The sequence below is a fragment of the Ctenopharyngodon idella genome, chromosome 18 (assembly GCF_019924925.1).
Source record: "Ctenopharyngodon idella isolate HZGC_01 chromosome 18, HZGC01, whole genome shotgun sequence".
Taxonomy (NCBI): Eukaryota; Metazoa; Chordata; class Actinopteri; order Cypriniformes; family Xenocyprididae; genus Ctenopharyngodon; species Ctenopharyngodon idella.
The window spans coordinates 5219579-5363757 of record NC_067237.1 but is presented as its reverse complement, the minus strand read 5'-3'; the positions used below and the strand labels follow the sequence as shown (position 1 = coordinate 5363757).

Sequence of the window (144179 nt, the reverse complement as noted above, 5' to 3'; positions counted from 1 at the left end):
GTTTATTAACAATCATATCACCAGCCTCGCTCCGCTCCCACGGCTCTCAGCCCCACCACGCGTCCTGATTTTGCCGAGTTAGACATGTTCCTGGATCAACATATTTTGTTGATCCTGGAACAACATTCCTGTCTGAAAATTTAATCCTGTCCATATCCCTACCTCTAAACCTAACCCTACCCATAACTTATCCCTAAAATCAGAGGGAAATGATAAGTGAATAACACTGATGTAGAAGCACCTAACCCTAGTTGTAAGCCTAAACTTGACATAAACTGTAAACTTGTCCCTCAAATCTGGTTGGTTGATTGGAATGTTGATCCAGGATCAACAAAGATGTTGATCCAGGAACATGTTGTACTTGGTGGAATCAGGTTCTGCAGCACCACCATGCTTTATGCTACAGTATGGTTGGTGTTGTATGATGGTCTGGGTGAGTAAGTGAAAATGCGTAGGTTTAAACTCTGCTAGGCTCAATTGATGACTTTCATCAATGTTCCCTTTAAGCAAGACACCTACCCTCTAGTTCGTCCAGAAGGACTTTTTCTGTAAAAAGTGCAATTTGGTCAAAACTCCCTAAAAGACTATCATGAATTGCTGTGCTTTCTTTCTGATGAAGTTGGTTGACCAATCAATTCTTGTTGGTTAAGCTAGTTAAGAAGCCTAGTGAAGGCACCAGCACAGAAGCATTTGTCTTTAAAAACAAGACAGTCAAGCATTATGTTGTTAATTGAGAAAAGCACTTGTCAGGAGAGATTCTTTTAAAGATGATTAGGAGAGACAATAGTGGAATTTCTCTGAATCAAAAGGGACATAATGGCTTTCTACCATGTGTTTTGAAAAGGCCATTCTGTTTCAGTCTCCAACTGTCCTTACAGGACCCAGACATAAAATGGCTGCCGGCGATCATGATGGTGCCTTTTTATGAGGAAGTGACAATGCTGTGGTATAAACAGGAAAGGAAGCTGTGGCAGTATGTGTCTCCTCACTCCTGGTTAATTTCCTGGACACCTGTGGCGCCAGCTGGTGAGAAGATTTGACTGAAGACTGCTGACAGACCAGCAGAAGGGCTAATGCTGATCCTGCATCTCTTGCACAAGAAGCGCAAGGCTCACCATGCCATTGCTCCAAGCCAGAGACAGATGCAGAGACAAACTGCTGGCAGGTGTATGGCTCCCTCCTCTGCTGTGTCTCACAATGGCATAAAGAGTCCCCTTGAGGGTGCTTTCACACTCTCAAATGAGTTTGATTACTTGGTCAAAACCTGAGTAAGATTCCCCTCCACTTCCTCTTTATTCTGTTCACACTGTATTTTGCAACATAGGCTCATTGAGAAAACGTGCATCTACCTCCACTTTTGCTGAACTCCAAAAATGTACCTATACAATTCACTACACTTTTCTGCTTAAATGAACACTAGTGGCAGTAAAATACTAACAATTTTTATTCCTTTTTCACTCAGATTATGATTATGATTACAGGGGCAGACTGTCCATTAGTAAAGACTTATTTTCTCTCAGTTCCTTGCACAATACTATGCTATGACCTCAAAACACTTTTACCATGTGAATGATATGTAAACAATTTCACATTTGCATCACATAACCAGCTACATATGGATTTTCTGACATTGTAAACTTGTTTGATAGCTTAACAAGTACAGCACTGCATTTATAATATGGAGCAAAGTATGAGTCCAGTGAAACACAAGTCACTATTAGGGAACTCGTTTAGTTAGTTTTAGGATAGGGTTTAGCGTGGGTGGTACGTAATTTTCAAATGTGACCCAGCACTAACCTTTTAGGGCAGTTCACTTCCGAACTGTCGCAATATGTACAGTACAACAACCAATGTAATAAAACGTTTCCACATTAGTGTTCATCTGTTTCTGAGAAAATTAAACATGGTTTTAGTGCCACTTACTGTACAATTCACTTTGAAAGTGCAGCGAAACATGCAAGATGCATCGTAATCATTTTGCCAAAATGTCACCACAGGTAGGGCTGCACGATTATGACAGACAGATTATAATTGTCGATTATTCCCTTGAAATTGTAATTATTGATTACAATAATCACAATTACATTGAATGATGTTTTGAATAACTTTATACTATTGTTTGAAGCAACTGCATGACATTTTTTATGTAAAAACAAAAACCAAGCTGAAAACACTCCTGTAATTTTCCATGAATCCATCCCTGTAATTTTTTTATTGCTTTTCTACAGCATTAAGCCTCAAATGTCAACTATACATTGGTTTTGTTTCTTCTTTAAGTAAAAAAGTAAACATATGCATGTAATAATAATAGGGGCTTTCGAACCATGTTGTTGTAGGAACTTAGTTATAGGAACTAGCCACCAGGGTGGTTCCCTGAGAACTAATGTTAGCCTAGGGCCATTTTCCTGGTTGCATTCACACCACCAGTAGGAACTCTGAAGTGATGTAAACTGCGCTTGTTGTTGTGACTTTTACTTTGATGGCATGGCGGACATTTATTTTGAAGGTGCTGAGAACAGCTCAGCCAGAGCCTGAGCACAGAGTGCTCGCATTCTCCATCTTCATTAGTTTACGATCTGAAAATTCGATTAATTGTGCAGCCCTAACCGCAGGCATGTTTTTTCAATGAGTCTGGGTTGGTGCTCTTAAATCAATGGAGAACCATACTGGAGTTCACATTAATTGTACCACCTTTTTTGAGTTTGAAAGACTGCTTTCGCATTAAAAAACAAACATATATTTGATGACAGTTTGAAAGTCCCCATATATTAAAACCTCAGAGTTTGTAATGAAACACTGAGTCCCTGTTGCCTTGTATTCTTTAATGCAGCTTGAAATAATGAAAGTCAAATAATATAATGAGTCTACAATAAGTCCAACCTTGTGCAAGAGAAAAGGTCAGGTTCAATAATGAAACACCTTTTACAATCAGCTTCTACAGTATAGTGACCAAACTGCTAACTAACTGCAATGCAAGAACCCAGATGTCACCATACAAGTTTCTATTAGAATATTCCATCCAGGACACGAGACTCCTATTTTCCAAAATTCTGCAAAACATTTAAGGCAGCACTTCAGAGGCACTTCATCACACCCAAGTCTTGGTGTAGTTTGTGGCTCATTTCCCACATCGGCATACAGCCGAGATGTTCTGTAGCACATTATACGAGCAGAGAATCTGAAACCAGCAGACCGACATTTATGTGCAGCCCCTGTGCTCTTTATCATACCTTCTCCAGCTGCGAATGAGACCATGTGACCACATTTAAATCAATAACGCAATTCACTTTCCACAGCGTTATCCACCAACCTATTTCGCCTCATCCTCGCCACTCTCTTACAGAGCTGTCAGCTCTCTGATGAGTGGCGGTTGGGAGGGTTGGTGGTATATCTCTCCTGCTGTGTGCAGATGGTAAGGTGTGTGTGATTGGCTGTTCTGTGAGTCTGAAGGAAGCACTTGGCAGAAACACAGTTGAGCAAGAGTTTACATGAGCATAATAATACAGATGGTGAATGAGGAAGGTTCTGCGCATATTAGGAACATTCTGACAATGTGAACACAATGTGTTTACAAGCATACGATGCCTCGCCTGCATGCGGGTTGAGAACACTATGTCACAGCACCAACTGCTGTGTCGCTTCAAAAAGCTACGGTTTGCTTTTCATTTATTTATTTTTGTGGAAAGAAATGGAATTGAAAAAAATTAAATGTTCACATCTTGTGGAACCCACTTTAAAATAACAAAGGAATAGTTCAACCAAAAATGAAAATTCTGTCATCATTTACTCACCCTCATATTGTTCCAAAACCACATAGATTTCTCTCTTTTAAAAAGAGATGTTGAGAAAAGAAACATTGTGGCAAGTTAAACATCAATGATGACACCTATTGCAAGTAGTTGTCACATGTCTTGTGACCGAAATTTTGGTCGGCTCTTCACAGATAACTATATCTGTACAGATAACTTTTTATCACACTTGTATGGTGCTTATTTGTCATATTTGGAGCTTGATAGTGGTTCATGCTCATTCACTTTCATTGTATGCCCTCAAGAATAAGAAGTTTATTCAAGTGTACTATTACAACCCGAATTCCGGAAATGTTGGGACGTTTTTTAAATTTGAATAAAATGAAAACTAAAAGACTTTCAAATCACATGAGCCAATATTTTATTCACAATAGAACATAGATAACATAACAAATGTTTAAAGGGAGAAATTTTTTATTTTTTATTTTAATTTTTTAAAGGGAAAAGCTTATTTCAAATTTGATACCTGAAAAAAGCTGGCACAGGGGTAACAAATGGCTGAAAAAGCAAGAAATTTTGAAAAGATTCAGCTGGGAGAACATCTAGCAACTAATTAAGGTTAATTGATATCAGGTCTGTAACATGATTAGTTATAAAAGGGATGTCTTAGAGCGGCAGAGGCTCTCTAATCTGTGAAAATGTGCGTAAAAAGATTGTGGAATACTTTAAAAATAATGTTCCTCATCGTCAAATACGGTGCATACGGTATGGGCAGCTTGCATGTTTTGGAAGGCACTATGAATGCTGAAAGGTATATAAAGGTTTTAGAGCAACATATGCTCCCCTCCAGACGACGTCTATTTCAGGGAAGGCCTTGTGTATTTCAGCAGGACAATACAAAACCACATACTGCAGCTATTACAACAGCATGGCTTCGTCGTAGAACATTTCCGGAATTCGGGTTGTAATATGCTTCTTTTGAACTAGAAATAAGAAAGTCTACTTTTATGTACTTCTCAGAACTATTTATGTACTACTCAGAATATATTTAAAATAACATTTAAGTATACTTGACTTATACTGAGAGAAAAGTTCTATTTGGCCTATACTTGTACTCCAGAAATCCATGTTTTCACTGTTATATGGTAGGGGCGCTATTAAGCATCTTCTAAAAGACTACAGAATCTCTGGATCAAAAACACAGGTGAAGAAGAGGTAATGACTGTCAAGCTTTGAAATGCTCAAAAATACTGGCACTCTCCAGCTACTTTTAAAAAAAAAATGCTTGTGGGGAAAGAGTTAAAGTACAGTTAAAGTTATATTTCACGTATAAAAATTAATACCTAAATAGGGACATAGTACTATACTTAAAGTATGATGTTGAGTTCACTTAAAGAAAACTCACAAGTATACTTGCAGTATAAAACTACTAAACTAGTAGTTTACTGAGAGTATATTTCAAAGTGTACTTTCATAAACTAAAAAATGTGCTATAAGTATTTATCTAGTGAACTATCAGTATACCTATAGTTCACTTCTAGTATAGTTGCAATACAAACTAAAACATAGATGTAAACTAGTTGTGTACTCAAAGTTTACTACTGTTACATTTAAAGTATACTTAAAATTATAATTTTGGTAACACTTTAGTATAGGGAACACAAACTATTAACTACGACTTTTTTCCCTCAATAAACTCCTAATTTACTGCTTATTAATAGTTAGTAAGGTAGTTAGTTAAGGTACTGGGTAGGATTAAGAATGTAGAATAAGGTCGTGCAGAATAAGGCATTAATATGTGCTTAATAAGTACTAATAAATAGCCAATATTCTAGTAATATGCATGCTAATAAGCAACTAGTTAAAAGACCCTAAAATAAAGTGTTACCATAATTTTATTTACTAAAAAGTGGGCCAAAGTAGTATTGAAATGTGCATTTACAAGTATACTACTAGTACACTGATATTAGTATACTTACTACATAAAGAATTGGCCTACTTAAAGAAATATACTTGAACTTTACTTAAGTATACTTAATAAAATGAACTTGAAGCATACTTATTTTTGGTAAGGGTGGAACAGAACAATATAAACATTCATTCTGTTCCACATAAGAAAATACTTTAAATGATACAGGTATGGACTGAGAGGAAGGTACATAAATGAGGACAGAACTTAATTTTTTTGGTTAATTATTATTTTAAACCATAATTCAAGTAACACTCCTTGATGGAGGCCTCTTTACATTCAGCAGCAAAACATTTCACAGTCTCCTGAACACGCCATAAAAGCAAGAATTAGAAAATGAATTGAAGCGCAGGCAAATTGTCATATTCTGCATCATAAACCTTAAGCCTTTGACATTTATTATCCAAGACAATGTTGTCAATGAGCCACACCAGCTTCCTAGCGCTGCAGAGGTATGAGGCAGGAATGTAAGCGGTAAATACTGCCTTCCCTCTCAGCACGTTAAAAACCATCTGGCTGAGATCAGAAGTCTAGATACGCAACAGGGCTCTTGTCATAAGAGAGCCATAAGGAGATGCTCCATTTGTGTGATGCATGCTTCCTTTTCAACCCTGTGCTCCACCCGTTGTAGAGATGTATTCCATGATGCTGCATTAGGGTAATGAGAAATCAGGGTGGAGAGCTAAGGCATAGTAGAAATATGAGGGCATGAGACACTGTAACATATGGAATAGAGGTAATGTTTTGGTGTAAACATATGCGAGGATGGAGCACTTATGTGTGTTTACTGCCACAAGCCCACTTGAGCATGTGCATTACAGTGCGTTCTTACTATTTCTGCCACCTGTGCAGGTTGTGTGCTGACTAGTGATTAAATTAATCAGCTAGGGATTTTAAGATTGCAGTTCTGTTACAGTCTTGTTCCAATCTGTTTACTTTTCACCCTTGAAATGGTTAATACAGGTTTAATGTAATCCTGAGTTCCATACTTCCATACTTGGGTTAACAATTAAAGGGATAGTTTACCCAAAAATGAAAATTGTCATCATTTACTCACCCTTAAGTAGTTCCAAACCTGTATGAATTTCTTTGCTCTGCCGAACACAAAGGAAGATATTTGGAAGAATGTCAGTAACCAAACAGATCTCGCCCCCCGTTTACTACCATAGTAGGAAAAATAAATCTGGGGGATCTGTTTGGTTACTGACATTCTTCCAAATATCTTTCTTTTCTTATCTTCATTTTTGGGTGAACTATCCCTTTAAGTCTGGTAAGTTGGGTTTCAAAATTTTACACTGTACATTTGCATACCCTTGGTTAATTTTCTTTTTTGCATTTTTACTAGGTTGTGGCAGGGATGTGTCAAATCTTGCTCCTGAAGTCCCAAGTCCTACAGCAGGGGTGCAAAGCTCGGTTCCTGGAGGGCCACAGCCCTGCAGAGTTTAGCTCAACCCTAATTAAACACACCTGATCCAGCTAATCAAGTCCTGCAGGCATATTTGAAAACTACACATGTACTGAAGCAGGGTTGGTACTAAACTCTGCAGGGCCGCGGCCCTCCAGGAATGGAGTTTTGCACCCCTGTCCTATACAGGGTTTAGCTCCCAACACACCTGCTTGGAAATGTCTAGTAATTTGAAGACCATGATTACCTGATTCAGGTGCGTTTAATTGGGGTTGAAGCTAAACTGCTCCTGGAGGGACAGTGGCCCTCCAGGAGCAGGATTGGACACCCTTGATATATGGAAATGTCACACCAGGAATGCTAAATCATACTCTCTGAAGGCCAACGTCCTACTGAGTTTAGCTCCGACCTGCAATTTTTTGTAGAGGTCCTTAAGACCTTGATTCACTGTTTGAGGTGCGTTTCATTAGTATTGGAGCTAAACTCTACAGGACAGTGGCAGTCCAGGAGCAGGACTGGACATCCCTGTGTCACACAAAAGTCCAACAACAACAACAAAAGACAGAATAAATGAAAAGGAAAAATTAGTATTTCCTGTCACTGTTCAAAATTTTAACTTCCATCAAAGTTTCTGAAAGGTTCTAGGACTGCGCAAAACACATGAATATTTAATGAGGCAAGCATTGAACAGTTTACAGTTGGCTGTTCGATGTTAATCAACCATTATGCCTTCGGCAGTGTAGTTGAAATCTAGCAAATTGGCTACTTCAATGTAAAAAGCCTTTATGTAAAGAAGTCTAATTATATGTGAAAAATTCAGATGCAAAAACCTCTAAGTGTGTCTGACATGTTTTCTTTTAAATGAGCATTTTTACTAGGCTCCTATGTTTAGGTTTAGTAATTTCACTTTAATGGCAATGAAAAGGTTATTAGTCAGAAATGCCTTATTTTCAAAAATGTCACTTTCATTGGTATTTAACAAATTTGACTGTCTTTTGCTGCAAAAACCTCTTAAGTCCAACTCTTTGGACAACAAGACATACTAAAACTGCAGTTTTTGTCAGTTTTACAGCAGCAAAAAGAACACTGTTGTGTTTACTTGATACTCGCGAAATCCTGTTATTGCCACTGTAACAACGGACAAAACATGATAAAAACTTGCTTGGCAGTTGAAAGCTGGCTCATATGCACACCGTCATTCATCTCGAAATCATATGATTCAATTCGCGTCTTCCGTTTAGTGCTTCTGTGGACTTAGAGGCTTTTGTTGACAAAGGGAAGTGGCGTTTAGTGGTTTCTGCAAACGAACCGGTACTTCTGAATGGGCTGACACTGGGATTTAGCGGATTTGAAGTAAAAGTATTTGATGAACGTATACTATGTGCAGAGAGCATTCGCTCAATATCATTATCTCATTTTTGATGGAGGTGGCATTTAGAGGCTTTTGCATCTAAACTCTTCATGTACAACCTGACAATATTGTAACATTTTACAAGGAACTTGTAGACACTGCTGGTCTGGCAACTGGATTATAGCATGCAGTAGCTTAGAAACTGTACCTGGACAAGTAAAATCCTAGGTTGTGACATTATACACAGGTGGTAAAGCTTACATCCGCTGCCTTCCACGGATACCTGAAGAAGGTCAGCAAACAGAAGATTAAGAAGTATGTAGCGTGTATGTAGGAATCTACCACCCAGTGGAATCATCCGTACTTGTACAAAAACTTCAGCTTCAATAAGACATGGAGGGCAGTGAGATTCATCTTTCTGTGGAGTGCAACCTCATTAAGAGTGATTAATTCAGCTTCATGACTAATACAGTCCAGAGTGACCCCGAGCTTCCACACAGCTCCCCATAGACTTCTTCATCCTGATTGACATAGTTAATCTAGATAGGAGTCTTGACCATGCGGTCAAGGTTGCTCTGGTTTACATGGCCAGTCAACCCCTGCTGCTCATACACCATTTTGCAGGCGAAAAGCATCATTCTCCATTGAGAGTCATTCAAAAACAACTGTGTGTTCTGATTAAACATACGTTGCTTTTGAAAGCAACATATAAATTGCAAGTTGGCTATTATATTAGAGTGGATGTTTTACCAGTGACAGATTATTTACACACAGGTTTCTCCAGGTAATATAGACCTCCTTGGCTTTGACGACAGCTGCTCATCCTTGTTATCAGAACACTACACAACACCAAAGCAAGAACCACATCACCCAAACAGACAGACATGTTTGCCCTCAAGCTCACCTTAATTTACCTGAATGAAATAAGACAGACGATAAATGTAGAGCTGTCACCTGGCACAGCACATCACAGATTCCCCGGAGAGGTGGGCTCCGAGCAAAACGCGCTTCACCTGCGGTTGGATATATTCACTTACTTTTGACAGCCTACTCAAAAGTTTTTGCACAACTTCTTCAGTCGCGCTCTCTTCTTTTTTAGTACCACTCATAACCTACTTAAGCTGTAATTTTTTCCATTTTTTTTTTTCACCCTGTCATTCCTACCTACTTGGGAATGTGAGCCCACGCCAGCTCACTGCTCTTCAGGAGCTTAATGTTCTAGCATTCACGTTAAAGCGAGGTATGAGCTTTACTAGTGTACTCGTCGTCCTCCTCCTCCACCATTATCCACCGACACGTTTTCCATTGACGAATGTGTGTCATGTTTCATATTTTAGACCATTATTAGATTATTATTTGACCCTTAATTTGGCAAGAAAATAAGTGGTACTCCAGTGTTGTCTTTTAACACTTTTAAAGTTCTGAATTCAAATCTCACTGGCTACGTTGCTTGCATGTGTTATTTTACTCACATAACCCTTTTAGAATTTACTGATATGATTTGTTAATGTAAAAATGTCCTACCTCAGAAAATCTGTCCTCCTGTCTGACTTCATGCTGTTATAGTCAGTTTAATGTTTTTCATTTTCATTTTGAATTCACCAACTCAAGATAACCGCAATTTGCTTTTTACTCTAATACTGTGTAATCTAACTGCCACCAAAATGTAATATTGTGAAATGTTGTAAAACATTTTGTGCTTGCTGGAACATCACTGTAGCACTGCCAGCTACTGTCACACTGTGCTATTCTGGTATTAGTCAACCTTTGTGTACCCAGAGGGGACTTCCAGCAGCTCTTCATACCAGCCATGGTTGTCTTGAGTTTCTCATGGATCATGTGAAGTATGATTCAGTGGTTCCAAACATTAGCAGTCTCCAAGTCAATCAACCCCTGAGGCAAATACCCCTTCCAGAATGCCAGAAAATCCATCCTGCCCAGAGCTTTTTCTCTATAACCTAGCTGAGGGAAGGATTTCCTCCCACTTTAAAGTCAGAGTCGATGCCGGGGAAAACATTACCATTTCTATCCCAATCCATTACACTGGTGGAACACCATCCGATGATACACCCTGAGAAAAGAACTCATAAGAAGGAGGGAAAAGCAGTTGCTATAGTCCTGAGGCAGACACTCTGTACACCATTAAATCAGAAATCCACTAGCTTCAGCTACGACAAGGCAGAATCAAGCAGTTCTTTATGCTGGCGAACTGCATGCATATCCGTTGGCGTTGAGACATGTTGGATTTTGGCGATATCCCCTGAAACAATACTGCATTATTAAGAACACAATTTCATTAGTAAAGTCTTGGTTAACTCCCGAATGACTCCAGGAAACAGAAAATTACATCAGATACGGCCAATTAAAGCAAGCCGGACTGAGTGTAAACATTCTGAACATAGCGATCTCTGACTCTATATTAAATTCAGTTACTCAGAGATGCTGGAGGCAAGAATTTTTAGGAAACTAGGCCTTGGAGTATTTCGGATCATACAATGAAGGCCAAAGGAATGATTTCAATCAGAGGGACTAATGCAGGCGGTTTCCTCTTTTACGTTTATCCATCAAGGCTAGACCTCCAATTAATGAAGCTCAAGAGATTTGGAAAGGAGGAGGGCTACTTGTAGGAAGACGAGGAGATTATCACTTGGATGGCACTGATTAAAACATAATCAAAGAGCAAGGTAGGTGAGCTCCCTGTCTATCTGTTGCTTTCTGCTTCTCTGGTGCTCATCATTTGGACGATGCTGAGAAGACTCTCGAGAATTCATATGCTGTGTAGTGTTGATGAAACGAAACAACTTTGCCATCATGTTAATCAAACCCATGAGGATGCAGCAGGTCTCTGACAGTTGGAGCTGCTCGACTCACCACTTTTAGCTCACTGCTGAGGCACTCTGCATTTGAAATGAGAGAGATGAAATCAAAGGGAGACTGGGAGAGAGAGGGCTAAGAATGTTTTCTGTCATTTAAATTCCTTTTCCATTTCTCACGCAATCTTCCAATAATCATTTAGGGCTTAATTAGCAGCACTTGCTAAGACAAGAATCTGTTGCCTGTACTTAAAGGAATAGTTCACCTAAAAAGGAAAATTGTATCATAATTTTCTCACCCTCATGTTGTTCTGAACCTGCACTACTTTCTTCCATGAAACACAAAAGATGTTCTCAGGAGGTCCAAACTAACATGTCATAATTTGTCATGTGACACTAAAATCTGGACGATGCATTCAAGGAACCATTTTTAATACAAAACTAGCCAGAATAAAATGTTTAAAGGGTAAATATGAAAATTATGTCATTTGTTACTCACCCTCATGTCGTTCCACACCCGTAAGACCTTCGTTCATCTTCGGAACACAAATTAAGATATTTTTGATGAAATCCGATGGCTCAGAGAGGCCTCTACTGCCAGCAATGTCACTGAACCTCTCAAGATCCAGAAAGGTACTAAAGACATATTTAAAACAGTTCATGTGAGAACAGTGGTTCTACCTTAATATTATAAAGCGACGAGAATACTTTTTGTGCACCAAAAAAACAAATAACGACTTTTCAACAATATCTAGTGACGGACGATTTCAAAACACTGTTTTGAAGCTTAACGAATCTTTTGTTTCGAATCAGTGGTTCGGATCACTTAAATGAAGCCTCGTTTACTGAAATCACGTGACTTTGGTGCTCTGAACCACTGATTTGAAACAAAAGATTGGTAAAGATTCATGAAGCAGTGTTTTGAAATCGCCCATCACTAGATATTGTTAAAAAGTCATTATTTTGTTTTTTACCCCCTTTAAGGGTAGAGGTTTAGTCTAGTCATTAAAACTTCATTAAAAAATCATTAAACTTGCTATATGCGTGAATGATCATGTTTTCTTTTTAAAGGAGAGGAGTGCAAATACTTTACTATGCAATCAGCCTAATTTGCAATGAAAGAGGCGAAATTTCCCACAGACTTATACTGAAATCCAAGCCAAATTTAGACAAAAATATCATAGATACTTGACCGGGCCAATAAGCTACCACATACAATGCACTAATAACCATTTAAAATGGCTTATCAATCACCTAAACACCATGCTAGCAGATTTGGAACTGACAAAAACCACTAACACAAATAGTCACGTCATAAGCGTACCCGCTTCACTCAAAAAATCTTCCCTGCTCATGCTCAGTGTAGCCTATGTTTGAGTCAGCATACACCCAGACAGATCTCAGCCAGACATAAGCCTACAGCACTGAAAGCATCTGGTGGACATCTAGAGGAGCCTACGAAGCTGAGCTCCATTCAACCAGTGCAAAAGCAGAGCACAAAAGTCTCAACTCCGTCCAAATAGACAGTCGCTGAATAATGGATTATGTTTATGCTGCTTCTCATACAAGAGAGCCCCTGCTGATCCATATTTCAAACTATTCTTAGTTCCATTTATTACTTTGAAGTATTCGGAACGTATCTGCTTAAACTCTGACATATTTTTATGCCTACTTTTCTTACCACCTGTCCTGGCTTGAGTTTTACTGAATCTTCTGGTCTCCAGCCTGCAGGACTTGCTGATCAACAGTGAGCTCAAAAGGGGGCAAAACCACCAACCTCTTCACCCACCTCCACCTCCGTTATCTTGCAGATTTGGCAACTGTACAGAAAGTAAGTTGTCATTATTTTGCTGATCCTGAAATGGTAAATTACATTACATTTCAGGTAAATTACAAATGGTTACATTAACCTGTTAACTGCTGACACCTTTCTGTGTTTTATTATATTTACATTCCTCTGGGCTTTTAGTCCCAAAAGTGTGCTCATTCGGATAAAAACTTATTATATTTTTACTTCAACTATCTTTAGAGTGCAGTATTTTTTTTCTATTTTTACCCAAAATAGGACGATGTGTGCATTATGGAGCGCTAAACTCTCACATGTAATTTATGTTTCATTCATACTCGACACCGGAGGGCGCAATCACACAGTAATTGCACAAGTGAGATTCATGAGTAAGAAAGAAGTTCCAGAAAATCCCTAATATGGACTAAGGCCCTGTCTTAAATGGCTACCTAAACCCTCACAATCTTCCTCTGAGTCCGCACTTTCATTACGTAATGCCGCTTTGACTGCCAGGTAGAAGTCTTTTGCGTAGCTCGCAGATTGAGGGCTCAGCAGAAATGTGCATCGAGGGTGCATAGCGGCCGCAAATGCTCACGAGCACCCTTCTGAAAGCTAAATTGACGAACAGGACACCCTATGGTCTCGTGGACTTAACGGACACACGCACACAGTGGCCATTTTAAAGGATTAGTTCACTTTTAAATAAACTTTTGCTAATAATTTACTCACCCCCATGTCATCCAAAATGTCCATGTCTTTCTTTCTTCAGTCGAAAAAAAATTAAGGTTTTTGATGAAAACATTCCAGGATTTTTCTCCATTTAATGGACTTCAATGGACACCAAACGGTTCAAGGTCCAAATTCAGTGCAGCTTCAAAGGGCTTTAAACGATACCAGACGAGGAATAAGGGTCTTATCTAGCGAAACGATCGGTCATTTCCGAAAAAAAAAAAATACAACTGTATATGCTTTATATAAACAAACGTTCGCCTTCTAAGTGCCTCCGCCAAAACCACATTTCTGTATTCTCCAAAAAGCTTAGGCTGTATGTCCTATGCCTTCCCTATTCAACTTACGGAAAAAATGTAACTGGCGCTGCGTTCGTTCCTGTAAGTTGAATAGGGAAGGCGTAGAACATAGCGTAAGCTTTTTGGAGAACACAGAAATGCGGTTTTGTAATTTTTTTTTTGAAAATCGACCGATCGTTTCGCTAGATAAGACCCTTATTCATCATCTGGTATTGTTTAAAGCCCTTTGAAGCTGCACTGAAACTGTAATTTGGACCTTAAACCGTTTGGTGTCCATTGAAGTCCATTATATGGAGAAGAATCCTGGAATGTTTTCATCAAAAACTTTATTTTTTTTCGACTGAAGAAAGAAAGACATGGACATCTTGGATGACATGGGGGTGAGTAAATTATCAGCAAAAGTTTATTTAAAAGTGAACTAATCCTTTAAGTCCACAAGACCAAAAGTGCATATGAAGTTTGCCATTTGGGACAGGGTCAAAGACATCCAGCGGTCGCTGTAGCTGAATAAAACGCAGGTAAGAACACATTAAACATGACTTTTGACTGATTAAACATAAATGCTGTGTTCGAAATCGCCCGCTATACCCTCATTTACTATTCCCTACATTACCCCACTAATATAGTCCACTTGAAGGTGTGAATGAAAGCGAGTGAGTGAATTCGGACACTGAGTGCGCCGGAAGGGCTGCCGCTTTTACATAGTTTGTGCTTGCTGTTTAGTAATTATTTGAAAATTAGCAAACTGACAGCTCCAGTAGTAAGATGAAAATATTTATCTTGAACTCTGTCTTGGAAACTATGTATGAACCTTAATTAAACAATTCAATAATCACTTAAAATGAATCTATTTAAAATGTATGATATTACGCTGTAGCCACATTAGACCAGGGGTTTGGAAAATGGATGGAGGATTTAGCTGCAGTTGCCATCTTCTAGCAAGACACAGGAATTCTTTAGGTGCGCGACTCTCACAATGCATATTGGATTTTTGTAAAAATGTAGGTAGAGGCAATTTTTTTCCAATGAGCCAATGTTGATTAAAACAGTTCCCAAGGTAGAGCTTTAAAACACAATTCTTTAAGTACGCTGTCACACACACACTTGCCATCTCTCATCCCTCTTTGCATCTTGCTATCCCTCCTTATCTATCTGTCTACCACTCCCATCTCATCTGCCGCACCATCTGTGCAGCTGTGATAAGTGCAGTACTTTCTGTCTTTCCCCCCAGACCATTTCCCCCTTGTATTCCTGCTTGACTGACGCATCTTCCACTACTGTATGATTCGACAGCACTTGTCTCCTGCAGTGGGATGGGTGTACTGTTGTCAGCAATGGACACACTGCTATTAGAGACCGCAATGCATCCGCAGTCCAGTTTGCTACAAAAGCATCTGTTCTAACATTATATTTTCCACACAATGACAATGCACTATGCAGCAGTGATGGCATTTAAAATAAGACATTTTGTGATGCCAAAGTGGCCTCAGCAGTTTGGACTGCTTTCAAGTATAATGGTGATAACAATTAACAGAATCTAAATCGCAAAGTTCTTCAGTGGATATAAATATTAAGGCAGCTATTTATTTTCATGTATAAAACCTAATTTATACTGTCTGAGAAAAATAGTAAGGTATTATAGATATCATCAAATATAACCAAAAATAAATAACTGACTTGTGTTAAAAAGTAAAAAAGTAAAGATGAAAATATTAGCTGGAAATTATTTACTTTGTATTAAGTTGTTTTTTCTACCCATATTAGAGAACAGTACAGTAGGTTTACTAGATGAATCAACCATCAGTTTTCAATTAGAACAATTTTCATTTATTATTTTTTTTAGTAACTGTTGAATAAGTGAAAGCATGTTTGGGACCTTGTGAAAAAGTACACATAGCATATGTTCAAAAAGATATACTTTACAAGAATATATAGTAACACTTTAGAAAACTGTTCATTATTCTGAACTGTTCATTAATGAATAACTACACAGGAACAAATGAGTAACGCAATATTAACATTCTATGAACTACTATTAACTGACAAGAAATTCATCTTCATCTTCGGAACATAAATTAAGATATTTTTGATGAAATCCGATGGCTCCGATGGCTCAGTGAGGCCTCAGCATGACAATTAACACTTTCAGATGCCCAGAAAGGTACTAAAGACAACCTTAATGTTATGAAGCGATGAGAATACTTTTTGTGCGGCAAAAAAAAAAAAAAAAAGCGACTTTATTCAACAATATCTAGTGATGGCCGATTTCAAAATAATGCTTTATGAAGCTTCGAAGCTTTACGAATCATTTGTTTCGAATCAGTGGTTCGGAGTGCCAAAGTCACGTGATTTCAGTAAACGAGGCTTCGTTACGTCATAAGTGTTTCGAAATTTCAATAGTTCACATGACTTTGGCAGTTTGATCCACGCTCCGAACCACTGATTCGAAACAAAAGATTCGTAAAGCTTCAAAGCTTCAAAAAGTATTCTAGTCACTTTATAGTATTAAGGTTGAACCACTTTACTCACATAAACTGTTTAAATATGGCTTTCTGGGCATTGAAAGTGTTAATTATCTTGCTGTCAATGAAGGCCTCACTGAGCCATCAGATTTGATCAAAAATATTTTAATTTGTTCCGAAGATGAACGAAGGTCTTACGAGTGTGGAACGACATGAGGGTGAGTAATTAATGACAGTATTTTCATTTTTGGGTGAACTAACCCTTTAAGTGTGTTAAGAAACAGTTATATAGGCTGCTCTTTTTAAGTACACTTTAGGCTTTTTATTTAATTAATATAATATTATCTGCAAGTAAAGTTTCTTTTCATATACTTTTAAGATTTTAAGAACAGTACAAGTGCACATTCAATACAATTAAGCACACTTCTTTTTCACAAGGAGGGTTAAGTTGGGGCTGTAGGTCAAAAAAAAAAACACCCAAAACACTGAGAGGAAAGTCCAGAATGCCTGAACTGCTATATTGTTTTCTATGATGTGCTTAAATGTTACATTAAATGAATTCCAAATCATTATCGTCCCTATTTACACTAGATCACATGCTGTCATTATATTTACATAATTTTTAAACTAAACAAACGTCTTTACCATTTTTATACACAAACTATTTTGCTCCACCAACAGTCAATAATACATTTATATTATAATATCATATCTCATTTTAGTATACATTACTAATATCACATTAGGATTATACAATATATTGTTAATGTTTATCTAAGCAGACCATGTTAAGTTAACAAGTGACCAGTCTGTCAGATACACACTACAGTGACGCTTCTCCAGCACACAGTGCACAGTCACCCTCTTTCACAAACCTACATAAACGGGCAAAGACAGCTATAAATCACAGTCGCTTTCCACTGAATGGGAATCACACAAGATTACTCGGCTCAATCCAACTCATCAATAATCTCGTTTTATCGGCTGGAGAAGTGCACCTCATAAAAACAACAAGAAACAACATAAATCCTTTCATGGCACAAAAATAGTGCTATAACAACAAATAAAGATGTACTAATCACAGAGCGTCACTGCTGAACCCAAAGACAGGTAAAAAATGAGGTACTCCGGGTTGTTAGGGCCTAGAGAGTTTGAATTGTTGAAAAAGTTTTGACCATGCCAATGGGCAAAAGCTGACCGTCAGAGCTGTTCATCCTGCTGAGTGGCCATAACATGGGTCATTAAAGGCATTAAGTCTGAAAGCGGTGAGTGCTTTTTCAAGAAAGCAGAAATTTCCACTTTGTGGTTGGAATTTATCATTTAACTTGTCAAAGCCTGTTGTTAAATGTGGCATTTCAGCATGTGTTAACATTCAAGATGCTTTACTACCCGCACAAAATGGCGAGCAGCAAAAGTAAACAGGTGACCATTTTGTCTTGAAAGTGATGTTTATACTGATGATGGAGAAAATCATTATCCCACCACAATGAACAACTCAGGCGTTAAACAATGACAAATCACTTATGTGATAAACGCACTGCGTATAGGCAATGGAAAATGGAAATGCGTGTGTCGAATTGGAAGCACAGGATGGTATAAGAAAGACTGTGGAGTTTCAAAAGAAGGGGCTGGCCCACCATTTTAAGCCCAAAATTGTTTGCAAGGGTTGTGCACAATGCATAATTTACTTCATTTCAATTCATGAGTGTGAATTTAAATTAAATAGGCCATTCAAAGAAAATCAACCCACCTCAGGAGGAATTTCAGTAGTCCAAAACAAGTTTACAAGTTACATCATTAATGTTAATCATCATTAATCATTAATGTCTAATTATGCTTATTAATTCATGTGGAATTTCTCAAATAACTTTTTAACAATAAATGTTGAGTGTTCTGCCAACATAAGTCATAAAATGGCTGTATAATTTTATGTAGTTCACTAATATTATATAGTTAGTTTAAAAATTAAATAGGTGCATTAAAAATATCCTTGCTCCCTAAGTGGTTGCATTAAGTTAATTATATCTTAATTTTAGACATACATTTTTAGTTGAATTTAGTCCATTTTTAGTAATATCAGCACAGTTATACTGTTATATTACATTTGCACACAAATGCACTCTTCACCACAGTTGTATCCATAAAAACTGTCCAAAATAACTGAATGTTACACACTAACAGGTATTTCCATTTACTAAAAATAAAATAATGCATAAAACAACACTTGTCCAATCACCAGAACAAATCACAGTGAAGAAGACGTTGATTTTTACTCAACTGTAAGACTTAAATGTACATGTATCTTTCTGTTCAGGGACTCGCTCGGTTGTTGTGACCAGTGATATCCCGGCCATAAATAAAACTTAATTTCTGCAAAAAGCAACTTGGAAGTCGTGTCAGGTATAAGCTGCGCAACTGAAGAATAGAAGTACTAAAGATTCTATTCTCAAAAGAACACAGCAGAGACAGTGATAGTGTTGGAAGACTACAGAGTCGCCCTCGGGGTGAGGCTGTAATACTCCAAGATAGTATTAATGATCCTGTTTCAGACCAGCGTACACCTGAGAAGGATGGTGAGAGTGTATAGATGCTAAAGACCTGTGTGCTCAAGTGTGTTTGAGGTAGTGATAGTTAGGGCTGGGACAATAAATCAATTCATCTCGAAATATTTTTTTTTGGCCATTCATTTAGATGGCCTGAAAACAGGTTTCAAAGTGCACGTTTTTGAGAACGATACCGCTATCGTCCCCATGTAAACAACAAAAACACGGATTTGTGAAAGCAGTTATGTCATACGGTGCGTATTACGTGTTCAGTCTACAGGAGCACAGTGTTTCTTTACAAAGTGACATCGCCAACTACTGGCCTGGCATGCAAAATACAGTGTTTGTAGTTGTTTTCTTGGATCCGTGTGAACGGGGATCATTATGACAACGTTGTCGTCTGTATGTGAAAAAAGCAAAGGAAAAACTTTTCTGTTTTTAGTACATTGTTGTCATGTAATAATTGTCATGATTAATTAATTTTGAAAAACAAAAAAATGATAATTCTGCAATCCGTTTTCTACCTTAAATTAACATTTAAATGAGCCTTCGCAGGGAGTTTGATTGACAGGCGACCTAACCAATCATAACGCCGAATCCACCATTATGTCCAACAAAGCAGTCAGGGGAGTTAGTAGATTAACGTTGATGGACTTGAACCGGAAAAATGGTGTGTCTTTCCGTGGTTGAAACAGCATTCTTTCTGATGTTCTTTCTTGTTTATTTGATGCTATAAATTAACTAGTAGGAAGAGATGGTCGGTTCTCGAGCTGCTTGAACACGACACATTAAAGAGCCACAAAACGGTATTTATTGTTTAAATTTCTTTAAAAATTACAATATTTGAAATCATCAATATCAAAAGTAACCTGCTCTGCCTTGTCTGTCGATGCGTTGTCAGTGTCCTCTTTGCTCCGCTATGTACCTTTTTCACTGCGTGAGAACATGATGTGTGGCGTGAGAGCGGCATGGCTTGTTGGACATAGCAACAGTAACTAAAGGGGGCGGGTCTTTGCCAACGGTTCAAGAATCGAATTCTCAATTTAGTTCATAGTGGCACACTACCCACGGTGTTTTGCTGATATAAAAATAGCCGAGGCAAAGTGGCCTTTGGAATATCAATGCTTCTAATTCAGTCAACTTAAAAGCCTCAAAAACAGACACCATACATGTCAATGCCCACAACACAAACATATTGATATTTTAAAACTGAACTAACACATGATGAATGCGACAACAAACTTGGAACACTGCTCCTCGGGTGAACAGATGCAGATGAAAACCGATCTGAAAGAATCAAATTATTTTCCAGATCGATGTGGCTTTATTTAGTGCGTGTATTTAGATTAAAATTGGTTTTTAGAATCTAGTTTTTCAGCCATTATCTCTTCTATTGTAATGAATACCAAATGGTCCAGAGGCCACAGCCAATCGATGCAGCTCTGCCAGAACTCTCTGTGCCTGTGAGGTTTATTCAAACGCATCTGAGGTCAAAGCACTTAAGGCAAAGCCAGTGATCAAATGAATGGCTGCACACAGGTGTGTTTACACAGGACTGTAGTAAGCTGAATCTGTACAGCAGTTCTTGTGTATTCATGCTTAAAGAGAGAGCTATTGATCAGATTAGCCTGTGGAGGTACATAGTGATTAGTTTGTCCTGATAAGCTGTCGCTTTCTCACCTCCTCTCTCTTTTTGTGTGGTCTGCTGAGAAAGAGAGGTGGCAGGGTTGAAGGAGGATTACTTCCTGTAGCAGGACCCTGAGCCACTGCCGTATGTAATAAGGTCCATGTGGACGTCTGGGAACAAAGATGAGATTATGAAAACAGACAGAGGGTCAGAAGCAGGAGACCTTCTCAACCAAGAACCGTGAATCTTCACAACTCTACATTCTGAGTACAGATAAGACCTCAAGAAAAACTGCCATCTTTTGGTTTACAAGCTCCCAATTCCACTGCCAGGTTATTTTAACTAAAAATATGAATTAACATTAATAACCTAACCTCATTTTTAAGTGTTAAAGCAAATTCAGGTTCCAACTTGTAGTGTGTATGATTGCTTTGTTTTATCTGTACATTTTTAATCTGTACATTTTCATATGATTCCCATCTTAAAATTCATATGAAATCACCACCTTGTAACATAGTTACGTTTTCCCTTGAGATCAGGTTGGATAAATTGCATTTGTGAACCCAACTGTTACAGATATAACTATCATGTACAAAGATTAGATATAAATCTGAAGGTGTATGCAGCACAATAGTTTAGAACTAGTGAACCCAACTGTTACAGCTATAAGGATTTGTTTCAAGCTATGATATAAATCTGAACAAAGTGTGCAAAATATAACCATCATAAGAAACTGCTTATTGACATCCTCAAAATTCTAACCATTTGCAGGGGAACATTTGGGGAATTTACTAATAAAATGGTAAATAAGACAATGGGTAGAAAGACATTATGTGCTCATATTTACCAAGGGTCCCTTGTGAAAAAAAAGTAGCAGCATACTTTTAAAAAAAAGTATTTATAATGGAAATAATACACTTTAAAAGAATATGCCTTGAACAAACTGAGTGGAATGTTTTTAGACATTTAATTGTTCTTTGAAATTAAATAACATAGTTCAAATTTATACACAATTCCAATTAGTTGAACTAAAGAATGCTTTCTTTAACCCACTTGAGTAGGATTTAATCTTTATGTGTAGTATAATTTCATAATTACTTCTGTTGTCTTTGAAATATGTGACCCATGCTCGCAAAATGCGCACGAGCTATTTAAGAGCTACAGGCAAAACAAGTCAAAAATGTCGATTTTGAGGTTTTCACAAAAATTGGTTGATTAAGCCCTCATCTAGCGATACAAATGCTTCAAATAGCAATTAAACGTCTAAAAGTATCTTAATTTGTAAGTCTTCTAAGAGGAGTAGGCTACCTTTCCTTTATCCATGAAAATTGCCGTTTTTCTCTGCTCACTCGCGCTTCCCCTCAGCACCTTCCTCATTAGTCCAAGTTTGGTATCGTTTTAAAGTGCAGCATTCCAACTTTGTGAATATTCATAGCGAATTTTTGATGGCATGAGTCTGAACCAATGAAATGTGATTTTCAAACTCATGCTGATGTAAACAAATCAATCTTCCTCACGCTGACTGACAGATCCAAAGCATGCGCACAAAGACGCCACAGACAGCGCGCGATCCCGACACACATACAGCTAAACAGAATTACAGTACTTCAAAATATTTAAGTAAAATATTGAAAAAAAGTTGAATATATATATATATATATTCCCCTATAGATATTTGGTTTTGACGAGGTGTGTGCCAAATTAAATGTTATTAATGTGAAACATTTAAGGTATGGTTGCTAGGTGATTTTGTTTTGGAACCTTCAGAAAACATTAAAGGTGCAATATGTAAGAATTTTGCAGTAAAATATCCACTAGGCCAGTGTTATATGTTTTGTTCACTTAAGTACTTACAATATCCCAAATGTTTCCAACTATTTGTAAATCTTGAGAAAATTGCAATTTTAACCAAGGCTCCGAGAGGTGTGAGGAGTCGCCTGTCAATTGCTTCATACCCGCATTATCCTCGGTTTCCAGTTTTATTTTGTAGAAACCATGGAAACACCAAAGACGCTTTAATATATTACGTTTTAATAGACAAGGGGACATCTGTTTTAATATATTTATAGATAGAAAACTAATTATTGTTATATAGCTCAACACGTTTAGTCTTATTGTCTAAATCGAATTTTGTTTTTTTGCGAGTACCATGCTTTACCATGCCTCAGAGAAAAACACTATCTTGTCAAGTGGCTAACATAGCATAATCAGATGCAGCTTTATTTTTAGTATAGTAATACAGCATTTTCTCCATCATACAATACGTTTCAAAATTAATTCCATGCCATTTATCAACACAAGCCATCCAGCATTTAATATGATATTCTAAAATCGATCTAGTTTACTGCAGTGTGCAACAAGTGTATCACAGCAGCCGCCGAACGAACACACAGAGTAACGTTATAACATCATTTTTAACACACTCAAATGTATCTAATATGATAAACAGAGCTGCGTTGCCTCATACACTTGACCGGAAAAGCGGAAGCAGCGCCGGCGACTGTGGCATAATAAAGGTTCCGCTGCTTGCGGCGTGTGTTGCGCAATCGCTCCAGCGGCCTCGTTCAGCTCCCACAACACTCGGCCCTGCTCTGCTTCATACTACAGTAACGTTAATAATCGCATCCATGAACATGATTTCTTCCCGAGTCCTATTTCAATTCTTTTGAGGTAAAGACCACATGTCCCAAGATTCCGCGCTCAAACTTGTCGTCATCAAGCTACGCCTTTGTTTTGAATAGGCCTCTAGCGACCTCTAGCGGACAGAAAATATTACATGGTGCACCTTTAATGTTGAACTAAAACATACTTTAAGGTAATTTCTTTTGTATTTGTAATTGTAAAAACTTGTATTTGTAATCACACATTTGTAATGATGAAGTTGCAATTTAGTACATTTAAAATATAATAAATATAAAATAAAATAACTCTAAATGTAATCATTAAGTACTTTACATATCAGCACATCAAAATAAATGTACTTCTTTAAAGCATGAAAAAAGATTATAAAAACAATTATTTAAATGTACTTTAAAGTAAAACAGTGAACTTAATTTAAAGTGTGCTTAAGCACGTTAAGAAAAACAGTCATGAAAGTGTACTCACAGTACACTTAACTCCATGTAGGCTTTTATTTTGTTAAGTATTGATATATAGTATTATATAATCTGCAAGTACAGTTTTCTAAAAATATACTTTGAAGATTTGAAGCACACTACAAGCGCACATTCAATACAATTAAGCACTTTTTCACAAGGGGTGCCTATATAAGCAATGGATTATGCTTTCACTAACATCTGTCAATGTTAAACAACTGTTATGTGACAGGACCATGTATTCATCAGCACATATCTTATGTTGTAACAAATATTAGACATGGTGGAGAAATGTTAGTCTAGTTTGGCCATTGTGTCTGTAATCCATCATTTTCTACACTGAAAACCATAAAATATCTGACTTCAAGGGCTTTAATGTGTGAGGGTGTGAGAACAGCATGCGGCCATCTTTTGATAAAAGGTTCCATTTGGCAATCAAATACATACAGATATGATCAGACATGGTTTGAACTCTCCACATTAAAGCGTTATGGTGCCTCACAGGCAGCTCTATTCTCATTCACCGCATGTATCAGGGATTGGTTACTCTAATAATGTTCCCACAAAGAAAAACTGCCCCCCTCCTCAGTTCCCTTTCCTCCCTCACAGATGGATCCGCCTCCTCTCGGCGCTCTGATTAGGTTTTCCTTGTGCTGAAGACGCTCATAATGTGTGACTTATCACAATGGGCTTGCTCTAAACACGAGCCGCCGCAGACAACTAGTGAATGGAAGCGTAACTCCGACCGCCATGCTTCAAGACCTCACTATCAATTATTTAATAACATGGAAATGGATACACTCTTATAATCTCAGATGGACCGCTGCGCTCATTGGCCTACTGACCTCTGTAACAACATGAAATTCATTTTTATTAGTGTAGGTGTGTTGTTAAAACGAGTCATTTCTGTGCCAATAGTTGCACCAAGCGGAATTGTGAATATAACTTGGTTTTAGAAGAAAATCTTGGTGGTGCTTGTCAGGACAAATCGGCCACTGTGATGTTAGCATGTTGTAATTTACCATTATTTGAAAAAAATAAAAAAAAATAACGACTTATATGGTGATGGCCGATTTCAAAACACTGCTTCAGGAAGCTTTGTAGCGTTATGAATCTTTTGTGTCGAATCATGATTCGGACCGCAAGTCAAACCGCCAAACTGCTGAAATCACGTGACTTTGGTGCTCCGAACCGCTGATTCGACACAAAAGATTCATAACACTCTGAAGCTTCATGAAGCAGTGTTTTGAAATCGGCCATCACTATAAGTCATTATTTTGGCGCACCAAAACTATTCTCGTCGCTTTATAATATTAATATTGAACCACTGTACTCACATGAACTGATTTAAATATGTTTAAATCAGTTAAATATGTTTAGTACATTAATGGATCTTGAGAGAGGAAATGTCATTGCTAGCTATGCAGGCCTCACTGAGCCATCGGATTTCAACAAAAATATCTTAATTTGCATTCCAAAGATTAACGAAGGTCTTACGGGTGTGGAACAGCATGAGGGTGAGTAATAAATGACATTATTTTCATTTTTGGGTGAACTAACCCTTTAAGTCTGCAACTAACAGCCAGGCTAATAGCATCATGATTTTGATTGTGAGCATTTAAGTCCATAGCACAAACGTAACAAAGTACGCATGAAAGTCCAATAGGCTACTTATGAAGTTTGCTCAAATTAAACTATGAATGCCGTATTATAGCCTTATTATAGTTCGCACTATAAACTGGAATAGGAATATTTTCACATGAAAAAAAAAAAAACATCACCTTTAACATCCAAGTTGGTAACTAAAAGGTCATTGAGTTTGATAGAACCATGAATTATCAGCATTTGCCCTTGAGCAAAATACTCAGTTCCACATTGTTCTGAGAGACTGTCTGAATCATTTTTGAGCTCGGTAACTTTTAAGAATGAATATGTTTGTGTTGAATTATAAAATTCCAGCCTTTCAGAAATAAGCTATGCTTTGGTCAAGCTCAGTAATTGTATCAGACAGAATGGAATGAGACAAATCAATATCATAATACACCACAGAATTCATGAAGTACATTGCTAATGATGTCATCAAGGAACTGACTATTTGAGTATTTCTGGTATGATTTAAAGGTATATTAAAAATGACTTGAATACATGGGATATATACGCTGATCAGGCATAACATTATGACCACCTTCCTAATATTGTGTTAGTCCCACTTTTGGTGCCAAAACAGCCCTGACCCATCGAGGCATGGACTCCACTAGACCCCTGAAGGTGTGCTGTGGTATCTGGCAGCAAGATGTTAGCAGCAGATCCTTTAAATCCGTTTGTTTGTTCAGCATGTTGCAGGCCTGCCTCCGGAGACCCGTCAGACATATTACTGTACCTGTAAAAACAGGGTAAAATGAAAAGATCGGGAGAGTCGCGTCTGCTCTTTCACAGCTCCTCTGTTGATATATTTATTTAGTGCACAATCAATTTCAGATACATACAATTGCTTTTAAAGCTTTGCTTGACATTCTGTTGTCTGTCTTTCTTTTTTCATCACTTTAGTGTCACTGTTATCACAATAAATCATTTTTTAACAATTTTCTTGTCTCATGTCTTTAATTTACCCTTTTGTTGACACTGGAATACTCCTTAGACATTTTATAAACATCAATACTAATATTTATAAAGACAATATGACTTTGGATTTACTCAACATATAAGGCGTAAAAGTGTATATTTTAAACCACTTCCTTCTTAAAAATATTGTACCACACAACTATACTTAGTATTTTTTTCCCTCTCATAGGAGAGTATTTATAATGGAAGAACACAGATTGAGTGGCTTTCTATGCTTCCCTCAGTGCCTGGTCACGTGACTACCAAGCGCGCCAAATGCGATCACAGAATGAGCTTCCCATAACCTGAACAATTAAACATTTTATAACCCGAAAACAATTAATACAACTCTATAGTTAGATATAATGATCACTGGAGTATATTTAGATCGTTTTCCTCATGTTAGAGAGAACATACATTAAGAAAAACAAAACGTCATCAGCTAAATCACATTCAACACTTTATACATTCATCATACATCGTAATAGTGCAATCACTGTTCTATAGTTAGCGGTTTCTCTTTTAATTTCGGTGTTTTTAACTGTAAAAACAGGGTAAAATGAAGATCTGGAGTCACGTCTGCTCTTTTACAGTTCCTCTGTTGATATGAGGGAGCATGCGCAGTTCATCAGTCCGTTCGCGACTCCCGAGCTCCCGAGCCAGAATATCAAAATAAGAGTCCTTTTTTCTGTTCATATAAATCAATATACATTTGTTAATTTGCACATCAGCACTGTATAAGAAAATAACGTAATCATTGAATTTACAATATACAGATTTCAGAGAAAAAAAAAAAAAAAACAACTGTATGCATACTTTGTGTGTATCACAAGCACATCCCACAGATGCTCGATTGGATTGAGATCTGGGGAATTTGGAGGCCAAGTCAACACCTCAAACTTGTTTTTGTGCTCCTCAAACCACTCCTGAACCATTTTTGCTTTGTGGCAGAGTGCATGCTGAAAGAGGCCACAGATGCCAGGGAATACCGTTTCCATGAAAGGGTGTACATGGTCTGCAACAATGCTTAGGTAGGTGGTACATGTCAAAGTAACATCCACATGGATGGCAGGACTCAAGGTTTTCCAGCAGAACATTGCCCAATTTGAGCAATTTGACCTAGAGTAGCCCGTCTGTTGGATCACACGGGCCAGCCTTCGCTCCCCATGTGCATCAATGAGTCTTGACCCTGTCGCCCGTTCACCACTGTTCCTTCCTTGGACCACTTTTGATAGATACTGACCACTGCAGACTGGAAACACCCCACAAGAGCTGCAGTTTTGGAGATGCTCTGACCCAGTTGACTAGCCATCACAATTTGGCCCTTGTCAAACTCGCTTATATCATTACGCTTGCCCATTTTTCCTGCTTCTAACACATCAACTTTGAGAACAAAATGTTCACTTGCTGCCTAATATATCCCACCCACTAACAGGTGCCGTGATGAAGAGATAATCAGTGTTATTTACTTCACCTGTCATAATGTTATGCCTGATCGATGTGTAAAAAAAGTGATGTCCGGCCCAGGAAAATTAAAATGTTCACCCTTTATTCAAATTTTTTTAAGCATATTGTGTAGTCGTGCTTGGAATTAATTATTTTATTTGTAATAATGCAATGAAACTTGTGCAGACATCATTTTTGGCCAGGCTGTCATACAAAAAAATGAACACATGCAAAAACAAGAGAACCAATGACATATTGATAACTCTTTATGTTGTAGTCAATGTATGCTTTTCCCTGTATTTTTTTTTTTTTTTTAGCTCCAACCCCAATCAAACACACCTGAACCAGCTAATCAAGGTCTTAGGCATATTAGTATCTTCCAGGCAGGTGTGTTCAGGCAAGATGGAGTTAAACTCTGTAGGACAGTGGCCCTCACCCCTGGTTTAATCGAACTTGTAGGGTCATTAAAAACAAATATTCCCTCCGGACATCAATTTTGTCCACTGCTGTACACACACACACAAACATTTTTACCATGTTCACTTGTGATAAAAAACAAAACAAAACAAAACAAACCTAATATAATTTCCATTTAATATTTTATTCAGTACATTAAGACGTGTTGAGATTTTATGCCAGTCACGATTTAGAAGACACAACACCACAATGACGCAGACCGCCGACCTAGCAGGCAGCTCTGGTGAAAATGTTTCATAGCTTATCGAACTATTTGTGCAATTTCAATTTAGCAAGTATAAATAGGTAATGAGATAAACGAAAACACTTCAGCCATCATTGTGTTCCCGCTGGTATGACGATGAGCTATACCTGCAGAATCACAATCACTTCATCTTAGCTCGTTCTTTCTTCTGTCCTTCTGGGAAATGCTTTTCTTGATAAAAAAAAAAAAAAAAAAAATCTGACAGTTTGGCCATTCTTCAGATTTGGCCTGTATGACCTTCACACACACTACCTAGAAGAAGAAGGTAACTATAAAGCCCAGAGACTAAAAGTGAAATCAAATGTCAACACACACATTTGTTTTTGTGAATTGTGGGGACATTCAATAGGCGTAATGGTTTTTATACTGTACAAACTGTATTTTCTATCGCCCTACACCAACTCAACACCTAAACCTACCCATCACAGGAAACTGCATTTTTACTTTCTCAAAAAAAAAAAAACATGCACACACACACACACACACCATTATGAGGACATTCCATTCCAATAAAAAAAAAATAGTATGTTTATTTAACATTTTGAATTACAAGGACATCAGAATGTCCTCATAAATGTAGGGGGCGTGGCCTGACACCTGAATACACACTACAATATAAGGCCTTTGTGTCCTCATAAAGTAGGTCAAACTAGCACACACACTCTTTAAAAATACATTTGTACACATCAAACAGGAACACTTTTAATGATCATACTCCTCATACAGCATGTGCAAAGTTCCACAATAAGCCTTTTAATTGGATTAGTCATAATGATAATCTCCTGATCCTGCCACTGCAGCAACATTAATTACTACCTAAGACAATGAACCTGAAATATTACATGCTATCTACTATTTTCCATTGGAATTTCAGTTACATGTTCATATCACAGCCTTCTAAACTGGTTTATTATAATTACTTCTGGGTAAATCTGTTGAAAACATGCAGTCTTCATGAGTGTACATAACTTAAATTACAAAACTATTGGTAACGCTTTACAATAAGGTCCCATTGGTTAACATTAACGCATTAACTAACAAAAAGCCATTTATTTGATACAGTATTTATTCATCTATGCAAATGTTAGTTAATAAAAATACAACTAGTCATTGTTAGCTCATGTCCATTAAATAATATTTATTAGTCTTAGTTACTTTGAGTACAATATGTCTTATTTCACCCAAAAAAGAAATATGTGAGATTGACTCATATAATTCTCTCTTACAAACAACAACAGGTACAATATGATGAATTGATTCTGCAAATTAAAGACAAAAAAGACACAACAGGACACCAAAAAAGCAAGCAAGTCAGACTGACAGAATAACATCGATTGAATCATTTGAGCGTCAACTGTTGAATAGAGATGTGGGATTTGCTCATGTTTCTCTGCTTTAGCCTCCAGACTTCATGGATCAGAATTAGAACAGAGATTTTAATAAGGGATAGATGAGTCCAATCAGAACGCTGGCATTCAGGACACACCCTCCAGAGCTCAGCCTATCACCATACTGGTCCAGCAACTGCAGAGCAACCCCATTGGTCCATCCGAATCCCAACTATGGCAAAGAATCAAGAGTGAGGGTTTAGGTTGTCAGTCATGTTTCTTTGGCATTAGTGTTGCAAGCATCAGTATTGCTGAATTCTAACTGTATTCAACTTTGGTGAATAACTTGCACAAAGTCTGATAAAAATACTTTCCATGATACATCTTTTGAAATTTATTCTATGAACTTGGAATTTGATGATCTGAGTTTCTATTAATTTGCCGTTTCTTCTTTAGACACTCTATTGGTCCTCAGGGTCTGGGAGGAAATGAGATTCTACATTTCAAGAATGGTTCTGCTGGGCTGAAGAACTCTAATTTACCCCTAATTCCTCCAGAGATTAAAATGTCTCCATAGCGCTGTGCCCGGCTCGGAAGCAGATTTATGAATTTGAATATGTAAATATGAACAGACCATTAATACCTGAACTTCATACTCGCCACCTCCTCCGGGCTTTCCATCACCGTTGACATCGTACTGTAACAAGGACATGTGGTGAAGAGAATTGCAGAGAAAGAGAGAGAGTGAGGAAGTTAAGTGAACACTAAGTCATAACGTATTAATTTACAATCTACATATTTTTAAAGAAAGCAGCATTTCCATTAATATTTTACATTTTTAGATCCATTTAAAGATGTTGTGTGTCATTTGTGTGCACCATTAGCAGGAAACAATGGCTGTTCAGAATGGAATTTTACATTAAGCAGATCGCCTCATGGAGACTGCCATACTGAGATCACATGACCAGCTCAATATTGCTCACTTTTTCTTGGTGATCGCTAGTTAGGTATTGAAAACCAGTTCCATTTTAGAACCGGTTCTAAATTTCCAAGAACTGGAGATTCAATAATACACGTGCATCTCGATTCTGCATTACAATTTCAAAACACTGCCAAAGTCACGCCCCCCAGTGGTGAACCATTGAAATTTCGAAACACTTATGACGTATCGAAGCCTCGTTTACTGAAATCATGTGACTTTGGCAGTTTGATACATGCTCCGAACCACTGATTTGAAACAAAGGATTCGTAAAGCTTTGAAGCTTCATGAAGCAGTGTTTTGAAATCGCCCATTACTAGATATTGTTGAATAAAGTCGTTATTTATTTATTTTTTTGCCGCACAAAAAGTATTCTCTTCACTTCATAACATTAAGGTTAAACCACTGTAGTCACACGAACTACACATGAGCTAATTATCTTGCTGGCAATGCAGGCCTCACTGAGCCATCGGATTTCATCAAAAATATCTTAATTTGTGTTCTGAAGATGAACGAAGGTCTTACGAATGTGGAACGACATAAGGGTATTAGTAATTAATGACAGAATTTTCATTTTTACCTAAATTTACCTAAATTTAACAACTACCTTACTAACTAGTAATAAGCAGTAATTAGAAGTTTGAGGCAAAATTCATAGTTAATAGTTAGTTAATAGTGAGAATTGGACCCTAAACTAAAGTGTGACCAAATAAATAAATAAAATAAAAAGTTTTGTTGTTGTTTTGACCCATGTAACGTATTCTAGTAAATAAGCCACCAATATTTTAGATACTGTTGAAATTTCACAATTCTCGACTGATTGCAATTTCAATACCACAGCAAAAACTACAAGCCTAACTAATATAACTTTCAAAATTTATTGAAGACAAGTGAGTCTTCACTAATAAAATGAGAAAAACTAAACAAATGACAAGCAACAGCTTAGATACAATTAAAATAAACAGTGCTTTAAGTTTTTTCAGGTAAGTCTAACAGTACTAAGGTACAGAAATTAATAACCAAACGTGAAATAACACTGCATAGTCTTAAATTAAATATAATTAATCATTATTAAAGTTACAAAAGATAGTCAAGATCAGTGAGTTACTTTCTCTTTGTCTTTTGTTGTTCAAATAACATTGACAGCAGTGGGAATATTAGGCAGCTGTCACTGAATGCACGGATCCAATATACTGTTACACATGTGTTTTCTTTCTCATTATGCTCAGTTAAGACATAACCGACAGTGTTTATGTGAATAATCGCAATGATGGGCATTTTGACATTTTTCCATTCAAGTGCATGAAGATGCAAAAGAGAACTCGATTCAGTACTCGCGAGCCATTTTAAAACAGCGTGCGAGTACTGAATTAAGTTCTCTTTCGCGTCGTCTTATGCTTGAATCTGAATGGCTAAAAATCGCTTGAATGTTTAAATTGACCAGACTTCAAAACACATGCAAATGATAAACTTTAGTGACAATGCAGCACTGTATATCTGAAATCAGTCCCTATTCCAAAAACTCACTATTCCCTATTACTCCACTACTATAGTCCACTGTATGAGTAAATGAAAATGATGGAGCGAATTCAGACACTGAGTGTGCCGGAAGACGTCCTTTTCTACAAGACACAGGAACTCATTGAATTAATTAGTGCATGAATATTCTCTAGCAGCTAGCCGTTAAGTGTACATCGGCTGTACACTTGTTATTGTGTTGCATTATGGGATTGAATGAGTGCTCTTGATAATATCCATTATGGTTTCAAACACACCTACAAATGGTTGTTCCCTCAAATACTGCACTATATATGAGTATAGGTGGTGATTTTGGACACAGCCCAGAGTGAATTTTAGTGGACTTAACCTTCTCAAACATGGCCTCATATTTGATGTACGCCCGCCAGTTGGTCTGTATCCACCGTTGGGCCAAACTGAAGGCGATCTCTTTAGCGTGGGCTGAATCGAGCCCGGAGAGACCTGCAAAGACATGATGGATGGGGTGAGAAGTGGGTGGGTCATTTAAATGGCAAATTCACCAACTACTGAGAATCATTAATCACATCTTAATAGTCACTTCCCAAACTCACAGACAAGATGTGACAGCAGGCAAATTGAATTTTGAAGGGAAAAATTTGATTTAGTTCACACATTGAAAAGACTGAAGATTTTTCAGACACACTGCTTCAAGTTATAGCTAAAGTGGCTGATGTGCAAAATGTGTGTTTGATGCTGATGTATTACAGCCTGCCTGCGCCTTTGGATACACAGTAAACCACTGTCAGGAGTTGGAAGAGAACCAAACTGTTATTGTCTACAGAATCACACTTTTTTCAGGGATGTTCTCTCCCAATCATTTGGTTCCCAAAATTCTCTCTCTTTCTCTCTCTAATATATTTATCTAACATGCCCCATTCATACACATATATATATATATATATATATATATATATATATATATATGGCATGCAAACTGCTTCTACAAACATTTGTGAAAGAATGGGTCACTCTCAGGAGCTCAGTGAATTCAAGCGTGGTACCGTGATAGGTATCTGTGCAATAAGTCCATTCGTGAAATTTCCTCACTACTAAATATTCCACGTTCAACTGTTAGCGGTATTACAACAAAGTGGAAGAAATTGGGAACAACAGCAACTTAGCCATGAAGTGGTAGGTCATGTAAAATCACACAGTGGGCAGAAGTCGGCAGCTTTCTGCAGAATCAATAGCTACAGACCTCCTAACTTCATGTGGCCTTCAGATTACCTCAAGAACAGTGCATAGAAAGCTTCATGGAATGGGTTTCCATGGCCGAGCAGCTGCATCCAAGCCTTACATCAAGTGCAATGCAAAGCGTCGTATGCAGTGGTGTAAAGCACGCCGCCACTGGACTCTAGAGCAGTGGAGACGTGTTCTCTGGAGTGACAAATCACACTTCTCTGTCTGGCAATCCAATGGACAAGTCTGGGTTTGGTGGTTGCCAGGAGAACAGTACTTGCCTGACTGCATTGTGCCAAGTGTAAAGTTTGGTGGAGTGTGGGGTTGTTTTTCAGGGGTTGGGCTTGGCCCCTTAGTTTCAGTGAAAGGAACTCTTAATGCTTCAGCATACAAAGACATGCTCCCAACTTTGTGGGAACAGTTTGGGGATGGGCCCCTTCCTGTTCCAACATGACTGCGCACCAGTGCACAAAGCAAGGTCCATAAAGACATAGATGAGCAAGTTTGGTGTGGAGGAACTTGACTGGCCTGCACAGAGTCCTGACCTCAACCCGACAGAACACCTTTGGGATGAATTAGAGCAGAGACTGCGAGCCAGGCCTTCTCATCCAACATCACTGCCTGACCTCATAAATGTGCTTCTAGAAGAAGAGTCAAAAATTCCCATAAACACTCCTAAACCATGTGGAAAGCCTTCCTAGAAGAGTTGCAAAAGGGTGGGCCAACTCCATATTAGACCCTACAGATTAAGAATGGGATCTCATTAAAGTGCAAGTGCACGTAAATGCAGATGTCCCAAAACTTTTGGCAATATAGTGTGTATATATATATATATATATATATATATATATATACACACACACACACATATACAGTGGGTACGGAAAGTATTCAGACCCCCTTAAATTTTTCACTCTTTGTTATATTGCAGCCATTTGCTAAAATCATTTAAGTTCTTTTTTTTTTCCTCATTAATGTACACAGCACCCTATATTGACAGAAAAACACAGAATTGTTGACATTTTTGCAGATTTATTAAAAAAGAAAAACTGAAATATCACATGGTCCTAAGTATTCAGACCCTTTGCTGTGACACTCATATATTTAACTCGGGTGCTGTCCATTTCTTCTGATCATCCTTGAGATGGTTCTACACCTTCATTCGAGTCCAGCTGTGTTTGATTATACTGATTGGACTTGATTAGGAAAGCCACACACCTGTCTATATAAGACCTTACAGCTCACAGTGCATGTCAGAGCAAATGAGAATCATGAGGTCAAAGGAACTGCCTGAAGAGCCAGAGACAGAATTGTGGCAAGGCACAGATCTGGCCAAGGTTACAAAAAAATTTCTGCTGCACTTAAGGTTCCTAAGAGCACAGTGGCCTCCATAATTCTTAAATGGAAGACGTTTGGGACGACCAGAACCCTTCCTAGAGCTGGCCGTCCGGCCAATCTGAGCTTTCGGGGGAGAAGAGCCTTGGTGAGAGAGGTAAAGAAGAACCCAAAGATCACTGTGGCTGAGCTCCAGAGATGCAGTCGGGAGATGGGAGAAAGTTGTAGAAAGTCAACCATCACTGCAGCCCTCCACCAGTCGGGGCTTTATGGCAGAGTGGCCCGACGGAAGCCTCTCCTCAGTGCAAGACACATGAAAAAACACCTGAAGGACTCCAAGATGGTGAGAAATAAGATTCTCTGGTCTGATGAGACCAAGATAGAACTTTTTGGCCTTAATTCTAAGCGGTATGTGGAGAAAACCAGGCACTGCTCATCACCTGTCCAATACAGTCCCAACAGTGAAGCATGGTGGTGGCAGCATCATGCTGTGGGGGTGTTTTTCAGCTGCAGGGACAGGACGACTGGTTGCAATCGAGGGAAAGATGAATGCGGCCAAGTACAGAGATATCCTGGACGAAAACCTTCTCCAGAGTGCTCAGGACCTCAGACTGGGCCGAAGGTTTACCTTCCAACAAGACAATGACCCTAAGCACACAGCTAAAATAACGAAGGAGTGGCTTCACAACAACTCCGTGACTGTTCTTGAATGGCCCAGCCAGAGCCCTGACTTAAACCCAATTGAGCATCTCTGGAGAGACCTAAAAATGGCTGTTCACCAACGTTTACCATCCAACCTGACAGAACTGGAGAGGATCTGCAAGGAGGAATGGCAGAGGATCCCCAAATCCAGGTGTGAAAAACTTGTTGCATCTTTCCCAAAAAGACTGATGGCTGTATTAGATCAAAAGGGTGCTTCTACTAAATACTGAGCAAAGGGTCTGAATACTTAGGACCATGTGATATTTCAGTTTTTCTTTTTTAATAAATCTGCAAAAATGTCAACAATTCTGTCGTTTTCTGTCAATATGGGGTGCTGTGTGTACATTAATGAGGAAAAAAAAAAAAAGAACTTAAATGATTTTAGCAAATGGCTGCAATATAACAAAGAGTGAAAAATTTAAGGGGGTCTGAATACTTTCCGTGCCCACTGTGTGTGTGTGTATATATATATATATATATATATCTTGGTCATTGGTTATTACATTTTACTTTGGACATAAAGTGGCGAATCAACACTATGCCATTACAATTGCAGTTTCATTTTTATATATATATATATATATTGGCTACCAGATAACATTAACCAATATCCTGCGCGTTCTTGGAAGGGTGAACAGAAGGTCATGCATTCATACAATTGCAAATGTTGCAAAATGTTTGGCCCAACTGATGTAGCTCATTATTTATTACTTTCTGTTATATTAATAGGTCAAAGAACTTCACAGCCCACACACTCTCATTACGTAAGGCTAAACATCACACTGCTGTTGGGTTTGCATGAGAGAACAAGTGTGAATCACAGTGTCAGTTAGCAACCAGACTAAAGATAGGGCTGATTATCAGGACAAATGGCATCCTGATGGAGACAGATTCAGGAACAGACAGAGTCTGTCTAGTTTATGTCAGTTTGAACAAAAAGGTAAAATACAGACAAATGGACTGATGAATAATGCACAATAAAACCAAGAACATGTATTTAGAAAGTAAATAGGGTCCATAGGGATCAAACAGACCCCCACTTTAAAGTCACAAAAAACAAGATTAGGTGACCATATACCTTCTATAATCATGTGTTGAAGCGGAGGCCAGGCGTTGGGCATGTCCCACTGCTGCCCACTTTCACTAAGAGAGGTGGGAACCCCATTAGGATAGTCCAGACCTCCACTAGCCTAAACAGAGAAAGAGAAAGGTTTGAGAGAAGGTTTGTTAAATAATGTGCAAAGAGTGCCATCTGCTGTTGAGCATGGAGTTTGCTTCGGTAACAAGATGGGAATTGGGAACCTCCCTGTTTGAGGTCTCACTTCTTTCTGTGAAGCTTAAAAATACATTTCTATTATTTAAGACCCTTTATAAATCAATAGAGAACAAACTGGGAAATGAACAGTGGTGTTTGTCAAGAGGGAATATATTATATATAAAGCCATTACAATATTAATTTACTGTGAGTGTGCATGGAAGGTGCTAATTAAAGCAGCCTTAGGTCAGATGGTGAGACATCTGGAGCTTGTCTGCCGGAAGGAAGCATTGCATATGTTGTATACAGTCGATGTGCCCTCAAAATCACCCACTATAAAGGGTCAGTAACTGACAGAAGGGTTTGTAATGTGACCGACTCACTCTCAGGTACTGCACGGCCTGATCGCCCATCTCCAGCTTAGAGTAACAGCGTGCCCAGAGAGGTGCCAGGTTAGATGGGTAGAAGGACAGGTGCCGGGTCTCGTTCACCAGGCTGAAATCAAACCAGGCTCCTCTCTCTGCATCCCACAGCAGGCTTTCAACCGCTATAATTCTAGCAGAAAGTGCCTTGTCATATTCCGCTGCCTTCTCTTCATTACCTACAGGAAACAGAAGTCAGAAAAAAAATCCCAGAATGCTTTTAATAAAACACACAAATCATACACTGCTACCTTACCATGTTACCTAAGGAAACTAAGCAAGCATTATCATCAAATATACACTACCGTTCAAACGTTTGGGGTCAGTACATTTTTTTTCTTGAAAGAAATTAATACTATGCATTGTTACAAAATATTTCTATTTCAAATAAATGTTGTTCTGTCGAAATGTAAAAAAAGTTTCAAGAAATATATTAAGCAGCACAACTGTTTCAACATTAATAATAATAAGAAATGCTGCTTGATCCCCAAAGCATATTAGAATAAGTTCTGAAGGATCATGTGACACTGAAGACTGGAGTAATGATGCTGAAAATTCAGCTTTGACAGGAATAGATTAAAATATATTAACATAGAAAACAGTAATTGTAAATTGTAATAATACAATAATGAACAGTAGTTTTACCACACCCATGATCACAAATGCATATATACATTATTATTTACAATTACAGTGGCCCTCAAAAATATTTTAGACACTTAATGTGTGAGTGTTTGCCCTGTTTAATACATATTAATATATGTTAATAATTATATTTAAAAATACCAACAATAATGAACATTTGAATGTGTATATAAATGTATTTATATTATTAAATAAATAATAAATATCTAATTTCAGTGCTTAGAGAAGACAGATGACAGCACTAGCCTAATGAAGTTACTAAATTAAATGACATTAATTGATTAGATGGATTCGTTACCTACAGGTGATAGCCGAATATTTGAATCATCAATTAAACTGATGAATAATGCACAATAATAATGGAGTTTTTTGGCAAGAGGTCCAAACACATCCTTTATCAATTTGTCATTTATGATACAGTAAAGATAGATTGTGAAATGATAAGGAGAAGACAAATTAAGGAAATTAGTTTCATTCAACTAGCATCATCCATTTGAAAACCATTGAGAATGTGTGCTAATTTCTAGGCCACTGGTTCAGCTGGACCATTACAATTTACTAAAGAATATTTATGAATATGTATATTTATTAAAATCAGGATTACAGTACATGTAAATACAAATAAGTGTGTTTTTACTCTTTTACCCAGAATCCTGTGGAAGGAGGCCAGCAGACGCTCATTGCGGCACATAATGGCATTGAGGTCAGCAGGCAGGATGGAGCTTGTCTGTGTGTCGCTCAGGGTGCCGTTGTTTCTGCCTGTGATGTCTATATACCAGCGAGAAGAGAAATCCCAGCCGGACTCTGCCCCAGATGTCAATTCCACCCAAAGTCTCTTCTGAGCCTCTGTAATGCACAAGCACATAAACGCACACAAGGACAGTGAAATGAAATGTGACAGTGACAATGGAAACCATAGGCTGGGATTATGAAAATTTGTCACAAACTTACAAAGGTTTGTGTAGGGCATAAGATCGGAATTACTGACAGCCAGTGTTGCAAACTAAGCACTTTGTCGCTAGATTTAGCGATATTTCAGACCCCTTTAGCAACTTTTTTTTTTTTTTTTTTTAACAAATCTAGCAACTTCTTGGACTGCTGGTTAACATGTAGTCAGTCACTATATCATACTCGTTCCGTTGTCTGACAGAAAATATGTAAATGAACAGCTTTATTGGACATTTGCCTGTATATTATATTAAAATAAAGTATGCGAGCATGGATTAGGAGAGAAAATAGATGTAAAGTGCAGAGAATTGGAACATGACATCATGTAGCGAAATTTATCAACTTTTTGAGCAGGCTTCAGCTACTTTCCATTGAAAATAGCTGGGAACATTTTGGCATCCATAAAGCCCCTGGATTCCTACCTGTTGACAGACCCTCAGCCAGTTCGACATCATCACTGTAGGACTCAGGCCTGCAAATAGTCACAGATTTCTATACTGTAATTCATCCAGATGTTTTACTTTATTACAGTATTCACAGTAATAAGAATGAGATTATTATTATTATTAGATTTTTTTTTTTTCATTACTGCAATGAGAATTGGGGGATGTGTTGTTACAATGACTTAAATTGAAGATGATTTAGTAAACAATTAAAAAAATATATATTATGTTAATGTTTTATGAAAGGTTATTTTGGTTAACTAAAACTACAACCATAAAAACACTGAGGAAAAAAAAAAAAAAAAAATTGTACAAAAACTTCTTTTATTTCAGCTAGTTGTCAAGGCTACATTTATTATTTTCATTTTAGTTCTTAAATAACTAAAACTTAATGTTATTCATAAAAACGAATAAAAACTATATATATATATATAAAAAAATAATAATAATAAAATTGTCAAAAAAAAAAAAATACAATAAATTTACTAAACCTTTAACCAAAATTTAACCAGAAAATATAAATAATAATAATAATAATAATAATAAAATATTATATTATATTAAAAACTATAATAGTATCTCTTTCTCTCCCTCTCTCTCTCTCTCTCTCTCTCTAATATATACAGTCAAACGAAAAATTATTCAGACATTAAAAATATTTTTTTTTTTACTAGTGGGTGCAGGACACTATAGTTCATTTATGTAAGTGAGGATAGCAAAATAAAGTAAACTGTGACATTTTATACCCAAAAATTTGGGACCAAAATTTATTCAGACACTTTGACCTGAACATGTTTTGCTTAAGTGTTTTATGTCATAATTAAGATTAATTTCTTCTGACACAGTTTAACTCTGAGATCTTGTCGTATTTTATTACCATTTTTTTTTAACTATAGTGAATAAACTGAATTAATGAATGAAATGTTCAAGGTGTCTGAATACATTTTGGTTTGACTAATATATATATATATATATATGCACTAATTATAATAAAAATATTTTATTGCAGTATTTTTTCATTATAATACTGTAACTGTATTACAACAAAATATCACAGTCAAATGCCAGTTAACACTAAGAATAATCATGAACACAAAAAATGCATTACAATAATGAGAATTTTTAGAGAAATGTGCCCCTAAATAATGACTAAATAACCAAAATGGTCCAAAAATAGCTATTATTTCTTTATGCAAAATATAATTTCTTATTCTTCCATTTTGCTTTTGAGGTGACCCTGAGTGTTAATGCATGGTCTCACCTGGGCCTGTCCACCGGTACATTATATCGATTCAGGATGTGAGTCAGTCCATTTATCGCCACAACATGAGAGCGATTCTGCATCCAAAAGCTGTACTCTCTTTCCAGCGCTGGCAAAACCTGCCTAAACACACACAGAGCACATGCGGTGCAGAGGTGTTGTTCAGAGCGGTTGAGCGCAACACCTCAATATTCAACAACCCTGCAGGAAGGCAATTTAGTAGGAAAGGTTACCCGAGGAAATCTTTGTCTCTGGTGACCTCATAGAAGCTTTCCACCATTAGGGGAAGGAAGGGAGGCTGACTGCGCCGCTCGTAATAAACTCGACCACCGTTTGGGACAAAGCCGTATCTAAATGGAAGTGAAGGGATAATATTTAATTTCATTTATTAAACTAATTACTACATGAGGGTGAATAATGAATGACAGAATTTGAAGTGGAATATTGCTTTAGTGTTATTTAGTGGTACTGTTTTGAAACAATAAAACTGGTGTGAAGTGTTTTTCACAGCATTTAATTGACTGTTAAAACGCTATTTAGAGCTGCAGCAGTCAAACCAAAAATTATTCAGACATTTTTGATATTTGTTTTTACTAGTGGGTGCAGGACACTTTAGTTCATTTATGTAAATGAGGATAGCAAAATAAAGTAAACTGACATATTATACCCAAAAATTCTTCATACAGTGGACTACCAGTAAAATTGATAAAAATTTGGAACCAAAAATTAACACTTTGACCTGACCATGTTTTGTTAAGTGTCATCTGACATAATTAAGATTTTTTCTGACACAGTTTAACTCTGAGATCTTGTCATATTTTATTAACATTTTTTTAAACTATAGTGAATAAACTGTATTAATGAAATGTTCAAGGTGTCTGAATAAATTTTGGTTTGACTGTATGTGTGTGCGTTTGAAAAAGAGTGCACCTTTCCACAAGGAACATGAAGTTCAGAATCATTCCTCGAGCTGTCTCGGTCATCTCAGACAAAAGGAGGCCGTTTATTACCCAATAAGAGTCCCTGAATAACAAAAACACAGAATTAACTTGATTATTACATTTTCTGAAGAAAATATGAGTGGTTCTAGACAGTGCAGAACTCAGCATTACGATGGGTGTTGTGCGTAGTTGTCAGGGCACTGCTTTGTCACCGTGACAATATTCAGTGCGTGCTGGCCAGTAAAGCCTCCCTTCAGCAACCTGTCACTCACACTCAGCAATAACAAACAACAATCCAACGATCCAATCAATTCTCGATCACCAAAATCAAGTCCCGCCCTAAATTTTTTCTTGTTGGAGAAGCTGTTTCACTCAGATATGCATCACAATAGGGAAGAAAAGATGGTTGCAATATCCATTTCATGTGACTTTAAGGTGTCCGGAGTAGTTTTTAGCTTGTTGCTATGGTTTTCTGGGTGGTCCACCTTGGGGACAAACTAATTAGTGCAAAAATAAATAAATAAATTAAAAAATAATAATAATGTGCATACGCGACATGCAGTTAGAGAAAAAACAGACTGCACACGAAAAATTGACGCAAGGGCACCACCAGGAGTGGAGCCTGCGGCTTAATTTGACCCAACACGGGAACCCTCACCCGGCCCGGACACGGAAAGGAATGACAGATAGATAGCTCTTTCTCGATTTTGGATTTGTGGAGTAAAAGTTTTATTTTGAAGTAAAAAGGTAAAATTAGATCCTTGGGGTAAGACTCAAAAATAAAAATTCTGTCATCCTTTACTCGCCTTCATGTAGTTCCAAAACCATAAGACTTTCGTTCATCTTTGGAACACAGATGAAGATATTTTTGATTAAATTTGAGAGCTTTCTGTCCCTTAGCCTACGCAACTATCACTTTCAAGCCCCAGAAAGGTAGTAAAGACATCATTAAAGTAATCCATGTGACTCAATTTTATGAAGCAACATAGTGTTTTGTTTGCGCAAAAAATATAAATATCCACTTTATTTACAAAATATTAAATATTAACAACGCAGACGTTGTTGCGTGAACACGCATCAGAGATTAATATTTTGTAAATAAAGTGGAATTTTTTTTTGTTGCACAAACAAAGCACTCATGTCGCTTCATAAAACTGAGGTTAAACCACTGGAGTCACATGGATTACTTTAATGATGTCTTTACTACCTTTCTGGGGCTTGTAAGTGGTAGTTGCGCAGGCTGTCAATAGAGGGACTGAAATCTCTCAGATTTCATTAAAAAATACCTTAATTTGTGTTCCGAAGATGAACGAAGGTCTTACGTGTGTGGAATGACATGAGGGTGAGTAATTAATGACAATTTTCATTTTTGGGTGAACTAACCCTTTAATTTTTTCTGTATTTATAGTTACTGCTGATATAATTGCCTTAAATACTGTATAGACTACAACAATTCTATAGAAAACAATAGTGGATTTCACATTAAAACGTCTAATGCTAAAATGTATGTTTTTAAAGTAACCATCACCCTTTAAATACTTTGGTCAGTTCAAGAATAAATGATGCAAGTCTACATTATTTATTTTAAAGAATTACAAGAGCAGTTTCATGTCTATCCTTGTTTTGTTCAACTGGTCGAGGTTGATACGGGATTTACAAATAATTAGTAATAATACTAATTAAAATGAAATACTTTTTTTAGAGAGTAATTAGTACAGTAATCCAATTACACTGTTCTGATGTAGTTAGATGCAATGATGTAATTAATAGCTAGTAATTGATTACTTTAATTTTTTTAGAGTAACTTGCCCAGCACTGGCTATGACATGTCTGAATCGCTGATCACTGAAAACTTGTTCCGACCTTGTTTTATACAATTTATGGTTCTGACAAGCACTTAGGACACAATGTGAGTATGAGCAATAACAGTGATAATGGCATTAGCAAGTACCACTAATTATTGTGTAAATACTTGCGTGTATGTATTTGATAAAGAGAGAGACTAACCAGTAATAGAGTTCTCTAAAGCGGCCACCAGGCACGACGACTGGGTATGGGGTGTAAATCTGCGAGTACAGCTCTGGGTGGTCTCTGACATCATCACGGATCTGCACAGCCACGTATATAGTAACAAGATAAATATTAGGTAGCGGTTAATACATAGTCCCATACACTGTAAAAAAAAAAAAAAAAAAAAAAAAAAAAATATATATATATATATATATATATATATATATATATACACTTTCTGAGGTTGTAAATAAAACATTATTGGGAGTATGTTTTACAAGAAACTACTATTTCAGTCATTCTACTTAAATAGTTTAATTCAATTTGTTAATTGACATTTTACAATTAATTGTGAAATATACTAGCAATTTCTGAATTAAATTTTTTTTTTCTCGGCGTACATTAATAAAACTCAACATTTACCTTTCGACCAAGAGACTTCCACAAACCATGCAGTTCTTCAGCCCAACTGCGATATTTAGAGTCAGACACCCTGGATAAGAATTTTGGCCTGTGGAACGGGGAACAGCATTCAAATTTAAATAGATGCCTTTCTAAACTCACATGACTTACTGTCTTCAGTGGAACACAAAAGGAGTAATTTTGCAGCACGTCCTGGCTGCTCTTTCCATATACTAAGTGAATGTTGACTGAGGCTTCAAGCTCCACACCATGCAAAATTCCTCCTTTTGTGTTCCAAGAAAATCAGACTGGAACGACATGAGGGTGAGTAAATGACAGAATTTTCATTCTCATTTGAAATACTATTCTGTTGTATCAAGACAACAACTAATTGTCCACACAAAACATTCTTACTTTGAATGCCAGTCTGGGGGGTTCCACTGCTCAAACTCCTTACCCGGCTCTTCAAAGTATGTTTGCAGGAACTTCTGTAGCTCTGAGGATGGGACGGTCTTGTTTGGGAACCCTGAGGTCAGATTTGCAAAAGCCTCCACAACGACCTCTATGGGTAAGCAGGGGAATAGCAGGAAATCACAGGCCTTTTCAGATGAGCATCAGAACAAATCAAACACGTCTGACTCACCAGGAGCTGTAGTCAACTTCATATCTACAAAGTACTTATCATCATCAAACAGTTTAGCCATCTGGACCTGTCGCAGGACTTCTCCTGTGCAGTAGATTGGGCTGGTGGCAACAAACACATGTCAGGCAACTGATGCACAAGAGTAACAGGGTAGTTCATCTGGCACTCACAGGTTAAGCTCATAAAACCAAGATCAATAATGTTCTCTCTACTGCTCTTTAACAAAGGTTCAAAGCTCAGCTTCTCAGCATTCAACACTCCACCTGCTTTGTCAATGACTCAAAGTTCAGCCATAATGAGAATACCATCTGGTGGCTGTTGAAGTCTTTTAAAATATGGTGAGGACCATCTTCAAAGCTCATTTTACATCATAAGATATCCCAAGCAACAAAGAGACACATTTGCAAATGTAAGAGTTTATGCGCAAGTATTAATCACTAATATATTCAGCTTAATATTTAATGTGGTCATCTCATTGGATAATTCAGAAAAGCCTTGATCAAGAAGATTATGGAAACTAACCTGTCACAAGGTGCCAGAAGCATGTTTCCGGAACAGAAAAGGACGGATGAAAAGATTGTCACAATTAAGCAGTGCATCTTGGGGAGCTAAATTATCGATAGTCCGTAGTAACGAACAGTCAGTAAACTGTAGCCTGACTTTTAAAGCTCTGAGCTGTTTATCAATGATTAAGGGGTTAGAGGTCAGTTTAAAATCATACTGCACTGATGAATCATTTTCAGAGCATAACACACCTAGCCTATACTTCGCTGTCAGATATCAGTATGCAGATTGTTACTAGGGGCAGAATGAAAATGTTACATAAGATGAATTTAGGGAAGAAATGAAATCATAACTCAAAATACTGACATCTAGTGAGATAAAGCAGTATTGGAAGCTGACATTTATAAAAGACTTAAAGCACAAACAAGCATACTGTCTTAAGTCTTACAAGTGGAATTCTTCACATTAAGTTCATACACCAAAACAATGAATTTATGTCATGAGAAACTCTGCAAAAAAAAGACACCTTAAACACACATGGAACTTCAGTGAGCTTTATTTTTCAAACAAAAACCATCACAGATGTTAACCATTGCACTTTTACACATCTCAAATCTTTAAAAATGTAGCATCACTGAGAAAAAAATGCCAATTGAAATTACCCAAATTGAAAAGTTGGACCAAAAAAAAAAAAAAAAAAAAAAAAACCTTTGGATTTCTTAAATTTGGTTTGTCATTTTAATCTGCAGTATCCAAAAGTTAAGAAAAAAAAAAAAAAAAAAAAAAAAAAATTTCAAATTTAAGGGCAAAGTTTAGAGATCAAATTTTCCTTACCCTGAACTCCCAAATTGTTCATTTGAAATTTTGAAACCAATTCTCTCCATTTCCCTCCCACCCACTAACCCAGACTGATGTATCCAAGTACCCCTAACACTGAACAGGGCTGCATTTCCCAAAAACGTTGCAAGCCCAAGTAGATCGTAGAACCATTGATACCAATGATCTCTACGATCAACTTAGCTCACGACGCTTTTGAGAAATGCAGCACAGATCAATAAAGTATTGGAATAGGAAAAGATACATCAGGGCAGCAAAAACCTATTCCCACCCACCCCAAAAAAAAAAAAAAAAAAAAAAAAATTATATAGAAGAAAGAGTGGATTTCCAGGTGGCAATTTTTGTATGCTTCAGATAACTATCAAACAGGTGAGATGTTCTCCACCCTATTCTTCTAAATAAAAGGAAAACAAAAAATAAAATCAAAACCCCAACCACCATGGCAAAGACCACAGCACATCCAATCATGTGCTGCTTTACAGCACCTCAGGAATGAACAGTGATTTTCACGGCAAGTGGTTACTGAAAAACACCGGGCTGCTGCCAAAGAGCCCAGTAACTCATATACTCCTCTCTAGAGCTGATCTGTTTAAAAAGCCCCCAAAAGAAACCAAAGCTGATTAGCCTGGTGAACCATTCATGTGCACACTGGGGGTATGTGCTATAGAGAAGAGAATACAAACTTGGATTCAAGCAATGTCACTGGGAAAAGGTTGCAAGTGCTGGAATATGGGGCGAATAATTTTTGCTCATAATTTGGTAACTAACCACAGTTAGATCAAACTTGCTTAATTGTCTCAGGAAAAATAATAGCAACACTCCGCAGTAGACAAAGCAAATCCATTTAGTTAAAAGAAAAAACATCTCACCTGTATTTGACTTTCTAATGGGGACGTTGGTGATGTTAAACTCCAACGTAAAAATCAAAGTAAATTGTGCCAATAATCAAAAAAAGAAAAATTGTATCCCTCCCAACCTCCAGCCCACCCCATAAAGTTACAACCCTCAAAATGTCACGAGTCAAAACACAAAACTTATTCAAAAAGCAGCAGAAGGGCTAAAGTGTCTCAAGCAAGCCTCTGTCAATCCCCAGAAAATAATCATCATCATCATAATCATAATCATAATCATAATAATAATAATAATAATAATAATAATTCACTCAAAAATCTTTAAAGGCTATTAGTGTTTGGGGGGGAGGGGGATAAATATTCCGCTGCAAAAAAAAAAAAAAAAAAAAAAAAAAAAAAAAAAAAAAAAAAAAAAAAAACTCATTTGGTTATCAGCACCCATGAAATACCCATACCCAATCTTAAATACCCTTGTCCCTGCCACAATACTTCCTCAAAACAAAAAAACAAAACTCACCTTCAGTCTAAACACCTCTTCCCTAACCGAGGAAGTGCTCCCAGCATGTGTGCAGGCTGTATTATTGCCCAACCCTTGAACTAAAGTTCAAACTTAAGAGCAGCCCACACTGCAAAAGGTTTAGATTCTTCTGTTAAATCTGTGCAGCATCTTAAGAACACGGTCTTGTTACAAAAAAGAAAAGCCTGCTGACTCACGATGCACTGCATATCTCTGCCGCTACATTATGTCAGTCCATCGTTTAGAAGTCTTGGCATCCAGTTGTTATTTTTTTTTTGTCCATTTTCCTTTTTCCAATGGGAACAAAGTTCCTTTCAATCCTCCCACCCCAAACGGCCTGTTTAAAGTCATCATGTCCTAGTGCCAGTGAACACAAACCCATGTAACAGCTACACATCTCGCTTAGAAATTCAACATTTTTGCACATTGCCAATTTGAGCTGCACTGCAGCGAGTAGCACTATTACATGATGAAAATATTAAATTACCTCTATGATTAGAGTCACCCGAGTTAGGGGACCCTGCTGAGTGCCTCATAAGTCAGTGTTACAAGCAAAAGGCTGGAAAGCAAATAAGCCTCATGTTTTCTCAACCCTAAAATGAGGCCATTTATTTGAGCAACCCACGTCAGGAACTTGTCAACACTGGGTAATGGATGCGAGTCAATTTAGTGAACAAGTGCACCACCTGCTGAAACACTTAGAAGCTTAGACTCAAAACATTTGAACAGTGTTTTTGGATTTAAAAAGAAAATGTGGGAGCCCAATTTTTTTTTATTTGTTATAACAAAAAGGTGGCGCACTACCTGGAAAGGTTTAAACTCGGCTAAACTTAATTCCCATGGGCGAAAATAATGGCATAAGCAAACAAAATAGTGCCGTCCAGTGCTGACAGAATCCTGATTTTAAAAGATCTTTCCAAAATTCTTTTCAAATGGTCATCCAGCCTTTTTAGCTTGTTTTAAAACAATCCATTTAAAAAAAATAAATGAAGTATTTACAAAATGTTTACAATGTGCCAGATCTGTATAAATGGCACATTTAGGACAGAGTGCCTACCCAATAAGAATGCAAAACTGCACTGAAATCAGGAGGAAAAAAGGATGAAGAAAAAGAAACTATGGGAAAGGGAAAAAAATAAAAAATAAAAAGAAATAAATCCACATTCGTCTCAAAGCAGGAGTCCTCATGGCCAAGGAGAAAGGCTGGTCTGAGTCTGGTCAAGTCTCTTAGTGTTGGCCCACTGAAGACAGAGGGGGAAAGAGTTTTGGGTCTCTAGAGGCATGGCATGTTCCATGAGTGGATGAAGGGGGGGGGAGCCATTGAGGGCCTTGTGGGACTTCTGAAAGCTTGCCACAAGAACATTAGCTTCTATCATTGTCATCATGCTCACTGATATCATCTCAGTTCTCCGGGGGGCTTCTCTTCACACCATAGTCAAGTACGCCAGAGACTGCACAAATCGCACATGCCACCCCCATCCTCTCTCCCGCTGTGAAATCCTGTTCTTCATCGCCCCAAAAGTCTACAGGTGGCAAATGCAAAATTATTCTTCTGATGTGAAACAGGAAGGGGCAGACAAGCAATACCAAAAGCCATAGAAAAATCAAGATCATGTCTTAAAATTAAGAGTTATGAAGGGAGAGAAAAAAAAAAAAAAAAAAAAAAAAAATCATATCAGGTTATTACTTTTTGAACAAGTTAGACTGCTTGTTAAGGCACTTGTTTCAAATGACTAGAAACATGAAGATGTGCAGAGGGACAGAGAGAGTGGGGTGAGAATGTGCTTGCAGGCAAGTAGTAGTCTTTTCTTAGGAGATAAATCCTCATGTCCCCTCTTTCCCTCCTCAAGTGATTTGAAGTCTTCAGGATGAAAGTTTCGGTGCAGCAGTCCTTTATTAGGCCATGAGTCCTTCCCGATTATTGGGCCGTTACGACATCACATTCCTTGTGGTGGCACCAGACAGAAAAAAGAAAAAAAAGTAGGGGAAGAGGAAGACAGACGGAAGATATAATTTAAAAAAAAAAAAAAAAAAAATCCCCTATTCCCTATACACAGTAGAGAAGGAAAAAAGGTGGGGATAGGGGACAAAGGATTGGTGATCTGCAAGGGGCAGAAAAATAAAAAGATTGTTAAATCAAATTATACAGAGACATCAAAAGCAGTAGCATGATTGACCTTTGAACTCACCTCTTCTGCTCACAGTTTAACCTCCTCCCCACTCTCACTATGGTACTCGGCCACATATAGACTCTTGTCAATACTGCTGGGAATGGGCTTGATTTCAGTACCCAGCTGTTCTTCAATACCTTTCAGGTTAAAGCGGTCATCATAAGTGATCAAGTTAATGGCGAGACCCAAGTGTCCAAATCGGCCTGTGGGAAGAGAAGGAGAGAGAGTGTCATTAACACGGCTACCCTTTCAAAGCCACTCTTTGGCAAGCAAGGCCATTTCAAATGCAACATTACTTGATCTCAGAGCGGAGACCAAAGCAAAACCTTACTCACCTGATCTGCCAATGCGATGGAGGTACGTCTCCCCAAGTTTGGGGAAATCGAAGTTGATCACCACATTCACAGCTTGTATATCAATTCCTCTTGTGAAGAGATCTAAACAAAAAAAAAAAAAACCCAAAAAAAAAAAAAAAAGTAGGGGTCAAAAACATTAACTTTGATTTAATGAGTACATCATAAATGAGGAAAACGGATTTTCAACCGTCCTTACCAGTGCAGACGAGATTTCGACATAAGCCATTTCTGAAATCATGGAACACACGGTTTCTGTGTTCCTGAACAAAAATTAAAACATGCATTAGCGTAACGAAAATAAGAGAAAATTCAGAAAGTCAACATTCTGGCTGGTTTTAGAAGCCCAAAATAATGGAAATTTAAAATCCTGTACATTCATTACATAAACACTTGCTCCATTTCAAAATTCTGCCAACAGCAGTGCAGTAACACCACAGGCCCCCTTTACTCCCACCTGTCTCATCTTGGCGTGAATGTAGAAACAGGAGTATCCAAGCTGCGAAATCTTCTTGGCCAGGAGCTCCACTCGCTGGGATGAATTGCAGAAGATTATAGACTGATTGATCTGGAGCTGAAAAACAAACAAAAAAAGGATGTCAGCATGTTCTGCCACAGTCAGGAGAACAGTAAAGCTATTTTTCATCTGTAGTCAGATAAAGTGTGGCATGCACAAGGCTCAAAAGGCTTTTACCCTGGAGAACAGAGTATTAAGGCAATGGACTTTCTGCCTTTCAGTCACATAGGCGTAATACTGAGTAACCCCCTTCAGGGTCAGCTCCTCCATCAGGTTTATCTCATAGGGCTTCTGCAGATGGGTGTTCTGTTCACAAAAGCACAGTGTAAATTAATACTTTCTGAACACCTCAGAACACAATTGCATACAATGATTATTGTATTAGGCTTAAAAATGTAGCAAACATACAATAAAGTACAAATCAATGTTTTATTGTTGCCTAGCGTTGCAGAAAACAAAGCATGTCATTCTATTTGCACACACTGGGTGCACACAAAAACGTGACGCACTAGGACTAGACTATTAATGAAATAGTATTTTCATCTTCCTACAATTAAGAAAACAAATCACAGTGATGCTCATTTTGTCACATTTCAAACCCAATGCTCCCTTTACTTTAGAACGGTGTGCTTCTGGTCTTCCCTAAATGTTTAGTGCACTGCAACAAGTTATTTATTGAAACAATTTTTTTAATATTAATTTTGTTTTTATATTGATACGATTTGTATGTCTACATATTTTTTGTTTGTTTTATTATATTTATATTTAAAGCTCAAGAAAATCCACTCTTAAAAACACTTCAATAAGTTTAATAAATGCATGTTTAAAATCAGTAAGTAACTGTTTGATAGCTGTGATTGTCTAAAACATAATCGACCAGCTCTAGCAACCACTGGCCAATTTATGAACAAATGACTTGACTGATTCTTAATGAAACTGGGTAGGGTTGCACCAGCCATTCGTAAGTTCTTAAAGAGATAGTTTACCCCAAAATGAAGATTCTGTCATTAATTACTCACCCTCATGTCATTCTAAAACCGTAAGAATTTCGTTCATTTTCGGAACACAAATGAAGATCTTTTTGATGACAATTTTCATTTTGGGGTAAACTAACCCTTTAAATTGGAACATAAAATCCACACTAGAGGCTTACAAACTAGCTAGTAGTTACTAACTAACCCTACTTTATTCAGTAGAACCATTTGTTCTTAAGGCAGAATGTAGCTAGTAGGGCATAACTCGTAAAGTAATGTGTTGTAGCATAAGACATTTACCTTCAATGATCCAACAGCAGCCTTCAAATATGTGAGCAGAAGCTGTTTAAATGCTGTGAATATCCTTCATTCTAACTTTTGCCACACATAACTAATGGTAAAAATAAGTTTCCATTAAATACAATACTAAATCATGAATAACAATAGGTATGTATGTAAATAACATTCATAAACTATCAATAAATACGGATACAAAACCATAAATTACATTTATTATTTTGCACAAGAGCGCTGCACATAGAGACACACTTTAGGAGGGTTCGTGTTGAAGAGCTGCTAACAAAGTAATCTATTCACAATGTTCTCGCTCTTAAAATGTAAGCAAGTGTAAAAGTCAGCATTATCATATGTCTAAAGAATTGAAGTCTGTCAGGTAAAACAAGAGCTTATTGATGCAGTTCAGTCAGTCTGCTGTTTTATTCCAACCCTTACTCCTGATCGGTGGCTTCCATAAATAAGTTTAATAGTGCAACGCAAAAATATTTAGCAGGGCTCAAGTTATAACTTAGTGCCCATTTGTGTCAAAACTAGGCTAAGCTGTAACTTACGAATAGCTGGTGTAAAAGGCCCTGGTCAAAAAGACTTGTGAACATTAAAGTCATTACTAAGTTGGTACCTAGTTAAAGTTACATGTTCACAATTATTCTGTTATTATTATTAAAAAAATAAAATAAAACAATGCATACTTAAAACAGATGTATTTAAGCACGTTTTTTGTTTTTTTATATCCAAATCAGTGGCCTTACCATGAACTTTTGCACACTTAGTGGGAAGGTGGCAGAGTACAGCAAAATTTGCCTTTGTTTAGGCAAAGAGCTCAGCATCTCCTCCATCATCTGTACAAAGTCCTGCGACAGGAGCTTATCTGCCTACTCGGTAACATGGGTAAAACATCAATGAGACATGAGTTTTACCGTATGGCAATTAAGAAAGTACTGTAATTAGCATAACTGCAAGATTAAGCTCTTATTCACATACCTCATCCAATACGACCATCTGTACTTGATTGACTTTGGCCACTCCCTTTTTGATGAGGTCTAAAATTCTTCCTGGAGTGGCAATGACAACATGCACTACAAAGGCAAGAGTTTAATCCAGTAAGACCCAGGGTTTATGAAAGGAATATGTACAGTAGTTCAAATCATTTTAAAACAGTTCCCGCTCGCTTATGATCACTTGCCTGTTTCGTCAAGTCTCATGATGTCATCACGAAGGTTGGTTCCACCTGTAGTTGCCATAACCTTGACCCCGCCCATGTGTTTGCTGACCTGGATACAGATCTGGCTGACTTGTAGAGCCAGTTCTCTAGTGGGCACAATGACCAACGCTGCAAAAAGCATTTAAAAGCATGAAGTCACTTAAAAGAAAGAGAAATTGTGTATAAAACCTATAATGGTGAAACTTAATGATCCCCAACGTCGTCTTGTAAATGTATCAAATCCAAAACAGTCACTGACCTTGTATGCTGTCTTTCTTCAGGTCAATGCGTTCAAGTAAGGGAATGAGGTAGGCGCCACTTTTTCCTGTGCCGTTCTTGGCTCTGGCTAGAATGTCCCTCCCAGACAACGCAATGGGAATGCTCTCCTCCTGCGGGGATGAGTGAGAACACAGTAATGAGCAGATTGGTCCGACTAAATGCAGACTTCTCTTGCCTTACACTGAATGAAAACTGTATGGTCACTAATAGATAAAAAGGCCTAAACGGTCTGAATCCAGTTTCCAAAAGAGACATTATCATTCACTTAAAGTGAGCTCAAATACAGACTAAAATAATTCATACACATTGACTGGCAAAACTAATGAGACAGCAATTTAAAATGTGAATTCTGCATGTCTATGAGTAAATGAGAGCCATAGTTTAGTCTACTACATGTGTTTTTTCATGCTATAACTTTTTAAAGTGGAAGAAAAGACTCACTTCGCACTGCTACTTGTATTGAGGCACTACAGCAATCTGTCACGTCACATTTAGGAGCATCAAAATGCCATTTAGCCTATTGTTTGAATTGTGTGATAAAATGACATTTTGAAAGTTGACACTTCGTAGAACCTTCTTTTGAGTTGCTTTTTTAAACTGTTAATGTTAACCTTCCATAAACTAAACACGAGACATTTTCTTTACACACAGCACAAGATGCAGTCTGACACGTTTTTCCACCCTCTTTTGATTGACAGGATACACTTGGCTCTGATCATCAGCTGTTGTTAAACAATTGGACGATAGCTGACAGTGGAAAATAATTGCTTCTATCGGTCCACCGATCACTGACTGATACGTCGGTGCAGCCCTAATAATACAACTAAAAATATTAAGAAATCACAATTTTTTTTGTCCATGTTTTATTTTCAACAGCAAACATCTATTGTGCAGTACCTTACTTGCAAAAAAGGAAAAAAAAAAAAAAAAAAAAAATTTACATTTTAAAAGATTCAATGAAATAGTTTTATACCATCATTTGATTACCACCATGTTTGATAAATTTGTATAGCATAGTTTTATTTAATGTCATGTCAGCATCTGTGGCTATTTTCATGGCAAAACCTGAATTACAAAATTACAGCAATTAACGTATGATAAAATTCTAAAACCTTTTCTGGTAAAATCTTACTAAACAAGTCCTTAAGTGAGCTTACTTCATAAGTGTTTTCTACTTGATAAATTTGTATTAAATCAAATCCAGAATTAAACAATTTCTGAAAATAAATAAAATGCATTTAGCAGACTTATCCAAAGAGAGCCTTCTTATTCTTATTTAAATTATTATAGTTTTATTCATTCAATTGATTAAACATTGATTATTAATTTAACCATTAAAATGGAATCGATTAAAAAAAAAAAAATTAGCAACAAATAAAACTAATTTCATGGGGCTATTTACATGGCATTTGGGTCTCAGGTGATTAGCTCTTTAAAAATAACAAAAATAAATAAATAATAAATCCAGAATTTAGATTGCTTTCTCGAGGTATATCAGAACTCTTTAGCTAGGAGTGATCACATCTGAAATATCTGCCATCATCACGTGTCTGTTTGGTTGCCTCTTACCTGTATAGGTGACGGTTTCTCCCAGCCCATTTCAAAGATGCCCATAAGCAGCTCCCGTTTCAAGCAGTAATCCTCAAACTCATTTCCCTTGGTCGCCGTCACATCCTGTAAATTTCACAATGATTGCACTTCAGAGTTTTCCAGATTGCATCAAGCACATCAGAGAAATATTCTGTTTCAGAGGCTACCTTTTTTTTTTTTTTTTTTTTTTTTTTTTTTTTTTAAACAGACATTAGAGCTGCACGATTCTGGATAAACCGAGAATAAGAGGTCGATCGATTGATCGGTGATCGGCAAAAATCCACACCATTAGGTTTTCCCGGGTTACATCCAGCTGCTGAGAAGGGTCCGCTGTCATTACAGTACAAGAGCGGCCTCTAGAGGCGAAATAAAAACTATCACTGACGCCTTGTGGAGTTTGTTTTGACACGAGACTGCGTGCTGCATAGAGCAGGCCACTTCTGATGTGGATTTAGTACATATCATAAAGTCATTTGCAACAGCAGCATGTTTGCCGTCGAGGCTGAGAGGACGCTAACATTAGTAGTACCTCAAGCAGTTAAAACAATGTGGGGGAAAAAAAATAAAATTTTTACATGCATGTCCGACCCAAAATGTTTAATGTCAATTGATACCATCTGTTTGCATTAGTTTATATCTAGCTGGTCATTTTTATGCATTCGTTAAAGCTAGTGACACAAGAAAGCAAACTGAACCGACAGAAACACATACAAATCAGAAATGCATTTATTAAAAAAAATAAAAAAATAAATAAATAAATCACTAATACATATATTGCCATTTTGATTAGATAATCATGACTGTTTGGATTTATATGAAATGGTAACGTTACAATAGGGCTGGGTATTGACAATTTTCACGATTCGATTTCTATTCACATGCGATTCGATTACGATTTTGATTCGATTCAATTCGATATCGATTATTTTGGATGTAGTATATCAGTTACAGTACATGGCAAATTTTCTAGAGGAAAAAAAAAAAAAAAAATCCCTTACTTGAATGCTGTAAACTACAACATGGGAGTCAGTTGATGCTACTTTAATAATTAAGGTTAAAATTAACTTATTTATATACAAACACTTAAATTATAAATTATGTTTTTTTATAATAAATAAAGTTTAAAATTACATAATCATTTCTACTCCAATTCATTTTATTATGCATTAAATATTGAAGAACAATGAATATATAACGGTGCATATATTTATCAGCTATATTTATCAGAATGCTGCTTTCTAGAGTTCACTTTTCTTGCTGACTAATGAGTTTATGGTCACTGAATATGTTTTTCTGAAGTAAACGTGACATTGTTTACAAGCTGTTTTATTGACGTCTTTCCGAGGTTGAAACACTGATTGAGCTATTACACAAGACATGATACGGATTTTGGTAAGTTGTACTGTATATTTTAACATACCTTCAGATGTTTAGTCATGTTTATATCGCGCTGTAACTGGTATTAAGGCGGGGGAGAGGATGTTCACATGCGCGCCGTGCTGCTGCTTCTCTTTAACTGAGGCGCTAAAGCGATCTGTCACATCACATTAAACAGCGCCAAAGTGGTATTTATTTTTTGAATCTCATAAGATGGACGTCATTTGAAATCTGAGACTTTGTTTCATATCAAAAGTAACAAAGCACAAAGATTATTGCGATTTATTGGATGGGAGGCGCACTACATGTTCTGTTCATTCATCAACTGAAAACAGACTAGACTAATCGATTCTTAAGATTTAAGAATTGATATCGGTTCGTAAAAATAAGAATCGATTAAAAACGAGAAATCAATATTGTTTACCCAGCCCTACTTTACAATAAGAGTCCATTTGTAACATTAAGGCAGGGCTGGGGAACATTGATACTAGAGGGCCATTGTCCTGCAGAGTTTAGCTCCAAACCTAATTAAACACACCTGAAGCTAATCAAGGTCTTCAGGACAATGGCCCTCCAGGATCAACGTTCCTCACCCATTGTGTGACATTTGATTGCAAGCTGTTTTATTGCGGTCTTTCTGCGGTTGAAACTCTGACTATGTGATTACATTAGAGCTGGATTCATTTCAGTAAGTTGTACTGTATCTTTCAACATACGTTTTAATATTCATTCATGTTTATTTCGTGCTGTAATAGCAGAAAAGAGGAAGAGATAATAGGTTCACGTGCCGCTTGACCTGAGGCGCTACAACGATCTGTCACTCCACATTAAAGAGCGCCAAAACCACATGCATTGTTTGAATCCCGTAATAAAATTGACAATTTAAAAGTTAAGACTTTGTTTTATATCAAAAGTAACCTGATCTGTCGGCGTGCTGTCTGTGTCCTCTATGCTCTGCTATGTATCTTTCACTGCGTGAGAAAATGGACGTGTGGCGAACAGTGAGATTGCATAAGAGTTGGTGGCCCTGCATGACAGCATTTTTTGTAGTTATGCTAAACATTATGTTTTATGCCATGTTAAACTCCCACATTTTACGGGTTCGACTTCGTTTGTACCAGAGTTTGCACTATGCACTCTGAAGCAGCGCGTCTTCTAATGGATTCGATCTGGGAGGGCTGCTATACAGTATTGTGCTACAGAGCCCCACTGGTCAAACCGTGTTATTGCAGGCCCTTCAAATAGATCATATGAGATCAAAAGCCTATTCGACAAAAATATTTGTCAACAATTTTTTTTATTGTTGACGTTGTCGATAATGTCGACTAATCGTTTCAGCCCTACCTACTGGTGTAACGATGTAATTGATAATCTTATTTGAAGCGTCAATTTTCAAAAGGTGATCACATGGGTGTCTGAATCAAGATTATGATCTTTTAACAATTAACCATGCAGCTCTAACAGACACACAAGTAAACTAGTTAAAGATGGACTTACTGAAGTTCTCATGCGCAAATCCTTCGGAGGAAGCTTTAGATTCTTCTTCCAGTCATCCCCAGGCCTGATTTATAAAAAAAAAAAAAAAAAAAAATTAAAATCCCAATCATCACCATTATAAAACAGCACTCACTGCATCATCTGCACTCCCTCAAGGACTTACTTGATGATAGTGTTGGCTGTGGGTGCAGGCTGGGAGTTGCCATTGTTAACTGTGCTGGAGGCTTTGACCTGGGCAGGCTGCATTGTTTGGGACCCCCCTCCACCTCCTCCAGGACCCCCTGCTGGCTTTACAGAGCCTCGCATTTGGCCATTCTGATTCGATAGTCCCAGAATCACTGGATTCTCCATTCTGGCTGTACTCATGACTAAAATAGTCTATCCTCCAAACAGCGAGTGACAAACAACAGTGGAGATAACACTATCTTGATGGGCTTGCAAAACAATTCACAAGTTGTCCTTCCCACAGCTTTCGCAGTGTCCAAAGCACACGAAAAAAAAAAAGTTAAAGCAATATTTTTACTAGTTCTTTGTTCCTCAATATGCAAGTCTCTTGTGGAACATCTCAATATGAATGTCACTCAAGCAACAGGTCACAGATATTATAAGCAGGGAGATTAGCTTCAATTATCCTTCCATGAATGAGTGAATCTTTCCTCTGCAAAAGGAAAGTTTCACAGACCAGGGGCCAGGAAGCCAGTGTTAGTCTTTTCAATGATTCTGTCCATTCCTTTCTCTCAAATTAGTCAACATCAACTATTTTCCACCTGTGTGTGAGAGAAAGAGCATCTTAAAGCACATATCATGAAATGTCAAACAAAACCACCAATCAAGATTTTAGTCAACGCCGATACCATTTATGTAGGACAGGGGTAATTTCCCCGAATAGATTCTTATTAACACAACTTTACAAAAACATTACCTTAACGGATCATTCTTGTATCACATTTAGAAAAAAAAAAATTCTGTGTTTTGATAGGAAATAAAATACCCCCCCTCGTGGTGCAACGGACACGGGGTCCGTGTTTGGCTGACATTATGCAAAAAAAAAAAAAAAAAAAAAAAAAAAAAAAAAAAAAAAAGTGTATATTGCTTAAAACAGGAAAAAAAAGACAAAACTTGATTATTTTAAAAGCACACTTTACACAATATACAATAGCACTTTGACTATTTGATGTAATCTTTAAGATTACATTTTAAAAGATTGAATTAAAATGCTTTTAGACCTTCATTTGATTACCACGGATTGATTTCTAAATCAAATCCAGAATTTAAACAGACAACATTAAAAACATCAAATATCCCCATAAACAGTCGTTTATGGCTTAGGTGAACTAAATTAAGAAAGAAAACCAGATGTGTAATAGTATTTTGGGTCCACGCATTCGATCTTAAAGTGACAGCAGCCTATATTCCTGCTGCTTTCTGTGTCATGAATGTTAATCAATAGGGCTGGGACAATACATTGATGCATCGTGCATCAAGAAATGATTCTGGATCAATTCTGATATTTTCCATTTGTTTCGCGATTCTCAATTCAATTCAATTCACATTTATTTGTATAGCGCTTTTCACGATACATATCGTTTCAAAGCAGCTTTACAGAGAATGCATGTCAACATTACAATTTGGAGACTGCAGTTAGCTAATAATGTAATAATTTAGGCGATTAACATACAATCACTGTTAGCAATGTAATTGGAGGTAGAAGCAAAGAGCTCCTGGAAAAATGAATTACATATTAACAATAATTAGGATTTATAGAATGTGAATGTGCGTGTTGATCCAGATGTTGCATCTTCTGAAGTCATCGCAGATTCTCTTTCGAATCAATTCTGAATTGTTAAAAACACCTTAGTATTGTAAAAAAATAAATAAATATTTTAATTAGGATACATTTTTATGAATTCAATTGATTAGACATGATTTATATTAAACTATTTAACCATTTAAAATATTTACACAATATTTAATTCACAAAATCACAAAAAAGACGTGCACAATTCTTTGACAAAGCGGTTACTACATTTTGAAAGTGACAAGTGAGGTTTTATCACCTCTGTTGCCTTCTCAAAATGGCAAAACGTGTTTTGACTAATCTGCCTATCATTAATACAGACCAATTTGAGTAGTAATAGAGTAGTGCGCTGTCAACACAACACATTTACACTAAATTGTAATGTTACAGCAGCAAAAGAGTTAACACACTGGAGAAGGAATTATAAACAGAAAAGCTCTGGCAGAAGTGGCATACTAAGATCACTCGTAATCAATCTGGTAAAGCCTCTGTGAGGAGGAGGGGGAAAAAAAAAAAAAAATACCCATGCATGGTTTGAACATACGAACAAGGACCATAAACCTTATTAGATGTCAAATCTGACCTCAATAATGATGGCAGCAGCACCTGGCACAAAGTCAACACGATAGGCCTCATATTAAAACAGCCTCTCCGGTACTTAAACCATTTTCAGATTACATAGACATTAATATGGTGACTTCGCTGATGTTGTGTGTTTGTAAAACAGATGCAGGAGCACTTTGACTAAACAGCTGTGGAATCTAGTTAAAATTAAAGACAAGGTAAAGGGTAGTTAGCTAAAGTTAACTGAAAGTCCATAGTTCACTAAACTCACTAACGGAACACGGTAAACCAATGTATCTCAATGTAACCAATGTTACTCTGTCTTTATTTAGTTAACACTATTAAATTTTAACCGTCTTGTTTCAACACATTCACAACGTGAAACTCGCTGTCACGCAGTTAATGCTAATGTTTAGCTAAGCAGCTATCCATTGCGGCTTCATATTAGTCAGAATTTAACAGTCGGATAACGTTTAAACAGTTAGGGAATACAGCTATAATAAAACCATTTTGACATGTTGCTTCGGTAAGAAGCAAAGTTAAATATTTGAACTGTGTGGGAGAAAAAAAAATATTAGCACTGTGCTAGAGCTCATTAGCTTTTGCGTCCACACAGGCCGCACGCGAATGAACCCCTTAAAGATTCACAATTAATGATCTAAATCACTAAACACCCATTTTTATAAAAGTATAAGACATCGGTAAGAAAACATTTACCGCTTACTAAAGCAATTAGCTGAATGCTGTAACGGAGACAAAAATATTCATGACACCACAGACAAATATATAAACACGCAGCTACAAAGAAACCCACAAAAAAGACTTAAAATCTAACTATAAACCGCATAAATTTGACTTTCTGTAAACTTACCTAATGTGGCTGAGAATATCTTTCTGCGTGTTTGTGAATTATCGGTGTAGAGCTCTGACATATATTTAGGGGTGTAAAGCGAGTGTGTAAGATGGCTTCCAGTCATCTTTAAACCCTCCCATAATCAGTCACATGAGAGCCCTGTCTAATCCACAAAACACCGCGCATATTAAAATTATTTATTAAATGCATTTTTTACTACGGATTTTATTTTAAATGCATGCATACATATATACATATATATATATATATATATATATATATATATATATATATAAAATCAAATTTTTAAAACAGTATATACTGGTAAAACACTTTGCTTTGCACTATTTATTTATTTATTTATTTGGCGTAGGAGTTCGCCACAATTATACTTTGTCCTTAAAACTATCATAATTACGTGGCAGCACTGTTTAATTCTTACCTGAGCTTGTTTTTGTCTTGACTCTTGGCAGAAACCTGACATGTGAAGGGAGTCATTTAATTAGGTTAGCATGTTTGTGCTTGACTAATTGGAAGGTTATGTATGTATTAATGTGATTTAAAGAGAATTTGGCATTTATTTGAATCCCTAAAAACATATGTTTTCATTACTTATTTCAAAGGGTTGAAGAGGTTTAGTATGCACGAATCTGTTGATAGGGGCACCTGTGGGATTCAGAGGTAGGTAATTAATTGCCTTAAGTAGCTGAATGACTCTTTCCTGACCAATTAGACTGAATTTAGGCTTACGCTTCCCTGAGGCCCTACACAGGATAAGTGGTTTGGAAAATGGAGTTTATAGTAGGGTGACCAGACGTCCCCGTTTTCCGGGGACAGTCCTGGTTGGTGTTCTGTCCCCGACTGGAGCTGTCCCCGGAAATGTCCCCGTTTTATAGCTCGTTCAAAACAACCCGCAAATACACTGCAAAAAAAAAAGCCTGACCAGCATACAGCAGCCTGCTGGTTGTCGGAGCAATTGTGTAGTGATTATGTTCACCAACAGAGGGGGCTGTGCAGAAACACTTGGTCGCGCGCGCGCCGCTACTTCAAGAAGAACGCCTGGATCTGGACCAGAGCAGAGCGCCACATATAAAAATAAACATAACGGTTTCAAGGTAGTAACATACTAACTATTCATGTTGATTTAAAGTAATACTGTTTGTATGTTTTATAACAGGGACTCAACAGGGTGCGAGATTGTTTTGCACAATTTTTGTGTCCAGTCACAGCAATTTCCACACACACGTCTTAACTATATCACGTGTTGAAGGTACACTCCGATATGAATGAACAAAAAATAAAATAAAATGAACAATACACGTGCAATTTACTTTGTGCTTAAAATTAGTCTAAAATGCTAAATAATAGTTAAAAATAGTTAAAAGTTAAAACAGTAATCATTTTTGTTTACAGTAAAAACAGCTTGTGAAAATTAAAATATTGAATTCAATAATGTTAAAAATATTTGTTAAATGCCGTTTTATTTATCTTTTTTTTTATATTTATGTTGTTTTTATTTTTGTAATGTAATGTGCTTTTGTAAAGTCATACTTCTGTCATAACAGGCATATTATTTTGAACTGCTTTTACAATGGTTACTATTAATAGTGTAATAGTTTTTTAGTGAATTGTATTATAACCAGAGCAAAAATCATAATAACTAAATCATAATAATTATTAATGTAATAATATAAGGAACCCACAACAATTAAAAACAAAAACATTCAAAAAATGTATTGTCCCTGTTTTTTAATAAATAGATAATAACAAATTAGATTTTGGTGATATTTTGACCACTCAAATAGGAAATGTCCCCGGTTTTCATTTCAGAAATCTGGTCACCTTACTTTATAGTTCCATTCTAGTTAATGCTAGAAAGTTCACTACGTTGGTTACAAGAATGAAATCAGGCACAAAATTAATGTATGTTATCAAAAAGCCCTTGAAAAGATTTCTTTCTTAGATAGTAAACTGCAAACACTCCAGCAAGCTTTACACTCAGAATGCATCCAAAAGCGTAGCAATCATTTTCACAACTATATGTTTTTACATTTTCTTAGAAAAAAAAGTGAGCAGTAGCTAGGCTAATTGTCTGTGCAAAACTTGCCGCCACAATGCAGGAGTGTTGTAGGTGTTTTCTTGAGGTTTAGGCTACATGTAATACCAGTGCCAGAATATGAGTAATAGTGAAAATTGACTATAGCAGTACAACACTGGCGTGCAATAAGTGTCAGATGTTATGAATATATAACCTTTATACGGTATAAAATTTTCAGATTTATATATTTAGCATTCATATGTATAATTAATCATAATTTGAATTGTGTGACCTCTGGAGAAAAAAAAACATCCCCTAGGTAGCCTAATTTTTTCAATCAAAACGCAGTAACCTATAGCTTCTGGGTCAGAGGCAACAACAGTTATTTATCACAGCCTTTTTGCATCCTCTTCAGGAGACGGAGACAGCAGTTCTCAGGCAGTGTTAAATAAACTGGTTAAATAAACAACCTAATTTGCTGGGTAAAATTAGCCCAACATGTGCTCCATCCTATATTACATACCAAATATATTTGGTAAATGTTAAAGTATTAAATAAGTATGGGAATTATGTAGTGACCAAAGTGAGTTTTCCTTTATTATCTGCTCTTACTCTTTAATTTAAAAAAGAACTAGAATTTTTTTATTTAATTTTTTAGAGATTTTAATTCATGCATAGACACAGTTTATATTTGTTTACTTTTATATATTCATATTTGTCAACAAATGTTTGTTGTATAAATGCAGCCTACTTGCAAAAACAAAAGTTACTTAATGAAGTGGAGGTTTTAAATAGGTTTCTATAACCAAGCCAGTTGCTGGGAAAAAAAGAAAGGTGCAAAAGTTTTGGTCAGCCAGGTGCTAAAAACAAAACAAAAAAAAAACCACTTGCTGCTTACAAGAATAATGATCCGCTCAACAATAATTAAAATGTAAGAGTAGTGCGTAAGTCTGTAAATCTTAAAACTATGCCAAGTATACTGTATAAATCTGATTGAATTGCAGGATAGTGGGGGATGTGCTTGTTCTGTAAAGGAAATGTGTGGGTTTCATTGTTTTTGTAAAGAATTCAAATAAGGTGAGTTTGAGTCCTTGAGGTAATTTTAAAGAGGCGTGCCTTGACATCTGAGCGCAAATCATGGGTCGGTTGTTCAGATTGGTTTCATTACCCAGACTGGACGAGGACACACACTTCTGAGACAATTTTATGTTCATCTGCATCAGGACAAACATGGATCTAATAACAAATAAAGTCACTCTTGATCTGAGTTTTTCTGTGAGTATAACTCTCAATGCATTTTTAGGAAGTTATGGTTACAGAATTCCTGTAGTTGTCACTGATTTAATTTGCATCCTGTGGAAACAAGCTCTATTAATTAGAAAAATATACAATATGAATTGTACATTTTGAGAAAGAAGTCTTTAAGAACAAAATGATCAATTTGTTATTATTATTATCATTAATGGTTTTATTAATACAAAATTATCACAGTCCACAATATCTTTAAATGTTTTCCTGTGAATCATTTTGTCTTAATTACTTTTTGCTACTATTACTATTTATTATTATTATTAATTGTATTATTAATTTTTTTTAAAAAATGAAAAAAGGAAGTGAGACGCTTCCTTTAAACAGCTTCCTGTAAACGCCACAGGTGGATATAAAACTGCTTACTATATGCTACTATTTTTTTTTATTGTTAAATAAAAATAAACAAGGAAAAAATAATAAATTGCAAATGATTAAGCATAAAGATTTAAGGATTCAAATTATATAAAAAAAAAATCATTTAGACTGATCTTTATTGTTGGTTGCAATCTGCAAATAAATAGTTTTTTGACATTACTGAAATGTGTATTTTCAGATACCGGGCGACTATTTAAGTGAATATGAAAATGTGACAGAACATCCTGATGGAGTGCAGTACATCTGTGAGAACGAAAAGAACCCACTGCATCTGTTTCACACTGTATTCCAACCCCTTGTATATGGTGTGGTGTTTCTCCTGGGCTTAACAGGAAATGGTCTCCTCTTGACAGTCCTGCTAAAACGGCGGAGCAACCTGCGCATCACAGAGATCTATCTGCTACATCTGGCACTGGCTGACCTGCTCCTCCTCTTCACTTTTCCATTCGCAGTTACTCAAGGAGCAGCCGGGTGGCTTTTTGGAACCTTTCTGTGCAAGCTATTGGGCCTTATTAATCGCCTAAATCTGATGTGTGGGAGTTTGCTTTTGGCGTGCATCGGCTTCGATCGCTACCTCGCCATTGTGCACGCCATCCCCAGTGTCCAGGCCCGTCGGCCTAGGACGGTTCACCTCACTTGTGGACTGCTCTGGCTCATCTGCCTATCTGTGACCATTCCCAACACGGTGTTCCTGTCCGTGGAGAAAGAGGTGAGCGACCCGACCAGGTTGTCTTGTGATTACCACAACTATGGCATCCATGCAAGCAACTGGTTGTTGACCAGCCGCTTTCTCACACACCTGCTGTGCTTCTTCCTGCCTCTGGTGATCATGGGGTACTGCTACACTTCTATAATCATCACTCTTTGCCAAAGCCAGAGAAGTCTGGAGAAACAGGGAGCAATTCGGTTGGCCCTACTGGTTACACTGGTTTTCTGCCTGTGCTGGCTACCGTATAACATCACCGTTTTCATGCATACCCTGGTAGTGTTGGGTGTTATGCCTGAGCAGGACTGCCATGCTCATGACACACTGAATCGGGCACTGCTAGTGACAGAAAGCATTGGCTTTTCCCATTGTTGTCTGAATCCAATCCTGTACGCCTTCATAGGGGTCCGTTTCCGAAGAGACCTCCTGCAGTTGCTAGCAAAAACAAAGTGTCTGCGTGCATGCCTGTCAGGTCTGCAAAGAAAAAGTCTTAACAGGATGTCGATCACAGAAGCCATTACTACCACAACAAGCAGCCAATACATATAAAAGCATCTGAATGTTTTTGTACATATTGTTTTTCCTTTCTAAATTGGCAGCTATGAGATTTACAGATTTACCTGCGCACTGAGCCAATCACTGCAAACATGACTGAAAGCACATATGTGAGTGTATTAAATCATATAAATCCGGACGATCTGTTAGTGAGAGATTGAATTTCATTAATAAGCAAAACTGAGCATCATATCTAACCTGCTGTAATGCTTTGCATTGTTTTGAATGGATTATTATTAAATATGAGATAATGAATTGTTGTGTAACAAATAACTGGAAATAAAAGGGTGATATAACGGTGTCATGATTTTTTTCTGTAATGTGATCGCTAGTCAAAATGTCCCCTCATACACATCAAAGAAGGCCAAGACAAAGTAGCTGAACAGATTTTTTTTTTTTTCATATTTTTGTTATTAGATTTCTAATAAAACACAGTATACAGAACAGTTGCAAACAAGCACAAATTGCATCTTATTTACAGCAACTATATATATATATATATATATAATATATATATATAAATGTATGTATATATATATATATATATATATATATTTATATATATATTATATATATTATATATAGATATATATATACATATATTTATATATATATATATATATATATAGATATATATATACATATATTTATAGATATATATATACATATATATATATATATATATATATATACACACACATATACATATATATATATATATATATATATATATATAAAATATTTATATATAGATATTTATATATTACCTTCCACAACAGTTTGGTAGCCAGAATGTAATTAGAACATAGAAACCCAGAGGCTTTTTTCCTTTAACCTTTGCAATCAAACACATTGATCTCAAATATACATATTTTACAAATATCTTAAAAAATGGCTTCAGATTTTGTTACTTAACTGTAATGATAGTTCTCAACAGTTTCCTTTTCTCCCAATGTTAACTTCAGCATCAAGAGATTATTACTTAAACCAAAGTCTTTAGCATTTTATTGCCACAGTTAGTCAATGGCAATAAAAACATGTCCAAATGAGAAATAGCCATTAAGAAACAAGGTTTTTACAGTATTACAGATAAGCTAGTTTAAAAGGGCATGTTGGCCATACTGCCAGGCCCATAGCCCAATGGGCTGTCCAGTGACATGCTCCGTTGTCTAAGACTCTGGGGGCCCATCATGCCAGACTGTGAATGTGGAGGTCCCATCATAGGTCCCTGAGGGGACATGAGAGCGCCCTGCTGGCCAAAGTGCTCCCCAGGGAGAGCCATGCCCCGCTGCTTAGCCTGCATCATCATCAGATTCTGCTGGGCCATAAGATTATGAGGGTGCTGCTGTGGAGACAGCATGCCACGGGGAGGGTGGGACGGGTGTTGTAAGAGGTTATTGGCCATCATGGCCTGCTGTTGCTGATGGTGGTGTTGTTGCTGGAGCTGCTGTTGAGGAGACATGCCTGTCCTGCCCATCATGTGCCCTGGGTGGCATATGGGCCCCATCCCACCTCCTGATCCCATGCCCCTGGAGCCAATCTGAGGCATGCCCATTCCTGGGCGCATCCCACAATGTGAGTGTGAGGGGTGTAGGGGCAGCTGTTGCTCAGCCATCATGTTCTGTAGGTTAGCAATATGGGGGTTGGAGGAGGGGACGCTGCTATGGGGAGGCCCAGACGAGGAGAGCTGTTTGAGCAGTTGAGCAGAAGAAGCCTGTGGAGGCGGTTGGCCCTGGTGAGGATTTTGCTGTGGCTGGGACATGGCTTCACTCTTGGGGAAGTACTGTAGGGTGCTGCTGGGCTTGTCCGCGGGAATGATACGGGAAAGATCAAACTCAGGAATGCCTGTATGTGTGGGCCTAATGACCTCACTTAGGTCTGGACCATCACCCATGGGCATGGATGGAAAAGAGTCTGGTTGGTGAGGAGGCCGCTGGTGAGACATGCCTTTACTTAGAAGATGCATCTGTTGGGGCGATAAGACCTCATCAGGACGCTGGGGGTACTGTTGCCCCATACCACCAATAGGGGAGTGAAGGGGTCCCTGCATACGAGGGAATCCTCCCATCTGGTTTTGGGGGTGCATTGGGGAAACATTACAGGGCCCTATTCCATCTGGAGGTCCACCTCCCATTATTGCTGAGGTCATTCCTGGTATTCCCATAGGGTTTGGGGATGGGAGCATAGGTCCAGAGGGATCATGGGATAGCTGTGGGCCTCCTTGGAGAGCCATTCCCATTGGACTTTGCGGACCACTGTGAGGTCCCATTGAACCCTGCGAGGAGAGGAGCATCTGTGTAGACTGGTGATTTCCCATGTTGCCAACTGAAAAAGAGATTACATGTAATGATTTTAATGAATAACTTCTCTATTAAACAAAGAAAGCAATTGTAAAGGCAAAATAATATAATGGGCATTGATCTGAAGGAGAATAAACTCATTTTTATATTATCACTTCCATGGTGCATTGAGTTCTGGATTCTAAAACAGGTGATCAAATGTAAAATCTGTACCTGACATGTTGATTCCAGGTAGGAGGGGTCTATCGGGTAGCATCTCATCATCCGATGTGGCAATTGTCTTGATGGCGTCATGGTAGAGCGGAGTGGAGCTAGGCATGGCATACTTTGACATCTGAGACATTATAAGGGATAGAGGATTCTGGGAGGGAGGGGCATCTGGTGAGGATGTGAAAGGCATGCTAGGATTGATAGAGTTGGTAGGCTGACTGATGGGCGTTGAGTTGGAACTCCTAGGTGGCAGGGACATACCTAATGTAAACAAAAAATGGTGGAAGACATGTAAATCATGTAAAAAGCAAGAATATGCACAAAATTCATTTTCATATTTATATGAATGAACAAAGAAAATAAATGTGTGCACACTAAAATTGCAGCTCCAACAAGTTTTCCCAAAGAGATTTACCAAACAGCGCACCTTTTAAAGAATTCAAAGTTCATGTTTTTTATTTCAAGGTGTTATTTCTTTGTCACATGACTCTGTGTGTGTTTCTGATCAATTGTCACACGACTCTGTGTGTGTTTCCAATCTTTGTTATCACATGTGCTTACAAAGAATTGAGTCTCACTCCACAAGGGTATTGTGCCCGATGAAGATCTGACTGGTCGAAAAGTTGCACTGTTTGGTAAACTTTTGGAGTTGCAATTTCAGTGTGCGGACATCTATTTTCTTTGTTCATTCATTGTTATTTTGTTGTCTTGCACCTGAGCCCAATTTGGTTTTAGATGTGCACACCATTTTTGTATATTTGATTCATATTCCTAAGAACATTTTTACCTGTATCAGTGGAACTGCTGCCTCCATTGCCTGCGACCTTGACACTAGGAGGCCCTCCAGGGCTAGGCATAGCAGTCTTGGGTGAGGCAGTCCAGCCAGGTGAAGCGACAGGCATGGTCGGAGATTTAAGGTGTCCAGGGGAGCCAGATGGTGAGCGAAGACCAAGAGAAGGACCTATTACCTGGGGGGACTTGATAGAGGTGGAAGAGGGTGTTCCAGCCCCAGAGGCTGCTGGTAGAGGAGGGTGAGATGGACCACTCTGTGGTAACTGGCTGGGTGATTTCAGGCCTGCTGCAGAGGGTGAAGGCATGAGGGGTGATGGCTCCTGGCTAAGAGAAGGCGATTTAAGCTGGTGAGATGGTGGTATAGCTGGGGAACCCATTGGGTTAACACTAATGGGCAGGTCAGGAGGGTGTCGAGCACCAAGGTCTGTACCCCTTGAGCCAGAGTTTATGGGAATGTGACTAAGTCTTGAGGTGCTGCTCATGTGGGGAGGACCTGGCTGATCTGGTCCAAACATATCAGAGCCTGGCTGCTGCATGTATGAGCCATCACCTTGACTACCAGGAAAGGAGCTCTGATTGGGGAACTGAAGAGGTCCATCTGGCCCAGGGATCATTCCTTTGTTAGAACTACCCCGGCCATTCTGTGAAGCCCTAATGCGGGAAATGTCTTCAGGGTTCAACATCTCTCCAAGCCGTCCGCCAATTCCAGGACCTCCCCTCAGCTTCTGAGCCAGCAACTGCTGCTGCTGTGGATTCATATTCATGCCCATACTCATATTGAGGTTACCCCCTAATGGAGAGTCAACTATGTCTCTCATTGTGGGGCCACCATCACTGCCTACTCCACCAATAGGAGAGCCCATTATAGTCCGAGAACCAGGAAAGTCCATTGGATCACCACGGGAGGGTGGGCCTCCACCCATTCCAGGATTGGGGAAGCCTGGTCCCCCAGAGTTATCTATCATCCTAGGGCCTCCAATCCCTGCCTGCTGCTGCTGTCTGGATATTTGCTGCATGTCTAATCTATGGAGTCTGCGGAACATCTCTTCCCGTGTTATAGGGCGATCCAAATCACCTTGAAAGTGCTGGGGAGGTCCCCCAGGCCCCCCTGGAGGATAGCACCCATGAAATGGGCCTCCACCACCCATGTTTGGAGGCATTTCCTCTAACCAGCCCATGCCTGGCCTTGGAGGTCTTTGAGGCCCCAACCCCTCCATACCTAGAACTCCTCCAGGGCTTTCTGGGTAACCCCCACCACTTGACGGACCTCGCATCTGTCCAAGAAACCTTGGCCCTCGAGGACCTTCCTGGTGCATGTCCATTATTCGTGAATTCCCTCCCATTCCTCCCCCAACCATTGGCCCTGGCCCCCACTGTTGATCACCAGGCTTACTGTGATATGGTGGTGGGGGGCCTCTCATCAGCATTGGAGGTCCCCCAGGCATGCCCATTTCTGGGATCATGCGGAAATGCTGGGGATGTTGGTGGGGGTTCATCTCGTGTTGCCGCCTTTTCTCCTGGTAGTACTCCTCTTGTAGCTTCCTCCAAGCTAGCTGCTCTGGTGTTACACTCTCATGTCCAAGAAGGGGCCCCATGTCTAACCCTGAGGGTGAGGAGAGGTGGTGGGAATGTGGTGGCATACCATGGTGTGGGCCCATCAGCGAGTCATCCAATCCAGGCCCACCAAGATTTTGTGTCTGTGAGATGATGGACTGTAATGGCTCCTCATATTTTTTCATTCCACTGACATGAGGCATACCAGCATTGTTGCTATGGCAATTACCAGCATTCCCCCCACCATTCTCACCATCTTCCAAACCCCTACCCCCATCATTACTATTATTGTTGTTGATATTAGTGCCATTAGGATTGCCATTAGGACCTCTTGGTTCTTCATGGCCAGCACCGGCTCCACTACGGAGAAGCAACCTCTCAATGTCTCGAAGAGTCTGCAAAGAGCGTTCACGATGTTCCAGCTGCTCCTTAGAGAGGCCATCTGTGTTTCCTGACCCTCCAAGTTGGCCCAGCTCACTCTGACGGTGTGCAGATAATGCAGAGGGACTTGAGGAAGGAGACACACCTGCACCATGGTGGGGAATTGTACCTGGCCTGTCCACTCCTTCTGTTCCTGAAACCCCTACAGACTGTGGGCCTGAACTTCCTGGGCCCAGTGAATGAACTGCAGAGCGGCTGTTGCTGCTTGATGTTCCTCCTCCTCGGTGGGTTTGGGCTGGCTCACTGTCTGGATGGCCTGTGGAAGAAGGAGTAGTGGTGCCAGGAAGATGTCCTCCCACAACTGCACCAACGGAAGCTGGCCGGGGCGTACCACTTTGGGATTTGGGTGTGCCAATGGGTGGACTATGACTAGAGCTGATCTGCTCTGTTAGGTTGGAGAGTTTTCCAACACTAGTAGACTGCTCATTCAAATACAAAAAAAAAAAAAAAAAAAAAAAAAAAGAAAAGAAAAAAGAAAAAGAGAGAAAGACAGAGGTGGGGGTGCTGTTAATGTTAATTAGTCTCAGCTCAATAAATCACAAAAGACTACTGTTTCATATCAAAACAGAAACAGGAACAAAGATGAGCATTGTGATTTAAATAGCCATTTAAACAAATGCAATGTCTCACACCATGCAGCACCTGCAAGTGTGGATATTATGATACATTTTTTCCACTCTACTTGGTATTTTAAGAGCATTTACATATGGATCATGATTACAAACATAAACACACCCATATAGCTTAAACATTTTATAATCTAACATAAAAATATGCAGGCATGTATGTACACTATATGTCTATATATAAAGACAGACCTGGTCCAGCTTAGTACGAGGGACATTCTGCTGATGATACAAGAGGATGGAGTCTGTATGGCCATGCATCACTGCCTCTGCAGCACTGCAGAAAATAAAAATAGCTTGTTGAACAACAAAATAAGTATGAACATTTTTCTAATATTTTCATAGTTTTCTATTCAGTCGTGACAATGGCTTGTAAAAGCACACTCCTACATCTATCACAAGAGTGTGGTGAAAATGGTCTGCTATGTTAATATATGCATAAAAGTCAACTCCTTTGTTGTGGCTTTCTCAAACATTTCCGGCTTAAACATGGCAATATAGGGTAAATGTCCCATTTGTTTATTTGAAAATCAGGCTGTGAAGCTGCAGAGTCTATTGGGACAGAAACAAAGCGGTCATACTGACCTGTTGGCTAGGCTGGTGGTGAAGACATACACTACTTGCTGAGGGGGTCGAGGATGCAGATCTGTGCGAATACTGGGTCCATGGCCAGACCCTAGTCCTGGACCTCCTGGATCACTAACATGGCCTGTGGCAGATGAAACAGAGTGGCCCTGACTAGGACACATCACATGCTCACCTGTGCAAGTGTTGCAAAAGAAAGAGAAGGATAGAAGAAAGATAAAAAAAAAAAAAAAAAAGTGAATGAGTGAAAAAATATTTGTAATGACAACTGATCTAGTTACATACGGTATTTAAACATTTTACATAGGTCACCTGATGTCATATGGCAGTGTTTTATTGACAAAAAAAAATGTCACATTACAAACACTGATAGCAGTCATTCATATGACAAATAATTAACTCAACAAACATAATGTCACTTGTGAATGTACGTGCCCAACTATCTATTTAAGAGAAGGTAAGAAGCAATAATAATTCTTATTTATGAAATAAATATGAATTATTTAAATATTAATAATAAATAAATATCAGAATATTGTCTGATACAAGTGATTTTGTAGCACTTTTTTATATTTAAAAAATAAGATTATAGCTCTGGCTGTTTAGGTGAAATAGGATGGTGAGGGTGATTGATAATTGTTACACAATCTGAAAAGTTTGAGAATCATTGGCTTATTATATCAGTATCTTGTACGCTTTATGCATTCAATATGCATCTATTAATTAGTATTACCACTCATACAGTCTACTCTTACAAACAGAGATGTTTGTTTATTACCCAAAAAAAAAAAAAAAAAAAAACATATTCCGGAAAACCACAAGGAGGAGCTAAATCCCACAGAAAACTTCCCAGAGATTCAGTTCCATTATAAACGTCTAGTAGCTAAGCATTTACGTCATGAATTTATGTGGGCAGATATGAAACACTGAAGATTTGTACAAAATAGGCCATGTTCTGTCACATGAAAGTCACATTAAAGGAATGGAAATTAGTCGTAAATTTGTGAACAAGTTACAGCACACAAAATATTAGCGAACTTTGATTCATCCTAATGTCTTTAAAATTCTGATATGACTCAGGCAAGGTCAAGGTTACAGACCTGTGCATTTTTCTTAAAGGGCAACACCGAGTATGTTATTGGTGTTGTGTTGCCCTTGTGCAGGTAATGTTTCATGACACACCTTCAGTCACGTGTCTATACACAGATAAGGGAAGCTGAGCTTACTTCACAAGAGGGGACAATAGCTCTGAAAGCTCAATATCATACCTTTCATGCTATTACAGGGCAAGTTCACATTGTAATGTCAACATTACACTTTTACATTTATAATATTTCAATTGCTTTGTCAGATACAAATGGCATTATAAGGTGTAGTTGATAAATATCTTAAAAAACATACTAAATATATAAATATAATATAAATATAACTTTGGAAATGTGGGTAAACCCAATGATGTAGAAAAATATAACATATAATAGCACATTATAGGGGTTTGTTGTCATTTAAATAACTATATGCCAATTGTGGCAGTCGTGAGCAGAACTTTTAAGTGATATTTCACCCAAAAATGAAAATTCTGTCATCATTTGCTTCAAACCCACACAAAAAGATATTTAGGCATTACGTTTCACAGCCTTAGTTACCATTCATTTTCATTGCATCTTTTTTCCATACTGTACAATGAAAGTAAATGGTGATTGAGGCTGTCAAAGATTGAGCAAGTCTTCATACAGTATGCCTCTTTCACAGCTTTTCTTTGTTGAGAAGCTGTTTGGCTAAATCTCATGAGACCTGAGAGGAACATGTCCTGGTCGTATTTCACCCCAAAATCAAAAGAAAAAAAGCTAACACTTTATTTTACAGTGTCCTTGTTACACATGTTGCATGTAGTTACTATAGTAATAACTATAGGGAAGGAGGGGGTCCTGCACCTTTAAGCGTAAGTAAAGTGCCTTTTCAATCGTATTGTGGTGCCCCCCGGAATGACCGCAACAAAGGCACTGAGTTGTTTAATGTCTGTTGCAATGTTTTTCTCTGGGTAAAATAATTAAACACTAGCTAAAACAAAATTAAATCTGTACAAAATACAAAAAAAGGACTGCCCAGGGCCAGTGAGGCCACATTTTTAAGCCTTGGGAATTTAAATATTCAAGCACAAGACATGAAAGAGAACTCAATTCTACTCACTGTGTGAGAAGTTTTGTGTGCGCACACATCCAAAGCGCGCACCTGGAAAGCCGTGTTTTAGACAGCGCGCAAATATTGAATCAAGTTCTTATTCACTTCTTCTAATTCACACAAAATCATATCAAAATGCCCGTATTGGCGAGTATCCTTGTAAACATAGTTGGTTGTCTTAATGGAGCGTAAACAGCTGAGAAATAAAACGCTTGTGTACCAGTATACTGGATCAGTGCAGCTCTTAAAGTGACAGCAGCCTAATATTCCTGCTGCGCTGCTGTCTTAGTGATAATCAAACAACAAAAGACAAAAAATTGCTCACTACTCTTGACTAAATAACTTTTGTAAGGATTAATGTATATTTAATTTATAGAATGAAGAATATATTTTATATGATGACTATTTCTGTACTTTTGTTCTGTTGTATTTATGAATTTATGGTGGCCTGTTGAATGTTAAATGGATCCATTCCATGGAATTCAATAGAAATTATTTGATGATGTAGCAATAAACTAGCTAGTATGCATGTGTTTTTGAACTTTGCTAATTTAAAACATGATCAAAACACTAATCTATTTTAATGACAATCTATTTTAATCTATTTTAATAAAGTTCAAATAAAAGACAGTGATTAAAGAGAGTGATAAAATATTGCAATCGGCGAATAGTTGTGTTAAAATAGGTATTGTCCAAAAAAATAATAATTTTTATATATATATATATATATATATATATATATATATATATAACCTAATCCTAACCCTATAGTAAGTACTGTACACGTAGTTAATTAACATTAACACTTAGTACTTAATGTATAATTGCACTGTAACAAGGACAGTAAAATAAAGTATAACCGAAAAGAAATTATATTTTGCTTAAAATAATGTGCATTTTTATGACAATTAAACTCCTTCACACCACCTTAATTCTCATTATCGTAATGCAGTGGAGGTTTTGTACACTCTGACACATTAAAACCTACAGTGCTGACAATACACACAAGAACCAATTAAGTGGTAACACTTTACAACAAGGTTCATTAGTTAACAATAGTTAACCACTTTAATAAAAATGAACTAATAATGAAGTGCACTTCTACAGCATTTATTAAACTTCGTTAATGTTAATTTCATCATTTACTAACAAATGAACCTTATTGTAAAGTGTTACCAATTAAGTTTAGATGTCAGCATAGATAAACTCATCATGTTCTGATTCTCGCATCTTTGATATGATGCATTATGCGCTGCTGCATTTTATATACAACTCTGGTTACACTTTATTTTAAGGTGTCCTTGTTACAGTGTAATTACACATTTAAGTACTGAATAATATTAATTAACAACATGTACTTACTTTTTTCCTTCCAGTGTGTTTTTAGAGCATTAAAAACGGTAGTGTCATTCATAACCGTTACTAGGGCTGTTTTTATTTCTGTTTTTTGTCTTCAAATGGCTCTTTCCCAGCTTTATTCTTAATAGCAGGTAGCACACAGTGTGCAGGGCGCACACACACTCCAGGCTTGTGGTCACCAACTGACAGATGCACAGCCATGCTCGCAGACACAAACACACGCAGTTTAATGTGAGGTGTTGCAGTGGAAAAGGAATGACTGTTATAACATCCGACAGTTGGCAAAGATCTAAAAGATGTGCATTTATACAAGTAGTCATGTAATTTTTCTTGTGAAATACATTATAAATGCATTTATCAGTTTATTTAAATTGAAAAAGCATTCTTACTTCACTCTGTCAGCCTTAATGCAGCAGCATTAAAGGGATAGTTCACCCAAAAATTTAAATTTGATGTTTATCTGCTTACCCCCAGGGCATCCAAGATGTAGGTGACTTTGTTTCTTTAGTAGAACACAAATGATGATTTTTAACTCCAACCGTTGCGGTCAGTCAGTCGTATAATGCATGGCAATGGGAACTCCATCTATAAGAGTCAAAAAAACATGCACAGACAAATCCAAATTAAACCCTACAGCTCGTGACGACACATTGATGTCCTAAGACACGAAACGATCAGTTTGTGTGAGAAACCGAACAGTATTTATATAATTTTTTACCTCTATTACACCACTATGTCCAACTGCCTTGAGCATCAGGTTGGTGAGGTCTAAAAACGCGCTCTGATGACGGAAGTCATCTTTCGTGTGTATATGTCAATGAGTGCGAGCGATCACTTCCGGCATCAGAGTGCATTTAGACCTCACACGCCGGATGGAGTGCGTGCGCTCAAGGCAGTTGGACATAGTATTAGAGGTAAAAAATGATATAAATACTGTTCGGTTTCTCGCACAAACCGATTGTTTCGTGTCTTAAGACGTCAATGTGTCGTCACGAGCCGCAGGGTTTTATTTGGATTTGTCTGTGCATGTTTTTTTTTACTCTTATAGATGGAGTTCCCATTGACAAGCATTATACGACTGACAGACCGCAACGGTTGGAGTGAAAAATCATCATTTGTGTTCTATTGAAGAAACAAAGTCACCTACATCTTGGATGCCCTGGAGTTAAGCAGATAAACATCAAATTTTCATTTTTGGGTGAACTATCCCTTTAACTAGTTTTCTGATGCCAATGTAATATAACACAAAGTATAGTGTTAAATTTATATTATAGACCCGCTGTGGTGAAAATCAAGTTTTTAAATGTTGTTTATATGTCTATAATAATCAAGGAACTTTGCTGCCGTACCATGGCTGCAGCAGGCGCAATGATATTACGCAGCATCTCTCACAAATGTCTCCACGGTTGCAAGGCACGCACCCTGTGCAAGCAGGGGGTCACAGGCGCTGCGTAATATCATTGCGCCTGCTGCAGCCATGGTACGGCAGCAAAGTTCCTTGATTATTACGCCGAAATGACAATATAGTTCCTAGTCATATCGGCCTAGAAAATCGCAACTTTTAATTTTCCGTCGGTCTTAGTACACGATGTAACTACAGAAGAGTCAAGTTTTAAATAGGAAAAATATTGAAACTCTTTGGTAATTTTTTTAACGAGACGCTAACGGTCTAATAAGATTCAATGAACTATGCTAAGCTATGCTAAAAGTGGTACCGCCAGACCCGGAGATCGGCTGAATGGATTCGAAAACGGTAAAACTCAACTGTTTAACTCTAGGGGAGTTGGAAAATGAGCCTATTTTCAAAAAAAGTGGAGTGTTCCTTTAAAGACACTTAATATAAAGTGAGACCAATAACTTTGCTATATTTGCAATGTTGATAACTGTAGAAACGCGTCATCACAGTCTGTGAAAAGGGCCCATTTTTGTGCTAAATAAACAACATTGATTTCATTAATGTAATTGAGTTCAATCTTCTGTTATGTTTTTTCAAACTCTGAAATGTATATGTGAGCTGAATTACAAAATTTAGCCTTTTTTCCCCACTGAATCAACAGGACTGCGTGTTTTTATGACGACGTCAACCAGACATTTATGTAAACAGTCTACAGGAAGAAACATTCATTAAGGTTTATAAGACAGTGTTTATGTACAGGTAGAGCCTGGCAGTACTGTGTGTGTGTGTGCGTGTGTGTGGGTGTACTCACGGTGTGTGGCAGAAAGCGGTTTCTCATCCTCTTCCTCAGTTTCGGCCCCTGAACACCATTCATCACCACTGTACGGCTGCTTTCTCTCCAGCACACACCGGCGTTTGCTGCGCATCACGCCCTCTACTGGACACCATTGAGAAAAAACACACAAGGCACAACAACGTAAACATGCTTCAAATCAATTAGACATGTTTATATATGACAATACCGTTTCTATCCACATTGCTATAAGCAAACACCCACAAACTGCACATTTAAAACTGATAGTATTGTCACATACTCCAGACACAGAGCACTCCAGAAATGTTTTGGCATTTAAGTGGTATGAGAGGACACAAGGCCTCCAAAGCCTTGAAACATCCCCTAACCTTGAATACCAGACGCGGTGAGGGAGAAAACAGGGGAGAGAGAGTGTGAAAACGAGAGGAAGAGAGCACACAGTTAGGTTGTGGTGTCCTCGTCCTGCGCATGCCGTGTTGGCGATGGGCAGAGATAAAGAGCTGACCTTTTCTGCATCCTCTTTTGTTCCCAGCAGACATCAGTTTACGTAAATGAGTGAGTCAGCTCTCTCTCTCTCTCTCTCTGGTCTACTTTCTCTTTAATCATTGGTCCTTTCCAGGTGTGGCAGTCGAGTGGTCTGAAGTGGCTGACTTGCATTTCATTTGAATGTCTTTCTGTTTGCTTTTCTACCGGGTGAACAATATTTACTTAGAAAGAGAGAGGAAATTCTCCCTGTTAAACAGCTGGATAGTGATGGAAAGGATCTCGCCACCACATTTCTGATCCGCTCCACTCTTTCTCCACAACCAAGAGTATTATGGTTAAAACTATACTGTAACTGAACTAAGACTAGAAGCAAGCACTCATATTTTTATTAATAAATTCCATGACTTGACAGTTTTAAATTAAATAATTTTTATTTTAAATATTTTATATTATTTTAAGATATTTTAAAATATAAGTATATTTTAAATGTTATTAAAATATTTAATATTATTATAAAAATATAAAATATATTAATATTATTTTAAACATTTTAGTAAAATGATGATTTTTTTAATCAAAACACTAATTGAAATAAAAATAAATTATATTTTCAAAACTATAAGTTATTTGTCAAATTATTTTAAGATATTTTAAAATATTATTTATATTATATATATATTATTTAAAAATATCAAATATATATTATTTTAAACATTTCAGTAAAATGACATTTTTAATCAAAGCAATAATTGAAATAAAATTAATTATAATTTCAAAACTATTATTATTTTCAAATATATTATTTTAAACATTTCAGTAAATAAATTAAATAATTTTTATTTTAAATATTTTAAATTATTTTAAGATATTTTAAAATATAAGTATTTATATTTTAAATGTTATTTAAATATTTAATATTATTAAAAAATATCAAATATATATTATTTTAAACATTTCAGTAAATTACATTTTGCAATCAAAACCCTAATTAAAATTAAAATAAATGATATTTTCAAAACTATAAAATTATTTTTTAACTATTTTAAGATTTTTTAAAAATATTATTATTTATATTATTTATATTTTAAATGTTATTAAAATATTTAATATTGTTTCAGTAAAATGACTTAATCAAAACACAAACTGAAATAAAAATAAATGATATTTTCAAACCTATAATAACCCATCTTCTACCTTCCATGCGGTTATAAAGCCAAACAGGTGTGAGTGTTTGTGTGAAAGCGTGAGAGTGTGTATTCACACACAAAGGTGCTTCAGTGCTATTACAGGAAGCCCAGATGACTCAGTTTCTCAAAATCACACTATTGCCCCGTTATTTCCCCTGATCGCTCTCTCTAATACACACACACAACATACACAAAGCACTGGGCAAATGGAAATAAAATAAGAATCGCACAATGAACCAAACAAAAAGAAACTGCACACACACACACACACACACACACACACACACACACACACACACAGAGTAAAAAGAAAAACACGCCTCCGCAGTCCAGGAAGAGAAGACCTGTTATTGCTTTTTATATTGGGCAGAAGCTGTTTGGGTGATTCTTACGAGACCTGTCAGGAACATGCTTTGCTCGTATTCCCCACCCCATGCTTTGCACTAATTCTCCATCTTGTCCGCTGTCACACATTTAAATCTACCGCGCCGTCAGGTTTATGCGCTGTCAGCCTAGACAGAGAGTCAACAATGCCAAAGAGCTCAGCATGAGTTGATTCTCTTGCATCTTTGTTATGAGTGACACATGATGTGGCATAAAAACCGGTTAACAAGGAATGACATTGCACAACATTTTAGCGGTAGTGGCATTCATAAGTGTTACTAGGGCAACCAGAAGTAGAAACAGAGTAGCGTCCAATCAGTACAGCAACTACTGACATGCAGCGAGTCATTGGTGAATTTTCATTTTGGTGAATGATTCCTTTTATGATGGTCCTGGTGAAGCAGTTACACTTTTTTATATTTATTAATTTATTAATTTATTTTGGGATATTGTAAACCATTTTTAATTTTTTAATAATTTAAATATATAATGCATTTTTATTTTTGCAACAATAAAATGGAATGTAGACCTACTGATAAAAAGTGCATTCACTAATTATCATTATTTTCATTTTTTATTATTTAACAAAAAAAGTGCTTTTTTTTTTTTCAATAGAATGTGTGGCCAATTAATTGGTGATCACTTTTATTTTATTTTATTTTTATCTAATTTTCATTACTGTAAAGTGAAGAATATATATATAATATAGTGATAGTGATAACAGCCAATCACATTACTTTCCGGTGTTGCACGAATGCAACTGGCTAGTGACTGCTCTAGGGTGTTTGCATAAAGCGATCTGATTGGGTGACGTCAAATCTTCAACTTCTGCCGCTTGCAATGCGAGTGAAGCGGCGCGACGGAACCCACAATTCAGTTCGGCAACGCATGACGTCACCCATTCAAAGTAAATGAAAAGTCGCCCCGTGTGAATGCAGCGTTACAGTTACGTCCAAAACGTAGTAATCAGATTACAGTTACATTTTGAAAAAAGGGGGAATACTATCAGGATTACAATGGTTTAATTTAAAACTAAATAAATCATTATTTTGCCATAATAACACCATATTAAGCGCTGCTTGATTATACAGTATTTCCTGGTTCTGTTGCCAGTGATGACTCACGTGAGCCACCCGCTGGTGCATGCGCAAATAACATCCGGCTACGATCTCCTCAGATGCAGACTGAATCACTGCTGCTAGTTGAAACGATGCTAAACGGGGAAAAACGTTTTCAATTAATGGAAATTTCGCCGCTATTTTGTTTTCAAAGAAGAAAATGCAAACAACATGGTTGTACAGTGCAAACTCCGCCTTCCAGCTACGAAAACACTTTCTTTAACAAAGGACTAAAACAATAATCTGTAATACCATACTGTAGCCACTAGATGTGTGTGTGTGTGTATATATATATATATATATATATTAATATTATTCAGGGCTATGTATTCCTAGGATATGGAAATGAGACATGATTGCTTAGTTTTAATTGGTTTTAAAAGAAACCAAAATCCTAAACATTAAAATTAAAGCAGAACAAACATGAACAGAAATGTTTGATCCAAGCTTGTTCAGTTTTGTTATGATCTGATGTCACTTTTATATTTTTATGCTCTAAATAACAACAATGTAATAATATTGCAATAGATAATTTATCAGAATTTTAAAATATTTCTATTGTTGAGACCCATTCAAAAGTATGGAACGTATAACATTTAAAAACTTGCAGAAATTGAGAAGAAATAATTAAAATTAAATTTAAAAATGCAATTTATTTACAGTAAAGTTGACCCCTTTCTTTCTTTCTTTATATATGTGACCTTGAAGTAATCCAAAAGTAATCAGATTACATTACTTTTATATTGTGGTACTTGGATTATGTTACTGAATAATTGTTTATGAAGTAATTTGTAACTGTAACGGAATACATTTTTAAAGTAACCCTCCCAAGCCTTTATATATATATATATATATATATATATATATATATATATAAAATTTAAAATTGTAGTATTTTTGCACTGCCTTTTTATGATTTTAATTTAAAAAATGCACTGTACATTTGTACTTTAATTCAACAAAAATAATTGCATTACAATAATTAAAATGTAATGAGAATCACCATTAAGTATAGTGTGAATTACAGAAAAAAACAAAAACAAAACAAAAAAAAACAGACTTTTTAAAGTAATGACAATTTGAGGGGAAACTGCTTAATTGTCTTGAAAATAATGTCACAATGGAAAAAAAAAAAAAAAAAAAAACATCTCAATGCTCTTAAAATTGTCTTTGGCAAAATATAATTTCGCATTTTCTGCTTTCGCTTTGGTGTGAAACATGTTTTTGGCAGAATCACCAAACCACATAAGGGAACTGTGTGTGTGTGTGTGTGTGTGTGTGTGTGTGTGTGTGTGTGTGTGTGTTGTGTGTGTTTGTGTGTATGTATGTATGTGCACTAGGAGACCTGTTGACATTCAGGAACTTGTTGCATAGTCTCCCTCCCCCTCAGTCTCTCCACCCCGCTCTATTCTACTTCCTGTCTGTGTGCAGTGTCTTTCTCTTCCCCCGCTTAATTAGTGAGTGACACACAACAGGACGACCAACAGGAAAACACAAGCACTTGTGTGCACACGTATTGCGTGCTGTTTCAGGAGCATAACATCTGACATGATACACGTATAAGCATACACACACACACACACACACACGTGTGCTCAGAAAGGTCAGGACATTTTGGGGTAGCAGAAAACAGGCAGTTTCATCTTTACTGTGTTTCCAGTTAAAAGGGGAATTCCAGAAGTGTGGCCTTTTTTAGATTGTTTGATCGAGAGATACATATAAATGAGTAAAATGAATACGTGTAGTGTTGAATTTAGTCGTGCATGGCCTGTTGAGTATCATATGCGCATGAATGTGTGTTTGTATTATGCTAGTCTCCCATAGCCTGACTTTTAATTATGGGCATAAATATGGTCAACTTTACAGCATATTCTGGTCATTTAGAGACAGAACCATCAACTTAGACAGGAAAAGATTCTCTAAACAAACCACAATTTCCAAACTTTTTAATCCCAAGCGTGATGATCCCTCTGTGAGAGATCAGCTTCCTAAAATAGGAAGCTATGTAAAAATAGTAAGCATAATATTATAATGATTTAGTAATAATGTAATATTCTCAAGACAGTTAAGCACAGTTTCCCCTCAAATTGTCATTACTTTAAAAAGTCTGGGTGTTTTACTTTTGGGGTTTTTTGTAATACACATTATACTTAAATGGGGATTCTCATTACATTTTAATTATTGTAATACTATTATTTTTGCTGAATTAGAGTAAAAATGTACTGTACATTTGTTAATTAAAATCATTATACAGGTGCCAAATCCAGTGATTAGTTCTTTATTTCTCAGGTGACTCAGAAAACTAACAGATATTACGTACAGTAAAGCTGGTCGGTCAGATTGGATCTGATGTTTTTGAGAAACCTCATGCCATTTTGTGTGCAGTATGCATCAGACAGTCAGTCAACGGACTGTGGGCGGCCCGTGGATATTCGGTCTAAGGATGAGAGTAGCATTACGCCTACCTTTGGCATCTGGCTCCAAAACAGGGGTGAGTGACTCTCTTTGGTCTCCTGTGTCCATGGAGACACTCCTTTCCCTCTTTGCCTTGGTCTTCATCATCCCACCAATGCCACCACCTGATTGGTTGAGGCTCTTCAGTCCAGGGTTGCCAGGAGAAATCTGGTTGGATTTGACTCCATGGCTCCCAGACCCACTGCCCTTTGACCCTTGGTTGCCAGCAGGTCCTTGCTGCTGTGCTTGGTTTACATTGGGGAGCTGTGATTGGGACCCGCTTGTCACTTGCTTGCCATGATTGGATAGTTTATTTTCAGAGTGCATTTGATTGGCTGGTGATGGAGAGGAAACTGAGGGGGTTGGGTTGCAGCAATATGTTGTGTCTGTCTGTCAGTGAGACTGCAAACAGACAGCTGAAGAGAGAGAAAGAGAAAGATGAAAGAGTGTGAGAGTTTGTCTTGTAACTTCCAGTAATAACATACAGTAAATTTCACCCACTTCATCTCTAATGCCGGTATAACAGTTATCATTAAAGAGTGTTAATCTCATGTGAAGTCACAATTGTGCATAAAGCAGTTATTTTTTTATGATGGATATATTACGATTGTAGCTCATCCAACCAGAGTTTAAAGTCTGAAGTATCTATTTTATAATATTAGTTTTACTAGTATTTTGTTTTCAATTCAAGAGTTACAAAATGTGAAGTTGCTTTTGCACTGATGCTAATCTCTTTATGTTCATCAACTTCTGAATACAATAAGAAAATAAAAGTATTTAACTTGCTGGGATATTCAAAACAATGTATTACTAATTAAATGATTATTTAATATAAAAAAAATAAAATAAAATAAAATAATAATAATCAAGGCTTGACATTAACTTTTTTGCTCACCAGCCACTGTGGCTAGTGGTTTTCCAAAGTTACTAGCCACTCAGCATTTTCACTGGCCACAATTTTGACACCGATATAGATATTTTTAATATTATCTCATAATTTGGCAGCAGGTAAGCACTGCTGTCACTTTAAGACCTGACACAAGGACCCGTTATACTGTTACACATCAGGGCTGGGACAATACATTGATTCTCGATTTGCGATACAATTATCCCATATCGATTCTGTTATTTTTAGAGTGCTTTTCAAATCAACTCTGAGCTTAGTTTTTAACAGCAGATGGCGCTACGTGCTTTAGAAATGCCCCTACTCTGCCTGCTTTCAATTCCTTACACACACCACTTAAACCTAAAATAATCATTCATAAAATTCGAAAAGGTTGAAGCGAATTAAAAGGGTGTTCACAGTGGGCTGTGTTTACATTAATCTTGCGTCACAAAAGCATTCTGAGACGAGGTGCAAGTATATTTAACCACTTACATGACCCTCCAGCACTCTTCTTCGTGAGCATTTGAGTGTGAAGTTAAAAACTAGCCTAGAGCGCCATCTGCTGTTAAAACTAAGCTCAGAATTGATTCGAGAGAGAATCGCGATACATTCGGAAAATTTTAGAATTGATCCAGATTAATTGTATCGTGAATGGATGTATTGTCCATGTTTTCTTTCTCAACTGTTTACGATCACTTACTGACTGTGTTTACGTGAATACTCACCAAGACTGGAATTTTGACATTATTTTGTGTGTATTTGACTGTTTACGCACAATAAGCAGCGAAAAAGAACTCAATCTCGTATTGGGAGGCGGCTTTATGTGCGTGCACTTTGGGTGAGAGAACAACATCTGTGGGAATGAGTAAAATTATGCACAATATGCAGAAATACCATGCCGAAATTCAAGCCCTGTAACACCTACAATATTCATCTGGAGCAAGTGAGAGAAGGCGGGTTTGTGTGTCAACTCGCTGTCGGAGAAATGAGAAAGCGAGAAAGCGCAGATGTTATTGTGTATCTGTTCTGCAGAAAATAAGTATTCAGATATTTCAGTATCGATATGTATCGAAAAAATAGAAATTTTTGACAACACTACATTGCACTTAGTTTATTATTTCAGATGCCTTTAAAAGACTACAAATGAAAACTGTATATTATATATAAAATTCAAACCTGCCAAAGTGGCTAGAAGTTACACGTCACTGCTGAAATCCACCCGCATTTGGCGGGTATTAATGTCAAGTCTTGATAAAAATAATAATACGTATTAAAATTATTAAAAAATTTTGTTCAATGTCATACCAAATAACTAGATTGTGATAACATGATATAAAATTACTTACAGCCATATCCTGTACCTGTAACTTTCAGGATAACATCTCAGGAAGGTTTACGTATCACTAAACAAGTTCTCAACATGACTATTCATTTCAGATATCTCTTCATTTGTCCTTCATTCTGCACCAAAACACACTTAATGCTTCAACAGGATTCAAAGGTCATTGCCAACAACACAATGTACCTCACAAGAGAGATGATACAACTCAATAATTGTTTGCTATTTTTATACAGCCATAAAATATGGCAGTGTATTTCAAAGGTAACTCATAACTAAAACCATGTTGGTTACACAAATAGACCATACATTCACAGAATAAAGAAACAGTAAGTAAATTATATGTGTTAATAAATTATATTAAGGGAATGCATGTCACTTGGAAATGATCATTAATAGATTAATTAGCTGTTGACGCTAAACTTCAACAACTAAAAAATTAGTGGATTTCTTTATGTACTACCTTTGACTGAAATCATATATATATATATATATATATATATATATATATATAGACAGAGAGAGAGAGTGAGAGAGAGTTGTGACACCACATGAGGAGGTCACAGAGTATAGGACTCTGTTTATTATAATGAAAATGATCTAATTTTGTTTATGTTTAGTGCAGACACAATGTCAGGACATTGATGGCAGGTTTGCAGAAGATGCTGCGGGTTTGATTTACGCACCTCACTGGGATGAAGGTCCAACAATCAAGTGCATTCCGACGTCTCCTCACTGCACACACACTGATCTGTAACACACACACATACAAGAGAGATTTAATTATGCTTTAATTGAATTCAATTATGATATATTATCACACAGAAATATAAAAAGGAAATAATGAGCCATTTAAGCATACTGACTGGAGAGAAATGAAAACCTTTGAAAGAGAGACTTTTGTAGAGGTGTAACTGTCCCTTTAAGAAGGGGGCTGTAAATGATTTTTGGACACCCTGATGCCCAGAAGTGAGTTTCTTGTTTAATTTGCTCCACCCACAGTGAGCAGAAACCACAAAAACTCCCCACCTTCAATAATAATACCCAGATTATCTCATTTTTCAACGAACAATTCTTATTTTCACTCTTTCTCTCTTTTTCTCATTTCCTACTCCCTTTCTTTGCAAATGTAAAAAATATTAGACACCTTGTGAGAGCTGAAATAGAGCGATATTTACATCATTCATTAAATTTGCATCTACTTATAAAATTTACATATTTACATAGATCCTAAAAAAAACCTTAAGATCATCTATATGCTGGCTTACTCTGAAAAGGTGACTAAATTAACCCTTAGTATATATACCCATTTAAAATGTACAGTCTTTCACTTCTGGAAATGGACTGATGACTCATCTTGCACTCAGGGGCGTGTCCATTTTTGTCCAATCAAATGCTCTCTAGACTAAAACGAGAATGTACCTGCCCTCTTAATCTTTCATTAAATACGCTAACCTTCCCTCCCCCTCAAAATGGCTTCTGTTCTCTTCATGACGTATGTCTAGGCAGAGGGTGGGGCTATAAAACCTCTGCAAACTTCCATTCAGTGCTGCTTCCATTTAGTTGGCAACGTCCAACTTTCTACGATCCAATCAATTTCTAAAGGACGAAAAATTAAATCCCACCCTATATTTTTCTCATTCCAGAAGCTGTTTCACTTGGATATATGTCACAACAGTAAAGAAGACACTATCGCAACTTCCATTTCATGTCGACTTTAAGATATATTTACAGACTGAGGTTCTATCAGAGGAAAAATGGGAGTTGAAACAAACTGACCACATTCCAAGAGTTACTGCAGACCCAGAAGAGTTACTTTCAGCCAGGGCTGAAATGTGTGAAGGATTGGGTTTCTCTCATGTGAATGAAAAGAAACTACATACAATCCTAGCAGCCACCTGCCTGTGTCCATAACCTGCAGACCTCTCCTGCATGTGTGTGTGTGTGTGTGTGTGTGTGTGTTTTGAGGGAGTTCCCATGCGATCGCTGCAGGTCTGTCATGTAGAACGTGTAGGAGAGGCATGCAGCACATGTCATACATACAGGTCTGAACAGGACGCCCTGACACCTATTGAACAAAACACACCAACATTCATGCAAATGATCAAATTAAATATGCCTTATTTTCCAGATTCTAAAAGCTGCTTGCGGTTTAAAAAAAAAAAAAAAAAAAAAAAAATGCTTTGCTTGTTAGCAAGTCTGCACATTTTGGCCAACACTTTGTGATATAAGGCTAAATAATAGTGAAGTGTGTATATATATATACATACACATATATATGTACACACACACACACACACACATATACATATATATATACATATATATATATATATATATATATATATATACACATATATACATACATGTATATGTATATGTATATGCATTTTCTAAAAAAATAAAAAATTCATGTACTTTTTAACCACAAATGCTCATCTTGCCACGCATGACGTAATCACATTGGAAAGGTCACGCGTGACGCAGACTGAAGTACCGAGCAAGTGTCTACAAAGTGAACATGCAAAGACTAAGCCAAATGGCCTTTACAAAAAAGGTAAAACAAGTTGGAGGACAAAATGAGATGGAGTTTTTCGGTGGTACTTCCACCTACGTCACGCGTGACCTTTCCAACTTGACTACGTAATGCGTTGCGCATCGCAGAGCTAGTGCAAGATGAGCATTTGTGGTTACAAAAGTATATACATTTTTATTTTTATTTTTATTTTTTTTAAATAACCGATCGTTTTGCTAGATAAGACCCTTATTCCTTGGCTGGGATCGTGTAGAGCCCTTTGAAGCTGCACTGAAACTGCAATTTGGACCTTCAACCCGTGGTACCCCGGTGAAGTCCACTATATGGAGAAAAATCCTAGAATGTTTTCCTCAAAAACCTTAATTTCTTTTCGACTGAAGAAAGAAAGACATAAACATCTTGGATGACATGGGGGTGAGTAAATTATCAGGAAATTTGAATTCTTAAGTGAACTAATCCTTTAAAGCGACCTAAACTCAAAGAAGATGCAGAGATGGAGTTTTTGTGGAGCAACATTTACTGTGAACCGAGCCGCTCTGAGATGCTGAAAACACTGGCGGATCATGTATAAAAGAGCACAGTGCTGCGCTACACTCTGAAACACAGAGCGCATAATTAAATCCCAGCCATTGTGATTTGAAGACATACCGCAATTTCTGTATATTTTGATTAATTGTGCAGCCCTAAAAGCTAGTATTTTAAATTTTAAACACAGAAGAGAAGATATTGTTGAATAAAGTCATTATTTTTGTTTTGTTTTTGCACACAAAAAGTGTTCTCGTCACTTCATAAAATTAAGGTTGAACCACTGCAGTCACGTCAACTGTTTTAATGATGTCTTTAGTATCTTTCTGGACCTTGAAAGTGTTGATTATATTGCCGTCTATGGAAGAGTCATATACCTCTCAGATTTCATCAAAAATATCTTAATTTGTGTTCTGAAGATGAACGGAGGTCTTACGGGTGTGGAACGACATGAGGGTGAGTAATTAATGACAGAATTTTCATTTTTGGGTGAACTAACCCTTTAAAACCAAAATTCTAATATTTACTCATAAATAGGCGGTACATATTATACACACAGGCACACAAACACTTCCAGTCAGATGTAGAGTGCGTCGGTGACGTTAACGGGGTCCCACACATATTTCCATCCCAGAGGCATTCAACCTCAAATTGACCTCAAAAACAAAAGAAACATTATCGGTCTCTCTCACACCCCCTCACTAGCACACCTCTGCCCCTTTCGCTGCCTCCATCTCACTCTCTCCGTCTCTTCAACGGGAAACTTTCTTTTTCCACTTACTGCTGTTCACAAACACCCTCTCCTTCCTCTATCGAGAGTTATTTGCACCCTTTCTTCCTCTCGGTCTCAAATAATGCACCCCCCCCCCTTTCTCTTTAAGGTGAGGTGTGTCATTTCTGTGCCACAGCGGCACCAAATGGATATGCAAAAATAGTTCGATTTCAACATTTTCTGAAGAAGATGTGAGTGGTGTTTGCCAGTGCAAAACTGCACCGTAGTTATGTCTTCTGACGCTTTAAATGCTAAAGCTCTTTAAAGTCGGCTGGATTCGGATTGGTTGTCAATGTTTTTATCATTCATCAGCCGGTAAAATTGTTCTGAAAGTGATTCCAATGATGTTGTTCCTCTGTGTTGTTATAGTTGTGGTGTAGACTTCATTATCCCCAAAGAATTAGAATGATTATTAAAACTTAATAGTAATACAGTAGTTGTCAGTTGGTGTGAATGGGCCTTTAGCCAGGTTTTTGCTATGCGATTGCTAAGGTATTCTGAGTGTTTTTTTACACATTGTTGCGTGGTTGCTACAGTGTTTTGAACTGTTTTTATACATTGTTGTGAGGTTACTAAGGTGTTTGAAATGGTTTTATGCATTCATTGTTGTGCTGTTGCTAAGGTGTTCTGAGTATTTTTACACATTGTTGTGTGGTTGCTAAGGTGCTCTGGCCGGTTATATATTACTGTATTTATGCTTGTAGCACAATCATTGCAGTACAACTTATGTGTCAGTTTCTTGCTATATTACAAATAATTACATTAATCAAACAAGCAAACAGATAATCCCACCCCAAATACAGTCAGTGTTCATATTTTTCACAGGAAGTAACCTGAAAACGGCTTACTGGTAGTCATTGCTGCACATAAAACTGTAAAACAGGTAATAAGTATCCTTTAAAAAAAAAAAAAAAATAAAAAAAATAATAATAATAATAATAATAATAATTCACACTTTACTATTAAATTGACATTTCAGAGGAGTTACCTCTCACATAACCTGCTGGACACCAATTAGTCATTAACTAAAACACATACAGTGTTCATTACTCATTAACTCCTAGAGGAAATTCTCTCATGATAATGTATCGCAACACCCTTTGTGCTCATCTTCTAGAGTGGACAGGTCATGTTGACTGCACTAACCAGAATCATTAGCATTAGTGAGTGACCGATATGTTTTTTTAATGGCTGATGCCAATGCCAGTATCTAGAGAGAAAGGTGGCACGATTATACATAGTCCCTAGTGAAATGGAAGTACTTTTTACTTATACTTTAAAAGAATATACTTAAATGCAACGACTTCAGACACTTAATTGCATGTTAAGAGCAGTTAAATGAGAAAGTAATATATTTAAAATTTATATTGACACACTTAGCTGAACTTTAGAGATCTAGTAGTCAGTTTAAAAAATATATTAAATTTAAATGTAATATCAAATAATACACTATAGCCAAAATGATAATAAAGTATTTTAAATTTGCTTTAGTATGTTAGTCAGCACAACAAGATTATTAAAACATGTTTGAAAATGTACTTTTAATTTGACGACATTATTACAAAGTGCAGAAGTGTACTTAAAGTATCTTTAGTACTTAAAGAAATCAAAATTGAAGTTTTTTAGCTTTTAGTATTAATTTGTAATAAGCTGGTGTGTTCCAAAACAATGACAAAATTCACATTTAGGAGATATAAGCATTCAAAACTGACAGTCTCTCACTTCTGCTAAAATAGATCACAGACTTTCATGACATCACCGCGCACTTCAGCGTCTCATCAGCTGCAACGGAAATCAGTCATTTGTTCACACACTTACTAGTTTCTACATGGTGAGTGGCATATAGAGGATAGGGAACAATTCAGACAGTGTAAATATGCTTTCCATTGATGCGAATGAAGTCCGTTTGTCAAGTGAACCGCCGCAGCGTGAGCACAGTCTGCTCCGGTCCACAGAGCGGATCATATGCGCGAGTCGGCACAGACCACTAAATGTATTGGACCCATTTGAATTCTGCACAGAATGCTGTATTTTAAAGTGATATAGAGGAGATTAGGAGGAGAAACGGTTAGAGATTAGAAGGGAATCAAAGCTTTACCGAGCTCTAGCCGAGCTGTGATATAAACAAAACGCTATTGGCTATTTTAAAAAGGTGGCGGGGCTGTTTGATATATCCCGGCCTGTCTTCTTGTTTCAGTTGAAATTACGTCAACACATTGAATAATACTACACGTTCCAAGACACTTCAGTGGGCCTTTAAGTGTGTTTAGAAACATAGTTATGAAAGTACAAACTTTTTTAATTGGCATTTTCTTTCAGAATTATTATATTATCTGCAAGTAAAGTTTAAAAAAAAAAAAAATATATATATATATATATATATACACACACACTACAGTACACTACATGCGCACATTTAATTTCATGGGGTCTTAGACTGTTTACACTAGTGTGTTTTCGTTTTAAAACGCATACGTTTTGCTACGGTTACACCTGTTGTTTACAATATGCCGCGTTTTCGAACCTCGAAAACACTGCAGACCCCATTTTAGTTTGAAAACGCCGGGGTTGCGTTTCATTATAAACGGACCAAAACGGAGACTTTTGAAAACGACGGCATGGCTGCCCAAGTTCGCTCTGCGTATCCTTGAAGACCGTGTAAACAATAACATGGAGACTGAACTGCAATCTTTGCTGGCTTTGTTGTCATTTTTAGCAGCCACTGTGCAGTTAAACTCTGCATTTTTTTTTAATACTGCAGCTACCTAAATGCGCAAGAGTCAACTGTTTACACTTGTACGCAACATGCCCAGTGTGCATGAACAGTCATGTGACATGCGTTTTTGGCCGCGTAGTGTAGATGAAGTTAGTTTCTAAAATGCTGTGGAAACGCCAGTGTAGACGAGGATCGTTTTCATTTAAAAATGCCGTTTAAAAACAAAAATGCACTAGTGTAAACGGGGCCTTAGGAGCCGTTTACACAACACCGTTTTCAACTAAAAATGGAAACTTTTTTGGAGTTTTGGGAGCCTGAAAACAGGTTTCAAAGTGCAAGTTTTTAAAAACAATACCTATATTGTCTCTGTGTGAACTATAAAAATGCAAATTTGTGAAAAAGGTGACATCATGTTCCTGCGGATTATGTGTTTAGTCAATAGGCGAAATGTAAATGTAAATGTAAATGTATCCTTAATTTGCTTCTTGTTCTTAAAACATAAAAAATCCCATCCAAATAAAGTATTGATGACTTTTGTTTAATCAAATGCTCTTTTAAGCAAGAATGTCCCTCCCCTGATACCACCTGTGACAGCAACTATCTAAAAAAAAAGTGGGCCCTTTGATATGTCCCACCTAAACTTCCTGTTTAGAAAGTTTAGTTACATTTGTCATTGTTTGTGTGCGTTAAACCATGAAGTCTTTAAAGCAGCAATTACATCAGTATGTCTGAATAAGGACCACAAATGCACACCTCTTAGACCAATGAACTGTTGAAACTGTTGTGAAAGAGAAAGAGATGAGAGAAAGCGAGAGCAAGCAAGAGAGAGAGAAGAGAGAGAAAGTGAGACGTGGGAGAGAGCAGAAGAAAGACAGACAGAGAAAAACAGAGAACATCTTAAGAGAATGACCCAGAGAACCCTGTGAAAAGCATGATTTTTTTTTTCAACTGTTTCTTCTCAAAACTCAGCTATTACTGCTTGCCACTTTGATCCCATTTACACAGTCCAGGACAAAACAGAAAGAGGCTTATATGAAAAAACAAGAACTCAAATGGGAGTTTGTCTTTTGCAAATGGCATTTGAATTGAGAACATGAAACTGACATCAGCCAAAGAAACTTTCCAGAGATTCAAGTTTTGTTTGACAGAAGCAAAATGATCATCTGAGATGATTGGGGGGCGGGGGGGTTTGGAACACATGTTTGATGCTCACAAAAGAGAGGGGTGCTGATGTCATGAGGGGACCACCAGCATTTTAAGCCCAGATCACACACATGACAGATTCAGAATGGATATTCCCAAGTGTGTTTGTTTGTGTGTGTGTGAAAAATGAGAAAAATGAGTACATTACACAACTACCAATCACCATCAGATATGTGTGTGTCTACAATCTCTCCCATCTGCTCTACAAATGGGTAAATATTCAGCCAAATAACAGCAAAAACAAAGTGCAGGGAAATGTAAGGCCATGAAGGGCAAGGGCAGAGTTTGCTACTTTGAAAGTGTAGCTTGCCAAGCTACTCATAATTTAAAGTAGTTAAACTACAGTTAAGGGCCATTTACACCAAGGATGAGAACTATACATTTTTAATAATCATTCTAATTCTGTGAGAACATACCACAGCTATAACGATAACGATACGTTTGTTAAATAAAAACTGAAAAATTTTCATTGTTAAATGGATAGTTCACCAAAAAAAATGAAAATTCTGTCATCACTTACTCACCCTCATGTTGTTCCAAACCGTTATGAGTTTCTTGAACACAAAAGAAGATATTTTAAAGAATATTGATAACCAGACAGTTGACAGTAGCCATTGACTTCCTATAGTATTTCTTTTTCCTACTATAGAAAGTCAATAGCTACCGTCAACTGTCTGGTTACCAACATTCTTTAAAATATCTTTTGTGTTCAACAGAAGAAAGAAACTCATACAGGTTTGGAACAACATGAAGGTAAGTAAGTGATTTTCATTTTGGGGTGAACTATCCCTTTAAAAACGAATCTCGAAACTCATCTTGCGTTTTATATAACTGTGTTAGCTAAAAAGAATGCTACATTTACTCAATAAAATTATAGATCTCAAAAGTAAATTCATTGTGCTGGTGTTTATTTTTCAAAATCATTAATAAAGACTAAATAACGTTACTTCTTTGATCAAGTAGAATTATGTGTAGGTAGGTACTTCTATGAACTCAAATGAGTGATGATTATATTATATGAAATAGATGACAAACCATGCGATCCAAATAATGAATCAGAATGAATCAGACTTTGCAACACTACGTGACAGACAGTGACACGTTCTGGGACAACATGATTCTTTGATTATTGGCAGTTTACTGGAACGCAACACATATGTGACAGAAAAAAAAAATGTAAAAAGCTACAATATTTGAAAACTACGCTTAGCTATAAAAGTAGCACTACTTTTACCTTATTTGTACAATTGTGACAATGCAATACAAAAATGTTTTTCTATTTATTTAACAATGTGTGTGTGTGTGTAGTGTCATGCTTGTTTTCACCACAGAAAAAAAAAAAAAAAAAAAAAGGTAATTGCGACTTTATATCTCACAATTCTGACTTTTTTCCTCGAAATTCAGAGTTTTTATTTCACAATTCTGTTTTTTCTCAGAATTGTGAGATAAAAACTCTGAATTGCGAGGAAAAAAGTCACAATTATAATATAAAGTAAAATATAAAGTCGCAATTAACTTTTTAATTATTCCGTGGTGGAAACAAGCTTCTATTATAGTACTATGTAAACCCGAATAAATTGGGCTAACTCAAAAAATTTGAGGCAATCAAATTTTTTGAGTTATGACGTTCCCAATTTTAAGTAAGCAGAACTATCAAGTTTTGAGTTTGTAGTACTCATGCATGTTAATTGCTCCTAACTTGAGGTACTGAGTTAGCTAATTCATACATTTTGATAGCAATTAACATAAAATATTTAGTTAATTAACTTTTAACTTCTGAGTTCTTGCAAATCAAATGAGTTATTTACTTCACTGTAAACCCTAATAAGAAAATTCAAAAAAGGCTAACTTGCTAATTTGCTAACATGTTAACAATAGCATGGTATAGCACTTACTGAACGAGCACAGCAACTTAAAACATGTAACTTACCTGCTCTCAAACCAAGCAACTAATCACCATGATGGTAACCCTCCAAAAACCCACATTAACAGAAACTTTTCTAAATTAGCATAACAAAACATTAATCATTACTAAATCTCCCTTACCATTAATCTTGCACAAAACATTATTTAACACTTAATTTTAGCATTTACTCTCCCTTTTGAATGCCATGGGCAAATCATGCTGGGAAATAGAAATCCCAGCCCAGTTTCAGTTAAACTTAAGTTAGTCTAAATTAAAAGAAATTAGTCCATACAACTCAAAACGATGAAACAGTTCAGTTTACTTGAAATATGTCAGTGCGGTGAACTCAAAAGAAAAAGAAAGTTTTAAATACTCCTAACAGTTCATTTAACTGAACAAATTTGTTCAATTTAAGTTTGTCCTACTCAAACCAATTAAGTATTTTGAGAGTTAGAGTTTAGTACAGCTATACAGAGTTTTATGATACACTTTTCCCTCCACATCAGTGAATGACTGCATATGTTAAAGAACCGTTAAATGGAGAAAAAAAAAAAAAAAAAAACTCATTTGAAACTAGCAGAAACCAACCCCAACACTCTTATCCATGTAGTTTTGAAATCTAGGAGCAAGTACACACACACACACACACGCACACACACGCACACACGCACACACACACACGCACACACACGCACACACGCACACACACGCACACACACGCACACACACGCGCACACACGCACACACGCACACACACGCACACACACAACTTACACTGTTGCACATTTTTAGCATGCTGAGGTATATTTATAGCTCCAAATGCCCAAAGGAGAGCAGGAGAAAAGTAATAGGAAAATTCTAGGCCCTCTCCTAAGACACACACACACACCTCTCGCCCTCTCTTATACTTGCGTAAACACATAAATCTCTCACACACATGCACACAGAGCCGTACTGTAGGCAATACAGGGTCAATACTGTGACCAAAGTGTGTGACAGAGGAGTTAAACGTTAACAACACACACACAGACGCACACACAGGGAAGGCTTTATGACATTGGCCCCAGCTTAACAAACTACATTTGAGCGCGGCGCCAGTGGAAATGTGGGGAGGGGAGAAAGAAGAGAGAGAGAGAGAGAGAGAGAGAGAGAGAGAGAGAGAGAGAGAGAGAGAGAGAGAGAGAGAGAGAGAGCGATGAAGAATGAAAGGGTCTGACGGCCTTCTCTGTCCCAGCCTGTCCACTTAGACTTAGTCTCTCTGGCAGACAAAATTGTTTGTTTCCAAAACAACAAGCTCTTTGACTTTTGCAACTTAACTTCGTCAATGTTGCTGCCAGATTTAATTCATACGAGAAAATGCTGCAAGATTTGTTCAAAACTATATCGAATGACAAAACTATATTGACTGGGGCCTACATTAATGCAAGAACGTCCTATTTAGCAGCGTGTTATGAACTGATATGGGTTTATTGAAAGGCTGATACCAATATCTATAGCAGATCTATACACATATTAGGAATTTTAATAAAAAAGAATACAATTTTACATTAACATGAAATAATATTTGCAACACATTTTACTACTGAAATATGGCATATTTCCAGGTGAAACAGAATGTTAAACAACAACAACAAAATGTAGGCTGGGAATTGATTTTAACCATCAGGAAAGTTTGCAGGAGGACCGGGGTTAAAAACCAGGGTCTGTCCACTGAACCATGTAACAATGTGTCGTCGTTTGTAATTCCTGATCACACAAAAACATATGTACAACAATGTATAACTAAACATTTGCTTAAGGCTAATAGGGCAGGATAATCAGCTAGCAGTATGCTAAGCTAGTATGCTGAGCAGTTAACTTGCAAAACAAAGAACAAGACAATTTTATATAGCTATTAAGGCTGTCACAGTACCGAAATTTCAGTACTTGGCAATACCAGTAAAATTTTGCAGTTGTCTAAAATGTGGTCCTATTTTGTCTCGTCCATTGGTTATCACTATCAATCATCGCAGTTTCCAGTTAAACTAAAGCTAAACTTAAGCTAAACTTGTATTTAGATTGTGAATGGATAATAAACAGAAAACTAGAGAAGAGCCCTCCCTTTTGTCAATCTCTAAAGCGCAAGCTCACTGAATTCTGCACTCTGAGGAAAACTCCTTAATTATACAAAGAATCTCTTATTTACATAATGTTTACACTTTGTTGGTTATAATGAAAGGATTCACAAGTGTGCATCTCGCATTGAATAAAACAGAACTTGTGAGTTTTCAGTGATGTTAAGTGGATTCTGACCAACTTACCGACTAGTACCTCTGATAGGCCACTGCGTTCACACGCTCAAGACCTCAACGCTTGTAAAAACAAGTTGTAAATAGAACCCGTTGATGCTCAGAGAGCACTCAAACAAACATGAACAAGAGAGTTTGAAAGCAGCGTCTATAAGTGGGTACCGAATATACCCAGTACTTGGTACTACCGGTACTGCAGAAATGCTAGTACAGTTTTTTTAGTACCAACTGGTACCGGTAGCACCGGCACATTTATGAACCCTAATAGCTATACAGCTTATATAGCTTTGGTTATATACTATTCTATGTAACATAAAAAGACAAATGTAAATAGTAGGGATGCACAATATTTCGGCCACCATATCGGTATCAATAATGCTATCATTATCAGCCGATAAGAAAATTTGGCCGATATATATCCTAGGTGTATATGACTTTCTTCTTTCGGATGAACATAATCGGAGAAATATTAATAAATATCCTGACGCATCCAAGCTTTATAATGGCAGTGAATGAGATCAATGAGTACGAGCTGAAGTACTTCCAGTACATCCATCCATCATAAACATACTCCACACGGCTCCGGGGGGTTAATAAAGGCCTTCTGATGCTAAGCGATGCGTTTGTGTAAAAAATATCCATATTTAATCAAGTTATGAAGTAAAATATCTAGCTTCCGGCAGACCGCCTTCCGTATTCAACGTACGAAGAAAGTGTAAAACTCTCGCAATTCACAAAGCTTACACTACGTCCTACGCCTTCCGTATTCAACTTATGGAAAAAGTGTAATTGACGTGACACCAGTTTACACTTTCTTCGTAACTTGAATACGGAAGGCGGTCTGGAGGAAGCTAGATATTTTACTTCATAACTTGTTAAATATGGATTTTTTTTTTTTTTTTTTTTTTTACACAAACGCATCACTTTGCTTCAGAAGGCCTTTATTAACCCCTCGGAGCCGTGTGGAGCACATTTGTGATGGATGGATGTGGATGGAGACACTTTCTTCAGCTCATTTCTCCGATTGTGTGCATCAGAAAGAAGAAAGTCATATACACCTAGGATGGCTTGAGGGTGAGTAAATCTTGGGCTAATTTTCATTTGAAAGTGAACTAATCCTTTAAAGCCGATACATAATGGATTATGTTCACCATAATGGTTTTGAATTGCTTGAAATATGATTGAAATCACTTCAAAAAGGAAAATTCAGTTAAGTACAACATACAGCCAAGTCTGTCATATAGGCTACATAATATTATAATGAGAACATTATAATTGTGTGCTTGGGCTTTTAATGGTGAGACATTTGTTTTTGCAATTAGGCTCTCAAAAATTATATAAAAATTTTGATTTTGATTTATCGGCCAATATATTGGAAATCGGCTTTCAAATATAAAGAATTATCGGTTATCGGTATCAGCCAAAATTTTCCTTTCGGTGCATCCCTAGTAAATGGTTAAAATAACATAGTTCAGATGACATGTATCATAAGCAGTTTTGTAGGATTTCTGATCAGGCACTGAATAAAGTAATTTTTGAGGCCAACTCGATTCAACAGGCGGATTCATTTTTTTGTTTGGAATAATATCCACCAATGAATCATGTAAAACCAGAAGCCAGTTGCACAAACATAGCCACTGTTAAGACTAGTCTGACCAACTAGCAGTTAGTTAGAGGTAATCAGTCTTACTTTTCGGATTTGAATTAGATCAATCAACCTTTTTATGTAACTTCTGACTTTTAAAAGTTATGTCCAGTCTTGAAGAAAAAATTAGATGACTAACTTGTAAGACTAGTCTAAGCAGTTTATGCAACCATATTTAAAATTCACTACAAAAAAAAAAAAAAAAGTCATTAACAAGGCAGTTTTTTTCCCAGCAAACCCCTGTGACAAACTTCTGGCAACTATTTTCAGCAAACTGTATTTGATTCCCACAAATTAACAGCATGTTTTGTGCAAATAAACAGATTTTGCCAGGGCTGTTACCCATACACTTCATACAATCAATGCAAATCACAGACAAAGGCTAGTTACTATGACGAAAGTTTATGTACACACATACATTGTCAACTGGCTCCTATTTGGCATGGAGATCAAAGGGTCAGCGGCACTGTAATTAATCCCACTACATCACCTGATGCCAAGACCTTTGCTCACGCCACTGAGCACTATAAAGGAAAGTTAAACATGCTCAAGCTGACTGCCATGCTGAAAGCTCTAATCATTCACCTGCTACCGGCATTTAAAAGCCCATAAGCGCGTCCAGGTCACAACTGAGCATTCACCGCCACCAATCAGGTCTTTCCGCTACTGTACGCTCAGCCAAGTCCAGAAATGGCGATCTGAGCTTCAATTACAACAAATATGATGATTCTTTTTTCTGACCTATTGTGCACAAAGGTCACATCAAATTATTTCAGTCCATGATTTTGAGTCATGAATTTGGGTGGGGAAATTTATTGTTAAAGGCACAGTTCATCATTTACTCGCCCTCATGTCTTAGTCTGCATATCTTTCCTTCTTCCATGGAACACATATACTGTTATTTAGTGATAGGCAAACTTGTTAACCACTGTGACTGGATCACTGAGTCAGCTAGTTGACCTTGAGAACAATTCAACAATGGAATATTAGTTTATATTTAGTACAAGTTTTCAAAATATTACAACATTTTCCATGTTTTATAGCGGTTGTACCGAATGACCTGATGTTTCGGGACATGCGTATGAGCAAGTGAAAACATGAAATTTTCAAATAGTTAAGAGAGAGTTAGTTACTTTGCTTCATGACCATGTGGTCCTTTACAGGTGTCTGAATGATGTCACATCCTGTCACATGATATTGACTTGATCCAAAATGGTCCCTTTATATTGGTTACTCCGAATGACATCAATGAAATTCATTTTTCTGGACATTTTTTCTTATAACAAAGCAATGACTTCTACACATAATTTTAAACTATTTTGCACTATGTTGATATATGATGTTATAAAATCATGCCAGAATAAAAAAATATATACATTTATTACATTTTAAGATATTTTAATCACAAATGAAATGGCTGTATTGTCCTTTGGATGGTTAAACCGAATGATTTTTGATCCTTCAAAATCTTTAAAATAACTTTATATGTAGCAAAATATAATTAAAACCTTTTGGATTCAATAAAAGAGATCTAGGATATCACATCATAATTTGGATATCATATATTTGTTTTTTATTATTATTAAGGCCTTTAGACAAAAAAAATTACCCATCATGTCATTTTTCCTCATATTTTCCCTCTAATCCAACTAAGGCAAAATTAAAGGAACAATAAAATAAAATAAAATAAAATAAAATAAAAAATTCATGAATGAATCATTCAAAGAAGTTCGGTGAACCATTTCATATTGATTTGATTCAAAAGATAGGACATAGCTACGGGAAGGGACGAACACACAGCTGATGAGCGAACAAAATCTGGCCTGTTTCTTACACTAAGCAATGTTACAGCTTCGGAAAACTTGAAATACAATGCGCAAATAGACTTCTGTGATACTTTTATGGTGCTTTTGTGTCCTTTTGAAGCCTTAAATCATAATTGAATGGAAAAAAGTGAGTAACATTTTTTTAAAATGTTCTCATTTTGTATTTTATTGGAAACTTAAAAGAAATAATTTGAACAACATGTCATGAGGGAGAGTAAATAATGACTATCACTTTAATTTCTTGAGGAAAATTAAATTCCCCTGTAACTCTACAAAACTCTCAGAATTGTGCTGGCTTATGGCACTGCCATAGAATATATCGCCCCACACCCAAATTACGACCGATGACTCAGCATTTGACAGAATAGCTACTCATCAGAATGAGAGAAAGACAGAGAGGCATAATTGTTAGAAGTCGGGAACGCGTCTTGTTTGAACATGAAACTTGCCGAGCCGAAACCCAATTTCCCACGCGTCAGCTGAAACCACCTGAGTCAACCATGCTTTCATCCCGATTCTGACTAATACGGCCACAAACGGTGACTAACACACTTTCTCACTTTCCTTAATTTCTTCCCTTCCTCTGCAGCGGGGACTACTTCACACCGTCTGAACACTTCCCCCCTCCCCGTCGCTCTCTATTTCTGTCTCGGTATGTGTTCCGTTCATTCCCTAATGAAGTGTGTGAAGAGGGAGCCATTAAACACGTTTTAAACCATGTTCAAACCCATTATTCATGCTGCCTGTAGGATCGCATTTGACATTTGACTGAGCATCAATTATGTTTGACAGCTCTATAAATGATACATAAAGGACTTGTTGGTGGGGCTTGCTGAGGCAAGCATAACAATTACTATTGCTCATACTTAGGGTTTGAGGTTCATTCAAATTTTAAACTAAGTAGTAAACTTCAGCACATGACTCATTTGTGCTACAAACATGAATTACATTTCACAATGTACACTTGTTGAGAAGAGATGTGCTATTACATTTCTAAGTGATTGGACAATTTTTTGAACCATTTCATATTGATTTATCTCAAAGAATGATCAATTCAAGGATATAGATACTAATCTAATGAACATGGCAGGAATAGCAAGGGATGAACAAACAATATATGGCTTGTTTCTTATATATACACAAAGTCTTACGACTTCAGTAGACTTGAAATGTAATGCACAAATAGACTTGCTTGATACTTTTATGGTGGTTTTGTGTCCTTTTTGAAGCCATTCATTTCAAATGAATGGAAAAAGCAACCAGTACATTTTTCCAAGTAATCGTAATGTTCAATTTTTGACAAAGTGACAGAGAAATATGTTTAGCATATCTAGGAACCAAAATATGAGGGATAGTTCATCCAAAAATGAAAATTCTGTCATCATTTACTCACCCTCAAATTGATCCAAACCTGTATGAATTTCTTTCTTCTGCTAAACACAAAAGAAGATATCTTGAAGAATGTTGGTAACCAAACACTTGATGGGCCCCATTGACTTCCATAGTATTTCTTTTTTCATACTATGGAAGTCAGTGACCCTGCAGTCAAAGGGCCCTGACTGGCTTTTGTGTTCAGCAAAAGAAAGAAACTCATACAGGTTTGGAACAACTTGAGGATGAGTAAATGATTACAGAATTTTCATTTTTAGCTGAACTATCCCTTTAAGTGTGGGCCCAAGGCTAGTTTTTATTTCAATAGCAAATTTACTGTAATAATGATCACGTTTTAGCACGTTAGGAAGGATCTTTAGGAAGATGCTAGCAATGTGATTAAAAAACATGCTAGGAACATGCTAGCAATGCACTACTACAGTACATGCAAGCAATGTGATAAATCATGCCACGAACATGCTAGCAACATGCTAAAAATGATTCAACAATGGAATGTTAGTTTGAGATTAGTATTTATTTTAGATATTTTCAGTAGCGTTGTGCAAAAACACATTTTTAAAGGCACAATTAAAATTAACGATTAAAATATCCAAAAACCACTAGAACACGAACAGCGTTATATATTTTGTTGACTTGTGTACTTGCATTATCCCAAATGTTTCCAAGAATGTTTAAATCCAGAGAAATAAGCAATTTTAACCAGGTCACAAACCGTGTCCATGTGTCACCTATCAATGACATCATTCCTTTGTCATTTCCGGTTTTATTTTGTAGAAACCATGGAAACACCAAAGATGCTTTAATATAGTATATATGTTTTATTAGACAGGTGAGCAACTGTTTGGATACATTCATCAACAGAAAACTAATCATAGCTCAACACAGTAAGTCTTATTGTTTAAATCTCGTTTTCTTGATTTACCGTGAGTACCATGTTTTACCATGCCTAATATCGATCTAGCTTACTGCAGTGTGCAACAAGTGTCTCATAGCAGCTGCCAAGCGAATACAGAGTAGCACCATAACAACTTTCAACACAAAAATGTATCCAATATGATAAAACAACGCTGCGTTACCCCATATACACTTGACCGGAAGAAGCAGAAGTGGCAACTGCAGCATAATAAAAGTTCTGCTGCTCTCGAGCCATGTGTTGCACTCGTCTCTCAATAGCAATCGCTCCAGCGGCCTCGCTTCTGCTTGCACAGCACTCGGCCCTGCTCTGCTTCATACTACAGTAATGTTAATAGTCTCATCCATTAACATGATTTCTGCCCGAGTCCCGTCCCAATTCTTTTCCACCGGCTGAAGACATGAAGACAACACCTCCCATGATTCCACGAAATCAAGGCACCATCAAGCTACACCTTTGTTTGGAATAAGCAGCCTCTAACGGCGAAGATTTACACATTGTGCCTTTAAAGGAAAAAAAAAACAACAACTGTAAAAATCTGGATAAACTATCGTGTTGTTGGACACACAGTCGACTATTTGACCATTGTGATCAATCCATAATTTACTTTCAATTTTTTGTAATTATAGATAGAGAAAGAGATGATGAATCAACAGAACATTCCCTGAATTATCTTAAATAAGACAGGAATTTACATTTAAGATGCCAGAAACATGTCAGAGCTTTTAAATCCACTCTGGTGCTATTCATTGTCATGTAAAATCCTATCCCCCTACAACACAGCAATTGGAAATGCTTTAGGGTCCAATGGGGATAAAATTTGACATATCTCAGTGATTTTACAGGGGGGTCGGATTTTGCATGACACCATTCATCCATTCCAGAAAGACTGTATTATTGGAGGCGGGACAAAGCCTTGCGTGGCTGTGTGATTTGCAGGCAGTTTGGAGCCTGTCAGGCACAAAACGGGGGCAGCTTACTGGATTGAGAGCATTTTCAGTAGAATCACTGGATTAACACGCCATCATCTGCAGGTAGGATGTGTTATCCCATGCAGACACAGATCAGACGTGAAAATTACGAGACTATTTATTTTTGATGCATAATTAATTTTAGTTTCGCATAGTTTTTTTATTTACTTTGCATTGGTTATTTTGTTTCCGTTAAAGACAATGATTTTAAATAAACAGTATAAGCAACCGCCTAGCAACCTATTCAAACATATTAGAAACCAACAAAAAAACCAACAACAACCACATAGCAACACCCTAGCATTGAGGTGGAAAGTTTTGCATGTAGAAGTGTAGTGCCTTTTGCAATGTGTGATGGGAAATCTGGCTGCTGGGTAAAGAGGTATTAAGAGGTCAGTAGGTCACGGAAATCTCTTTCCTGCTGAATCATGTTTGAAAGTAACTGATCTAGTAAACTGATCTTGTGCACGTAGGCTTTCAAATTAATGTTGCATAACTAGGAGACGAGTAAATATGGAAAATAATGGAGCTGAACACTCCCAGTCTCGCTTTTAGAAGAAGAAAAAAATGGGTTAGATTGGTAAATCCTGTTTTCATTACAATAGAGGGTTTACCTAGAAACTTCCCACTGTCAGAGTGTCTATTTAGTAATTTTCTCTCAGTCTTTCTCTGTCCAGCTGTGAGTCTTCCCTCTTCAGTCAGTCCATTGTTCTTCCGCTGCAACAGGCCATTTGTTTTGCAGTTGCCTGTTGTCGTGGGAGTGAGTGCAGTGCAGTCTCGAGTAGAACAAAAGGTTACGAGAGTGCAACTGTCATTTGTGCAAGACAGCAGCAACAGGGACCACGGTGAGACTGCAGGTGAGAGCATGTGTGACTTTATCAGAAATTAACTGGGCCAGACCCTTTACTCCCATCCTCCAGGACAAGCTGAGTGCAGTTTGGGAGCGTCGAGACTTTAGGACGCCAACTGCGGGCTGCATGCGTCAAGAACTTGCTCATTCACACTGATCTAATTTTCTTCTGAATATTTCACTGTCCAAAGCCTCACTGATGCGTCACAGAAAGCCATCCGAAAAATCTAATCTGTATGATTTTTGTCGAAGTGACTTTGATGATGCAGATGTTTTTTTTTTTTTTGACCAATGAATTCCCATTACTTTTCCAATCAATCGTGGTCATGATATTTATGTCAGTAGACCAGTTATGCAAAATTTTTGAGAGTGACTTTTTGGGAGTCACTCCCAAACTCACAATGGTTTATTTAGTGATAAACATTGTAATATTTTGACATCAAGCTGCTGTCCAAAAATAAATTGGCATTGCTGGGAACTAGGCATTTTAATTGTTACATTAAACACATTTAATGCACTTGACATCAATCAATCAATCAATAAATCTGTGTAAATCTATGTAATATGATCGTCATCTGCCACTTTCTGTCTGTTTAAAATGACTACAGATTAATTATCCACTGAATGTGAATTCATAATTGCACACTAGAAGAACGGAATAGCTCTAATCCAGAGCCGTCATGAGAAGAAAAGATTGTCACAATATTTAGATCCACATTTCTGAATGTAAAGAAATGCACATTAAAACACAATTCTCTTGAAACTGTATTTTCCTTGTTTATTTAAAATAAGCTTGATGCACTACAGAGTAACATACTCTCAAAAGTCCCTTGCCAATCCAAAAGAACCACTGATTTATTCCATGCTTGCACACAAACTACATTGCAATTAGAGATTCTCCAATGTATCGGCCGCTGATATTTATCGGCCAATTTTTGATCAATTTAAAATTACTGGCATATCGGCTATACCATGAAAAAGGCCAATAAAACAAACCAACGATTTATTAATTAACTGCGTAAAGTTACTAAGTTATATAATGTCAGTTGCATAATCCAATGTTTTTATCTGAGTAAAATAATTAAATACAGTAAATGACACTCAGGACAATTGACAGAACTGTCACTGGCCTGATCATCTTCGCAAAAGTTTATCCTTTGCACATTTAAAAATTCAAGCGCAAGAAGACATGAAAGAGAACTCAATTCTACTTACTGTGTGAGAAGTTTTGTGTGCACACATCCAAAGAGCGCACCCGGAAAGCCGCTTTTAAATAGCGTGCAAATACTGAATTGAGTTCTCTTTCATTTCTTCTAATTCACACAAAACAATATCAAAATGTCTTGGCAAGTATCCTTGTAAACATATCTAGTTGTCTTAAATGAACATAAACAGTTGAGAAATAAAACACTTGTGTACCAGTATATTGGATCCGTGCAGCTCTTAAAGTGACAGCAGCCTAATATTCCTGCTGCTCTGCTGTCTGTTTTAATGATAATCAAACAACAAAAGACAAAAAAGAAAGAAAAAAAAAAAAACGCTCACTACTCTTGACTAAACTTTTGTAACTTTAATAAGGATTAATGTAGATTTAATTTATACAAAAAAAAAATGCATTTTTATACCTGAAAATTACTGTTAGACCTACCAGAAAAGCACTTTATATTTCATACGCATCTTTGTTCAGTTGTATTTATGTTGGCCTGTTGAATGTTTAATTGATCCATTCCATGTTGAATAGAAATTATTTGATGATGCAGCAATAAACTAGCAAGTATAGCTAAATGCATGCATTTTTGAACTTTGCTAATTTAAAACATGATCAAAACTAATCTATTTTAATGACAAATGTTCAAATAAGAGAGCAAGTGACAAATACCGGTATTGGAATCGACCAACAGTCATTTGTTAAAATTGGTATCGGCCAAAAAAAATCCTATCGGTGCATCCCTAATTGCAGTCATTACCCAAAATGTCATTTGTGTGGAAATATTATGAACTCTGTAAACAGGACGTTAACACAGGCCAGAGACGGGACACGCTGAAGAGGGATGCAAAGAGAACAGCAGAGCAAATACTGTACCAGGCACAGCAAGCTCACTGTTCATGATACTCGAAACATAGGAAGAAAAATATAAATATTGAAATGGGGACTGGGGTTTATATAAATGTATATCTGAAGGGAACTGTCTTCAGAAAAGTTTCAATGGCATTTTCGTTTCCTCTTACCTCCATAATAAAGTAGCGTTTATAAGTGTAGCGCTGCTTTGTGTACAGTGGCACCCAAATAAACTGCTATTCCATAAGCGCCACCTACTGTCAGAGAGTGAATTTGCATTTTCATTCAGTCCGTCTGCCGTTTTTGTTTTGTGCAGGTGTCTTATGTAGCATAATTTCCCAAATCTAAAGTCAGACCATTCTGTTTTTGCTTTAAATCTTTAAAGGGGTCCTTGATTATGATTTCACTTTTTTAACTTTAGTTAGTGTGTAATGTTGCTGATTGAGCATAAACAACATCTTGCAAAGTTACGATGCTTAAAGTTCAATGCAAAGGTAGATATTTTCTTTTAAAGAAATCGCTTTTTAAGGACTACAACAAATGGCTGGTAGGGACTACAACGAGCTTCTTCCCAGGTTAGTGACATCACAAACCCCAAAATTTACATAAACCCTGCCCCCGGGAACAGGCAACAAAGGGGGCGAGGCCATGTTGGGCTGCTTTAGAGAACAAGAATGCTTTACAAACGAGGGTCAATTCAACATTGGATTTGCATAAAAGTTTAACCTGACAGCACATGCTAGTCGATGAGTTGAATCAACTCCACAGCAACTAAATACATTTATCCACTAATCATTCAGAAACATTCAGATGCATTCTAAAAGATGTAACTTCTTCCTGAGTCTCTCCATCAGTGTCTGACTCCGGTTTGAACAATGTAAGGCTGAACACCATCACTGACAATTGTCATTTTGGCTGCGTGAGATTCTCCAGCTTTGTTGTTGTTGAGCAACCGAAGCGCAAGCTGTTAAAACTCTGCCTTCTTCTGGAAAGGGATGGGAGCAGCAGCTCATTTGCATTTAAAGGGACACACACAAAAACAGTGTGTTTTTGCTCACTCCCAAATAGAGGTATTTTGAGCTGAATCTTCACAGACACATTCTGGGGACACCAGAGACTTATATTATAATCTTGTAAAACGGGCATTATAGTTCCCCTTTAAATTATAATTCAAATCAAAAACAACTGCTCATGCTACATGTGTGTAGCATCTTTGGATCATGATTAAAATGCAGTGGTTGTCTCTGATTTCAAATGGCTACAAAAGGCCAGTTTGCCTGTTAAATAAACAACAAATAAATATGTTTAAAGAAAAAAAATCTAAATCATCCATGAAAAATCATAATCAGTGCATCACTAATCACAACCATGAACAAACATGGCGTCCCACAACCAAATATCAATACTTTTCAGCAACATAGTCCACCCAGTTACAGTGAAGTAATAGGGAAGGAAGTAAGATAGATACTATTATTAAACGTCCTACATCTAAAAGACATACATCAACACAGGAAAGAAAGCCACTCCAGAAAACGATACTTGAAATGCATTGCCCAAGCAGTCACATCTGCATTTCCGTATTTGTGTAGAGAATGTTTCTGGCCTTAGAGGAGACTTGTATTATCTCCCAAGTGTGTACTGAACATCCGAGACAACCCGCTGAACAACTTTGATAAATAACATAATCAACAGCAACTCACGACAAATTACAATCACTCTCAAACTCCTTTTCAATGTCAGGTGATTACTTTTCTCAAAAGCCAATTTGGTAATTATCTATAATTACCGAAAGCTTCTCTTCCAGTTTCTCAAAATCAGTTGGATACATGCACCTCATGCCAGGATATTTGCAAATGCAAACTAATCATAATCATGTTGTAATAAACATGATTGGCTTTTGCAAAACAAAAAAAAACAAAAAACAAGTATATCTACATTCTTTGGTGCACTGTGTGCGACTTGTGCAGTGCATTGTGGGACTTGCACAGGTGAAAGCCAAAAAATCAGCCTGTTGGGGGTTTAGGCAGGTTGCTGTAGCAACTATGCATGACATGGGTCTCAGAAAATGAAAGCAGCATGAGAGAAGAGTGAAGAACACAAGGCCTAAAGCGGGCTGGATGATGACACGACAACAAACAGAGCAAGTGAGAACGGACGCAGTCAGGGGGAAATTATCTCGCAGCCTGGCTTGTTTGAAAACACTGCCCATGCCCCTGCGCCAAGAAACAATGCCACAACAAAGTGAAAGAATACTGTTTATTTAAGTGGGAGGGAGGACAGACTGCAGCGGTCTGAAGGAGAGAAACAAGGAAGGAGGAGTGGAGCAATCAAAGGCAAAGGAGCCAATATAAACACTCTCACTACAGATAGAGCCTGAAACACTGTTAAAGGAATAGTTTCCTCTAAAATAAAAACAATACTATTTACCCACCCACATGTCATCCCAAATCTGTATGATGTTATTTTTCCCATGGAATGCAAAAGGATAAAGACAAAGACTTTTACAAAGTCTTGATCTTATTTTTGGGGTCTACTAGAAAGTTTTCATGCTTGAATGTTCAACAAACACATTTGTTGCGTCCCAATTCGCATACTATCCATCCTAAACAGTATTCGAAATTTGAATTAGTGTGTCCCAAATCGTAGTACAGCATGTTGAAATGATCATTCCAAAGAAACCCGGATGGTCTACTTTTTCTGGTTAGAATTCAAAGTGCAAATCCGTGCACAATTCTAACGACTAATATTACCCACAACCCAATGCGTGTTGGACGAGGATTCTATTAGAGCTACAAACATGAAAAAAGTCTTTAAAAACTACAAACATAGCGGTTGTGCAAGACCAACAGTTAAGTAGAGAGATTCAGATAAAGCTGTTTGAGTGATTAATAATCAGTATCTAAAATATATTATATATTATTCAATGTTATTCACATTATATTTCTCTGCAACAGCACTGTGAACTTTTGTAATGATACGTTTGGCCATTAACTTTTAAATGCATCATTATGCAAATTGCAAACACATGAGGAGAGTTCTCCACATGAAAAATCCACAACTGGCAGATCAACGTGCTACTATTTCTCTCCAATTAAATTAAATGTAGAGGATTTCAACTGTGTCAAGATGATTGACAGAGCAAGTTTAAACGGTGACAGGATTCACATAACTAAGCGACAGAACTGTCCGTTGAAGACGCAATTATGACGAAGTAGTTTGTCCCAAAGCTTGCCTAGTATTGTGCTACACACTTAAAAGTATGTACTTTTTCTTCACAAAAACAATACATACTTTTAGGGTGTAGTATAAGTAGGCGAATCGGGATGCAGCAATTATTTTACACTGTTGTAGCACCTCTCTTCACAGTCTGTCAGTAAAGCTCGTTTATTTCCAATCTCTACGAAGCCCCTCTTTCCGCACAATTGCTCTGATTGGTCGGCTGAACCAATGTGTTGTGATTGGTGTTTCGGAAATGTCATACCCCTTACTAGAGCTGAACGAATAATCGTTAAAAGATCACAATCTCGCTGACCCAGAGAGAGCAGTTATCTAGGTTATCTAGGTATGAAACAGTTTCACAAAGTCTTTTCAACCACACAGTATCATTATTTCAAATTACAAATATTCAAATTATCACAGAAGTACTGGGATAAAAGTTTATAATTATTCAGATATAAATACTGATGTCTACGGAAGCGATTAAAATAGAGCAAATCACTTTTTGAAAGTAACTTGGTGCTTCAAATAACGATTGTGTTGGTCCACCAGTAGGTGGCGACAAGTGAATGCTAAAAAAAATGTATTTGTCATTAAATTTTTCGTTCAAGAGATTTATTCAGAAACGCCTATTCATCCAGTTATGAAACAAGTGAAGTATTTATAAGTGAGTCATTGAATCATTCATTCAAACCGATTTTTTTAAATAATTCCTTTAAACTAATTAAACATTTTAAATGGACTGCAGCAATTAACATTTTGTCAGAACCTCTAGTAAATTACATGTTATTTTGTTTGGTTGTCTGTTCAGAATCGTGGAGAATCGCAATCTCTATTTAAAAAAAAAAAAAAAAAAATTGTGATTCTCAATTTATCCAGAATCGTACAGCTCTACCACTTACCATAACCACATAACAGAGTTTCAACACACTACTAATGCAACTCAACCAGGCCTCACCCTGTTTTTTTTTTTTTTTTTTTTTTTTAGGCATATGCCTTGGGCGGAAATTATTTCAATGAGAAATATTGCGACGTGTATGCTCCTGGAAGAAAACTCAATACTACAATCAAGGCATTTCAGGGAGTCCAAAAACAGTGCTTAATTATATAGAGAATAACTCTTTCTGCTTTGTAACTTTCCAGACCATTTTCATGCTCAAACAGCAGCATTACACAATAAAGTTGAAAAATGTTTTTCATCCAACGACTGTTCATAGAGATTCGATGATAATGACAAGAAAAGTCATTGGTTATTGCGTGTCTCATGAGATCATTGATCTCCAAGCTGACATGACACATCTAACCGTGCCATATTTGATTTGAGAATACTTGTGATATAATGCACAAGTCATATGCACAGTATAGTTAAAATATACAATACAAAAAAATGGGTTTAAAAAAGACAAGAATTCATATTTTCATGTAATTTTGTCATTATTGGATGAGGGATTTTTTTTTAAATAAATCAAACTCTGATTAAATTGGTATTTAGCCAAATAATCATTAGGAGTTACATGTTACATGGCTTTTTCATGCCTGCAAAACATTTTAAAATTCCAGATTTTCCATGATCGTGGGAACCGTGTCCCTTAAATAAATTATATGATTTCTGTATGAGTGTATGTGTGCGTTAAGTCAGCAATATAATTGTTATATAATTAGTCATTGTGTTCCTTCAGTGAAAAACAGTTTGGAAACATACATTGATTTTTTTAAGCTGTGTAAAGTGTGAATTCCCTTTCACTAATGCAACCAAATGGAGAAAAAAAAAAGAAGAAGAATATATAATATTTTTAGGTGTACTGAACACTCCCTCTCATCTGCAATTGTACAAACAAACAGATCCTGCCCCAAACTCACACCATTGGTTGAGCCAGTGTTGCTGTGTTGGCCCGGTAAGGATTTTTTCTTGCCCAAATCTATCTGCAAAAATGACTACAAAGGGTGAGGTAAACATGTATGCATTCATATGGGTGTATACAGAATGATCACATCATGGAACAGAGTTTCTTGGAGCACAAACCATGTGACCCTGAAGAGAACAGCAAAACAGAAAGCGAGAGAGGCGGGCGGCAGTACATACAGCATAAACAGATTGTCATGGCCACAGAACAGCAGTGTGAGTGTATGCGAGTGCAGTGACACAGGCCGCAGTCCCTCGGTGAGCTCTGCAGTCTCTTTCTCGGTTTCATTCTCTCTCTGTAAAGACAGGGAAGAGCTCGGCTCACTTTGCATGGGGGGGGGGGTCAAGGGTTGTATCTTTTCCAACATAGTCTGGGCCATCAGCCAACTAGAGCAAGGAAAAAGAGCAAATTGCAGCCGCAGCACAAACAGACAGAAGATGGTGAGAGTGAGACAGAGAAAGAGACACGGAGATGTAATCATGTAGACTCCATTCTGTAGATCTAGAGTTCAGCGTGAGAGAGATACATGCTGGAAAGTGAGACATGCAAGTGTAAACTAGATTTGTATATTTTCTGAAGAAAATGAGAGTGGTGTTTGCCTGCGCAAAAGGTTTCTGCCACAATGCCAGAAAGTTTTCAGGGGGTCAAAACAACCCACCGCCAAGTTACTAAGATATTCTGGTCTCTAGATACTCCTTAACACTTACGTTGTTTAAATCACACAAAAAAATATGGAATGCTGCAACAGTAATCGGTCAATAACAAGTAAGAATATCAAAGATAAAAATTTACTTAAAAATGTATGTCCTAAGTTTTTTGAAATGTACTTTTAGTAGGGATGGGTAAAAAATATTGATTTCTCAATTTTAAATTGGTTCTCATTTTTATGAAATGATATCGATTCTTAAATCCCAATAATCAATAGTCTATCCTGTTTGTAGTTGATGAATGAACGGATAGCGAGCCTCCCATCCAATAAATCGCAATAAGCTTTGTGCATTGTTATTTTTGATATGAAACAAGGTCTCAGATTTCAAATTCTGTTAATTTTATTACAAAATAATAAATACCGTTTTGGCGCTGTTTAATGTAGCATGAGAGATCGCTTTAGCGCCTCAGTTCAAGAGAAGCGGTACATGAACCGATCCTCTCCTTCGCTTTAATACAGCGCAAAATAAACATGAATGGACATTTTCCCAAGATAATTAATTAATGAGATTAAAAGTAAGAAATATTATGAAGTTTTTTGAAGTTTTGATTTATGCATTTATGTTTCTGCACATTGGTGTACCACATGACTTTAAAAAAAATTGTTTTTCACATTTTCTATTTATAATATTTAACAAAACAGATATACAAAACAGAAATATTAAAAATAAGATTACGCCAAACTAAGGTTAGTTCACCCAAAAATGAAAATTCTGTCATTAATAACTCACCCTCATGTCATTCCACACCCGTAAGACCTTCGTTCATCTTCAGAACACAAATTAGGATATTTTTGATGAAATCTGAGAGGTATATGACTCTTCCATAGACAGCAATATAATCACCACTTTCAAGGTCCAGAAAGGTACTAAAGACATTGTTAAAACAGTTGACGTGATTGCAGTGGTTCAACCTTAATTTTATGAAGCGACGAGAATACTTTTTGTGCGCAAAAAAACAATAAAAATAATGACTTTATTCAACAATTTCTTCTCTTCTGTGTCATTCTCATATGTTGTTAACGTCCAGCGCTTCCAGGTTCTACGTCAGAACGCTGACTCATTATTGGCCGGCTCCTGCGTCAGTATTGTCCTGCGCATGTGTCGTGCTGCTCACGTCATCAAATTTGGCAAATACTGAGCCAGAAACCTACACACTGTGCTTACTGCGTCACCTGCGTAAGGGTAATGACAGGAAAGAGAAGAGATTGTTGAATAAAGTCGTTATTTTTGTTTTGTTTTTGCGCACAAAAAGTATTCTCGTCGCTTCATAAAATTAAGGTAAAATTAACCACTGCAGTCACGTCAACTGTTTTAACGATGTACCTTTCTGGACCTTGAAAGTGGTGATTATATTGCTGTCTATGGACGAGTCATATACCTCTCGGATTTCATCAAAAATATCTTAATTCGTGTTCTGAAAATGAACAAAGGGTTAATAGGGTTTTTTTTCCAATAATTTCTTAATGGGGCTTATTTTATTTGTTAAGATACTAGGACAGTTTTATCACCCTGATCACATTTCTGACTTCATGCCTGAAAACAAATCCATATATATATTTTAGCCATTAAAAATGTGTTTATCACAGAAGAGGTGTATTCAAGTCATTGTATGTTTAAATTAAAATTGAAAATGAATAGATTAATTAATAATATAATTAATTATCTATTAATTATAAATTAATAGATCCTGACAAAAACAATGAGCATCATGTCATCCATCACTTTTTTTAATTTTGTGAATCGCAAGCTGTTTCCACATAATTTCAACATGCTTGATATTTTTAATTAAAGGGCTAACTGAAGCCTGATTAATGTTTTACCATGTTTTGCTATAGTACTACCCCATTTTTGCATGGTACACACCAAGACTTTTGCCCATTGCACATTTACAGGTCATTGTAAATCTAAATAAATGACATACAATTATCATTACAGGGAAAAGAATACAGTAAATTTTTTCTTATGAGAAAATTGCACTCCATCATTGGCGCCTAAAAGTTAAATATTTAAGCTTTAAATTAAGCCAGTGTACACACACTCTGCCATCCAGCCAATTGCAGCGCTGGAGGAACAAATTCAACAGGAATCTTGTACACACACAGAATAATTTCCATTCCACCTTAAATGTAGGGCAAAGTTCTAGCTCGATTCAGCCAAAGAGTTTGTACTAAGGGAAAAATAGGCTTGTTGTGTTGAGCGTAGAGTGTTCTGAGTCTCACAGCTGGGTGCTGTTGTTTTCGTTGCACTGAAAGCTTCTCAATATCACATTATTCTTTCATAGCTCGCCTTAGCACCGTGACTTGTAACTCATCTGGAAGCTCTCAGATCACCTGACCAGATAAGAAACACTTTGTTTCAAACTCTAGATCTTTTTGTCCTTCCGACGCACTACAAACAGCCTTTAATAGACCCAAAACACAGATCTACACTTGATGACACATTTCACCTTCCTCTGCGTAGCCTTGTCTGGCTTGTGATAAGATGGATGATGTCATTGCCTCGCAAAACCATCGCCAAACTATTGTTGTTTTTATGACGAGGTGAAACTATGGTGGTGCGTTCAGGGATTATATGACATAACATAGACCTGCGGTGGTTCTTGAGTGTTACGGCACACAAGCACACGAAAGCCATGCACCACAGGAATGATCTGTGAAAGGAATGATCAGTTGATGTGCTAAAAACACACACAGTCTTTTGTGAATATGCATTCCCTGGATGCCCGTCTCTGTGCCTGATAGGATACAATACATTTTTTAAACAACATGAAAGCAGATGGTAGCATAGGGACGAACGCTGTCCCTTAGCAGAGGTGATCTGATTTGTGTCATCACACAATCTCAGGTGAGAGGCCATATGTTAGGCAGTAAAAAGTTTGCACAGGCCAACGTGAAGAGGTTCATTTCGGCTCTACAGCAGAGGAAATTAAGTGGCATTAGAATAGGAAATGGGTCAGCAACCTTATACCACGTCTAAACCGGATGCGTGAGGACATCGCAACATGTCAAAACTTGATCGCTCCCATTATAATCAATGGAGCGGGAACTTTAGCCCATTCATAGATGGATCCGTTTCTATTTTAACATGCTTCAGAGCTACTTAAGCTCGTCTATTATCAATTTATCTGAATTTATTTGTTATATGTATATTGAATATTACATCAAAGCAAGCTTATTATGATGCAAGATGCTGGAGAAAGTGCAAGATGAAACATGCAAGATGAAAAGTGCCAGATAAAGAGCTGCACGATTCTGGATAAATTGAAAATCACATTTTTTTTTTTTTTTTTTTTTTTTTCAAATAGAGATCACGATTCTCCTATGATTCTGAACAGTCAAGAAACAACTAAACAAAATACTGTCATTTACTAGAGGTTTTGACAAATGTTAATTGCTGCAATCTATTTAATTAATTTGGATAAATTATTTATGTTTGAATGAATGATTCAATGACTCACTCATAAATACTTCAACTTGTGTTATTACTGGATAAATCAGCGTTTTTGAACAAATCTCTTGAACGAATGATTCAATGACATACATTTTTAAGTCACTTGTCGCCACCTACTGGTGCAACAATGTATTTGATACAATCATTATTTGAAGTGCCAAGTTACTTTCAAAAGGATTTGCTCTATCAGTGTTTATATCCAAGTTATAAACTTTTATCCCAGTACTTGTGGGATAAATTGAATATTTGTAACACAGAAATAACAAAATGGTATGGTTTAAGTTTTTGTGAAGCTGTTTCATACATATACATGATAACTGCTTTGTCTGGGTCAGCGGCAGTGCCAACACAGATTTGAATGTTTTGCTGTGATCGTACTTGACAAAGGTTTAGTAGACATAGACGGATCGTTGTCATTTAGGAATGAGATCGCATGGGTGTTTGAATCAAGATCACGATCTATTAACGATTATTCATGCAGCTCTATTCAGCACATTGAATAATTTAAAAAAATAAATAAATAAAATATGACTTCATGTCAAAAAGGTTTATCAGGTATGCATGCTTAAAGGAACAGTTCACCCAAAAATTTAAATTCTGTCATATTTACTCACCCTTATGTCATTGCAAATCTAAAAGACTTAGGGCCTTATTATACACCCGGGTGCAAAGCGAAGCCAGGCGCAACGCAAGTGTTTTTTTGCTAGTTTCAGCCTGACATAGTTATCGTTTTCATGTCCAGCGCCAAATAGCAAATGCACTCGCACCCATCTGTTCGCCCGTGGACATGCTGGTCTGAAAACGAGGTTTGTTCAGGTGCATTGTTGGCGTGTTGCTATTTTGAGGCAACTGAAAACGACTGCACCATTGACCAACTGAAACCTGGTCTAAAGTCAATGGCGCAGTATTTTTTTTAATATGCGCCTATAGGCAGGTGCACAACGCACGTACACTCTGCTTGTTACACACACAGGGACGTGCAGCAGCACGAAAACATTTTTTAATATTAAAAATAAAAGGATTCCTCTCTGGAGAAACGTTCAGTCTTTTCGCTTGCAAATGCCGCCATGTAAACAGTGACTCCGCCATGGTGCAAGCGTACCTGGCTTTTAAAGGGAATGGGAGATGAGACTGACTGGTTTATTGCACGTTACACCCAAAACACACCGATGACTCATTAAGAGAATAGGTACAACCCTTTTGGACCAGCGCGCCAACCATTTTTTCCATCGTTAATCTAGCAAAAGAGGATTCTGACACGCCTGACAAGTGCACCTGCAACATGTGTTTCAGACCATGTGCTTAGACCATTAAAATAGGGCCCTTAAAGTCACCATTAGATCCAAATTGTTTTTTTTATGGTATATTGCAGTATTTGTTAAAAATTCCATTATCACAGCAATAGCAAACCACAACGACCCAATAATCCAATCAATTCCAGAGGGACAAAATCAAGTCCCACCCTACATTTTTTCTTGTTTGCGAAGCCGTTTCACTCGGATATACATCACAATATGTAAGAAAAGACTATCAAAACTTCCATTTAATGCCAACTTTCACCTTCAAAACACAAATAAAGATATTTTTTTTTAAAACCTGAGAGATCCCTGTCCATCCACTGAAATGCAACCAAAATGTTGACTTCAAAAAAAGATTGTAAAAGAAATCCACATGAACTGAACGGTTAAATCGAGTAATCCGTCCGTAACCATGGATCAGTGCACATTCACAGAGCTCATCAAATATGGTAAACATGGAATTTCAACTGTGTTTGCTTGACATGATCTTAAGATCAAGCAGGGCTGAATAAACGCATGGTAAATGGCTAACACTCACCTATCAAAACCGGCCTTTCAGCAAATCAGTTAAGGTGAATGTCAAAATTAATATGTACGACAAAAGCTGTGTCTTGAGTAGCTGACATGTTAACTTCCTGAGGAGGATGAAGTCATGAAGAGCAGAAGAGAAGTCATCTTTGACAAAAATAAATAAATGTTATATTTTCTATAAATGATATCAATTTTAAATGTGTATATATAAACTATACATATGAATTTTATAAATAATAATTATATATATATTTTATATATAATTTAAATAAAATATTAATAAAAAGATATTTTATAATTTATGCAACAATGTTTGAGGTCCAGTTATAACTTTTAAAATTAAATTATTCAATGTTTTACAAAAATACTGACCTTTCTGAAAGGGTATCTCATATAAGTGTGTCCATGGCAACCAGACATTTACAACCGTGTCATATTGCTGGTGAGATTTACCATCTCCCGTCTTTGCCCCTGTCTACATAGCTGTATCATGCTCAGTTCGAATCCAGTTCATGTCATTCACTGATATCACTTCCTGTTTTTTCCCCCCATCATTTCCCCATTCATCTCTGACTCACTCTATAAAAATCTTTCAAAAAGAATCTCAAGAATTCAAACGCATTATCAGATAAATGTTCCTTCTTGCTAAAATGTGACGTCAAAATGTAGTGTAGTCTAGTTCGTTAAAGCAGATGTTTATCCTCTGCTCTTTCCACAGAAGAAATGAATTGAAGGTTTGAACTCAGGTCAACTCAGGTCATTCTAACCACACTCAGACTACGTTTACACTGAAAGCCTTAAAGTGATAGTTCACCCAAAAATGAAAATTCTGTCTTCACTTACTTATCTGCATGTTGTTCCAAACCTGTAATTTTGTTCATCTTCGGAATACAAATGAAGATATTTTTAATGAAATCTGAGAGCTTCCTGTCCCTCCATAGGCAGCTACGCAACTACCACTTTGATGCTTCAAAAAGTTTATAAAGAGATCATAAAACTAATCCATATGAATTGAGTGGTTTATTCCAAATTTCCTGAAGAGATTCGATCACTTTATAAGGCCTATCCCTTTAATGCTCAATTCCTATTTATTGCTCAGATCCGATTTTTTTATATAGCTGTTCACATTGTTGCTTTAAATGTGGCCCATATCAGATCCCAGTGTGAACAGATCATGGTCCTGAACTGACCCGTATGCGCAAAAAGAATGATAAAAAGACATCATGCAGCACGTTGTCATACGGAAGTAAACACGGAGACATTAAAGTAAGCGATTACATGTTTATTTATTGTGTGATCTGCCGTGGAACCCAGCCAATTTATGCTCAGGCAATATTAAAAACAAACACGAGGATGCGAAAAAAGAGAGCAGAGTTTTTAAACATTTATAATGTTTTGCTTGTATATAGAGCTGTAATACTTATGAGCCTTTCACAACTGTCTTGATAACTTCGGGTATGCAAAATCTTTGAAGTGACTCCCATGAGCGCAGAATCGTGACGAATGTCGATCTAGAGTGACATGAAAGTCGCATGAATTCCGATTTGACTGTTCAGACTGAGGACGCATTGCAAAACATCTGACCTGTATTGATTTAGGACCACATATGGAAGTGGTCCAAATCATATTTGAAAAGATCAGATTTCATGTGGTTTGTGCTGTTTACACTGTCATGACAAAAACACATTAGTCACATTATGAGCAAAAAAATCGGATTTGGGATTTACCTGCAGTCTGAATGTAACCACTGCTTGAACCCTCTAAATATACTAGTAATAAGTTTTATCAGAACATGTTTTTAGGGAACTCTTTTTTAAAATGTTAAAATAATTTATCCTATCCAGTTGAATATGCAGAGAGAGAACTACAAGTGTGGTATTTCTAGGTCGATTCCCCTGAAAAAGTGTAAACACTGTGACTCTGTGGCGCTATTAAAACATTGCTCTGTTTATTTAAGAATCCCAACCTGCCCGACACAGCAACATTGACTAACTGCACCAGTGGTGTGGGTTTGGGTGAACTATCTGCTTGTTCAACCAATGACAGATGAAGGAAATGTTCAAGAAACCTGTTTGCAGAGAGTGTTGAATGGCTGTACAGGAGAGCTTGGGCAGGAAAAACCCTTATATGGAGATGGTTTGGGCGTGTATTATGCTAATTAACAAACTGTGGTCACAAACTCCCTCATTAAGAACAATCCAGATTTGACAACTTATTGTAAGAACCAATTTGTTTTCATACACACTTGTTGTAAATTCACCAGAAATGCTGCATGAGAATCTTAATTGCTTATATAGGTCGATGACATATAAGAGAGTTCACAATATAGAAAAAGAGAAACAAAATAGTTAAAAACAAGTGCCAAGTTCTTAGAAATGTACTCTTGTATTCATTTTGAGTTCAAAAACTTATATAACATTTTTAACAAAAGTTTACATTTAATAATACTTTAAAAAAAATGTAATGTGGTGTAACCAAGTAATATAAAAAAACATAAAAAATAACCTATTTAACTAGTATACAATACATCTTAATATGGAAGCTTGTTTCCACCACTGAATAAAAAATAAAAAAGGTAACAGAGTTTTTATCTCACAATTCAGACTTTTTTTTCTCAGAATTACATGACATACACTCGCAATTTCTCAGAATTACATGATATACACTCGCAATTGCAAGAAAAAAAGTCAGAATTGCAAGTTTATACCTTGCAATTTTTACTTTATTTCTCATATTTTGTCGCATATATATGTCGCAATTCTGAGAAAAAAAGTGAGAATTGTGAGATAAAAAGTTGTAATTATCTTTTTATTTTTTTTTTTATTTCGTGGACGAAACAAGCTTCCATACCTTAATCATTATTTTTATTGTTTTGAAGTATATATTTCAGTGTAAAAAGTGTATATATATATATATATATATATATATATATATATATATATATATATACACACATACACATATATATTTTTTTTTACAAATACCATGTTTATTACACTATATGACATTTCACAACCTGAACTAGCCTTGTCTAATCATAAAAATCATCTGATATTTTGACTTATTGACCTTGACAGGAGTCTTCTCTATGATATATGTTTGAAGCAGTTTTGAAGCAGTTTAATAACAATGAAAAAATAATATGACAATGCACTAATATGGTTTATAACATCAAAATAAATTTTAATTCAGAAATTAAAAACGTGCATTATATTCAAGTCACTGTATGTACGAACTGCATTTACATATTTTTGAAGAATAGATTAGATTAAATTGGTGTCATGGCATTGACTGACCCATAAGTAACTTAACTTGTTCAATTATTGTGCCCAGTATCTTCTCACAAAGCAAAGCTGAATTGGGTAAACACCTAATAACGCAGTTATGCCTGTACGGTATTGTCCCTCCAGCGTGACGATGCAAAGGCTACAGGGTAAAGAGTCAGACATGGGTAGGCGAATTTTCCAAACACAAAACCATTACATTCACCTTTCACAACTGAAGCACAGTCACCTCAATTTGAGAATGACGTCACATGATCTCCCTCTTCTCTGTGATGTCACAACTGGTGCCTTAACACATTATAGATTATCTAGATCACTTTAAAGGCAGATCCCTTGGGCGGTTCTCTCTAAAACACTCGCTGAAGTCTACGAGGTGTTGAGCCAATGTGGGGCAGAGCACACTGTGAGCCTTGGGCCTCAAAGACAATTCAGATCAAGTTGCAAACTCTGTGAGCTTCTAAAAATAGCGTGGTAGGATATCACGCTCACAGCACTAGCTAATGGCCTGTGTGGCCAGTGGGCTAAAGAGCAGCCAAACACTGCCAGAATACACTTCACACATTCTCTCTCACCGCTCACACTGCTGACTACTACTGACGGTCTGTCGGGTTCTTATGATGGAGGAAAAATTGGGAAAAGACGTGTTTAATTTAAACAGGCCGCTGTGCCAAAACTATCAGGAGAAAATGCAACATTATCAGCTCTGTCTGATCTGGGGTCAGCTCATAGTATCACTATCCCTCCCTCTATCACACACAGCACTAACTTAATCAGCTTGCGTCACCGAAGCCCTGGAGATTTGTCAGGAAAAGAGAATTAGGGGAGCATGAAGGGTTTGAATGGGATGCAAACTTCTATTCAAATATAAAGAAATAAGTATTAAATATCACCCTATTTGATATCGTAATATATGTTCCTAATATATTGGCGCACGTTATTTCAAATTAAAAAGCCATTTTGCTCAGACTCTGAAACAACTACCATTTTCATGTAATGTGATCAAGCCCCCACTTTCACAATCCAATCAATTCCCAATAGATGTAATCAAATCAAGCCCCACAGTTCACTCAGAAATGTTGATTTCAACCCAAAAATCAACTCATGCTGTTCCAATCCTGTATTCCTTTCGTGGAACACAGAAGAAGATATTTTGCAGAAAATACCAGCCACTCATTTCCATACAACAAAAGTAAATGAGGGTCTTATTTTAATGTACGCAAGATTCAGACACAAAGAGATCACGTATAGCTTCCAAAGAGTTGGAATATAGTGGACAATTTATATACACTACTTTTAAGGTGTCATGTTTGGAGCTCAACTGGCCCTATCCATTTCTGAAAACTAATTGTGTTCCAAAGGTTGAATTATTCCTTTAAGAACATTAGTGACATGCCAAAGCCAAAAAAGCTTGTCTTTTGGTCAGAATGAATATGACTATGTCATCTCTGAAAGTACATAAGACTGTTAATTAATTTAATATCATTGTCAACAGGAATATCTGATAATATATTGAGGTGAACTATGTACAGTGACCCCAAAAAGCATTTGGACACTCTAAAATTGTTTTAATTTCATTCTATTAGACACAAAATATCAAATTAAAGGAAGAGTTCACCAAAAAATTATCCCATAATTTACTCACCCTCAAGCCATAGGTGTATATGACTTTCTTCTTTCAGCCGAACACAATCAGAGTTATATTAATAATATCCTGGCTCTTCAGAGCTTTGTAATGTCAGTGAATAGTGCCTGAGTTTTTGAAGCTTCAAAAAGTGCATCCATCCATCATAAAAGTAATCCATACGACTCCAGTGGGTTAATAAATGCCTTCTCTAGCGGAGCGATGGGTTTTTGTCTATAATCACTGGCTTCAGGCAACAGCCGTATGTGCGTTCATGAAGGGTGACCTCTGACCCGACGTATGATGTATGACGTAGGCATCTCGTGAAAACCACGTAACTCTCTCGTGAATGTGCGTACGGCCGTTGCCAGAAGGCAGTAATTATAGTTTTTAAAGTTTTAAATATGGATTTATTAAGGCATTTATTAACCCACTGGAGTTGTATGGATTAATTTTATGATGGATGGATGCAATTTTGGCGCTTCAAAAACTCAGGCACTATTGAATGCCATTACAAAGCTGGGAAGAGCCAATATATTTTTCAATATAACTCTGATTGTGTTTGGCTGAAAGAATTTACACCTAGGATGGCTTGAGTGTGAGTAAACTATGGGATAATTTTCATTTTTGGGTGAACTATCCCTTTAAGTGGCATCTGCAAACAAATTATTATTTTTTTTTTTTTAAATCAGAACTACACTTTACTAAACCATTTTGGAACTAATTTTACTAACTGGTCCTGAAGTCATTTTTAGTGAATGTATAAATTCAGTTCCTCTTAAGTTCACACAGGTGTGCTAGCAGAGTAACCACAGGTGTAGTTCATCACAATGAAAGGATAGCTTACCCAAAAAATAAAAATTCTGGCATTGCTTACAAACCTGTATGATATTTTTTCTTCCTTGAAACATATCCTGATCACTCTTTTCAATATAATGAACATGAAGTAAGACTGGGCCTGTCAAGAGCCAAAATGACAACAACAACAAAAAAAGCAGTATGGAAGTACCATAAAAGTGGTTGATATTCTATGACTTCTGAAACCAAACAACAGGTTTGTGTGACAAACTGAATGAAATTCAAGCCATTATTCATTTTACAGAAAATCCTGACATCTGCCCCAGCTCTTCTTGGCAGTTGACACATTCACAAAAGTTCATGACTGAATTATTCTTTCAGTGATTCTGCTGATCCAGTTCACGAAACCAGTTTGAATGATTTGTTCAAGAATTTCACTAATGTGGTTCTTGATTTCAGCTCAATGACTCAATACAGTCGCAGCGGTTAACAGCTCATTGGAGTCAAATTTCAGTCCGCTCCTCACACAAAGCTGTTGTATTGCTTCAAAACATCATGCACAAGTCATACAAATCACTTTTATGGTACTTTTGCCTCCTTTTTGAAGCTTGAAAGCTTCAATCCCAATTTATTGTTACTGCACGGAAAGGTGTGACAAGTACATTCCTCAGAAACTCTCCTTTAGAGTTCCACAGAAGAAAGAAAGTCATAAAGGTTTAAAACAACATGAGATTTAGACTCGAGTTAGTCTTCGTTCCGAACAGTGTATTTTATCATTTAAAACATGCCAAACATATTTTGTGTAATGTTTTGCTTACAAACTGTGCTTGTGCTATCTTTGTTTACAGTAAATGCCTCTTGGTTTGGTATTTTGTTATGTGATGCAACGACATTCAGACATTTGTGGGGCTTAAGTGGGGCCACTGTATGTGTGCACAACACTCATTTGCACAATATTCAAAATTCAAAGAAAAACTAATGTTCTACCTTCATACCCTGACAGTTTGCAGCACACTTTGGTAAAAATCTCATGTGTGATGCTGACGGTATTACTACAGACAACCGCTTTCCATTGACTTCATGAATGTGATGGTGAGCAGCGGCCACATTCACCGTCACATTCTTCAAGTGCCTGCCTCTTTCTGCCAATCAGTCGCGACATTGTAACTGCCTAGCTCGTTTTCCTCAAACCAGACCTTCAAACGACAGTCAAACGCCCTAACTCACTCTTAAACAGTAGCTACAAGTCCTTCCTGGCTTTTCGTGTCTTTTTACAGTCACATGGAGACGGGCCCGACGTTACACAGAGCCTATCGTCAGCTCATTAGCATCCATTGCATTGAAGAGAGGCAGTTAGCAGGCGAGGCTAACTCCAGGATCCCCTACAGCTGCTGCTGTGACTACGAGTTCAACACACCGGAGCGCTACACTACAGACGCGCCGTGATACATGCAGCCAACTGGCAGTTTGATGGTTTGGCGTTTAGTACGCGCCGCGCTGTCACGGCATTCTACGCCGAGCTTGTGTGTGTGCGTGCGCGCGGAGCTTTCCTACCCCATTCCGCTGTGTGTCTGAGAGCGGAGGCCGATGTCAAGAGTGACGGCCAGCCGACATCACCCGAAGTGTCCGCCGCCACTGCGCAAGATCCTCCCCGGCTGTGTTAAGCGACCAATGCTATGCCCCGAAGTGAAGCCGCTGGTTAAATATCAGATGCTTCAAATTGTTGTTTCGGTTCGGCTCCGAGCGGAAGACGAGACCTGGGGAAGACGGCAGATCATGACTCCGCTGTTGGAGACGCTGTCTGCATATTCCAGCTAGTAGTGTAGAGGTAGCAGAAGGCACTCAGACAGACAGTCGCTCTCGCGCTCATTACTCAACTCACTGTACACACATATGAGTGACACACTCGCTCGCTCGCTCGCTCACTCACTCACCCAGAGCTATATGAGGACTGTTTCAATGTGCTCCTTTCATATTAGATCATAATAATACACCGCCACCACCATTAAGAATAACATATTTGTATTTTATAATAATAAATATTATTCATATCATAATCCTAAATGTATGACAAAATATATATGTAAAAATATAAATGTATAACAAAATAACAAGAAAATAAAAATAAATACAGAACAAAATATATACTATGCTATAATATATATATATATATATATATATATATATATTGGTTTTGTGGTCCAGGGTCACACACACACACACACACACACATATATAGGGTGCAAAAACAATCAAAATATTGAGAAAATCGCTTTTAAAGTTGTCCAAATGAAGACCTTAGCAATGCGTATCCACTCACAAAAATAAATTTTTGATATATTTATGCTAGGAAATTTACAAAATATCTTCATGGAACATGATATTTACTTAATATCCTAATGATTTTTGGCATAAAACAAAAATCTATAATTTTGACCCATACAATGTATTGTTGGCTATTGCTGCAAATATATCCATGCGACTTATGACTGGTTTTGTGGTCCAGGGTCATATATGAGCATTTATACATTAAAGAATTATAAAATTAAAAGGGAAAAAAGTATTTAACGCATAAGGTGTATATGCCATAGTAAACATGGTATATAAATCATTACTTGTATTATCGTTATATGATCTCGGTTATGCCCATGTTTTGTCTGCCACTACACCAAACCTTTCGGATATCCATGACTGTTTAAGATTGATAAAATGTGGCCTCTTTATGGCCCAACTATAATTGATTTATTTTAATATATATATATATATGTTTTAAATTCACATCTAGAATAACACAGGAACCACTCATGACTGATCAGAGTGTGCTTCCCTACATCTTTGAGGAGCACAGTTATGCGATTGTGGTTGGGTGAATGAAACTCGCGTCTGCTCTGTCTAAAACATCAGACACATAACCTGATCTGACAACAGAGGTATCAGATGTATCAAGCCTCTTAGATCACTCCTTACCTGGCGTATGCCAAGATCAGTACTCTTTCCCTGGGAGGCATGATACCCTCTGATACATTTGGACCCTCAGCGCTGGTTGTTCAGTCATCATTTCACAGGTGAGCACTCCCTCTGGTGGTGCAGTAAACTGTTAAAAGTCCAAAAAGTCCCTTTAGTGAAGCCCTGATGAATTTAGTGTTTTACTGTTAGGTTGTCAAACCAGGCAAACCTTCTAAAACAAAACTATGATTATGTAAATCATATGTGTCCCAAAGTGAATTAACCATAGTTTCATATCCAACAGACTTGCACAAAATGCACCAAAAGTTGCACCACAGAGAAATCAACCCCTCTCTAAACTGAAGCACAAGCTAATCTAATTGTGCGCATACAAATAGCTCCTTTATGAGCTGGTTGTGTTTATATTTTTTTACCCCAAGGATGCATGTGTTATAATCTCATATACATGATGAAACCTAGAGAAATTCAGGATTCTAATTACGCTGTTAAATTTGTGTAGCAAACCCTGCCAAATGGACAGAGCGGTGTACAGTTGAGAAGTAAGAAAAATAGGATGAGATATGTTTGCACTGGCAAAAGTGTATTCCTGAAAAGAACTGGGCTCTTTCTCTTTGTCTCCCAGATCTGGTGTTGTGTTACACTCTCAAGTGCCAAGCCTGGAGGAGAAAGTGGGAAAGAGAGAGAGAGATGAATGAAATGTAGAGAATGTAGAGATACAAAATTGTGCTTTGGATTTAACCCTCATGTTCTCTTTGGCATCCAGTAGACCCGAAGTCTATTGCTTGAAAGAACACTTAAAGGAATAGATCACAGAAAAACTAAAATTCTGTCATAATTTACTCACACTCATTTCCTTTCAAACTTATATGTCCGTGCAGTGAAAGTCAATGGGGGTTTCCATACAGGTTTGAAATGACTTAGGGGTGAGTAAAATTGTCATTTTTGATTTTAAATGATCCCTTTAACATTTAAGCTTCATGATGAGACAATAGTTGTGTCCCAAATGACATACTGTACACTATATGCAATTATGTCCTCAACCATCTAGTGCATGAATTTTAGATGGTTATTTTGTCATCAGACTCCCATTCCGCTTTTTAAGGAATGCTGTGACAGTTGACTGTCCAAAATTCCACACATTTTTTTTTTTTTTTCTCTAGTTAAAGGGGACCTAGTGTATCATGCCCCTTTTCAAAGTCTTGATTATGTTTTTGGGGTCGACTATAATATGCTTCATCCTTGAATGTTTAAAAAAAAAAAAACCATTATTTTTTCACATATTTGACATTGTTGCAGCACCTCTCTTTCCTATCTGTCAGTAATGTTCTGTTTCTGTCTCTATGAAGCCCCTCCTTCCGAAAAGCACAATGTGCTCTGATTGGTCATCTGTACCAGTGTGTTGTGATTGGTCAAGCCCTTTTGAGCGTGTCTCAGGAAATATCACGCCCCTTACTATAACCACGAGTTTCAACACAATAATTTAAATGAGGGATATTGTGAAGTGTACGTTCCTGGAAGAAAACTAAGGGCTCGTTCACACAGAAAGCATCTTTGTGTCTAAAAACGGGAGACGCAGCGCTCAGGAATGGTTTAAAAAAGCGCAGCGCAGAACGCGAGGGTCTCGATACTCGCTTTTGAGATGTGATGCAATAACGGAAATAACAGAAATAGCCAAACAGCAGAACAGACTACTATTTTTGACATGGAAAAAAAAGAAAATAATCGCACTGACTATCTGGACACAAATAATCACACTAGCTACTGTAAACAAAAGCTCACAACGCTTCCCCTGCCTCCTGTGTCATCTGATTGGTCCACTGTTATGGAACTGACAGTGATGAGCAGCGCTGCGTGTAAAGTTGAGATTCTTTTAAATTATGTTTTATTAACAAAGTTTCAGAGGAGCACGTTCAGATAATTAACACGAGAGGAGCGCATTTAGTTAATCAACTCAATTAACGATAAGCGGTAAATATACAGTATACAACAGACTTACCTCTGTTTGTTGATAGTTTATCAGCATCTCTCCACCACCCCATTTCCTCACTTCTAGTCCTAACTATTCTTTTCACAACCGGGGGGAGTACTCTGGGTTCGGGCCAAAATTCCGAGCTCAGAGCCCTTCCCCTGGACAGCACGCCAAATACGCATAATCTTTACTCTACTTAATTATATGTAAGTGTGAACTTGTGAACTTGACACAGCGTTTAAAAAACGAGGCGCTCATGTGAGAGAATCTGCAAAAGATGCAAGCGCAAAGGTCATACATGTCCGTCTAGCGTGTTTACTTAGAAAAACAATGTAATAGTAGCGCATTGGAATGGAAAAAGGCGTTCTGTGTTCTAATAAGGCAGTGTGTCCTCCAAAGCGTTTTTTCTGAGGCTAGCGTATTTTTCCAATTGTTTTCAATGGGAGCGCCACATTTTTAAAACGCCAGGAGCATAACGAGGCGCTGAGCGTCCATTTCATGCTGAAGCGCTGAGCGCTTGGCAGCTTTACTGGTCGCGAGAGTTGAAGAATGTTAAAGGGATAGTTCAACCAAAAATGAAAATTTGATGTTTATCTGCTTAACCCCAGGGCATCCAAGATGTAGGTGACTTTGTTTCTTCAGTAGAACACAAATGATGATTTTTAACTCCAACCGTTGCGGTCTGTCAGTCGTATAATGCTTGTCAATGGTAACTCCATTTATAAGAGTCAAAAAAACATGCACAGACAAATCCAAATTAAAACCCTGCGGCTTGTGACGACACATTGATGTCCTAAGACACAAAATGATCAGTTTGTGTGAGAAAGTACAGTATTTATATAATTTTTCACCTTTAAAACACCACTATGTCCAACTGCCTTGAGCATCCAGTTGGTGAGGTCTAAAAACGCGTTCTGATGACGGAAGTGATGTCTCGCGCTTATACTTCAATGAGTGCGAGCGATCACTTCCGTTGTCAGAGTGCGTTCAGACTTCACCAACCGGATGCGCAAGGCAGTTGGACATAGTGGTGTTTTAGAGGTGAAAAACGATATAAAAACTGTTCGGTTTCTCGCACAAACCGATCGTTTCGTGTCTTAGGACATCAATGTGTCGTCACGAGCCGCAGGGTTTTAATTTGTATTTGTCTGTGCATGTTTTTTTGACTCTTATAGATGGAGTTCCCATTGACAAGCATTATATGACTGACAGACCGCAACGGTTGGAGTGAAAAATCATCATTTGTGTTCTACTGAAGAAACAAAGTCACCTACATCTTGGATGCCCTGGGGGGTAAGCAGAGAAACATCAAATTTTCATTTTTGGGTGAACTATCCCTTTAAACTTTGAGTAAAATCCAGCGCTCATCACTGTCACTTTGTACCCAGCCGTCCAATCACGGTGGAAGAGGGGCGGGACAAATACAACACCGACCAACCGCCACATTCTGCTTGTACAAAGTCAACAGATGACAACAACAAGCGTAATAACGGAACAAAATAATTTAAAGGTGGGGTAAGCCATATTTCAAAAACACTGTTTGGAAGTTAGTCGGACCAACACCAACAACAAACGTGTAGCCAATCAGCATTAGGGGGCGTATGACGGTCGAGGAGACAGAATGAGCAAGAGGGAGATTTGAAGAAAGACTGCAGAAAGAGAGATGAGACACAATACTAAAGAGCTCAAAAGAATATCACTGGAATGAAGATTTATGACTGGGCAAGAGCTTTAGGACCCGCGTTAAAAGCTTTCCAGCGCTGGAGAGAGCTAAACGGGAAAACCTAAAAACAGACGTGGAGGCTGCTTTGATTCCGCTTCACACGTGATTAACACTGGATTTGAGTGTCAGTAGCCACATTTACATGTACACTTTTTTGTTATTCCGATTAAAATCATTCCGATTGAAAGATTCGGTGGACTGTTTACATGAGACGTTATCTAATCCGATATGGTGTTTACGTGTGCCGGCACTTTCAATCGGAATCGCCATTATGCATTCTGACGACCCCCGACCTCTTGACGCGATGACGTAGACGCAAAGTAATCGGTTTAACTTGTTTACATGGCAGGATTTTTTAATTTGTTCGGTTTATAGAAAGGTTTATCCCATCCCTGTCAAACCGATTACAATTTCATTAGGTTTGGGCATTTTTATTCCGATTGAGGTGTTTATATGGAGCATTTTCATTCGGATTGGAGTTTTAAACCGATTACAATGCTCCATGTAAACGCACCTATTGATTAGAGCTGCTGTGCTGTTGGCGACCAACAACGAACACTTTGTATTTACTCTTGTGTACTGTACGTTCATTTTTTGTGCTTCCTTGTCATTCGTGCTTTATTTTTCATGAAGTATTTTGTTGCACGTCAGCTGTAATAATCAGACATCCACTCGCATTCAAAAGTTTGCATTTTCAGGCCCCCAAAACAGCTTTGTCTTGTAAATGAATGTCCAAAATGCTTAAAAAGTTTTTAGTTGAAAATGGTGTCATTTAAACAGCGTTTCAGGGAGTTCAGAAACAGTGCTTACTGATGTAGAGAATAATTCTCTTTGGAGTGGACTTTGTGCTTTGTAACTTTGCAGACCTTTTTCATGATCAGACAGCAACATTACACACTAAAGATTGAAAAAAAGAATGTAAAAAAAACAATAGGACCCCTTCTGCATCATCTGAGCATTTAAAGTGCACTTTTTGTTGTTGTATTTTTCAGTGTGAACACAGTACACTATAAAGTGTTATAATAGTGCATAAATATGCAAATTGGAATGCAACTAATGTGTTACTGCGGTTAAACTGACCCTAAACAGAAACAATGTTATTATTAAAGAATAATCTACAGTCATGCGGTCATTATCGTAAAATAAACACCAACAGAGTAGCCTTGTATCATCCTTAAAATGTTTATTTTGCAAAAATGACAAGCGAATGGGCATTATCCTGCTTATTACATGGCCACTTATCAAATAAAAACAGATATTGACATGAAATATTGATTTAATTTAAAATAGTTGTAATATGTGAGACAATGAGACCACAGTGTGTAACCAGAGACATGAAACCAGCAGAGCTATGTAGGAAACAACCATTATACGCAATCATTTGAACACAGAATGCGTGATTGGCCAATCAGAATCAAGTTCTCCAGAGAGCCGTGTAATAATATTAGATAAACATGGTCACATTTCTGAAAAGTGCATGGAAACATATTAAAAGATTTGGAGGGGAAAGAATTTCATTTCAAAACGACTACACAAGGTCTCTGGAACAGTAACAGTACAAACTTTTTTTTAATCCTTATGAGTAGTTTATAAGCCTGTACCCAATGAATGTGATGATTAATATCATTCACACAGTTATTTAATTATATCGCCCATATAAAATGATCCTTGGTCTGCAGACAGAAGCAAATAAAAGCGTCAGTAGACAGTATTTTGAAACAGAGACAGAGAGACGCCCAAATCATTTCCTCCCGGCACTGATCATTTAACACACAGAGAGCGTGATGTGTGTTAATACAGACGTTTGGGATGCATCTCCCTCCTGCCCATCTCGCTTCTTCACCGTTACCCTCAGCCGCTGCGTGCCACGGCAGCAACCGCATCAATTAGGCAAGGAAATGAGAGTTAGACGCAAGAACCAAACAGAATATAAAGAGAACGAAAATGAGACAGAAGAGGAAGGTCAAGAGTAAAGAAGGAGAGCAAAACAGTGGGGAATGAAAGATCCTGAGGAGGAGAAAGGGGGAGAAAGAGTGCGAAAGCAGTGTTGTCATGGAAACTGGCAAGGATCTGAAGACCAAAACAAGAATGTAAATTGGTTTACCCTCCGCGAGTCTGATGGAATTGGATAACAAGAGGAGAGAAAAAGAGTGAAGGAATGATAAAAAAGGATGAGTGATGTATGATTGAGGTGGAAAGGAAATGGTTAAGAATGTCAAAGTCACATATTAACCAGATCAACCTAAAATAATCAAACCTGTGCAACAAACGGCACAAATACATCAAATGCTTAAGAGAATAACTGGTGCAACAGGAGCAATTGGAAGAAAGAGCATCTAATTACTCAGCCAAATCAGTGACTTAAGTAATTACGAAGTGCTTTTAATTAGCCTTGGGAGGAACTAAGGTGGGTTAAAGAGAAGCTTGTGTGTATGTGTGTTTCTTTGTTGCCTTGTTTGTCTTTCACGAGTTTAATTTAGCTTGTTAGTGGTGGGGAGTTCTCTGGAGACTTGGAGCTTCCCCCACATCAGTGTTTTATAGAAAAATGAAATAACTCCATCACAGACAGCCACCGGCGGGAAGAGAGAGCAGATTGGACGAGTTCCAACAGAAAACTGAAGATATTAAGCATACATAGTAGTTACAGACTAATATTTCAGAGTCTACAATATGTGTATCACCAGTGAATTGTTTAGTATTACTCGAAATTGGCTCAAGCAACATTTGGAGGATGATAAGAAACATTTCATCATTATTCATTTTAGGCTTGGTACTCAAAGGTACCAAGTCATTCTTCTTTGGGTAGTACTTTACGCAGAAAGTGTAAAACTCTTGCAGTTCACAAATCTTACGCTACGTCCTACGCCTTCCCTATTCAACTTACGGAAAAAGTGTAACTGACGTGACGCCAGTTTACACTTTCTTCGTAACTTGAATACGAAACACGGTCTGGCGGAAGCTACATATTTTACTTCATAACTTGTTTAAATATGGATATTTTTTTACACAAACGCATCGCTTCGCTTCAGAAGGCCTTTATTAACCCTCCGGAGCCCTGTGGAGCACGTATTAATGATGGATGGATGTGGTGGGAAGCACTTTCTTCAGCTCATACTCATTGATCTCTATCACTGCCATTATAAAGCTCGTATGTGTCAGGATATTTATTAATATTTCTGCAACTATGCTCATCAGAAAGAAGAAAGTCATATACACCTAGGATGGCTTGAGGGTGAGTAAAGCTTGGGCTAATTTTCATTTAAAAGTGAACTAATCCTTTAAAGGCACAGAGGTCAAGAGGTTGATTTGGATTTGCAATCCATTTTACTTCCATAATTTGACATATTTCTGTGTGAAACAAGCTATTCAGTGGAAAAAATGTAGGGCTGGACTTGGTTGAAGAGGAGGAGATGAAAGCAAGAGGGGTCTGTGACATCCAAGGGGTCAAGGTTAGGCTGCTTAACATGGTCCAGTTACACTATGTTTGTGAAGAGTATACTTCAGTTTTAAGGCGAATACTTACCTTCCAAAGTATACTTCATTTTATTGTGTGTGCCAACACAGGTGCTCAACACATGCACCCTAAAAAGTTTCATCCTTGTCCAGGGTCTGTGCTATTTCTCTCCAGAAGTTGTTACCAATAAAAGCCTCTTTGTACTCCTTTAACCCTTTAAAGGGTTAGTTCAGCCAAAATTGAAAATTCTGTCATTAATTACTCACCCTCGTGTCGTTCCACATCCGTAAGACCCTCGTTCATCTTCGGAACACAAATTAAGATCTTTTTGATGAAGTATGAGAGGTTTCTGTCTCTCCATAGTGATCCAATGCAACTACTGCTCCAAGGTCCAGAAAGGTAGGGAAAAGACATCATTAAAGTACTCCATGTGACTCCAGTGGCTTAAACTCAATTTTATGAAGCGACGTAAGTGCTTTGATTGTGCAAAAAAATAACATTTAATAATTTACCACTTTATTTACAAAATAATATTATCCAAAGCGTGTTCATGCAATAATGCGGTAACACTTTACAATAAAGTTCATTAGTTAAACATTAGTTAATGTATTAACTAACATGAACTAACCATGAGCAATACATTTGTTACTGTATTTACTAATCTTCGTTAACGTTAGTTAATGAAAATACAGTTGTTCATTGTTTGTTCATGTTAGTTCACAGTGCATTAACTAATGTTAACAAGATTTTAATAATGTAAATATTGAAATTAACATTAACAAAGATTAATAAATGCTGTGTAAGTGCAGTTCATTATTAGTTAATGTTAATGTTAACTAATGAACCTTATTGTAAAGTGTTACCAATAATGCCAGTTCTCGCATGAACACAAAATGCATGCGTCGTGATGCTCTCATGAACACTCGCGCATGTGCGTTGTGTTGACATGCAAATCTGAACACAATACACATGCGTTGTAAAGCACTAATGAACACACATTGCAGAGCAATATTTTTGTACGTAAAGTGGTAAATTATGTTTTTTTTTTTTTTTTTTGCGCAAACTGGAGTGTACCGCCTATGGGCGCCACCTAGCTACAAAAAAAATTAATAACCATATTTTTCAAACCTACTGCCTTGATCAACACAAAATATGTGTCATCTGAAAGCTTAGAGTCTGAGCTTTATGATGAATGTAGCTAATTTTATTAACTCCTAATTAGTGATTTATTTGCTGAAAAAAAAAAATGTTTTCACTACCTTGGTTCCAAATGCTGTAACTTTTGATTACTTTATGCTATCACCACAAAACTTGATCCAGATACAGCTTTTATTTAGGGGACTTCACCAAAAAAGAATTTTCCTCCTACCTTATTTCCTTCCTGAGTTATTGCATGTCAAATAAAAAAGATATGTAAAATTACAACACTAAAAATGACTAAAAACAACTCTAATTAAAGCTGCAAGCAGCGATGAAAGGGCCCTCGCACCCGGGGTCACCGCCACCCGTTGGCCTTAGGAAAACAGTGAACAGTGGGCGACATGCGTTTGAGCGGGTAAATGTAGGAGAAATATGGCAAAGTAATTTTGATGTGCTACACTTCCTGCTGCCAGCAAGTGGCACTTTGACTATAACTGAATATTGCCATGTAGATGTGTTCAGGTCAGGACTATTATCAAACATGTGAATTTTAGGGCAGATCGGACATTGAATGCCTAAGTTGCAACAACTTCCTGTTTCGTGGCATCAATCGCATACATTAGCACTTAGCCAAGTGTTGCATGATTTAACGTGTTTCTAGCTTGTTTGGTACTTCATGGCAGTTTGAATATGTTTCTGGGAGTGAATTACAGTGCAAAGCATGCCATTTCCTGTTATCCGCAGGTGGCGCTATGACTAACTGAATATTTGCATGTAGATGTGTTCAGGCCAGGACTCTTGTCAAACATGTGAAGTTTGGGGCAGGTCGGACATTGTATGCCTGAGTTACAACAGCTTCCTGTTTCATGGTGAAACATCAGATTTTGTCAGGCCGCCACGGACACACCATTCAACGAAAACTCAAGATCTTCGCAATTTAACAACGCTAAGGCCTTAAGATTAGACAGACCAAATTTGATGTTGATCTAGTTAAATCTCTATGAGGAGTTAATCACAGTGTAAAACATGCCATTTCCTGTTACCTGCGGGTGGCGCTATGACTGTAACTGAATATTGGCATGTAAATGTCTTCAGGCCAGGACTCTAATAAAACGTGAAGTTTGGGGCAGATCGGACATTGTATGCCCGAGTTTAACTGAAACTTCAGACTTTATCAGGCCGCCACGGACACGCCCTTCAGCGAAAACTCAGGATCTTTGCAATTTAACATCGCAAAGGCCTTTAGATTAGACTGACCAAATATGATGTTGATCTGGTTAAATCTCTTTGAGGAGTTTGATAAAATACAACATCTGGAAATGGCAAAAACTGCAAAAATTTTGCAGAGAAAATTCAAAATATCTCACTTCCTGTTGGGTTTACAGATTTTGGACCCACAGACTTTTTTGTAGGTATTGGGCTGTTACACGTGTCTACCGAATTTCATACCTGTACGTGAAACGTAGCGCGAAGGGCACTTAATTGAAATTTTGAAGGTGGCGCTATTGAGCCATTTTGGCACACCAAATTCTGAAACCCATATCAGACGTGAATTTTCACCATTCTGACGCATGTGCAAAGTTTCATGAGTTTTCAAGCATGTTTAGGCCCTCAAAAATGCGATTCATTTCAGAGAAGAAGAATTGACTGAGCAATTACAATAGGGTCCTCACACCATCGGTGCTCGGGCCCTAAAAATGCCTTCAAGACTTAAGGGGTTAAACTAGGGTTGCAGGTATCTCTTAACCCCATCATACAAGTGCTCGTCAATATAGGCATCAAAACTGAAGTATAAGCCCAAAGTACACCTCAGTTTTTATGTGAATGCTCAGCATAAACTTACAGCGTAAACTTCTGTATTTGATAGAATGAGTGAGCACAGATGCCATCGTGGGCCATCGTTACTGTTATTATGTCTCCAGGGCCTTAGCTGGGGTATCCGGGGCCCCAGTGCAGGTTGTTGCTGCAGGCCCCTTGAAATCGCATTCTGGGGTGGGGCGTGTTTGGCCAAGGGGGGTGGGTTTGTGCCCCCTCAGATGAAGTCATTTTCAGGGGGTCCCCCTCGGGTGAAACCACAGGCCCCCTAGAATCATCACCTTTCACCCCCACTAGCGACAGCCCTGTGTGTCTCCAGTAGTTTGTTGTTGTTCCATCTCTTCCTTTACGTTTTCATCTGTAAAGGACGAAACAACAAAACCGACATCAAAGAACAAGCAACGACGAAAGCCAACTGTGTTGTGAAGCCAACCGTGAAGACGTAAAATTCGAAGAACATTCTGTCTGTGCCCTCTTGTCTTCATCATTTGCTTGCTTTATCAGTTTCGTTCTCATTCTGACAGTACACGATTTACCTAATACGAAGGAACAAAGTAATAGACGTGCATTTAAAAAGTAAATTGCATTAATTTTGATTCCATGGTGACTCTATAGGACCGAATAAAGACTTTGTATAGATCAATTTGCGGCACGTTGCTTTAATCACGTCTGCCGCTTTGTCTATGTTCTGTGGTTGTTTCTTTGATGAGAAATGGCGGCCACTCACTGCAGTTTGTCCTCAAATAGCGAAGGACGTGTCACTGATGATAGAGGGTTCATTCAAGGCTGGAACACTTCCAAGGCCAGGTACACTTCATACAAAGACTGGTGGTAATGGACATTTAGTCATAACACACTCGCTAAAGGCAAAGTATGTCACTTCCCACAAATTCATTCTCCTCAGTGACTAAAAAGCACATTTTTGCATGTTTCCTGTTTCAATACCTTCAATCTCTGATCTTTTTACATTTTCAAAGCAATACTTTACTCTTTCCACAGCTTGCCACCCACCCACCTTTCTTCCTTTCTTTCTGTCTCACACACACTCAAACATCACGCAGATGTATTTTAACACTCTGAGCTGCTGGAATCCCATCATTAGTTGACACGCTCACAGTCTTGCCTTGATAGGTCAGTTGCCTGGCAACTAATGGTTTCCGTGGTGACAACAATACCCCTGCCATTGTGTCTGTAAGTCATCTTAACCTGCTCCTCGGCGTGAATGACCCTCATTTCTGAAAGCACTCTGCATTAGCCCGCTATCGCTCATATCTGCTGCCACATAAAAGGCAAAACTGCATTTTAAAACATATACAGTTCTCTCAGAATCAGAATGTACACCACACATCTAAACAAGATGCGTTATACAGGTGTGCAGAATGGCACATGGGTGGTACGTGTTCTTCACTCCTGACCAGCTCTTGTAAAATTACCTGTTGATTGGCGTGTTAACGCTCATGCACTGTAGTGTTAATTGGGCTAATGTGAGGTTTTGCAGGGCTAATGAGGCACTAAATAATTAATGAATCTCCCAGCAGCCCCTGTTATCGGAGGTGGGAGATGTTCTGCTACCTGCATACACATGTGAGTGTGTTCACTAAAATTACAACATGCTAGTTTGTAAAGAAATATTAGGAAATGAATTGTTTAGGAATTGTTCATTAATAATAATCAGGTAAACAATTCTTCCACCAAGATTGTAAAGCAAGATGAACGTGATTTCATCAAGTCAACATCTTTGTTGATCTGGAACAACATTCCAATCAACCAATCAGATTTGAGGGACAAGTTTACAGTTTATGTCAAGTTTAGGCTTACAACCAGGGTTAGGTGCTTCTACATCAGTGTTATTCACCTATCATTTCCCTCTGATTTTAGGGATAAGTTATGGGTACGGTTAGGGTTAGGAGTAGGGATAGGGTTACGACTACATTTGCAGACAGAAATGTTGTTCCAGGATCAACAAAACATGTTTTTCTTGGCGAAATATCTTACTTGGCAAAATCACGGTGACCTCACATTAATACAGAGTATCAGAGAAACTAGCCATTTTAGATTTTACAATTTAACACTATATATTTGATAATTCTTTAATGTTTAAATGCTCATATGTGACCCTGGACCACAAAACCAGTCATAAGTTGCACGGCTATATTTGTAGCAATAGCCAACAATACACTGTATGGGTCAAAATTATCGATTTTTCTTTTATGCCAAAAATCATTAGGATATTATGTAAAGATAATGTTCCATGAAGATATTTTGTAAATATCCTACCATAAATATATCAAAAATTTATTTTTGTGAGTGGATATGCATTGCTAAGGACTTAATTTGGACAACTTTAAAGGCGATTTTCTCAATATTTTGATTTTTTTGCACCCTCAGATTCCACTCAGATTTTCAAATAGTTGTATCTCGGCCAGATATTGTTCTATCCTAACAAACCATACATCAATGGAAAGCTTGTTTGTTCAAAAAATTGACCCTTATGACTGCTTTTGTGGTCCCGGGTCACATATTCCAACAACAGAGCTGTAGGAATATGGTAGTTATGGTAGTATGGGTACCTGTCCTGACAAGTCCTGTGGTATAACGGCATTTTGCTCATTATTATAAATACATAAGCTCATCTTATTTAAAAGAATAGGCGTACATGAACTATTTCTACTTTTAAAAATGATTTTGTAACACCACTAATTCAAATAAACTGCCTATACAGCATATTCTTTGTCATAAGAATCAAACATTTCCTGAAGCAGGAATAAATGCATTAATAAACAGACACATAAAAAGATACTTAATATATCAAAATCTCAATACATAATACTAATAGGTATTTCTACCCAAAAAGCATTTTTAATTAGCCAGATGTGGCCCTATTTATAACCCAGATAACATGTATAACCACTAGATGGTGCAAGAGTCTTTCCTAAAACGGCTCAAACTTTTTTTTAGAACAAGAACGCTACTAACACACAGTTTCTCACAGTACAATTGGACGGACTATAAATGCGGGTGTTGAGCGATAATATTGATTGTAATGCCAAAAATAAATATCAGATACACACTGTTTACAATTTTATGCGGGTTTGTAACATTAAAGTGCACAGAGAGAGGTTAATAATTACGACATAATTTGTTACAGTCTCAAACTTAGCCTACATTTCCACTGCATGCTACTGTAAAGACAAATAATGAGTTGTTTTTAAATCAGTAGGCTAAAAATATACATAACGGGAGCATTAAACCTACACCAATGTGCCAAAATGTGCTTTGTAAAATAATGAATTTGAACGTGACTATCTTTGTTATGATAAATTAAGTCGCTGTGCTTCTAGGTTTCATGCTTACAAACTTGTACGCCTCATCTGGAACGAGATCACCTAATAATCTGGACTGCATTAGATTCTTTTGTCTCTATTCCTCCTTTCTTCTCCCTTTCCCTCCTGTTTTCTCTCTGTTTTTACTTTGTGCTATTCATATTCCTTTCATTAAGCAATGCTGCTCCCACAATGCACTGCTCCTGGGCTGCCTGGCAGATGTTTCACAGTTTGTGGCACCAGTATGTAAGTTCAATGTGTGTGTTTTCCTAGATTTTAGGCATGAATGTGACTGTTTGAATGAAGAATTAATGATTTTCATTTCCACACATTTAACATCTGCAAGTTTACGGACATTAATTATATCCATACCCCAGCTAACAAAAATCTGTTCTAAGAATGTTTTTCTAATGTTCACATTAAGTTATGAAAAGGTTATTTCTGAATATTCTCTGAACATTCAAAACGTCCAGTTTAAAGGTGCAATGTGTAAAATTTGGGAGGATCTATGCTTTCAGTGGTACATAAAGAGCTTACATAATGAACTGTTATGTTTTTATTACCTTAGAATGAGCCATTTCTATCTACACTGCGGGTCCCCCCTCCATGTCAAGTCGCCATTATGCGCCGGCATGTTTCTACAGCAGCCCTAAATGGACAAACATGCTACAGAGCACGTTTCGTCAATATGTTGTTGTTCTTCTAAATTCTTTGTGTTTTTAGAGGCAGCTTGCATCGTCACTACGTTGAATGTGCACAAAGTAGTAGTAGTAGCAGTAGTCGTCTGGTTTATTAGAAGCAGAGACCGTTCTTTGTTAGAAGAAGAAACCTCATTGCTTCACACAAGCTACTTTCTGCTCTCTCAGACGATGGACATGTCGGCCAGACGGCCACCGTAGCTTCTCCGAAAGGGACTCCACCTCTAGATGCCACTAAAATTTACACACTGCACCTTTTAAAGGGTTAGTTCACCCAAAAATGAAAATTCTGTCATTAATTACCCACCCTCGTGCCGTTTTACACCTATAAGACCTTTGTTGATCTTCGGAACACAAATTAAGATATTTTGTTTAAATCCGATGGCTCCGTGAGGCCTACATAGGGAGCAATGACATTTCCTCTCTCAAGATCCATAAAGGTACTAAAAACATATTTAAATCAGTTCATGTGAGTACAGTGGTTCAATATTAATATTATAAAGCGACGAGAATATTTTTGGTGCACCAAAAAAAACAAAATAACGACTTATTTAGTGATGGCCGATTTCAAAACACTGCTTCAGGAAGATTCGGAGCATAATAAATCAGCGTGTCGAATCATGATTCAGATCGTGTGTTAAACCGCCAAACTGCTGAAATCACATGACTTTGGCGCTCCGAACTGCGGATTCGACACGCTGATTCATAATGCTCCGAAGCTTCCTGAAGCAGTGTTTTGAAATCGGCCATCACTAAATAATATTAAATAATAATAATAATAATACTAAATAACATTTAAAAATATCAGACGAAAGTCCAACTAAAATGTTTAATGTGATCAATGTATATATGTTTTTGTGCTAACATTTTGAGAACGTAATTAAAGACCAGATAACTTTGAACGAACATTGTATAAACGTTATTGGAAGAACGTTTGTGTGTAACTTGTGCGGAACCTTTCCAGAACGTTCCATGTTAGCTGGGACGTATTATAAAATGGACGACGAGACACTGAAAAATAACAAGAACGATCCTACAAACTAATGCAGCTGGCCTGTGATGTCTCGCTCTGAAACTCTCTGCAGAAACTCATTACGAAGACCGGTATCGCGGGGAGTGTCCGCAACTACCCAAAGATCAACCAATCCACAGCCAGACTCTATAGACACACTATTTAAGCTACAGGTCACAGCAGCATTAGCAGTCAACATTTTGTGTGTGTGTGGACGAGACTGCAGCACTAAGTTCTTGGTTCCTACTCCCTCCTCCCTTTTTACTTTCAGAACGCTGTCCCTGTAATTGATCCCAGATTGTCTGTTTGCATTGCCAGAAGCGATTCATATCGTTTTTATCTTTCAGACAAGCCCTCTACCGTTTCCAGATGGAGAAGGCACAACAGGGTTCAAGTTTGTTTTTCAGAAAATGTAATGCTATAATGTCTTTGACTCCCACAAAAAAAAAAAAAACTGCATGAAGCGGCAGGTCTGTAAATGAGTACCTCTAGCCTCGGACAGATGCAGATGGAAGAGCGAAAGCATGTGAGAGAAAAAGTGAAAATGTCTTTTCTTCTTTGTGGCTGTGTTCTTGAGCAGCATTCCTGAGGATAATTTGTTTACTCGTCTGTTTGTTTGTGCACCAATGTTTGTTTGCTCTCCTAAGTGTTAAGAAAGCATATTATCCTTGTACATTTCAAACACTGTCATGGTTAGCGATGTGGTCTGGTTTCCATTGAGAGAGAAAACTTTGTGATGGTGGCTTTCCAGGGCAGTTCCGTTGCAATTGGAGTTGTGTGTGTGTGTGTGTGTGTGTGTGTGTGTGTGTGTGTGTGTGTGTGTGATGAAATGTATGTAGCCTGAGAATCTGACGTGAAAATCTCACAGCAAACGTCGGTCAAACTTATTGACGTGTTCAATGGCAAGACGGATATTCTGCTGTACCTTGTCCCACAAAACCATTCCAAAGCTACAAATCCATGAAGTAATGTCTATTAATGCAGTCTTGAATAACATTTTACCTTCAAAATTCACCACTGGAATAGAGTATAAATTATTTCAGAAATATTGTAAGTTTCAGCTTGTTTTGCAGTAAATCGTGTAGCAATTGTACAATTGTACAATTCTTTATACTTTTACAGTTCTTTAACAATCGTGTTTGCCCTAAACTTCAAAACACCGTTTGTCACCGCTTTGAAATTTAACCATTATTAAAACATCTCAATACAGCCAGCCTAACTAAGCCAATAGTTAAGCTTAACAACAAGCAAGCTAGTCTGGCATTGACATTAGCGTCGTGCAAGGTCGGAAATGGAACCAAAATTAATAAAAAGGCCCCCCAAATTCAAGATATTAATTGCCCTTGTATGAGCTCTTGTATTTTGTCTTTATAACATAATATAGTTAAACAATATACTAACAAGAGTGCTGTTAGTGCTCGAATATCAGCATGATTGCAAAATGTGATATTCATTTTATACAACAGTTCAATAAACAATAAGTTGATTATATGAACTGACAATTTTTATACACAACGTTGTCAATTTTGACTGTTTTTGCTCTATTTTGCCAATGAAAATAGTTCCAAACAAAGCTGAAAAGTTGCGTCTCCCAGCAACACAGCGGTGTTTCTTTCTTGAATGATTCAAAAAGTTTGGACAGAGTAAATGTTTTATTCTTTTTAAAGAATGAATACTTTTATTCAGTAAAGATGCATTCAATTAATCAGTTACGTAAATAATCAACAGCATGCCAGAGATGTATTTAACCTTGAAATAT

General features: G+C 37.2%; 4 protein-coding genes across 7 annotated transcripts; 1 reads left to right on the top strand and 3 right to left on the bottom strand.

The window, feature by feature from the left end:
- Positions 1–29326: 29326 nt before the first annotated feature.
- Positions 29327–49352, bottom strand: treh (trehalase (brush-border membrane glycoprotein)). The gene is made up of 16 exons (XM_051870429.1): positions 49025–49352; positions 45151–48860; positions 44629–44729; positions 44400–44547; positions 44007–44094; positions 43581–43681; positions 41563–41655; positions 40866–40982; positions 40633–40755; positions 39351–39400; positions 38626–38826; positions 37297–37514; positions 36737–36848; positions 32771–32883; positions 30568–30621; positions 29327–30156 (listed from the first exon to the last, which is right to left on the bottom strand). Exons 2-16 carry the CDS (start codon positions 45225–45227, stop codon positions 30019–30021), a joined length of 1734 nt encoding a protein of 577 aa, XP_051726389.1. The 5' UTR covers positions 45228–48860; positions 49025–49352; the 3' UTR covers positions 29327–30018.
- On the bottom strand, positions 45673–60940 carry ddx6 (DEAD (Asp-Glu-Ala-Asp) box helicase 6). The gene is made up of 14 exons (XM_051870431.1): positions 60827–60940; positions 57757–58360; positions 57594–57657; positions 54699–54803; positions 53110–53239; positions 52833–52979; positions 52631–52725; positions 52399–52521; positions 50556–50684; positions 50319–50435; positions 50061–50124; positions 49844–49945; positions 49527–49711; positions 45673–49439 (listed from the first exon to the last, which is right to left on the bottom strand). Exons 2-13 carry the CDS (start codon positions 57957–57959, stop codon positions 49536–49538), a joined length of 1455 nt encoding a protein of 484 aa, XP_051726391.1. The 5' UTR covers positions 57960–58360; positions 60827–60940; the 3' UTR covers positions 45673–49439; positions 49527–49535.
- A 702-nt stretch (positions 60941–61642) lies between these two features.
- Positions 61643–66089, top strand: LOC127500233 (C-X-C chemokine receptor type 5). 2 transcript variants are annotated; one of them, XM_051871226.1, is made up of 2 exons: positions 61643–61923; positions 64711–66089. In XM_051871226.1, the coding sequence occupies exons 1-2, from the start codon at positions 61798–61800 to the stop codon at positions 65785–65787; spliced, it is 1203 nt and encodes a 400-aa protein (XP_051727186.1). In that variant the 5' UTR covers positions 61643–61797; the 3' UTR covers positions 65788–66089. The 2 variants fall into 2 exon arrangements, with proteins under 2 accessions (XP_051727186.1, XP_051727188.1); XM_051871228.1 differs by lacking the exon at positions 61643–61923 and adding an exon at positions 63946–64121.
- Positions 66090–66530: 441 nt separating this feature from the next.
- Positions 66531–126280, bottom strand: bcl9l (bcl9 like). Of its 3 annotated transcripts, none has more exons than XM_051870361.1 (9): positions 125874–126280; positions 86592–86656; positions 83692–84096; positions 78049–78171; positions 72302–72476; positions 71909–71993; positions 69091–71509; positions 68307–68564; positions 66531–68118 (listed from the first exon to the last, which is right to left on the bottom strand). In XM_051870361.1, the coding sequence occupies exons 3-9, from the start codon at positions 84005–84007 to the stop codon at positions 66893–66895; spliced, it is 4602 nt and encodes a 1533-aa protein (XP_051726321.1). In that variant the 5' UTR covers positions 84008–84096; positions 86592–86656; positions 125874–126280; the 3' UTR covers positions 66531–66892. The 3 variants fall into 3 exon arrangements, with proteins under 3 accessions (XP_051726321.1, XP_051726318.1, XP_051726320.1); XM_051870358.1 differs by having other exon boundaries at positions 78049–78174; positions 125874–126276; XM_051870360.1 differs by lacking the exon at positions 125874–126280 and adding an exon at positions 118989–119009 and having other exon boundaries at positions 78049–78174.
- Positions 126281–144179: the final 17899 nt, after the last annotated feature.

Excerpts from the sequence above, each read along its gene's own strand:
- treh (XM_051870429.1), bottom strand. The coding sequence starts at position 45,227 with ATGCACTGCTTAATTGTGACAATCTTTTCATCCGTCCTTTTCTGTTCC. Across the intron at positions 44,730-45,150 it reads CTTCTGGCACCTTGTGACAG|CCCAATCTACTGCACAGGAG; the intron begins GTTAGTTTCCAT and ends TGTTGCCACCAG. Across the intron at positions 36,849-37,296 it reads AGGCCGTGCAGTACCTGAGA|GCTAGTGGAGGTCTGGACTA; the intron begins GTGAGTCGGTCA and ends TTCTCTGTTTAG.
- ddx6 (XM_051870431.1), bottom strand. The coding sequence starts at position 57,959 with ATGAGTACAGCCAGAATGGAGAATCCAGTGATTCTGGGACTATCGAAT. Across the intron at positions 52,980-53,109 it reads GAAGAAAGACAGCATACAAG|CGTTGGTCATTGTGCCCACT; the intron begins GTCAGTGACTGT and ends TGCTTTTTGCAG. Across the intron at positions 52,726-52,832 it reads CATGAGACTTGACGAAACAG|TGCATGTTGTCATTGCCACT; the intron begins GCAAGTGATCAT and ends TTGCCTTTGTAG.
- LOC127500233 (XM_051871226.1), top strand. The coding sequence starts at position 61,798 with ATGTTCACCAACAGAGGGGGCTGTGCAGAAACACTTGGTCGCGCGCGC. Across the intron at positions 61,924-64,710 it reads ATAAACATAACGGTTTCAAG|ATACCGGGCGACTATTTAAG; the intron begins GTAGTAACATAC and ends GTGTATTTTCAG.
- bcl9l (XM_051870358.1), bottom strand. The coding sequence starts at position 84,007 with ATGCACTCTGAAAATAAACTATCCAATCATGGCAAGCAAGTGACAAGC. Across the intron at positions 78,175-83,691 it reads TTTGGAGCCAGATGCCAAAG|TAGAGGGCGTGATGCGCAGC; the intron begins GTAGGCGTAATG and ends AATGGTGTCCAG. Across the intron at positions 71,994-72,301 it reads ACCACCAGCCTAGCCAACAG|TGCTGCAGAGGCAGTGATGC; the intron begins GTCAGTATGACC and ends TATTTTCTGCAG.